The 144,179-nt window shown below is 38.8% G+C and overlaps 1 protein-coding gene across 1 annotated transcript; it reads right to left on the bottom strand.

Moving 5' to 3' along the window:
- Nucleotides 1–53,477: 53,477 nt before the first annotated feature.
- On the bottom strand, nucleotides 53,478–141,217 carry MYOZ3 (myozenin 3). Its single transcript, XM_053718667.1, has 6 exons — nucleotides 140,887–141,217; nucleotides 110,800–110,883; nucleotides 83,555–83,709; nucleotides 65,502–65,718; nucleotides 64,988–65,165; nucleotides 53,478–56,478 (listed from the first exon to the last, which is right to left on the bottom strand). Exons 2-6 carry the CDS (start codon nucleotides 110,876–110,878, stop codon nucleotides 56,292–56,294), a joined length of 816 nt encoding a protein of 271 aa, XP_053574642.1. The 5' UTR covers nucleotides 110,879–110,883; nucleotides 140,887–141,217; the 3' UTR covers nucleotides 53,478–56,291.
- Nucleotides 141,218–144,179: the final 2,962 nt, after the last annotated feature.

Below are 144,179 nucleotides of genomic sequence, written 5' to 3'. Positions count from 1 at the left end.
GTGCTAAACTTTAAATAACTCCTTGGGCGTGAACACAATGTTATCTATATGGCCCACATGAAAAGCAAATAAAAAGCATGTGATAACAGGATGTCTGTAGTGGGTTAGAAACAGGCAGAAATTCTGACTATCCTAATATTATGACTGAATAATCTAGATTTTATTAAAGAGAGAGAGACAAGTATATTGCTATTCTTTTCCTTTTACTACTCAAATAGCATTTTAACAGAAAAATTCAAAACATAACCAATGACAGGTAATAATACAGTGGTCAGATAGCACATGTCCAATCAGATAACACCAAACTGTGAGAAAACCGTTAATCTTCCTCTTTTCTATTTGCTGATAATAGAAACAGTAGCATGGGAAACAAAAGTCTGAAAAAAGACAAAATATGCTGAAGATGAGGAGGACAAAATAGCAAAGTTCGTCTGAGGAAAAAACTAGAAACTTGAAGAAACTGGAACATCTTGGAAACTTGAAATTCCTTGAAACTGAATAAATCTTTCCTCTCTTGAAATTCTGGAATAGACAAGAAGATGATACCTCTTTAAAGTCCTGGATTGGATGGAGGTTGAACTGAAATATATATAAAAAATATTAAAGCAACCAATGAAATAATCAAATACAATTCTTTAACTGAATAACAAATTATTAAGGGAGGGATATAGAGGTGGGAAAATACTAGTCTCTGTCTCTTTAATAAAATCTAGATTATTCCGTCATAGGATTACGATAATCGGAATTTCTTTCATGTAATTAGCAAGAGTCCATGAGCTAGTGACGTATGGGATATACATTCCTACCAGGAGGGGCAAAGTTTCCCAAACCTTAAAATGCCTATAAATACACCCCTCACCACACCCACAATTCAGTTTTACAAACTTTGCCTCCTATGGAGGTGGTGAAGTAAGTTTGTGCTAGATTCTACGTTGATATGCGCTCCGCAGCAGGTTGGAGCCCGGTTTTCCTCTCAGCGTGCAGTGAATGTCAGAGGGATGTGAGGAGAGTATTGCCTATTTGAATGCAATGATCTCCTTCTACGGGGTCTATTTCATAGGTTCTCTGTTATCGGTCGTAGAGATTTATCTCTTACCTCCCTTTTCAGATCGACGATATACTCTTATATATATACCATTACCTCTGCTGATTTTCGTTTCAGTACTGGTTTGGCTTTCTACAACATGTAGATGAGTGTCCTGGGGTAAGTAAGCTTATTTTCTGTGACACTCTAAGCTATGGTTAGGCACTTTTTTATAAAGTTCTAAATATATGTATTCAAACATTTATTTGCCTTGACTCAGGATGTTCAACATTCCTTATTTTCAGACAGTCAGTTTCATACTTGGGATAATGCATTTGTTTCAATCATTTTTTCTTACCTTAAAAAATTTGACTTTTTTCCCTGTGGGCTGTTAGGCTCGCGGGGGCTGAAAATGCTTAATTTTATTGCGTCATTCTTGGCGCAGACTTTTTTGGCGCAAAAAAAATTTCTGTTTCCGGCGTCATACGTGTCGCCGGAAGTTGCGTCATTTTTTGACGTTTTTTTGCGTCAAAAGTGTCGGCGTTCCGGATGTGGCGTCATTTTTGGCGCCAAAAGCATTTAGGCGCCAAATAATGTGGGCGTCTTTTTCGGCGCTAAAAATTATGGGCGTCATTTTTGTCTCCACATTATTTAAGTCTCATTATTTATTGCTTCTGGTTGCTAGAAGCTTGTTCACTGGCATTTTTTTCCCATTCCTGAAACTGTCATTTAAGGAATTTGTTAAATTTTGCTTTATATGTTGTTTTTTCTTTTACATATTGCAAGATGTTCCACGTTGCAACTGAGTCAGAAGATACTTCAGGAAAATCGCTGCCCAGTGCTGGAGCTACCAAGCTAAGTGTATCTGCTATAAACTTTTGGTATCTGTTTCTCCAGCTGTTGTTTGTATTGCATGTCATGACAAACTTATTAATGCAGATAAAATTTCCTTTAGTACTGTTACATTACCTGTTGCTGTTCCGTCAACATCTAATTTTCAGAGTGTTCCTGTTAACATAAGAGATTTTATTTTTTAAATCCATTAAGAAGGCTATGTCTGTTATTTCTCCTTCTAGTATACATAAAAGTCTTTTAAAACTTCTCTTTTTTCAGATGAATTTTTAAATGAACATCATCATTCTGATACTGATAATGGTTCTTCTGGTTCAGAGGTTTCTGTCTCAGAGGTTGATGCTGATAAATCTTTGTATTTGTTCAAGATGGAATTTATTCGTTCTTTATTTAAAGAAGTATTAATTGCATTAGAAATAGAGGATTCTGGTCCTCTTGATACTAAATCTAAACGTTTAAATAAGGTTTTTAAATCTCCTGTAGTTATTCCAGAAGTGTTTTCTCTCCCTGATGCTATTTCTGAAGTAATTTCCAGGGAATGGAATAATTTGGGTAATTCATTTACTCCTTCTAAACGTTTAAGCAATTATATCCTGTGCCATCTGACAGATTAGAGTTTTGGGACAAAATCTCTAAGGTTAATGGGGCTGTCTCTACTCCTGCTAAACGTACTACTATTCCTACGGCAGATAGTACTTCATTTAAGGATCCTTTAGATAGGAAAATTGAATCCTTTCTAAAAAAAGCTTACTTATGTTCAGGCAATCTTCTTAGACCTGCTATATTTTTAGCGGATGTTGCTGCAGCTTCAACTTTTTGGTTAGAAGCTTTAGCGCAACAAGTAACAGATCATAATTTTATAGCATTATTATTATTCTATAGATTTATAGATATAGATCTGGCAGATTAGAGTTTTGGGACAAAATCTCTAAGGTTAATAGGGCTGTCTCTACTCCTGCTAAACGTACTACTATTTCTACGGCAGATAGTACTTCATTTAAGGATCCTTTAGATAGGAAAATTGAATCCTTTCTAAAAAAAGCTTACTTATGTTCAGGTAATCTTCTTAGACCTGCTATATTTTTAGCGGATGTTGCTGCAGCTTCAACTTTTTGGTTAGAAGCTTTAGCGCAACAAGTAACAGATCATAATTTTATAGCATTATTATTATTCTATAACATGCTAATAATTTTATTTGTGATACCATCTTTTTGATATCATTAGAGTTGATGTCAGGTATATGTCTCTAGCTATTTTAGCTAGAAAAGCTTTATGGCTTAAAACTTGGAATGCTGATATGTCTTCTAAGTCAACTTGCTTTCCCTTTCTTTCCAGGGTAATAAATTATTCAATTCTCAGTTGGATTCTATTATCTCAACTGTTACTGGAGGGAAGGGAACTTTTTTACCAAAGGATAAAAAATCTAAGGTAAATTTAGGTCTAATAATCATTTTCGTTCCTTTCCTCACAACAAGGAACAAAAGCCTGATCCTTCATCCTCAGGAGCGGTATTAGTTTGGAAACCATTTCCAGTTTGGAATATATCCAAGCCTTATAGAAACCTATAGCCAGCTCCTAAATACCCATGAAGGTGCGGCCCTCATTCCAGCTCAGCTGGTATGGGGCAGTTTACGTTTTCTTCAAGGAAATTTGGATCAATTCCGTTCACAATCTCTGGTTTCAGAACATTGTTTCAGAAAGGTACAGAATTGGCTTCAAGTTAAGGCCTCCTGCAAAGAGATTTTTTTCTTTCCCGTGTCCCAGTAAACACAGCAAAGGCTCAGCATTTCTGAAATGAGTTTCAGATCTAGAGTTGTCTGGAGTAATTATGCCAGTTCCAGTTCTGGAACAGGGGCTGGGGTTTTATTCTATCTCTTCATTGTACCAAAGAAGGTCAATTCCTTCAGACCAGTTCCGGATCTATCAATATTGAATCGTTATGTAAGGATACCAACATTCAAGATGGTAACTGTAGGACTATCCTGCCTTTTGTTTAGCAAGGGCATTATATGTCTACAATAGATTACAGGATGCATATCTGCATATTCCGATTCATCCAGATCACTTTTAGTTTCTGAGATTCTCTTTTTAGACAAGCATTACCAGTTTTGTGGCTCTACCGTTTGGCCTAGCGTCAGCTCCAAGAATTTTTTCAAGGTTCTCGGTGCCCTTCTGTCTGTAATCAGAGAACAGGGTTTTGGTATTTCCTTATTTGGACGATATCTTGGTACTTGCTCAGTCTTCACATTTTCACAGAATCTCATACGAATCGACTTGTGTTGTTTCTTCAAGATCATGGTTGGAGGATCAATTTACCAATCAGTTCATTGTTTCCTCAGACAAGGGTAACCTTTTTAGGTTTCCAGATAGATTCAGTGTCTATGACTCTGTCCTTGTCAGATAAGAGAAGTTTAACATTGATATCAGCTTGTCAAAACCTTCAGTCACAATCATTCCCTTTGGTAGCCTTATGCATGGAAATTTTAGGTCTTAGGACTGCCGCATCGGATGCGATCTCCTTTGTTCGTTTTCACATGCGATCTCTTCAGCTCTGTATGCTGAACCAGTGGTGCAGGGATTACACAAAGATATCTCAATTAATATCTTTAAACCGATTATACGACACTCTCTGACATGGTGGACAGTTCACCATCGTTTAGTTCAGGGGGCTTCTTTGTTCTTCCGACCTGGACTATAATCTCAACAGATGCAAGTCTTACAGGTTGGGGAGCTGTGTGGGGGTCTCTGACGGCACAAGGGGTTTGGGAATCTCAGGAGGTGAGATTACCAATCAATATTTTTGAACTCCGTGTAATTTTCAGAGCTCTTCAGTCTTGGCCTCTTCTGAAGAGAGAGTTGTTCATTTGTTTTCAGATAGACAATGTCACAGCTGTGGCATACATCAATCATCAAGGAGGGACTCACAGTCCTCTGGCTATGAAAGAAGTATCTCGAATTTTGGTTTGGGCGGAATCCAGCTCCTGTCTAATCTATGCGGTTCATATCCCAGGTATAGACAATTGGGAAGCGGATTATCTCAGTCGCCAAACGTTGCATCCGGGCGAATGGTCTCTTCACCCAGAGGTATTTCTTCAGATTGTTCAAATGTGGGAACTCCCAGAAATATATCTGATGGCTTCTCATCTAAACAAGAAACTTCCCTGGTATCTGTCCAGATCCCGGGATCCTCGGGCGGAAGCAGTGGATACATTATCACTGCCTTGGAAGTATCATCCTGCCTATATCTTTCCGCCTCTAGTTCTTCTTCCAATAGTATTCTCCAAGATTCTAAAGGAATACTCGTTTGTCCTGCTGGTAGCTCCAGCATGGCCTCACAGGTTTTGGTATGCGGATCTTGTCCGGATGGCCTCTTGCCAGCTGTGGACTCTTCCGTTAAGACCAGACTTTCTGTCGCAAGGTCCTTTTTTTCCATCAGGATCTCAAATCCTTAAATTTTAAGGTATGGAGTTTGAACGCTTGATTCTTGGTCAAAGAAGGTTTCTCTGACTCTGTGATTAATACTATGTGACAGGCTCGTAAATCTGTATCTAGAGAGATATATTATAGAGTCTGGAAGACTTATATTCTTAGTGTCTTTCTCATCATTTTTTCTTGGCATTCTTTTTGAATACCGAGAATTTTACAGTTTCTTCAGGATGGTTTAGATAAAGGTTTGTCCGCAAGTTCCTTGTAAGGACAAATCTCTGCTCTTTCTGTTCTTTTTTCACAGAAGGATTGCTAATCTTCCTGATATTCATTGTTTTGTACAAGCTTTGGAGTTTGAATTTGGTTCTGGGGGCTTTTCAAGCTCCTCCTTTTGAACCCATGCATTCTTTGGTCGTTATATTACTTTCTTGGAAAGTTTTGTTTCTTTTGGCCATCTCTTCTGCCAGAAGAGTCTCTGAATTATCTGCTCTTTCTTGTGAGTCTCCTTTTCTGATTTTTCATCAGGATAAGGCGGTGCTGTGAACTTTTTTTGAATTTTTTACCTAAGGTTGTGAATTCTAACAACATTAGTAGAGAAATTGTGGTTCCTTCATTATGTCCTAATCCTATGAATTCTAAGGAGAAATCATTGCATTCTTTGGATGCTGTTAGAGCTTTGTATTATTATGTTTAAGCTACTAAGTCTTTCCGAAAGACTTCTAGTCTATTTGTCATCTTTTCCGGTTCTAGAAAAGGCCAGAAAGCTTCTGCCATTTCTTTGGCATCTTGGTTGAAATCTTTATTTCATCATGCCTATGTCGAGTCGGGTAAAATTCCGCCTCGAAGGATTACAGTTCATTCTACTAGGTCAGTTTCTACTTCCTGGGCGTTTAGGAATGAAGCTTCGGTTGATCAGATTTACAAAGCAGCATCTTGGTCCTCTTTGCATACTTTTTCTAAATTCTACCATTTTGATGTGTTTTCTTCTTCTGAAGCAGTTTTTGGTAGAAAAGTACTTCAGGCAGTGGTTTCAGTTTGAATCTTCTGCTTATGTTTTTCATTAAACTTTATTTTGGGTGTGGATTATTTTCAGCAGGAATTGGCTGTCTTTATTTTATCCCTCCCTCTCTAGTGACTCTTGTGTGGAAAGATCCACATCTTGGGTAGTCATTATCCCATACGTCACTAGCTCATGGACTCTTGCTAATTACATGAAAGAAAACATAATTTATGTAAGAACTTACCTGATAAATTCATTTCTTTCATATTAGCAAGAGTCCATGAGGCCCGCCCTTTTTTGTGGTGGTTATGATTTTTTTGTATAAAGCACAATTATTCCAATTCCTTATTTTATATGCTTTCACACTTTTTTCTTATCACCCCACTTCTTGGCTATTCGTTAAACTGAATTGTGGGTGTGGTGAGGGGTGTATTTATAGGCATTTTAAGGTTTGGGAAACTTTGCCCCTCCTGGTAGGAATGTATATCCCATACGTCACTAGCTCATGGACTCTTGCTAATATGAAAGAAATGAATTTATCAGGTAAGTTCTTACATAAATTATGTTTTTATTACAAGGACATAGACTTCTATTTTGCTAGTTTAAAGCAAATTAAATTCAAGATGCCAGATGGTGTGGAATAGAAGAAATAAGTTTAAAATAAAACTGACCAAAAATAGTCAGAAGACCAGTCTGCAGCATTTAAAATATCTTGTAACGAAGCAGAAGATCCTCGAATAGAGTGAGAAAAAACAGGATCCACACCAGCTTGCAAAATAATCCATTAGACCCACCTACTAATGGAAGAAGTAACAGGTAAATGAGGAGGAGAAAAAGAAATTAACAATTGTTTAGCGTTGGAAGATCTCAAAGAAAGAGTTTTATATTCTTACGGCTAGATTTAGAGTTTTGTCGGTAACGACCCGAAAAGCTAACGCTGGCTTTTTTCTGACCGCACCTTTTAAATAACTCTGGTATTGAGAGTTCACAGAATTGGCTGCGTTAGGCTCCAAAAAAGGAGCGTAGAGCATATTTAACGCAACTTCAACTCTCGATACCAGAGTTGCTTACGCAAGCGGCCAGCTTCAAAAACGTGCTCGTGCACGATTCCCCCATAGGAAACAATGGGGCTGTTTGAGCTAAAAAAAAACCTAACACCTGCAAAAAAAGCAGCGTTCAGCTCCTAACGCAGCCCCATTGTTTGCTATGGGGAAACACTTCCTACGTCTGCACCTAACACTCTAACATGTACCCCGAGTCTAAACACCCCTAACCTTACACTTATTAACCCCTAATCTGCCGCCCCCGCTATCGCTGACCCCTGCATATTATTATTAACCCCTAATCTGCCGCTCTGTAAACCGCCGCTACTTACATTATCCCTATGTACCCCTAATCTGCTGTCCCTAACACCGCCGACCCCTATATTATATTTATTAACCCCTAATCTGCCCCCCACAACGTCGCCTCCACCTGCCTACACTTATTAACCCCTAATCTGCCGACCGGACCGCACCGCTATTATAATAAAGTTATTAACCCCTAATCCGCCTCACTAACCCTATAATAAATAGTATTAACCCCTAATCTGCCCTCCCTAACATCGCCGACACCTAACTTCAAACATTAACCCCTAATCTGCCGACTGGAGCTCACCGCTATTCTAATAAATGTATTAACCCCTAAAGCTAAGTCTAACCCTAACACTAACACCCCCCTAACTTAAATATAATTTTAATCTAACGAAATTAATTAACTCTTATTAAACAAATTATTCCTATTTAAAGCTAAATACTTACCTGTAAAATAAATCCTAATATAGCTACAATATAAATTATAATTATATTATAGCTATTTTAGGATTTATATTTATTTTACAGGTAACTTTGTATTTATTTTAACCAGGTACAATAGCTAAAATAGTTAAAATAATTACAAATTTACCTGTAAAATAAATCTCAACCTAAATTACAATTAAACCTAACACTACACTATCAATAAATAAAATACCTATAATTATCTACAATTAAACCTAACACTACACTATCGATAAATAAATTAAATACAATTCCTACAAATAAATACAATTAAATAAACTAACTAAAGTACAAAAAATAAAAAAGAACTAAGTTACAAAAAATAAAAAAATGTTTACAAACATTAGAAAAATATTACAACAATTTTAAACTAATTACACCTACTCTAAGCCCCCAAAATAAAAAAAATGCCCTACCCTATTCTAAATTACAAAAGTTCAAAGCTCTTTTACCTTACCAGCCCTGAACAGGGCCCTTTGCGGGGCATGCCCCAAGAAATTCAGCTCTTTTGCCTGTAAAAAAAAACATACAATACCCCCCCCAACATTACAACCCACCACCCACATACCCCTAATCTAACCCAAACCCCCCTTAAATAAACCTAACACTAAGCCCCTGAAGATCTTCCTACCTTGTCTTCACCATACCAGGGGTATGTGGGTGGTGGGTTGTATGTTGGGGGGGGTATTGTATGGTTTTTTTTACAGGCAAAAGAGCTGAATTCTTTGGGGCATGCCCCGCAAAGGGCCCTGTTCAGGGCTGGTAAGGTAAAAGAGCTTTGAACTTTAGTAATTTAGAATAGGGTAGGGCATTTTTTTATTTTGGGGGTCTTTGTTATTTTATTAGGGGGCTTAGAGTAGGTGTAATTAGTTTAAAATTGTTGTAATATTTTTCTGATGTTTGTAAATATTTTTTTATTTTTTGTAACTTAGTTCTTTTTTTATTTTTTGTACTTTAGTTAGTTTATTTCATTGTATTTATTTGTAGATATTGTATTTAATTAATGTATTGATAGTGTAGTGTTAGGTTTAATTGTAGGTAATTGTAGGTATTGTATTTAATTAATTTATTGATAGTGTAGTGTTAGGTTTAATTGTAACTTAGGTTAGGATTTATTTTACAGGTAATTTTGTAATTATTTTAACTATTTTAGCTATTGTACCTGGTTAAAATAAATACAAAGTTACCTGTAAAATAAATATAAATCCTAAAATAGCTATAATATAAATATAATTTATATTGTAGCTATATTAGGATTTATTTTACAGGTAAGTATTTAGCTTTAAATAGGAATAATTTATTTAATAAGAGTAAATTTATTTCGTTAGATTTAAATTATATTTAACTTAGGGGGGTGTTAGTGTTAGGGTTAGACTTAGCTTTAGGGGTTAAAAAATTTATTAGAATAGCGGTGAGCTCCAGTCGGCAGATTAGGGGTTAATGTTTGAAGTTAGGTGTCGGGGATGTTAGGGAGGGCAGATTAGGGGTTAATACTATTTATTATAGGGTTAGTGAGGCGGATTAGGGGTTAATAACTTTATTATAATAGCGGTGCGGTCCGCTCATCAGATTAGGGGTTAATAAGTGTAGGCAGGTGGAGGCGACGTTGTGGGGGGCAGATTAGGGGTTAATAAATATAATATAGGGGTCGGCAGTGTTAGGGGCAGCAGATTAGGGGTACATAAGGATAACGTAAATAGCGGCGCTTTGTGGTCGGCAGATTAGGGGTTAATTATTGTAGGTAGCTGGCGGCGACGTTGTGGGGGGCAGGTTAGGGGTTAATAAATATAATACAGTTGTCGGCGGTGTTAGGGGCAGCAGATTAGGGGTACATAAGGATAACGTAGGTGGCGGTCGGCAGATTAGGGGTTAAAAAAATGTAATCGAGTGGCGGCGATGTGGGGGGACCTCGGTTTAGGGGTACATAGGTAGTTTATGGGTGTTAGTGTACTTTAGAGCACAGTAGTTAAGAGCTTTATGAACCGGCGTTAGCACAGAAAGCTCTTAACTACTGACTTTTTTCCTGCGGCTGGAGTTTTGTCGTTAGAATTCTAACGCTCACTTCAGCCATGACTCTAAATACCGGAGTTAGGAAGATCCCATTGAAAAGATAGGATACGCAATTGACGTAAGGGGATCTGCGGTATGGAAAAGTCGCGGCTGAAAAGTGAGCGTTAGACCCTTTCCTGACTGATTCCAAAAACCGGCGGTAGCCTAAAACCAGCGTTAGGAGCCTCTAACGCTGGTTTTCACGGCTAACGCCAAACTCTAAATCTAGGCCATAGACTTTCAAACAAGACACAATACAGAGTTTAGGATGTTCGAAAAAATATGGATAGAAAATAGAAGTCATAGTTTTAGTACGTCTAGAAGGAGAAAAAAATACACCTTGAGGGGAAAACATTTTTGCATCATAATCTATAGCTTTAACATCAAAAACTCTTTTACATGACAAAAGACATAACAAAGTTGCAAGTTTACAAGTAAGTTATTCAAGCAACAAATGTTTATTATCTGGCCAATTTCTGAAAAACTAAATTAATAAATCAGCATCCCAAAAATAATTGTACTTAGGAACAGGAGGTCTTTTAACACAAACGGCTTTAAGAAGTTTACAAATGGTGAAATGTTGACCAATAGGGGCATTAAATAATAATTCATGTCCCGTTGAAATAGCGGAACTCACTACATTGATTGATCTGTAAGCCAAACCAGCCTCAACAAAGAGAAGTAAGATAGTTGATCACTTCGCTCAAAGGGGCTGAAATGGGATCCATATTCCTGTCATGGCACCAGCTAGTCCATTTAGTACATGCGGATAAATAACATTTCCTGGTGCCTTCCAGGCAATGAGTTGAAGAGAACCTGTGTAACTAGTGAAAATCTCTGTTGTGATTTGTAAGGATATTTTGTTGAAAGGGAAGAAGAACTGGTGGAAGGACAGATATTTCTAGAAGAATTGTGAACCAAGATTGAGCTGTCCACCAAGGGGTGATTAGAAGAAGGGATATCAGATTCCTCTTCACATATGAAATTGTTTGAGGAATCACTGAGAATGGGGAAAGGCATAAGCTCCTATCAGAGGCCAATTCTGAAGAAAAGCATCCGTTGCTAAAGCTTTCGGATCTGGTCTCTAACTGTAAAATGGGAGGAATTGATCTTTCAGGCGATAGGCAAAGAGATCTATTACAAATGTACCTCTCAAATCTTGAAGCTTGAGGAATAGAAGTCTGTTTAATTTCCAGTCGCTGTTGTCTTTCAGATGATGAGATCCCCAATCCGCTGCGGAGTTGAGAAGTCCAGGGATGTACTCCGCCTGAATCGATATATTGTGAAAAAGACATTGATGTATAAATTCCTTGGTAATATCTGATAACATTTTTGAAGTAGTACCTCCTAGTCGATTCAAATAGCGCACTGCTGATATGTTGTCCATACAAAGAAGGATAGATAAATGAAAGCTGTTTCTGACAAAACTCTTGACTGCAAAGGAACCGGCAAGAAGTTCTAAACAATTGATATGAAGCTTCTTCTCTGAAAGAGACCATTTGCCCCCTGTAATAAGAGGACCAAATCTGGCACCCCAGCCAGAATTGCTCGCATCCGATTCTAATATAATGTCTGGAGATTTCCCAAAGATGGCTCTCCCATTCCAAGCTTCTATATTGGATAACCACAAAAGAAGTTCTGTTCTTGCTTCTTCTGATAATGAGATTTCTCGAAAGTAAGAATAACCTAAATGAAGGTAATGGATCTTCAATCTCTGTAATGCTCGATAATTTAGAGGAGCAGGGAAGATTGCTTGAATCGAAGAAGATAGAAGACCTATAATTCTTGCTAAAGAATGAATAGTAAATGATTGTTTCTTGAGAAGATAATTTATCTCCTTTATTTTTAGACATGTGCATGGCGAAAAAATTTGGTTTGGTTCGGATCGATTCAGATGTTTTCGAATTTCGGTTCGGATTGATTCGAATTCAGAAAAATTTTAATCAATTCGGTTCAGGATTTGTTTCGGATTCATTCGGATTCAAATAAATTCGGCTGGATTCGATTTGGAAATTCGGAATTTCGGTATGTGTTAGGTGGGATGTGCTGTGTATTAGACTAGTATTATGTACTGTATATTAGGTGTAACCCATAGTAGAGTGATATAACCTAATATACTGTACAATACTAGTGTAATCCATGGCCATCCAAATCTACCGAATAAATCCAAACTAATTCGGATTTATTCGGTAGATTCGGCACTATTTCAATTCGGAAATTCGAATCGATCCGAATCTCAGAATTTACAGAATTCGGCCGAATATCCGAATCAATCCGAAAGAATCGCACATTTCTATTTATTTTCTTTATCTTGTCCATAGGAAGACAAAGAGGCAGAAACAGTATCTATAACAAAACCTAGAAAGATTAGATTTTGAGAGGGAGAAAGGATTGATTTTTTGACATTTACAATAAAACCTAAATTCTGGAGAAGATTCATAGTCGTGTTTAATTTATCTGAAAGAATAGTTGGATCTTGATGAAATATAAGGATATCGTCCAAATAAATAATAAGACCTCTCATTCTCAACCAAGAAATAACAGGTTTTAATACTTTGGTTAAAGCTCAAGGAGCTGATGATAGACCAAAGGGAAGACAAGTAAATTGCCAAACTTGATCTTTCCAAAAGAAACGATGAAACTTCCTGAATTCTGAATGAATCTTTGTTCATAAGACAATCTCTCAAAAGATTAATTCCTTCCATCTTGAAGTTATTGTATTCTATATGAAGGTTTAACTGTCTTAAATTTATTACAGGGCGATAAGATCCTTCTTTTTTCTTTACTAGTAGAAACATATTGCTGATGAATGAATTTGTTGGAAATAGAATTTGTTCTATAGCCTCTTTGTTTAATAAATCTAACATTTCTAAATTTAGAAAATTGGAATCTGAAAGGGAAAACTTTATTGGGACAGGAAGAGAATTTTGAATTGGAAGGGAAGAAAAAATTAAATGGAAACCTGAGATAGTTTGAATTACCCAAGGATCTTGTGTAATTGAAGTCCTATTTTTTATAATAAAAAGTGTTAATCTGCCTCCAATTTTTTGTGGGGTAAAAAGGGTGTGTGTAAAGGTGAGAGAACTTACCGTTGAAAGGTCTTCGTGATGGACGATATCTGAAGGATCTGTTTGTCCATTGTCTCCCTCTTGTGGGAAAGAAATTTGTATGGGAGGGGGAGGCGAAATTTTGAAATTGAGACCTGGACATACCTTGGAAACGACCGGGAAAGTGGCCTTGTCCTTTCCCGGCCCTATGAAAAATTTTGTAAGGTTGATAAAATATTTTCTTAGTGTTTACTCTAATTTTATTTAAGGAATTAAATTCATTAACATAACTACTAAGTTTTTTTAGACCAGTTTCGCCAAAAAGAAAGCCGTTAGCTTTAGGGCCCATATCAGTGGGGGCAAAATCTGACATTTTTGGATCGATGCATTTAAGGATCAAACGCCTTCTTTGCGTAGCTATGGCTGTATTAGCATCTCCAAGGAGATAAACAAATCTTTGGATCAATTCTCTCATGATGTATGGATCCAAAAGAGATTCATGGGAAATGCCTTCTTCTGATATTTCAAATAGTTTGGTAATGGGACCCAATAAATCTAATACTAGTCTTGACAAGTTTTTAAGTACCTGTCAGGATCTCTCTTGAGATAAAATTTTTTTGTACCAATGAATTTTAAAAGATTACTATCAATTTCTGAAGTTATTTGGGAAGAATGAGGGGGATCGGGTCTGGGGCATTCTGCTTTAAGGGTGGTCTTGGCTTTTTTAGATAAAGGTCTTCTTATATAGAAATCTAAAAATGTTGCTACCCTTTTTGTAGGTTGTGAGGAGTGGGGATGAATTAATCATCAGGGTCTAAATATAAATCCCCCTTTTTTATCTAGTAATTTGGTTTTAAATAAGTGAGACATCTTTTCTTTTACTTTTTTTGGAATATCACTAGATGATAAAGAGTCAGAAAAATTAGGTGAATTAGATAAGCAAATCATATCATCATCAGAATCATTAAATTCAACATCTTTGTCCATATTATCATCAACATTTTAATCAATATATGAGTCAGAAGACTCTTCTGCAGAAACTGCATCTGCGTGTACTCTGCCCTTTAACATTTTCTTTTTAAATAAAGTTTGTTCAGAATCTGAGTCTGAATTATTTAGCTCATTCCTCTTAAAAGCTGCAAAGATTTTGTCTGACGCAAGCAGACGTGATTCAGTTTTATTTCTATTTAATGGTTTATGAATATTTAAATGTTTAGACTTGCAAGTAGCCTTTTTTGGTTTAGGATTAGTTTCCTAAGGTCTAGATTTATAGTTTGGCGGTAGCCGTGAAAACCAGCGTTAGAGGCTCCTAACGCTGGTTTTAGGCTACCTCCGGTATTTGGAGTCACTCAAAAAAGGGTCTAACGCTCACTTTTCAGCCGCGACTTTTCCATACCGCAGATCCCCTTATGTCAATTGCATATCCTATCTTTTCAATGGGATTTTTCTAACTCCGGTATTTAGAGTCGTGGCTGAAGTGAGCGTTAGAATTCTAACGACAAAACTCCAGCCGCAGAAAAAAGTCAGTAGTTAAGAGCTTTCTGGGCTAATGCCGTTTCATAAAGCTCTTAACTACTGTACTCTAAAGTACACTAACACCCATAAACTACCTATGTACCCCTAAACCGAGGCCCCCCCACATCGCCGCAACTCGATAAAAATTTTTTAACCCCTAATCTGCCGACCGCCACCTACGTTATCCTTATGTACCCCTAATCTGCTGCCCCTAACACCGCCGACCCCTATATTATATTTATTAACCCCTTATCTGCCCCCCACAATGTCGCCGCCAGCTACCTACACTTATTAACCCCTAATCTGCCGTCCGCACGCCGCCGCCGCCAGCTACATTATCCCTATGTACCCCTAATCTGCTGCCCTAACATCGCCGACCCCTATATTATATTTATTAACCCCTAACCTGCCCCCCACAACGTCGCCGCCACCTACCTACAATAATTAACCCCTAATCTTCCGACCGCAAAGAGCCGCCAGCTACATTATAGCTATGTACCCCTAATCTGCTGCCCCTAACACCGCCGACCCCTATATTATATTTATTAACCCCTAACCTGCCCTCCCTAACATCGCCGAACCTAACTTCAATTATTAACCCCTAATCTGCCGACCGAATCTCGCCGCTATTCTAATAAATGTATTAACCCCTAAAGCTAAGTCTAACCCTAACACTAACACCCCCCTAAATTAAATATAATTTTAATCTAACAAAATTAATTAACTCTTATTAAATAAATTATTCCTATTTAAAGCTAAATACTTACCTGTAAAATAAATCCTAATATAGCTACAACATAAATTATAATTATATTATAGCTATTTTAGGATTAATATTTATTTTACAGGTAACTTTGTATTTATTTTAACCAGGTACAATAGCTATTAAATAGTTAAGAACTATTTAATAGCTAAAATAGTTAAAATAATTACAAATTTACCTGTAAAATAAATCCTAACCTAAGTTACAATTAAACCTAACACTACACTATCAATAAATTAATTAAATAAAATACCTACAATTACCTACAATTAAACCTAACACTACACTATCAATAAATAAATTAAATACAATACCTACAAATTACTACAATGAAATAAACTAACTAAAGTACAAAAAATAAAAAAAAACTAAGTTACAAAAAATAAAAAAATATTTACAAACATAAGAAAAATATTACAACAATTTTAAACTAATTACACCTACTCTAAGCCCCCTAATAAAATAACAAAGCCCCCCAAAATAAAAAAATGCCCTACCCTATTCTAAATTACTAAAGTTCAAAGCTCTTTTACCTTACCAGCCCTGAACAGGGCCCTTTGCGGGGCATGCCCCAAGAAGTTCAGCTCTTTTGCCTGTAAAAAAAAACATACAATACCCCCCCCCCAACATTACAACCCACCACCCACATACCCCTAATCTAACCCAAACCCCCCTTAAATAAACCTAACACTAAGCCCCTGAAGATCATCCTACCTTGTCTTCACCATACCAGGTTCACCGATCCGTCCTGGCTCCAAAATCTTCATCCAACCCAAGCGGGGGCTGGCGATCCATCTTCCGGCGGCTGAAGAGGTCCAGAAGAGGCTCCAAAGTCTTCATCCTATCCGGGAAGAAGAGTAGATCCGGACCGGCAACCATCATCTTCCAAGCGGCATCTTCTATCTTCATCCGATGAGGACCGGCTCCATCCTGAAGACCTCCACCGCGGACCCATCTTCATCCGGCGACGTCCAACTGAAGAATGACTGTTCCGATCAGCCAATAGAATGCGAGCTCAATCTGATTGGCTGATTGGATCAGCCAATCGGATTGATCTTGATTCTGATTGGCTGATTCCATCAGCCAATCAGAATATTCCTACCTTAATTCCGATTGGCTGATAGAATCCTATCAGCCAATCGGAATTCGAGGGACGCCATCTTGGATGACGTCCCTTAAAGGAACCGTCATTCTTCAGTTGGACGTCGCCGGATGAAGATGGGTCCGCGGTGGAGGTCTTCAGGATGGAGCCGGTCCTCATCAGGTGAAGATAGAAGATGCCTCTTGGAAGATGATGGTTGCCGGTCCGGATCTACTCTTCTTCCCGGATAGGATGAAGACTTTGGAGCCTCTTCTGGACCTCTTCACCCGCCGGAAGATGGATCGCCAGCCCCCGCTTGGGTTGGATGAAGATTTTGGAGCCAGGACGGATCGGTGAACCTGGTATGGTGAAGACAAGGTAGGATGATCTTCAGGGGCTTAGTGTTAGGTTTATTTAAGGGGGGTTTGGGTTAGATTAGGGGTATGTGGGTGGTGGGTTGTAATGTTGGGGGGGGGTATTGTATGTTTTTTTTTACAGGCAAAAGAGCTGAACTTCTTGGGGCAAGCCCCGCAAAGGGCCCTGTTCAGGGCTGGTAAGGTAAAAGAGCTTTGAACTTTAGTAATTTAGAATAGGGTAGGGCATTTTTTATTTTGGGGGGCTTTATTTTATTAGGGGGCTTAGAGTAGGTGTAATTAGTTTAAAATTGTTGTAATATTTTTCTTATGTTTGTAAATATTTTTTTATTTTTTGTAACTTAGTTCATTTTTATTTTTTGTACTATAGTTAGTTTATTTCATTGTAGTTATTTGTAGATATTGTATTTAATTAATGTATTGATAGTGTAGTGTTAGGTTTAATTGTAGGTAATTGTAGATATTTTATTTAATTAATTTAATGATAGTGTAGTGTTAGGTTTAATTGTAACTTAGGTTAGGATTTATTTTACAGGTAATTTTGTTATTATTTTAACTAGGTAACTATTAAATAGTTCTTAACTATTTAATAGCTGTTGTACCTGGTTAAAATAATTACAAAGTTACCTGTAAAATAAATATTAATCCTAAAATAGCTATAATATAATTATAATTTATAGTGTAGCTATATTAGGATTTATTTTACAGGTAAGTATTTAGCTTTAAATAGGAATAATTTATTTAATAAGAGATAATTAATTTCGTTAGAGGTAAATTATATTTAACTTAGGGGGGTGTTAGGGTTAGACTTAGCTTTAGGGGTTAATACATTTATTAGAATAGCGGTGAGCTCCAGTCGGCAGATTAGGGGTTAATAATTGAAGTTAGGTGTCGGCGATGTTAGGGAGGGCAGATTAGGGGTTAATACTATTTATTATAGGGTTAGTGAGGCGGATTAGGGGTTAATAACTTTATTATAGTAGCGCTCAGGTCCGGTCGGCAGATTAGGGGTTAATAAGTGTTGGCAGGTGTAGGCGACGTTGTGGGGGGCAGATTAGGGGTTAATAAATATAATATAGGGGTCGGCGATGTTAGGGCAGCAGATTAGGGGTACATAGGGATAATGTAAGTAGCGTCGGTTTACGGAGCGGCAGATTAGGGGTTAATAATAATATGCAGGGGTCAGTGATAGCGGGGGCGGCAGATTAGGGGTTAATAAGTGTAAGGTTAGGGGTGTTTAGACTCGGGGTACATGTTAGAGTGTTAGGTGCAGACGTAGGAAGTGTTTCCGCATAGCAAACAATGGGGCTGCGTTAGGAGCTGAACGCAGCTTTTTTGCAGGTGTTAGGTTTTTTTTCAGCTCAAACAGCCCCATTGTTTCCTATGGGGGAATCGTGCACGAGCACGTTTTTGAGGCTGGCCGCTTGTGTAAGCAACTCTGGTATCGAGAGTTGAAGTTGCGTTAAATATGCTCTACGCTCCTTTTTTGGAGCCTAACGCAGCCTTTATGTGGAGTCTCAATACCAGAGTTATTTTTATGGTGCGGCCAGAAAAAAGCCAGCGTTAGCTTTTCGGGTCGTTACCGACAAAACTCTAAATCTAGCCGTAAGGAATTTGAGCTTCATGAACAGATGTTATGGCAGATTGTATTTTAGACATCTGTTCAGAAAATTGTTGCATGGATTCTATTAAAGTCTGAAAAGACTTCTCAGGAATTTGAGATAAATTATCCTGAGACATTTTTAGAATAATAATGAATAAAAATAAAAAAATTTAATAATATAACTAGAATTAGTAAAAACCTAAATAAAATATATCTACAAACCCTGAGGGGAATCAAACTTGGGACTTACAATCGAAAGAGCATAGACAAAACATTTATGCTGTCTTAGAATAGCTAGAAAATTGTAACAGAAAAGTTATATGAAATAAATATCAAATAGAAACTTTTAGAAAACATTAACTAAAAAAACAATTGTAGCAATAACAAATGTAGCTATTTTACTATTATAAAGTCAGAGGAGTTGCGATGAGGTAATGAGGGCTGTAAGGAGGGCGGGAAGAAGATGGAGAGGTGGGAAAATGAGTCCCGCAACATCACAGGTGTAGGAGGAGTTAGACTGGCAAAGAAAGACAATATGGTGGCCAGAAAAAAACGCTTGAGCCAGCACGGAACACACACAGACAGACAAGAGAAAATATCAGCAAAGAAAAACGAAGTAGGCAGTACAGCCAAAAACTGGAGTGAACAAAACAAAGAAGTAAGTTGAAAACAAATACAATGAAAAACAGAAACATGCAATAAAACAAACACATATAGAATTATAATAAATTAAAAAAACAATACGAATAATTAAAACAATAACAAGAATGAACAATAAAATATATCATAAAAAATAACAAAAGATAATACAAAAAGATAATACAATATTTATTGCACAACAATACAATATATACTTATCTCATAGAGAAGCAAAAAGAAAAAAAGGAAGATTAGCGGTTTTCTCACCGTTTAAAGACGTTGGTGTTATCTGATTGGACATGTGCTACCTGACCACTGTATTATTACCTGTCATTGGTTATGTTTTGAATATTTCTGTTTTTTCTGTTATACTTTAAAAATGCTATTTGAGTAGTAAAAGGAAAAGAATAACAAAAAAGGAGTCTCTGTCCTTGTAATAAAATTTAGAGGTTTAAATGTAGTAAAGTATATTAATATATCAATGTTGGTTGTGCAAAGCTGGGGAATTTTCTGTGAGCTAACGTATTGAATTGTTGTCCAATCAGCGCTATAGCTAGAACAAAAGTGCCATATGGGGAGAGCGCTGATTGGACAACAATCTTATATCTATATTCAAAAGTAAGGTGTAGTGCAACTACATTACAACGGATAAAATAAATTCCATCTTAAATATCACTAACATTCTGGATCTGATTTTTAAAAGGGGAGTATTTACTATCACTTTAAATATGATCATTCAGATGGACGTGATAAAGTGTCTTATGGTACCATATACTATATTAATAAGTAGGGGTATGCAAAACAAAGGCCAAAAATGGCAGCAGCCTGTGGCATTTGACTGTTTTCAGCACCATATATATTTGTACTAAAGTGTAGCGCACAAAGATCTGTGGAAATACAGATATTTTGCGTTTTTACTTTTATACAAATATATCCAACACAAAAGACACGAATGCTGCAGATAAAGGACATTTCTGGCATTTGTTTAATAAGTGAATGAAAAATTGCACATCCCTAATAGTAAGTTGACCGTTATTGATGCATATTGAGCTCTTATGAAGGAGTTAGTGATTTAAAAAAAACTGATGAGGGTAACTTAAATGGACAGTAATATACACCAATATTCATATAACTACATATAATATACACTACTACAAAGAAGAATATGCACAGATACGGATCAAAAAATCCAGTGTAACTTTCCATACCTTAAAGCTTGTTTTATTTTTATTTTTTACAAAAAGGGGATTATATTAATACTTTATTGCATATTTTCATTAAAAAAAATCCCATAATGTCGCAGCCCCATTCTGTCCATGAAGTTACCGTAGAAACTGAGCTGCTGAACTCCTTTCTACCAAAACTAAGTGTGCTTATTGTAAAACAATTGATGTAGCGTCTTCAGTTAATTTATGTGAAATTAATCTAATGATGTTTCTGGGTCTACACATGCACCAACTGTTTCTTTCATACAGATGGATGCTGATGGCGTACCCCCAGCGATGAAAACGTTTATTGCTACTGCCATTGAGAAGGCCCTGACTACACTACCGCCCTCAAATAAACATAAAAGGTCAGTTCTGGAATTACCTTCTGCTAGTAATATTAGTACTGATCAACAAAATACTGAAGTATATTCGAATGATAAAGATTTCTCTAACAGTGAAGCTCCCTCATCAGACGTAGAACCTGATAATCCCTCCTATTAACTTAAAATTGAACATACGTTCTATTTTGATGCAGTATTTGATATTATGAAAATCAACATCAAAAACATGTCTCTAGCTATTATTACCAGAAGAGCCTCATGGCTTAAATCCTGGAATGCAGACATGGTGTCTAAAACTATATTACTTTCTATTATTTCTAAACCCTCTGGTTTAGTCTGGAGATCATCTTTAGATTGGAAACTGGTAGGGGGCATATTTTTTTTAAAAAAATCTTGGTTAGAATCTATAAAAATTCCTGGATTTAAAACATTATTTCCCAGGGATATTGAATTGGATTCAGAATACAACCTCCTATAGGTAGTTTTTTCTCACCCTTATTCCAAAACATCCTATGAAAACTCAGGTTTTTCTAAAATCTGTCTCAGATCTGGAATATATGGGAGTAATTGTTCCAGTTCCATTACAGGAACATTGGATGGGATTTTGTTCAAATATCTTCATTGTACCAAAGAAGGAAAATTCTTTCAGACCAATTTTGGATCTGAAAACTCTAAACCAATTTGTAAGAATACCAACTTTCAAAATGAAAACTATAAGGACTATTCTGCCTTTTGTTCAACAATGTCACTTACCTTCACATCCCTATATACCCAGAACACTACCAGTTCATTAGGTTCTCTTTTCTAGAAAAGCATTACCAGTTACAACTATTGTTGTTTCTTCAAATACATGGTTGGAGGATCAATTTACCAAAGAGTTCCTTGATTCCTCAGACAATGGTCACCTTTTTTAGGTTTCCAGATAGATTAAGTGTCCATGACTCATTCCTTAACAGAGAAGAGATTAATAAAATTGGTTTCAGGTTGTTGTATAAACCTTCAGTCTCTCTTATTCCCTTCAGTGGCAATGTGTATGGAAGTACTAGGCCTCATGGCTTCAGCATCGGACGTTATCCCTTTTGCTTGTTTTCATATGAGACCTCTTCAGCTTGTATGCTGCACCAATGGTGCAAGGATTATACTCAAATATCACAACAGATATTATTAGATCCCTATACGCACCTATCTTTGACATGGTGGCTGTTGAGGGTCTGTGACAGCACAAGGAGTTTTGAATCCTTGGGAGGCGAGGTTACCAATCAATATTTTGGAACTCTGTGCTCTCCAGGCTTGGCCTCTATTGAAGAAGGAATCTAATCTCTGTTTTCAGACAATGTCATGACAGTGGACAATATCAATCATCGGGGGGGGGGGGGATTTGAAGTTCCCTAGGAATAATAGAGGTATCTCAAATCCTTTCTTGAGCAGAAGCCAATTCCTGCCTCATCTCTGCGATTCACATCCCAGGTGTAGACAACTGGAAAGCAGATTACCTCAGTCATCAGTCCCTACATCCAGGAGAGTGGTCTCTCCACCAAGATGTGTTCTATCTGATTGTACAACTATGGGGCTTACCATAAAAAGTTCTGATGGCCTCTCGTTTCAACATGAAACTTCCCAGGTAACTTGTGAGGTCAATGGATCCTCAGGCAGAGATGTTGTATGCTCTAGCAGTTCCCTGGTTTTACCAGCCTGCTTATATATCTGCCCCCTCTCGACCTTCCCAGAGTGATTTCCAAATAAAAATGGAACTGTCATTTGTAATCCTGATAGCCCCAGTGTGGCCTCACAGGATTTGGTATGCGGATCTGGTCCGAATGTCCAGTTGCCCGCCGTGGCTAAACCTTCTGTCTCAAAGTCCCTTTTTCCATTTAGATCTAAAGTCTCTAAACTTTATGGCATAGAAATTAAACGCTTAGTTCTCAGTCAGAGAGGGATTAACACTATGATTTAGGCCTGCAAGCCTGTTTCTAGAAAGATCTATCACAAAGTTTGGAAAACTTATATTTCATGGTGTTCTTCCCATGATTAAACTACTTTCTTGGAAAGTGTTGTTTCTTTTGGCCATCTCTTCTGCTAAAAGAGTTTCTGAATTGCCTGCTCTCCTGTGAGTCTCCTTATCTGATTTTGATCTAATCTAAAAAATGCTATAAAAAATATTCACATTCTTTGGCTGTTGTTAGAACATTGGACTATTGTGTTGATGCTACTAAGGTTTTCAGACAGAAATTTATGGTTGTCAATAATATTTGTTGATTTGTGTTTTTTATGAAAGCAGTGAAATACAATATAAGAACCCACCCGAAGATTTTAATTCCTATTTTTTTTTTTTCCTCTCTCTCTCCCTCCTCACGGCTACTGCCTATTGTTTTATTTTTTCTTCTCCTCTCTTCTCTTTAATTTTAAATTAGCGGTCCACATATAATGAAAACAGATTTAAACTTAACTTCCTGGAATGTAGGGGGAATAACCTCCCTGATTAAAGATTATTAAGCGCTCAGAATCCAGATGAAATCTTTCTCCAGGAGCTACATTTGAAATTCAGAAACTTAAAACCGGAAGAGATCACAGAGGTAATTGCTACCCCATGTAATAAGCGTAAATGTGAAGTTTCAATGCTCTTCCACAAAAAACTGTCATATGGCGTAAGAAAGCAAAAAGGTTATGGTCTTTCTGTAATGTCTACGGGCCAAATAGCTTTGTTGTAGCCTTTTGGAATAAACTAAAAAGAAAGTTAGTCCCTTATTTAGATCAAATTTTGATTTTGGTTGGTGATTTTAACATGACATTACACCCTGAGATTGATCGGTTTAGACTAAAACACACTTCTGTATACTTTAGAGAAGCTACATTTTTTAGGGAATGGTTTAAAACCTTGAGGTTAAAAGATTTCTGGTGTATACAACACCCAGATCAGTTCAATTTTTAATGTGAATCTAAAACCCATAAAAACTTCTATAGATTTATTCATAATAGAAGATAAACTTCTTTCTCTAGATTCTGATTAAAATATTTTGGATTTTATATTGTCGGATCATGTGATAATTAGTATGAAATTCAAATTTTCAACCCCAGCGGCTAGGAACATAAATTCCTTTTATTTCCATAGATACATGGTAAACAATACATGCTTTGTAAATTGGCTAACTACAAGATGGTATGAGTATTATAAGAATAATAGTAGCTACTTGAACAAAATAGAAACATTCTGGGAAGCCGGGAAGGCTGTTCTCAGAGGAGAAATCAAAGCGTACATGGTGTAAATTAAAAGGAAATCTAAAACAAGAGAAATCCAGTTAGCAAATCAAGGTAAAAATAAATATAGAACATATAGTTAAATAACTCCAACTCAAGTAATTGGAATGAGTATTATCAAGCTAAACTAGAAAGGGAAACCTTTATGAAAGAAAAGTGGTCCTTAGATGATCTGAAAACCAGAGCCTTTTTTCAGGGTTATCAAGGGATAGCGGCCAAACACTTAGCTCGACTTTTTAAGATAAGAAAAGGAAATAACAGAATAGCCGCATTAAAAAATGACAAGAAAAGATATACGTCATCTTCTGAGATCAGGAAAGCGTTTTTTAATTATTATCAAAAAATCTACTCAGGACCAAGTATTAAAGGGACAGTATACACTCATTTTCATATAACTGCATGTAATAAGACACTCCCCCTCCCCCTTCTTTTGCATATGAAAAGGCCCTTTACACAAACAGCAGCAAGCTGGAGAAGGTAGCTGACGGTATTCACATAAAACTTTGGGGCTTGGGTAGGAGTCTGAAAATCAGAGCACTGTTATTTAAAAATAAGCAAAACTATACATTTATTTTAAAATAAAACTTTATGGGCTATATAAATAGATCATCTACAAAACATTTATGCAAAGAAAAAATGAGTGTATAATGTCCCTTTAATAAAGGTGAAATGCACAGCTTTTGGCAGAAAGTTAATCTTCCTAAAATCTCTAATGAAGCTTTACAGCAAGTTAACTCTACAATTACTATAGAAGAGATAGAAGCAGTTATAAAAAAGATGACGCATAATAAAGCACCTGGCCCTGATTGGCTACCAGCCGAGTTTTATAAAATTTTGAAAAAAAAAGTCCCCGAAACATTAGTTAAATTATTCAATCATTATTTTTGCCAAAATAGTATGGAGTCCCCCTTTTTTGCTGATTCAATAACAACACTCATATATAAAAAAGGAAAGGATATAGAATAGTTTTGGTAATACAGACCAATATCGCTCCTAAATAGTGATTACAAGATATTGACATCTTTAGTTGCAGAAAGACTTGAAAAAGTGGTGGGCACGTTAATACATGCAGATCAAACCAGGTTTATGCCAGGAAGAAACGTGGTCCGTAATATGAGAAAAGTACTTATCACTCTAGATTATTACTACAGAAAATCATTGCAACAGGATAGAGATAGAAAAGATACAGCCCTACTGACACTGGATTCAGAAAAGGCGTTTGACTCGATTATTTGGGACCATCTATTTACAGCGCTTGGCAATTTTGGTTTTATGGGTAATCTGGTCAACTTGCTTAGACTGATATATAATAAACCTAGATCACAGTTGTTGATCAATGGTGAGTTGTCGGATTATATTATATTAAGTAAGGGAACGCGTCAGGGAAGCCCTTTATCCCCGTTATTATGTAATATATCATTGGAACCTCTGGCAGTATGGCTAAAACAGGAAATAAGGGGAGTTGAAGTAGGGAATCAGCATCTAGTTCTCTCTTTATATGCAGACTATCTTATTCTATTCTTAAGCAATACGTGTGCATCAATTCCTAAATCCCTCTGAATGATCGAATGTTACAATTCATTTTCGGGTTATAAAATGAATGCTACAAAATCTGAGATTTTGTGGATCGGTAAAACTTCAGATAGTTATACTCAACATAAGTTCAAGGAAGTTAACCATATCAGATATTTGGGAATCATGTTAAGCCGGAACCCCAACGACTGGTATGGCTTAAATTATGCAGAGTTTTTTCTTAATATTTCTAATGAATAGATGGACTTTACATTTTCTATCTCTTCTGCTAAAATTATGCTATTGAAGAGCATTTTTTTCCTTGGTTGCTTTTCTTGTTACAGAATCTTACATTATTTATACATCAAAGGGACATTAGTAAATTTTATGCTCCGTGCTCAATTTTTTAGTGGGGTAAAAAGAAGCCTGTATTGCCATAGATAAACTAATACTATTAAAGAAACATGGAGGCTTATCGTTGCCCAGCATTAAATATTATAACTGGGTTTCACTGATTAAATTTTGTATTGACTGGCTTACGGAAGCAAATTATGTCACATATCTAGACTTAGAGACAGAACTGGTGGCCCCATTTAATTTAAAAGCAATACTTCATATTCCGTCTGTCAGACTACCTAGTAAAATCTGCAATTTGAGGACTTTTTTAAATATCATATTAGCCTGGCATAAGTTCTGTTCTATAATGGGGCACAACTATAGGGCATCACAATTTCTACGGATCCTAGGAAACCAAGATTTTTCACCAGGTCTCTACAATGCTGTATTCCAAGAATGGCATTCACAGGGAATTTTATATATCTCCCAACTTAAACAGGAAAACAGTGCAACAATTAAATCATACGAAATGTTGTCAGTGAAGTATTCATTCCCTGCAAGGAATTTTTTTTCATACCTTCAGGTGAGGAACTATTTCATGCAGATATTACATTTGTATAGCTTTGAGTGGGGAGCTCAATAAATTCCCAATGGTATTAAGTTGTACAGTGTAGGGGCTAGATCAATTTCTTACTGGTATAAATCTGTCCTTACAAGACTTGGACAAATAAATCTAAGAAAACGCAAAGATAATTTAATGCAGTTGTTTCCGACAATTACGGAACAGTTAATAATGCAAAGTATTAAATTATCAGAGGGAGCAACAAAGTCAATCAGCTGGAGGGAATCTCAATTAAAATTAATAAATAATTATTAGATGACACCAGAAAATGATATATAAATGGATCAAAAACAAACAACACAGTTAATGCGTGAAATGTAGAGCAGAAAGGCAGATATTTTACATTATATGTGGTCTTGTCCCAAAATCAGGCAATATTGGAACAAAATTAACTTCTGGTTAAATACATTTCTTGATAATAAGATATTGATTACTTGTAATGAGTTTTTTTTTCCTCTACAGTAAACAGCTTAGATCAGGAGAAAAAAAAAATTGATAAATACAATCATAATGGCCGCACGGAACTTAATATTAAAAGGATGGAAAGCATCGGCAGCTCCTAGCATCGCTGAAGTCATTAATAAAATATATCTACAAATGGCAATAGAGATGCACGATATAAGACATTCTTCTAATACATATACAGAAATCTTCTTTCATAAATGGAAAAGGATTATTTTGGCATGGACAGTATCAGTTCAGTTACAATTTCTGGAGCCAATTATGAATGCAGAAGACTTTCAATTGTAAAATTTGGAAGGTACCCTTCCCTGGCACTGGCTGGCTATGATAAGGTCTGCCCCACTACCACGATAGTAAATAGAGTGGATTTTTGATGACCTGTACGAGAGGGAGAGTGAGATAAGTTGCTTTCTTTTTTTTGTGCATTTGGGACACATATGAAAAAAGTATGGAGTTAAATACTAGGTACCTTTAGGTGTCTCATTGAAGGTATAGAAGCTCAACATACTAACAAACTAGAAGCTCGCAAAAACGATAAGAGTGTATTAATTTACAACCACTTTATGTGGAGCTTCATTTTTAAGCTGTATATACTTTGGGACGTATAATTCATGTATGATCTCTTTTCTGTTTTTCATTTTTTTTTATATATTTGATTTCTTCTTTAAAAAAAATATATAAAACTAACCAACATGAATGTACATTATGGCTGGAGTTGCGACTCAGCATTGTAAAATATTTTTATTTTGTTTTTTATCTATGTATTAACAAAGTTGGTTCAAATAAGAAGGTTTTCAGACAGACTTTTAGTCTGTCTGTTCTTTGTTTCTGGTCCTAAGAAAGGCCAGAAGGCCTTGGCTATTTCCTTAGCCTCTTGGTTGAAACTTTTGAATCACAAAGCTTATTTGGATGCGGATCAGCCTCCACCTCAGAGAATTAGAGCTCACTCTGCTAGATTGGCTGCCATATCTTGGTTTTTCAAGAATGAGGCTTCAGTTGATCAAATTTGCAAAGCAGCCACTTGGTCTTCTCTGCATACCTTTTTCTAAATTTTACCATTTTTATGTTTTTGTCTCTTAAGAAGCAGTTTTTTGGTGGAAAAGTCCTTCAGACAGTTGTCTCAGTTTGATACCTGTGCCTATATTTGGATTTTTGTCAAAAGACATTTTGGGTTTTGGATTTAATTTCTCAGCAAAAAAAGCTGTTTTTAGTTTATCCCTCCCTTTCTTGTTACTTGTGGACTTCGACATCTTGGGTATTATGTCCCATACGTAACAGCTCATGGACTCTTGCCACCTATATGAAAAAAAAACTATTTATTTATGAACTTACCTGATAAATGAATTTCTTTCATGGTGGTGAGAGTCCACGAGGCCCCACCCATTTAGGGTTATATTTTTTGTTTAAAGTACATCTTTTTTCCCTGCTCCTCATTATTGGCTTTTACGCCTTAAACACCTAACCACTTGGCTATTTGTAAAACTGAGGTATGTGTGAGGTGGGAGCGGTATTTATAGGCTTTTGAGATTTAGGAAACTTTGCCTCCCCCTGGTAGCAATGTATATCCCATACGTTACAACTCGTGGTCTCTTGCCACAATGAAAGAAATTAGTTTATCAGATAACTTCTTACATAAATTATGTTTTTTTAATAACATTGTGCTGATTTTCATTTTTACAAAAACACTCCCAGATGAGCTATATACAACTACTAAACAAGTATGCAAAGAAACATCTAGTGTACAATGTCCCTTTAATAAACTAATATTCATTAGGATTCTCCTCCCAGTAAGTACAAGCTTTAAATTTTCATTCTATTGCTAAGGGAGGAAAACATCTGGATATTTTGTTTAGTCAGTAATGTACTGGATAGTTAATCTTTAAAAGCTATGTTGATATAAAATAAGATTGCTGTCAAAAAGGCAAGTGTATGTGATTCTTAATCATTGTACAAAAATCGTGACATACGAATACAAAACTGTCAAAAATAAATGCCAGTTCCCAATTTTCTAAGGTACTTGTGATGTCACATCAGTCTGATTTGCTTTCAATTAAATGTGGAGAAATGACTGACAAAATCAATATTCCTTAGTACATCATTGTAAAAAAACTAAGCAGAACAAGCACTTTATGCATGTAAAGCATGTTGTATGGTGTATCAGTGCCACACCGCTTACTTGTGTACTTTGTGTTGCTGCTATCCTCCTGAATGTACATTTTCTTTGTGGATGCTAAAAATTTTGGATTTCATTGCTTGGCAGATCCCTTCGTTTTTTTCTCTATGGATTCCATTACCAGCTGATCCGCCGTGCTCTGCTGACTTGGGTGGGTGTGAGCAGGTATCTGGTGGCGATTGGAGGAAAGCAAACCAACGTCATTACGAGAGGAGAAGCAGAGTGATGCAAGTAGACCCACGAGGACGCCAGCCGCGTCAGTGAAGCACTTGTAGAGGTAGTATGTATGGGCCCGTGTTCACAAGGAGAGAGCGTTAAGTCCGGTAAGACAGGCAATAGGGCTAGTGGTTCTGACATATATTCCTGTGATGGATATTTAATAACTTGCACTCAAGCATCTTTATTGACTCCCACGAAGCACTTTGCATTACATTATATTGCAGTGGCCTTAAGCACCAGACACCTTATTGTTCAGGAAGTACTTTGAATTTTATTACATGTGGACTATTAACAGTCTTTAGTTTCTTTTGATATTGATGTGTATGGTAAATGACAACATAAACAAAATGTACATTCTGAAAGAAGACCACATGCTACAGACAGTTTTCCTGCTACCAAGAAAACTATAATTAAAACATTAAAGGGACAGTAAACCTTAAAAATAATGTTATATAATTCTGCACGTAGTGCAGAATTATATAAGAAATGAGAAAAAGAAAGAAGGCGCCACAATAGTGCAGGGTCAAAAGGGTCTGGTGTCTCCCCACTCCAAAATTCCCCTACTTACTGGATCCAAAGCACACAGAGGAGATTACGGACCATTGGTCATTAGATGCTGGAGGTTCCAGAGACGTGCTAATACAGAGGAGCCGTGCTGTTATACCTTGAGCAGTTAGCTGGGCGACTGTTGAGAGCCCAGAAGGCATTTTGAGCACTGGTACAGTGCTTTGAATCCAGTAAGTAGGGGAATTTTGGAGTGGGGAGACACCAGACCCATTTGACCCTGCACTATTGTGGCGCCTTCTTTCTTTTTCTCATTTCTGGTATCATAGGAGCGTATTCCAACTACATCCAGAAGAAGCAGCCTGCCACTGACCGTATCAATTTGATCTGTGACAACTATTCAACCTACACAGAGGAGTCAACAGTTTTGTTCTGAGGACTTCTTCACTACATATGAACTGATAAGTTTTATATACATTATAGAGTGGATTTGTCTTATTCTTAATGTGACTATGAATGTTATGACCCTCTATGTTTATAATTCTCTTGGTCTTTGAAGCTATAGATGAAGCAAACAATATTTTGTGATTAACAATACCCCACACCGGTGTGTATGTATCACTGCACTTTTTGTTACACTATATATATGTAATGAGCAAGTACATCAATTACATATTGTAAGATTTACACTAATATCTTATTTTTCAAGATTTTTTTTTATATATATTTGACTAGATTGTTATAGATCTAGTTCATTTATATTTATACACTAATAACATATTTTTAGGCGCATCCAATTGACACTTGGTATTTATCAATTCTTACATAACAGAATTATATAACATTATATTAGCGCAAACATTATAAAACATAATTTCCCCTTTGAATTTTTGACACAGCAGGCGCGAGCTGCACTTAGTGCTATGGCGCGGTCGGGCCAGGCTGTGACTATACAGCTGGCCCGATGCGCTGTTTGAAAAAAACAGACCCGCTCAGAAGATCACAGAGAGCGGGTCTGTAAAACAGCAGTTTTTTAAAAAAATTCAAAGGGGAAATTATGTTTTATAATGTTTGCGCTAATATAATGTTATATAATTCTGCACTATGTGCAGAATTATATAACATTATTTTTAAGGTTTACTGATCAATAAGGTTTAAAATCAATATTCATCTGTATAGTGTTGTAAGATGCAAATGAGAATAATCACTTTTGACATGTTAAGCCATGTTGTATGTTACATGATAATTGTTACAAGTTTATCTGAGATGATGCTGATGTGCTGGGGCAAACCAGTAGCTAGTTTCCAGGCAAACTGCTGAACTAACTTGCAGTGACATCAGGGTCAGCTCTAGAACGAATGAAATGGGGGACATTTTTTCCACGAGGGGGCACGCATATACAAAGCATGTACAGTGGGGCAAAAAAGTATTTAGTCAGCCACCAATTGTGCAAGTTCTCCCACTTAAGATCAGTATAAAAGACACCTGTCCACAACCTCAAACAGTCACACTCCAAACTCCACTATGGTGAAGACCAAAGAGCTGTCGAAGGACACCAGAAACAAAATTGTAGACCTGCACCAGGCTGGGAAGACTGAATCTGCAAAAGGCAAGCAGCTTGGTGTGAAGAAATCAACTGTGGGAGCAATAATTAGAAAATGGAAGACATACAAGACCACTGATAATCTCCCTTGATCTGGGGCTCCATGCAAAATCTCACCCCGTGGGGTCAAAATGATCACAAGAACGGTGAGCAAACATCCCAAAACCACACGGGGGGGGGGGGCTAGTGAATGACCTTCAGAGAGCTGGGACCAACGTAACAAAGGCTACCATCAGTAACACACTACGCCGCCAGGGACTCAGATCCTGCAGTACCAGACGTGTCCCCCTGCTTCAGCCAGTAGATGTCTGGGCCCATCTGAAGTATGCTAGAGAGCATTTGGGTGATCCAGAAGCAGATTGGGAGAATGTCATATGGTCAGATAAAACCAAAGTAGAACTGTTTGGTAGAAACACAACTCGTCGTGTTTGGAGGAGAGAGAATGCTGAGTTGCAACCAAAGAATACCATACCTACTGTGAAGCATGGGGGTGGCAACATCATGCTTTGGGGCTGTTTCTCTGCAAAGGGAACAGGACAACTGATCTGTGTACATGAAAGAATGAATGGGGCCATGTATTGTGAGATTTTGAGTGCAAACCTCCTTCCATCAGCAAGGGCATTGAAGATGAAACGTGGCTTGGTCTTTCAGCATGACAATGATCCCAAACACGCCGCCCGGGCAATGGAGTGGCCTCATAAGAAGCATTTCAATGTCCTGGAGTGGCCTAGCCAGTCTCCAGATCTCAACCCCATAGAAAACCTTCGGAGGGAGTTGAAAGTCTGTGTTGTCCAGCGACAGCCCCAAAACATCACTGCTCTAGAGGAGATCTGCATGCAGGAATGGGCCAACATACCAGCAACAGTGTGTGACATCCTTGTGAAGACCTACAGAAAATGTTTGACCTCTGTCATTGCCAACAAAGGATATATAACAAAGTATTGAGATGAACTTTTGATATTGACCAAATACTTATTTTCCACCATAATATGCAAATAAATTCTTTCCAAATCAGACAATGTGATGTCTGGATTTGTTTCCACATTTTGTCTCTCATAGTTGAGGTATACCTATGATGAAAATTACAGGCCTCTCTCATCTTCTTAAGTGGGAGAACTTGCACAATTGGTGGCTGACTAAATACTTTTTTGCCCCACTGTATGAGAGTCAAAATAAGAACAGACCTACATATTCTTAAGGAAAGTGTAGCTTCTGACTGGTTTATCCCCCACTATTAACATTTGGAGAATATGTGCTAAATCACTAGGTAAAAGAATGAAGTCTAAATCATATGCAGTGCCCTAAAACAGAGCCATTAAACTTGAGACTCCTAGTGCAATAGCTCCATAGAAACAATTCACCCCTTAATCACCATGATCCAAAACCCTTAAACTTTATTCTCAAATCTCAATCGTGTCCCCTAAACAGCCATGCACCCCAAACCCCTCAATGCAATTAACTCCTTTGTTTGCAATAGCAGTGAGGATACTAGGTTTTCAGGTACTGGTAATTTTGTAGATTAGATTTAGCTATTCCTGTTTCGCAACAACTAGTGGATATCAGGCTACTTAATACAACCTATGTACTGTGAACCTATAAGAATATGATTGTATCATATAAATATGTCTATAAATGGCTACCGGCTTCTATCGACGCCTCAAACATGCACTGTGATCTTAGGCCCGGCCTAAGATCGCAGTGCACTTTTGAGGCATCGATAGAAGCCAGTAGCCATTTATAGACATATTTATATGATACAATCATATTCTTATCATGGTCTATTGTTTAAGAAAATGACTAACTGATGATAGTTAGGTAAAATGAATAGGGTTAAATATAAGTCCAAAAAGTCTCTAATTAACTTCCAATTCCAAATAAGAGTTTAAGACACGGAGCTCCTTGCAGATGCCTGATGCAACCTCACAGTTCGGCAGCTTACTCCGCCCCCAGCATGCAGCATTATATAACAATTCATTATTTTATTTATTACTTTTAAAGCGTATGAACATATCAATATTTTTTGAGGGGGGCACAGCATTCCATTTGGGTGGGCATTGCCCCTCCAATGCCCCCCCTTGGAACCGACCCTGTGTGACATCAAAAGCAAAATGGGAGCTAACATTTATTTACTGAATTTCTTGTGGGATACTCCTCTATAAGACCAAACTTGGCCAGTAGTCTTGTTATCCCGGCGTTGAGCCGGAATACTAGGGAATATCCCAGAGCAGAGAAGGTTTGCAAGATGAGATAAGTGGCACTTACCACAGGCAGGACAGTCCTTGGTGGCAACAGACAGGTAACCAGAGAAAGATAGTTCAGGGGTAAACCACTTGGATGGTCAGGCAGGCAGAGATCGGCAACAGTAAAGCAGTCCAGAGGTAAACCACTAGGATGGTCAGGCAGGCAGGGATCGGCAACAGTAAGGCAGTCCAGAGGTAAACCACTAGGATGGTCAGGCAGGCAGGGTAACAGTAAATCAATCCAGCAGTTTAAGGGTTAAACAGGCAGTGGTCAGACAGGCAAGGTTCAGCAACAATATAACAGTCCAGCAGTTAAGGGTTAAACAGGCAGAGTGGTCAGACAAGCAAGGTTCAGCAGCAGTATATCAATCCAGCAGTTTAAGGGTTAAACAGGCAGAGTGGTCAGAAAGGCAATGTTCAGCAACAATATAACAGTCCAGCATACAAATAAGCACAATCCAGGAGAACAGTAAGTAACACCTATACTTGGGCAGTGATAGGTATGACTGAGTTACTTACATAGGCGCTGGATTCGAGCCACAGGAGATCCTAACTGGCTTCTGAGGGAGAAAGCGTGTGGCAGAGAGGAGCCGACCCCCCCCTAGGCAACGAGCATACAGGTCACGCCTTGTACCTAGCAACGGCTAGAGCGGTGCGGCATGGTGTGACATAGCCCCCTTCTGAAGGGTTCCCTCCAGGAACCAGAGTCTGTCTCAAAGGTTGAGTAGCATGGAATCTAGAGACTAAAGATGGAGCATGCACATCACGGGCAGGAACCAAGGAACGATCTGCCATAGAGTAACTCTTCCAATGTATCAGATATTGCAGTTGTCTGCGCCTGTATCTGGAGTCCAGGATCTTAGCTACCTCATATTCGGGGTCACCACGGACCAGGAGCGGAGGAGGAGCTTGGAGCCGGGTATATCTATTCATTATGTAAGGCTTGAGTAGTGAGATGTGGAAGACAGGGTGTATGCGCAGGGTTTTGGGCAAGGCCACTTTGTAGGCAACAGGAGACAGTCTTTTCAGGACCTTATAAGGACCGATAAACCTAGGCCCCAATTTGTGACAGGGTTGACGTAGATGAATATGTCGAGTAGAGACCCAAACACGTTCACCCACTGGGATGGCACGTACAGAAGCTCTATGACAATCAGCAAACTTTTAATATCAAAATACAGCTGAACGTAGCTGAGAGCGAATACATTGCCATTGAGTGGTGAGTTCCGTAACGTAGAAGAAAAAATGAGGGGTTGGGATAGCGCTTAAACAGCTTGAGTCTTATGAGGTAAGATTAGTGTATGTGATCTCAGATTAATCTGTGGCTAAAAATGAGGGTGTCCCTGATTAGGGTTCTCTATTGTTTGGATATCTGCCTTTTGTATGTTAAAGGGGAGTATCTGGTTTTGTGTTTGTCATATGACCAGAGTATTGCAGATAATTCCTATATCTCAGATAGTGCCTATATCGCCGAGGTATGTAATGACCTTATATCTTCTGATTTGTATATCATACATATGTTAGTAAAAATATGTTTAAAAAATATGCTTATATAAATATGAAAATATGACGTCAAAGATAGGAGTAAGGTAATAAAAATAAGTTTTATTCTAATACAGATGAGAGTCCTAACGTAAATTGGGAAACAGTAAAATCTAACAATAGATGCCGGCATCTGAATCTATTTCTTGAAACATTGTTAAAATTATAATAAAGTTAAAAATTATATATATATATATATATATATATATATATATATATATATATATATATAAAATCTTCCTGCTAGTTCTATGCAACAACTGCAGTTTTTAGGAAACGACTCTTGCTTGGAACATTAGATACAAAACATATGGTTACTTTATCTAATACACATGTATCATAAGATCTTAATTGTATCTTTCTAGTGGTATCTTTTGTATATTGTTGCAGATACAAAATAGCGATATATTAACTGAATATGTGTTTGTACTCATACATAGATATTCCAGGTCTACGGTGGTTGTCACAGTTGCAAATAGTTTTTTGTGAACAAGAGTGTCTCTTATTATAAAAACCTTGATGTATTGTCCATATTCTGGGTTCCTCAATTGAAGTTGTGACTGGCCGGTCTTTTGTTTGTGAAGTGGTTCCGTGTATTCTCCCTTGTTGTTTTTCTCAGGGTTGAGATCCGGGTCTTTCAAGTTTTCCAGAGATGGTTGTTGTATTACTCTTCATGCCTATGTAACCCTTAGCTAGGTGATTGGGGCTGGAATGATTACTGGGTCCTGGGGCAGGAATTAAACATATAGAGTCTGTCCCTGAAGAGTGGGATATGGCTCAATGTACCTGCCCTAGCCAGCTTGAACACAGAGCAAGCCTCTCAACCTGCTGGGTTCTTGTTCTTGGATATCCGATAACTGTCAGCAATCTCTACGCGTTTCAGCCTGGGGCCTTTATCAAGATGCTTGTGTGCTGTTCAGTCTGGATTTAAATATAATGTCCCTCCTCCTGATTGGATCTTACTCTTTGCCAATCGCTGACGTCTGCTTTTAGTTCCTCCTCCTGGAGGGTTGTCTCTTAGCCCTCTTTTTACATCGTTGGTATAGGCTCATCTTACCAATAGACCTGATACTACTTCACATGTGATACTTTTATATTTTGGATTTGTTTGCGAACACATATCTATTGTGGTACAACATTTTTAAAATTAGAGCAATACTTAAGTTTTTACTCCGTTCTTTGCTTACATAATTATGTGTATTGGGCAGAGATTAATTTATTTTGTTTATTCCCTTATATTCCAAATTTCTTCATAATCTTTCTTTGAGTGAATTAAATTAAATTGTGATCTAAATCGTGTAAGGCTGTGTTCTAACTTTGACTTAAGTTAAAATGGGGGTATGTGATTGTGCTCTATTCTTGATAGATGCTATTCGATATTTTATATTATATGTTTTATAAGTGTCTAAGTGTTAGTTCTAGGTAGTGTTCTGTGCCTACAGGGTTATGTATACACCCTCTTTCACATAAAATTGTGAGTTTAATCATATAAAAAGAAATTAGGTTTTGTGGATATAGTTTTTTTGGGAGTCATTACTTTATCCATGTGTTTAATGTGTTCCTTTTTAAAAATAAAATTTTGTGAATGAAATATTAATTAACCTTATGTATCTTATAGTTTTGAGAAGAATGTGAAAACATTGTAAAGAAAAAGATTTTACTAAAAGGTTTGTTACTTTAGCTATGTGTTTAATGTGTGGGTTTATAGATCTTACTTCAAGAACTTTTTATATGTATACTATAGTTTCTTTGAAAAGAATATATTATCATAGATTATATATCTATGGGAAAATGTGAAAAAAATTGTGGAGAAAAGGATTTTTTAAAATTCGTTACTTTAACTATGTGTTTATTGTGTGGGTTTATAGATATTACTTCAAAAACTTTTTATATGTATACTATAGTTTCTTTGAAGAGAGTGTATTAATATAGATTATATATCTATGGGACCCCTCTTACCAGTTAATTTGATTTAGTCAATGAGTTGTTTTTCGGATTTTTTTATCTCTATTTTTGTAGTTGTTATTTTTTAAGGAGATTCTATCCTTGTTTTTTATTCTGATTATGATTTCATTTATATTTGTCAAATGATATCATTTCTTTCTCTTCTATTGTTCTTACATTTTCTCATATGGGCATTCACAGTGTTTTAACCTCTATATATGTTGTGTATCCTCGTTTTCACTGTGTGTTTATATATACTGTTCAGTCTATATCTTCTATCGTCTGAGTTATATTAATGTATTTAAATCCATTTCAAAATTTAGTCCAAATGGGTGTAATTTTTTGAAGCTGAATATACATTCGGCCTCTTTTTTAAGAAGGAGTGTGTTCATATTCCCACCCCTTATTCCCAAATGCAATTTTTTGATACCCCAGTACTTGAAGTCTTTTAAGTTGCTGGAATGCTTTTCTTTAAAATGTGAATATAGTATTGTCTCTGTTGATTCGTGCTCTATCTTTAGGATATGTTCTCGTATTCTATCTTTCTTTCATGTAATTAGCAAGAGTCCATGAGCTAGTGACGTATGGGATATACATTCCTACCAGGAGGGGCAAAGTTTCCCAAACCTCAAAATGCCTATAAATACACCCCTCACCACACCCACAATTCAGTTTTACAAACTTTGCCTCCGATGGAGGTGGTGAAGTAAGTTTGTGCTAGATTCTACGTTGATATGCGCTCCGCAGCAAGTTGGAGCCCGGTTTTCCTCTCAGCGTGCAGTGAATGTCAGAGGGATGTGAGGAGAGTATTGCCTATTTGAATGCAGTGATCTCCTTCTACGGGGTCTATTTCATAGGTTCTCTGTTATCGGTCGTAGAGATTCATCTCTTACCTCCCTTTTCAGATCGACGATATACTCTTATATATACCATTACCTCTACTGATTCTCGTTTCAGTACTGGTTTGGCTATCTGCTATATGTAGATGAGTGTCCTGGGGTAAGTAAGTCTTATTTTCTGTGACACTCCAAGCTATGGTTGGGCACTTTGTTTATAAAGTTCTAAATATATGTATTCAAACATTTATTTGCCTTGACTCAGAATGTTCAACTTTCCTTATTTTCAGACAGTCAGTTTCATATTTGGGATAATGCATTTGATTTAATAAATTTTTTCTTACCTTCAAAAAATTTGACTCTTCCCTGTGGGCTGTTAGGCTCGCGGGGGCTGAAAATGCTTCATTTTATTGCGTCATTCTTGGCGCGGATTTTTTTGGCGCAAAAATTCTATTTCCGTTTCCGGCGTCATACGTGTCGCCGGAAGTTGCGTCATTTTTTTGACGTTATTTTGCGCCAAAAATGTCGGCGTTCCGGATGTGGCGTCATTTTTGGCGCCAAAAGCATTTAGGCGCCAAATAATGTGGGCGTCTTATTTGGCGCGAAAAAATATGGGCGTCACTTTTGTCTCCACATTATTTTAGTCTCATTTTTTATTGCTTCTGGTTGCTAGAAGCTTGTTCTTTGGCATTTTTTCCCATTCCTGAAACTGTCTTTTAAGGAATTTGATCAATTTTGCTTTATATATGTTGTTTTTTCTCTTACATATTGCAAGATGTCCCACGTTGCATCTGAGTCAGAAGATACTACAGGAAAATCGCTGTCAAGTGCTGAATCTACCAAAGCTAAGTGCATCTGCTGTAAACTTTTGGTAGCTATTCCTCCAGCTGTTGTTTGTATTGATTGTCATGACAAACTTGTTAAAGCAGATAATATTTCCTTTAGTAAAGTACCATTGCCTGTTGCAGTTCCTTCAACATCTAAGGTGCAGAATGTTCCTGATAATATAAGAGATTTTGTTTCAGAATCCATTAAGAAGGCTATGTCTGTTATTTCTCCTTCTAGTAAACGTAAAAAATCTTTTAAAACTTCTCTCCCTACAGATGAATTTTTAAATGAAGATCATCATTCTGATTCTGATGATTCCTCTGGTTCAGAGGATTCTGTCTCAGAGGTTGATGCTGATAAATCTTCATATTTATTTAAAATGGAATGTATTCGTTCTTTACTTAAAGAAGTACTAATTGCTTTAGAAATAGAGGATTCTGGTCCTCTTGATGTTAATTCTAAACGTTTGGATAAGGTTTTTAAAGCTCCTGTGGTTTTTCCAGAAGTTTTTCCTGTTCCTAATGCTATTTCTGCAGTAATTTCCAAGGAATGGGATAAATTGGGTAATTCATTTACTCCTTCTAAACGTTTTAAGCATTTATATCCTGTGCCGTCTGACAGATTAGAATTTTGGGACAAGATCCCTAAAGTTGATGGGGCTATTTCTACCCTTGCTAAACGTACTACTATTCCTACGTCAGATGGTACTTCGTTTAAAGATCCTCTAGATAGGAAAATTGAATCCTTTCTAAGAAAAGCTTATCTGTGTTCAGGTAATCTTCTTAGACCTGCTATATCTTTGGCTGATGTTGCTGCAGCTTCAACTTTTTGGTTGGAAACTTTAGCGCAACAAGTAACACATCGTGATTCTCATGATATTATTATTCTTCTTCAGCATGCTAATAATTTTATATGTGATGCTATTTTTGATATTATCAGAGTTGATGTCAGGTTTATGTCTCTAGCTATCTTAGCTAGAAGAGCTTTATGGCTTAAAACTTGGAATGCTGATATGGCTTCTAAATCAACTTTGCTTTCCATTTCTTTCCAGGGTAACAAATTATTTGGTTCTCAGTTGGATTCCATTATTTCAACTGTTACTGGTGGGAAAGGAACTTTTTTACCACAGGATAAAAAATCTAAAGGTAAAAACAGGGCTAATAATCGTTTTCGTTCCTTTCGTTTCAACAAAGAACAAAAACCTGATCCTTCATCCTCAGGAGCAGTTTCGGTTTGGAAACCATCTCCAGTCTGGAATAAATCCAAGCCAGCTAGAAAGGCAAAGCCTGCTTCTAAGTCCACATGAAGGTGCGGCCCTCGTTCCAGCTCAGCTGGTAGGGGGCAGGTTACGTTTTTTCAAGGAAATTTGGATCAATTCTGTTCACAATCTTTGGATTCAGAGCATTGTTTTAGAAGGGTACAGAATTGGTTTCAAGATGAGACCTCCTGCAAAGAGATTTTTTCTTTCCCGTGTCCCAGTAAATCCAGTAAAAGCTCAAGCATTTCTGAAATGTGTTTCAGATCTAGAGTTGTCTGGAGTAATTATGCCAGTTCCAGTTCCGGAACAGGGGATGGGGTTTTATTCAAATCTCTTCATTGTACCAAAGAAGGAGAATTCCTTCAGACCAGTTCTGGATCTAAAAATATTGAATCGTTATGTAAGGATACCAACGTTCAAGATGGTAACTGTAAGGACTATATTGCCTTTTGTTCAGCAAGGGAATTATATGTCCACAATAGATTTACAGGATGCATATCTGCATATTCCGATTCATCCAGATCATTATCAGTTCTTGAGATTCTCTTTTCTGGACAAGCATTACCAGTTTGTGGCTCTGCCGTTTGGCCTAGCTACAGCTCCAAGAATTTTTACAAAGGTTCTCGGTGCCCTTCTGTCTGTAATCAGAGAACAGGGTATTGTGGTATTTCCTTATTTGGACGATATCTTGGTACTTGCTCAGTCTTTACATTTAGCAGAATCTCATACGAATCGACTTGTGTTGTTTCTTCAAGATCATGGTTGGAGGATCAATTTACCAAAAAGTTCTTTGATTCCTCAGACAAGAGTAACCTTTCTGGGTTTCCAGATGGATTCAGTGTCCATGACTCTGTCTTTAACAGACAAGAGACGTCTAAAATTGATTGCAGCTTGTCGAAACCTTCAGTCACAATCATTCCCTTCGGTAGCCTTATGCATGGAAATTCTAGGTCTTATGACTGCTGCATCGGACGCGATCCCCTTTGCTCGTTTTCACATGTGACCTCTTCAGCTCTGTATGCTGAAGCAATGGTGCAAGGATTACACGAAGATTTCTCAAATAATATCTTTAAAACCGATTGTTCGACACTCTCTAACATGGTGGACAGACCACCATCGTTTAATTCAGGGGGCTTCTTTTGTGCTTCCGACCTGGACTGTAATTTCAACAGATGCAAGTCTTTCAGGTTGGGGAGCTGTGTGGGGATCTCTGACAGCACAAGGAGTTTGGGAATCTCAGGAGGTGAGATTACCGATCAATATTTTGGAACTCCGTGCAATTTTCAGAGCTCTTCAGTTTTGGCCTCTTCTGAAGAGAGAATCGTTCATTTGTTTTCAGACGGACAATGTCACAACTGTGGCATACATCAATCATCAAGGAGGGACTCACAGTCCTCTGGCTATGAGAGAAGTATCTCGAATTTTGGTTTGGGCGGAATCCAGCTCCTGTCTGATCTCTGCGGTTCATATCCCAGGTATAGACAATTGGGAAGCGGATTATCTCAGTCGCCAAACGTTACATCCGGGCAAATGGTCTCTTCACCCAGAGGTATTTCTTCAGATTGTTCAAATGTGGGAACTTCCAGAAATAGATCTGATGGCGTCCCATCTAAACAAGAAACTTCCCAGGTATCTGTCCAGATCCCGGGATCCTCAGGCGGAGGCAGTGGATGCATTATCACTTCCTTGGAAGTATCATCCTGCCTATATCTTTCCGCCTCTAGTTCTTCTTCCAAGAGTAATATCCAAGATTCTGAAGGAATGCTCGTTTGTTCTGCTGGTAGCTCCGGCATGGCCTCACAGATTTTGGTATGCGGATCTTGTCCGGATGGCCTCTTGCCAACCGTGGACTCTTCCGTTAAGACCAGACCTTCTGTCACAAGGTCCTTTTTTCCATCAGGATCTGAAATCCTTAAATTTAAAGGTATGGAGATTGAACGCTTGATTCTTGGTCAAAGAGGTTTCTCTGACTCTGTCATTAATACTATGTTACAGGCTCGTAAGTCTGTATCTCGAGAGATATATTATAGAGTCTGGAAGACTTATATTTCTTGGTGTCTTTCTCATCATTTTTCTTGGCATTCTTTTAGAATACCGAGAATTTTACAGTTTCTTCAGGATGGTTTAGATAAGGGTTTGTCCGCAAGTTCTTTGAAAGGACAAATCTCTGCTCTTTCTGTTCTTTTTCACAGAAAGATTGCTATTCTTCCTGATATTCATTGTTTTGTACAAGCTTTGGTTCGTATAAAACCTGTCATTAAGTCAATCTCTCCTCCTTGGAGTTTGAATCTGGTTCTGGGAGCTCTTCAAGCTCCTCCGTTTGAACCTATGCATTCATTGGACATTAAATTGCTTTCTTGGAAAGTTTTGTTCCTTTTGGCCATCTCTTCTGCTAGAAGAGTTTCTGAATTATCTGCTCTTTCTTGTGAGTCTCCTTTTCTGATTTTTCACCAGGATAAGGCGGTGTTGCGAACTTCTTTTGAATTTTTACCTAAAGTTGTGAATTCCAACAACATTAGTAGAGAAATTGTGGTTCCTTCATTATGTCCTAATCCTAAGAATTCTAAGGAGAAATCGTTGCATTCTTTGGATGTTGTTAGAGCTTTGAAATATTATGTTGAAGCTACGAAATCTTTCCGTAAGACTTCTAGTCTATTTGTTATCTTTTCCGGTTCTAGAAAAGGCCAGAAAGCTTCTGCCATTTCTTTGGCATCTTGGTTGAAATCTTTAATTCATCTTGCTCTTGTTGAGTCGGGTAAAACTCCGCCTCAGAGAATTACAGCTCATTCTACTAGGTCAGTTTCTACTTCCTGGGCGTTTAGGAATGAAGCTTCGGTTGACCAGATTTGCAAAGCAGCAACTTGGTCCTCTTTGCATACTTTTACTAAATTCTACCATTTTGATGTATTTTCTTCTTCTGAAGCAGTTTTTGGTAGAAAAGTACTTCAGGCAGCGGTTTCAGTTTGAATCTTCTGCTTATGTTTTTCGTTAAACTTTTATTTTGGGTGTGGATTATTTTCAGCAGGAATTGGCTGTCTTTATTTTATCCCTCCCTCTCTAGTGACTCTTGCGTGGAAAGATCCACATCTTGGGTAGTCATTATCCCATACGTCACTAGCTCATGGACTCTTGCTAATTACATGAAAGAAAACATAATTTATGTAAGAACTTACCTGATAAATTCATTTCTTTCATATTAGCAAGAGTCCATGAGGCCCACCCTTTTTTGTGGTGGTTATGATTTTGTATAAAGCACAATTTATTCCAATTCCTTATTTTATATGCTTTCGCACTTTTTTATCACCCCACTTCTTGGCTATTCGTTAAACTGAATTGTGGGTGTGGTGAGGGGTGTATTTATAGGCATTTTGAGGTTTGGGAAACTTTGCCCCTCCTGGTAGGAATGTATATCCCATACGTCACTAGCTCATGGACTCTTGCTAATATGAAAGAAATGAATTTATCAGGTAAGTTCTTACATAAATTATGTTTTTATAGTTCTACTTGTTTGTCCAAAATATAATAAATTACATGTACATCGTATACAGTAGATGGCATTTCTGTCAGTACATCTTATTAATTGATTAATTTTTAGGCAGAAGTCTGAGTTTGATGATCTTATCTCCTTTCTTTTTTCACTGTATTTACAGGATTTACAGGATATACAGGGGAAGAAACCTTTTAGTTTATTTCCGTTCAGATCTCCATCAACAATGTTTGTTCTTACTCTATATTCACTAGGTGATAGTATCATTTTAAGGTTTTCGGCTCGTTTAAAAATTATGTCTGGTTGGTTTCTTACCCTTTTCCCTAAGATTTGGTCTTGTTTTATCAAGTGCCAATTTCTTTTCAGAATTTTCTTTATTTCAAAGTGTTGGTTACTGTATTCGGTTATAAAAGGTATAAAGAAATCATCACATTCTCTTTCTTTTTTGGTTTTCTTTGTTAGTAGGGACTCTCTGTCAACTGTTGACACTTCCTGTCTTATCTTTTCTACAGTGTCTTTATTGTATCCCTTTTCTATAAATCTAGATGTTAATATGTCAGATTGGGATTGATAGCTTTCAAGCGTGGAGCAGTTCTTCCTTACTCGTAGATATTGTCCTTTTGGGATATTAGATTTTCACTGTTTGAGATGACAGCTTTCTGCATGTATGTAATTGTTTGCGTCTATCGTTTTAAAGTAGTTTTTAGTATTTATTTGGAGGTTATTAATTTCAATTTCAATATCCAAAAAATGTATTTTCCGTCTACTGTATTCATGCGTGAATGTAATGCCAAGACTATTGGTGTTAAGGTCTATGATAAAAGTGTCCAGTAATTCTGTGTCTCCTTGCCAGATGATGAATATATCATCTATATATCTGCAATATAGCACAAGGTTCGCCCCCCATGGGCCATTATGTATGTGTTCATCTTCAAAGTGGCCCATGAATAAATACGCGTAACTGGGGGCGAACCTTGTGCCCATTGCAGTTCCTTTGATCTGTAGGTATATCTCATTGTTAAAGTAAAAGCTGTTATTTTGTAAAATGAAGTCTATACATTCCATAATAAATCTATTCTGATGTTCAGGTAGTTCCTCGTCTTTGTCTAGTGTTTTCTTCACAGCTTTCTGTCCTAGTTCATGTGATATATTAGTGTACAAGGAGTTAACGTCGCATGTCACTAGTGTGTAATTTTCCTTCCATGTTATTTCTTTAATTTTATTAATGAAATGTGTTGAGTCTCTGAGGTACGCCGGTAATTCAGTAACATACTTCTGTAGATAGAAGTCCACGTATTGTGATAAGTTTGATGTTAGACTATTTATCCCAGAGATAATGGGACGACCTGGTGGTTTCTCTGAGTTTTTATGCACTTTTGGCAAAAAATAAAATGTGGGGGTTTTAGGATATGTTACAGAAATGAATTCTGATTCTGAATAGTTTATTATCCCTTTATCTTTCGCTTTTTTGAGTATATTACTCAGTTTATCTTTTTGTGTTTTAATTGGGTTACATTTCAGTTTCTCATATGTGGATTTGTCCTGTAATATTCTATTTGATTCCTCTACATAATATGTCCTGTCCATAATGACCAGACCCCCACCCTTGTCGGCCGGTTTAATGATGATTTCTTTGTTGTTCTGAAGTTCTTTTAGTGTTTGGATCTCTTTCCTGTTCAGATTTTTCTTAATAGGTTTAGTTTGGTCTAAGGCCTCTAGTTCTTTTTTAAGGTTCTGTTCGAACAGTTTTATATGCTCGCTTTTTTCCTGAGTTGGATAAAATGAAGATTTTGCTTGTAGATTTGTATGTATGTATTGGTTATTCTCATTTTTGTTCCTATCCTGTATTGGGTTTTTTAGGAAATATCTTTTTAGTGTAAGTTTGCGGATGTATTGGTTGATGTTAATGAGGGTCTCAAACTTATTAAGTTTGCATGAGGGGGTAAAGGATAGACCCTTATTTAGAACTCTTTCTTGATCTCTATTTAGGGGGATTTTACTTATATTAAATATACCGATTTTCTCTTTCTCTATATTTTGGATTATCTCCTCACTGTTTTGTTTTGGGGTTCCTCTCCCTCTTCTACCTCTAACCTTCTTTTCCCTTGTTGTATTCGTTGGGGTTTTGCTTCCTCTAATAGGTTTCTTGATGGCCCCGCTCTGGCGGGGGTTTCTTCTAAAAAATGTACATTGAAGGAGGCTGTGTTTGAATTTGTGTTATCAGATTTGTTTTTATAATCTCTCCTTGGACTATGTTCTTGTCTTAGTGGCGTGAATCTATTTTGTATTGGTAATCTCCAATTTTCCTGTCTATTATATGAATCATCCCTATTGGTTGGTCTAAAGTCTCTATCTCTATTCCTATTACTCTGAAAATGTTCGTTATAATATCTATCATGATAATTGTCTCTGGGATCTTGGTGGTAATGTTCCCTCCTTTTATATTCATAGTTTTGGTATGGTTATCTATATTGGTAATCTTGGTATTGGTCTCTACTCCTGATATTTAAATCCAGACTGAACAGCACACAAGCATCTTGATAAAGGCCCCAGGCTGAAACGCGTAGAGATTGCTGACAGTTATCAGATATCCAAGAACAAGAACCCAGCAGGTTGAGAGGCTTACTCCGTGTTCGAGCTGGCTAGGGCAGGTACATTGAGCCATATCCCACTCTTCAGGGACAGACTCTATATGTTTAATTCCTGCCCCAGGACCCAGTAATCGTTCCAGCCCCAATCACCTAGCTAAGGGTTACATAGGCACGAAGAGTAATCCAACAACCATCTCTGGAAAACTTGAAAGACCCGGATCTCAACCCTGAGAAAAACAACAAGGGAGAATACACGGAACCACTTCACAAACAAAAGACCGGCCGCTCACAACTTCAATTGAGGAACCCAGAATATGGACAATACATCAAGGTTTTTATAATAAGAGACACTCTTGTTCACAAAAACAATCTGTAAACAACTATTTGCAACTGTGACAACCACCGTAGACCTGCAATATCTATGTATGAGTACAAACACATATTCAGTTAATATATCGCTATTTTGTATCTGCAACGATATACAAAAGATACCACTAGAAAGATACAATTAAGATCTTATGATACATGTGTATTAGATAAAGTAACCATATGTTTTGTATCTAATGTTCCAAGCAAGAGTCGTTTCCTAAAAACTGCAGTTGTTGCATAGAACTAGCAGCAAGATTTTATATATATATATATATAAATATATAATTTATAACGTTATTATAATTTTAACGATGTTTCAAGAAATAGATTCAGATGCCGGCATCTATTGTTAGATTTTACTGTTTCCCAATTTACGTTAGGACTCTCATCTGTATTAGAATAAAACTTATTTTTATTACCTTACTCCTATCTTTGACTTCATATTTTCATATTTATATAAGCATATTTTTTAAACATATTTTTACTAACATATGTATAATATACAAATCAGAAGATATAAGGTCATTACATACCTCGGCGATATAGGCACTATCTGATATATAGGAATTATCTGCAATACTCTGGTCATATGACAAACACAAAACCAGATACTCCCCTTTAACATACAAAAGGCAGATATCCAAACAATAGAGAACCCTAATCAGGGACACCCTCATTTTTAGCCACAGATTAATCTGAGATCACATACACTAATCTTACCTCATAAGACTCAAGCTGTTTAAGCGCTATCCCAACCCCTCATTTTTTCTTCTATATTTCATTTAGGTGTCAGTGTTTAGAGGTTACACCACCTTTGGGATCAGCAAAGAGTCTGAGTGTAGAATCTTTGTATCACTCCCCCCTTTTTTTAGAGTTCCGTAACGTGTCGGTCTGCAGCAGGAACTCCAGTGGATTGAGCAGAAAGAGGGAAGACACGAGGCTGATACCCTGCTGATACTTGAAATGGAGAACATCGAAGAGAAGAGTGCTATTGAGTGTTTCTTGCCAGCTCAGCTAGGGGTAACAACTCAGACCAGTTGGTATGGCAAGCGTTGACAAAGGCTCTAAGGTAGGCTTCAAGATCCTGTTTACTCTCTCAGTTAGTCCATTGGTCTGAGGATGGTAGCCAGAAGACAAGGAAACAGTGGTTCCAATCAGCTTACAAAAGACTCTCCAAAAGGTGGAGACGAGCTGTGGACCTCTGTTGGAAACCATATTCACAGGAATGCCATGAAGTCGTACCACATGCAAGAGAAAAAGAAACGATAATTCTTGGGCAGAAGGCAGTTTGGTTAGGGGTACAAAATGAGCCAGTCTGGACAAGCGATCCACCACAACTCAGATAACTGTATGGTGGTCAGAAGGAGGAAGGTCCACAGCGAAATTCATTGTTATGTGTGTCTATGGTTGTTTGGGAATTGACAATGGTTGGAGCAAGCCAGGAGGTAAGGATCGGGGAGTTTTGTTGGAAGCACAAGTTGTGCAGGCTTTCACAAAATCCTGAGCATCAGACTTCATAGTAGGCCAACATACATGTTGGAAAAGACACTTAAAAGTCCTATTCAAACCAGGATGTCCTGAGAGTAGACTATCATGAGCCCAGGATAGCACAGGGGTGCTTAGGTTCAGTGGTTTAAAGAGGATATCAGAGGCCACGGGGGCTACAGGAGGTTTACTGGACTGTGCACGTTGCAATCTTTGCAGAAAGGTGGTATTTAGTTGAACAACCACACAGGAGGGTGGTATGATGTGTTCAATAGGAGCTTCAGAGGAGTCACTTGAGTGAGGAAACTGACGGGAAAGGACCTTTTAGTTCTTGGTCCCAGGAAGATAAAAGACCACAAAGTTAAAACAGGAAAAGAACAAGGCCCACCTGGCCTGTCGAGGATTTAGTCGATGAGCAGTCTCTAGGTAAGTCAGATTCTTGTGGTCAACGAGAATCTGAATGGGATTGGCGGTGCCCTCTAACCAATGACACCATTCAGTCAAAAGTCATCTTAATGGCTAAGAGTTCACAATTACCCACATCATAATTCCTCTGAGCAGGAGTAAAGCGTTTAAAAAAAAAAAAAGCTACAGGGTGTGACTTGGAAGTCAAAGGATCCCTTTGGGTTAGAACTGCTCCAGCCCCTATCTCAGAGGCATAAACCTCTAAAGTGAACTGTAGGTCAGGATCAGGATGGCGGAGCACAGGAGCAGAACAGAAAGCCTTTTTCAGACAGGCGAATGCATTTATGGCTTCAGGAGGCCAATATTTACAGTCGTTGTTCCGTTTTGTTAATTCAGTGAGAGGAGCGACTGTTTGAGAAAAGTTATTTATAAACCTGCGGTAATAATTGGAGAAACCCAGGAACCTCTGTAATTCCTTTAAAGAAGTAGGTTGAGGCCATTCTAGAACTGCGGTGAGTTTAGCAGGATCCATGGCAAAACCCTCCTTCGAGATGACATTACCAAGGAATTGGATCTGAACTTGATCAAACTCACATTTTTCTAGCTTGGCTACTAAAGAATTATCTCTGAGACGTAGAAGAACCTGTCTTATGTGTTTATGATGCTCCTCTAAAGTGGAAGAGAAAACGAGGATGTCATCCAGATAGACAATGACAGTGCGGTTGAGGAGGTCACAGGAGACATCGTTGACAAATGCCTGGAAGACTGCAGGGGCGTTACACAGCCCAAAGGGCATTACAAGGTATTCATAATGCCCAGATCTTGTGTTGAAGGTGGTCTTCCATTCGTGGCCTGGTAAGATACGAATCAGATTGTATGCCCTGCGTAAATCCAGCTTGGTTAAGAAGTGAGCATCCTGGAGTGAGTCATATAGTTTGGTGATCAAAGGAATGGGATAGCGATTCTTGATAGTTATGTTGTTCAAGGCCCTGTAGTCGATGCAGGGTCTGAGCCCACCATCCTTCTTACTGATGAAAAAGAACCCTGTCCCAGCAGGAGAGGAGGAAGGGCGAATTAAACCTTTAGCTAGGTTCTCTTGGATGTACTACTCCATGGATTTGGTTTCAGCTTTGGAGAGTCCTCCCGTTAGGAAGTGAGGCACTGGGAAAGAGGTTGATCTTGCAGTCATAAGGACAGTGGGGTGGCAGCACGTCGGCTGCTTTTTTCTCAAACACATCTCCAAAGTCTGCATATACTGCAGGAAAGTTTGGAGGAGTCTGTATACTGGCTATGGGGATGTGGGGCAGAGGAGTGACTTTAGCAAGGCAAGAGTGGAAACAGGAGGTACCCCAGGATGCCAGTTGTCCTTCAGCCCAGTCGAACTGTGGATTGTGTACCCGAAGCCAAGGAAGACCAAGGATGACAGGCTGTGCTGGGGAATGAATGACCTTGAACTGCAGCTGTTCGGTATGAAGGACGCCCACAGTCAGGGTCAGGGGTGCTCAAAATGGATCAACCCTGAACCAAGGGGGGGTGCCATCCAGAGTAGTTATTTTGAGTCAATGTCTTTTATGCAGAAGAGGCAAGCCAGCTTGGATCATAAAACGGTGATCCAGAAAGTTTCCAGCTGCCCCTGAATCAATGAAGGCTTGAGTGTGGACTGTATTCTGAAGGAAGGTAAGGGTTACAGGTACCAGAATCTGAGTGGAATGAGGGGATTTAGTAGTGATCATGCTTAGAAGTACCACAGTGTTATCTCCTAAGCATTGACTTTTCCCAGCCGAATGTCATTGGCTTTTACACCCACAATAAAAGCATAGTCTCAATCTCCTTCTCTGTCTTTTAGATTCTGAAGGTTTGAAGGAGGAGTGATACATGGGTTCCTCCACTGGGGTAACTGAAGCTGTAGAAAGGGGTAGAGGATACTGCCAAAGCTGGATGCATAGGAGGATGGGAAGGAAGGAGCCTCCTGGTTCTGTCTCTTTTGGCTTGTCTCTCCTGGAAGCGAGAGTCCAGACTGATACAAAGTGATATAAAGTCATCCAAAGAAGAAGGAACGTCACGATAAGTGAGTTTATCTTTGATGCGTTCATGCAGACCCCTCCTAAAGGCTGCCTTGAGAGCACTGCCATCCCAAGTGGTTTCAAGTGCCAAGGTGCGAAACGCGATGGCAAATTGTGCCACAGTTCTATTGCCCTGATGGAGGTCCAGGAGAGAAAATTCTGCATCAGAGGTAGGGCCAGAAGTCCCAAAGACAGAAGATAATGCAGAAATGAAATCATCAGCTTCATGCAGGAGTGGAGCGTTCTGCTCCAAAAGGGGAGAGACCCAGGCTGGGGCCTTGTCTTTCAGTAAGGAAATGATAAAGGTGACCCTTGACTGGTGAGACTGAAATGTGTGAGGATCATTGCGGGAGTGCAGCCTGCAATGGTTAAGAAAACCCCTACAATCCATAGTACCTTCATACTTGTCAGGCAATGTTATCCGGGGTAAACTTCCAGAAGCAGAGGAAGAAGCCGTAGTACTAGGAGTAGAGACTGGCGGTACAACAGGAGCGGTATTCCTCGCTGTAACTAGTAAGGAGAGTTGAGCGGTAATAGCCTCTAGCTTGGAATCCATATTCTGCAACTGTGTGGTATGGGTTCCCAACATCTGTCCCTGTAGATAAACTGCTTGTGCCACCTAATCATGGCCGAAGTATAATGTAATGCTTGTGGGATACTCCCCTATCAGACCGAACTTGGCCAGTAGTCTTGTTATCCCAGCGTCTAGATGGAATGATAGGGAAAATCCCAGAGCAGAGAAGGTTTGCAAGATGAGATAAGTGGCACTTACCACAAGAAGGACAGTCCTTGGCGGCAACAGACAGGAAACCAGAGAAAGGTAGTTCAGGGTTAAACCACTAGGATGGTCAGGCAGGCAGGGATCGGCAACAGTAAGGCAGTCCAGAGGTAAACCACTAGGATGGTCAGGCAGGCAGGGTTTGGCAACAGTAATTCAATCCAGCAGTTTAAGGGTTAAACAGGCAGAGTGGTCAGACAGGCAAGGTTAAGCAACAATATAACAGTCCAGCATACAAATTAGCACAACCCAGGAGAACAGTAAGTAACACCTATACTTGGGCAGTGATAGGTATGACTGAGTTACTTACATAGGTGCAGGATTCGCGCCACAGGAGATCCTAACCGGTTTCTGAGGGAGAAAGCGTGCAGCGATGACGTCACCGCTGCATGCAGAGAGGAGCCGACTCCCCCCTACGCAATAAGCATACAGGTCGTGCCGCGTCCCTAGCAACGGCTAGTGTGGCGCGGCACGACATTTACAATGTTCTGACACATGCTGTAAGTGGGATTAAAAAAAATTGTATTTCCAAAAAAGATTGTACTTCCAAAAACTAAATTGTATTTGTTATTAAAGATTTGTATTCTAAACAAAAATTGTATTTCCTAAAAAAATAAAAAATAAATTATATTTGTAAATTTAGATTTTTAGTCACATGCCTCAATTAATGTACAATGATAAAGAATCACACACACTTACCTTTTTGATAGCTTTCTTATTCCATAGCCAAGTTCCTTAAAAGCTCTGTGTAAGTGTAGCTAAAAGAACTGATGCTGTATTGAAGGCAATGGATGGTCACACCAAAAGTTGATTTGATTTAGATTTTCTTCTGTTCACTCACTTTGCATTTTGTTAATTAATATAATTGATAAAAAAATAAATAAACATTTCTATTTTTGAAAGAATTCTTAGTTTACAGCATTTTTTTTACATTTGCTTAAAACACAGTAGTGTATATTTCAATTTAAACAAAGTGATCTTTTCTTTGTCCACCAGAAGTATAAATGATTTATATGTAACATGATGCTTTTGTAGAATTGTTAATTGCTTATCAATGTATGATCTCTACTTTTTAATTACCTCATTCTGTATGTTTGACCAAGCCTGTAGCTATTGAACCCCAAATTAATGAAATAGCCAGGATACAATGCTGATTAGACTGCACACATTTTATTTGGCTAGTTAAGGGCGCACATGTTTGTAATATGAAGAGGGAAATATTTTATAATTGCTGATTTTAGATATTTTCCTTTGTTTTCCAGCATTGTGTTTGCAGTACTAATACTCAAGAGTTTTAAATACTCAATGTTCTTTGTGTGTTACTGACATCTAACGGAAATCTAAAAAAAAAAAAAGCCCTACTGAATGATACTAGTAGCCAAGGGATAATAATCATCACTCATTTATGAGAAATACGTATGCTGAGTCGGTGAGGGCCTAGAATAGGGACAGGGAAGACCCAAAAAGATTCTCCTGTTATGAATAAACAATTTTTGTTTGTCCTACATGTGGAAAATTGTCCTTTGCCAACAATAAAACTGAGATTTCTTCCATTATCCAGTGACCATTAATACAATCTAATATAATAAAATATACACAACACATTTAAAATATATATATATATATATATATATATATATATATATATATATATATATATATATATATATATATATATGTATGTATAATTGGAAAAATCTCACTTTGAGGGTCAATTTCTTGTATGTTTTGTTTCTTGCAAAATCTATAAAAAGTTTGAATTTATTGAATTTATAAAAAAAAAGCCAATAAACCATCAAGAGGATGACTGCAAACAGGAGTGAAAGCTTTATAATGAACTCAGAGACAAATATATATATATATATATATATATATATATATATATATTTATATATATATATATATATATTTTTTTTTTTGTCAACAATGTTTGTGCCGTGTTTTATCTTATAAAACCATACGAAAAACAGGAAATCTCAAGCATATACTATAATGTTACCTCATGCCAATTAATATGTACATGAATAACATTTATTCCTGACAAATATGTTTATTATGCTTTAATAATAATATTGTATATTGATAACACATATACTACTGTGGGTTTTTTGTGAGAACATATTAAAAAAACTTGCATATTTGTGCTCAGTAGGGCATACCTGCGAGCAGCACTGTGTTGAGTGAATCATATCAAGTTCCAAATAAAAAAATATATATTTTCAATAGTTTTCCAATAGTTGTCAAGACCATAAGTGTTTATTAATCACAATTCATTTACATGTTGTCTTTCAATTTCACGGGTCATGTATCAGTTTAAATTGACAAGCCCATACAAGTCTTTTTTACAAGTCACGAATGATCGTGCATAACCTAGCAATGCTTAAATTCTAAAATAGCTTGTACGTTTGCACTCCTTTTATGTCCCAATGAGTGCATGAAGCAATATATAACAACACTAACTATAAAAAGCTGCTCTGCAGAAATATTTCTTCCATGCAAGAACTACTCAGCTATTCTTGCAAAGGGTTTTGTACACAGCAAGGGGAAAGTTCAGCAGCAGTTTTATAGCTCCTGCCATATACACTCATCAATTTTAAATTGCATTTTTGTCCAGATAAAACAAAAGGCTGCATTTCTTTAGGGAGATGAAAATGTAACCTACAATTTATGTCATATGCTGCAGTTACTTTAAGTGGAGACTCAGAAGAACATTGCACACAATTTTAAGCAATTCACCCATATTTATTATTATATGCAGGCTGAAGCCATATTGTTCTGAAAGCTGAACTAAGGGATTATATCACAAAAAGCAATGTAATGAGCTGTTAAAACAATTTTTACAGACTAAAATTCAGAAAGCATTGCACAACTATGATACCATTTACATGTCAGGCAGGATTGTTCATATATGTAGATTTTGTTTGAAAAATATGAATTTAAGTATAAAAAATAATTTGCTTTCCCTGTGCACACAAATATGAAAATAATAGCTTTCCTTTATATGATCAGCAAACTTATTTTTCTCTCTGTCATTACTAATAACTCTTTTCAGTCAAAATCCAGGTTTCCCTAGTATGAGCATACCTGTCTCAACTTATACACCACTGCATTTAAATCTTAAAGGGGCATTGTTAAAGTATTTTTTTCTTGCTTTGCATCTACAATAAGCAATTTTCAAAATGTATTTTTTTTTATCTCTCTCGTCTATCTAATCTAAAATTTTTAATAAGCATAATATATTTTAGGCATTTATTGTCATTTGAAATCAGCCTTTCTCTGGTTACAGTAAAATAATGTTATTAATTAACTATTTTTGCAGCAAGTTTTTTTCACCTAAAAAAAAGCATTTTACAATTTACTATTTTTTTTTTTTTTTTTTTAAATGTTGCTGTATTGAGAATCGTAATATATTTAGTTGTTATATTATTATGAGGCTTTTCACTCTTCACCAACGTATCAGCCAATGAGCAATCTGTCCTTAGGGCATAGCCATGTACTTCCTGTTAGCTTCAAAATTAAAATCAATAATTTTATCCTACACTGCAGACATATTTCTTTGCTTGTTTGAATAATGCTCTTTTATACGTATGACCAGGGGAGGACTGGCAACTTTTGGTACAGGGGCAAGTAATAGTGATTTAGCTAGAAACAATATACATAGTTATTTTTACTTTCCACAGCTGGTAATATGATGGCACTCATGTGCAATGTTTAATTATGAAGATCATATACCAAGAGGTGCAGCCTAGTTGTACTTGCAATGTCTGAGCCCTCCTCCTTATTATTGCTACCCGTGGTGCCATCATTGGAGGAATCAGAACTAAAGCAGCTCACCAGTCCCTAAATACTTTTGTCCTGTGTGCAGCATGCCATTTCTCTCACTAACAACACTGCCTGGGACAAATGCAGAGCCAAATTTAGGGACTTAAGCAGACTGGTGAGCTTTGTCTGCCTTGATTCCTCCACTGATGACGGCCGTGGGGCAATTGCCTCCCTGTCCCCAGCCTAGTCCAACCTTGTGTATGGTATAAACGTCTAAATCTTCCTTGTTCTTTAGTAACTACTTATCTTATTAATTTGGCATAGGGGAACATAAGTATGGTTTGCTGTAATTAATAATGCCAAACAATTGAAGGTCTAAGTGGATGATTTATTAAGTAGAGATCATATGTACATGAAGAAATTGGTACTAACAGCAGATAAGAACCATAGAGCTTTCCCTTTCTTTCTTAAAGGGTCATATTACCCAATTGCTGAACCATTTGAAATGTGTATATGAGTAATATGTCACTTTAAAAGATCAGAGAATATAATGGACACTAGATACACATTGTCCTTAGACATTTCTCATTTAGCATTTGATCATTCTGCTTGGGAACTTGTACATTAATTTAAAATGTCAGCCCAATATAACTTTCTAACATCTTTCTGTCACTATGTAAATCCCTGGTAAGACCTCACCTTGAGTATGGAGTGCATTTCTGGGGATCGCAAAAATAGATATTGCAGAACTAGAAAAAGTTCAGAGAACGGCCACAAAGCTAATAAGGGGAATGGATAATTTAAGCTATGAGGAGAGGCTAGCCAAACTGGGTCTGTTTTCTTTAGAAAAAGGCGCATGAGAAGTGACATGATTACTTTATATAAATATATTCAAGGCCCATAAACGGTCTTTTTCCAACCACATTTACTATGTTACTATGTTACTTTGTTAGTACATGAATTTATTTATATATGTTTATAAATGAAACATGCTCGAGAGGCTTCTAAAAGGGTATGTCCCTAAACTGTAAAACATTTTTTTTTAAAACAAGTTGTGTCTGCAAATCTTTTACCAATCAGTGCTTAATTGCTGATAATAATACAAATTTACTTTTATGTCCCTTTAAGACTTTTGACAATGGTATTGGTTATTGACACAAAAATATTAAAATCCTTTAAAAGATGTAGACATTCTGAAAGCAATATTATCAATTTCAAATGCATTTCTCCATTTTACAATGTTTTTAACAAAGTGCAGATTTGATACAAAAATTTTTGTTACAGATCATCTGATTCTGGTATAAATTTCATGGACCACCCACGAGGTGCACGGTTAAAGCTGGGCCTTTGACACATTAGTTCCAGTCCACTTGTTGATTCTTCTATTTGAGCTTGTAGTTCTTCAAATATAGTTGGAGCTGATAAACTATCAAAAACAGAGAAACTTCCAAAGGGGATAGGTGTTCTGTAAAGAAAAAAGAATGACTGAATGATAAGATAAAGGAGGGTACTTTGATAAAACAGCAGAAAATGATCAAAAATGTTATGCATAGGTGATACCTTTAAAAAGGGACATAATTATTTATATCTGAAATGAACTTTTAAGAAATCTAATAAAGACTAGGACTAGGAAATTTGTATATTTAAGGTTTATTTTTTGTTTAAGAATGTTCTGCTAAACACTTTTATTGGAGGTGGGCATTCACTTGTGTAGATGTTTATTTTAAAGAGGTTTATGGCCACCATTGACTAGGGAAGACATTAATACTTATATGAATTGATATGTTTATCTCCATGCATTTTGGAACACAGCATTTTTGCAGGGAATGCTAGGAATGAAGGATGGAATGTTTGCAATATTAGTTTGTTTAAATGTTGAGCCATTATTCTGACATTTTCTTATCACAGCAGGGTTACTTTGCATGCTATTAATGGCTAAAGCCCTATTTCATGTGCAGCAAAGCCCAACTGTGCTGTCAGGCATTCCTCCCTAGTATCCCAGAGTGGTATGCCATTGCAGGAATATGGAGACAAACTACTCTATGAGTGTTGTAGACAGCCAAAGGGATTATTTATTACTTTGCTTTGTTACAGGCTGTCAAAGGGATAAAAATCAGTACTAAGCTGTGAAAAAACAAAATTTATGCTTACCTGATAAATGTATTTATTTCTTGACACAATGAGTCCATGGATCATCTAATTACTATTGGGAATATCACTCCTGCCCAACAGGAGGCGGCAAAGAGCACCACAGCAAAGCTGTTAAATATCACCTCCCTTCCCTCCAACCCAGTCATTCGACTGACGCAAAGGAGAGAAAGGAAGCAACAAGATGCAGAGGTGTCTGAAGTTTATAACATACCAACAACCTGTCGAAAAGAACACGGCGGGCGGACTCATCGTGTCAAGAAATAAATAAATTTATCAGGTAAGCATAAATTGTGTTTTCTTTCTAATGACACAATGAGTCCACGGATCATCTAATTACTATTGGGAATCAATACCCAAGCTAGAGTACACAGATGATTAGGGAGGGACAAGACAGGGAACCTAAATGGAAGGCACCACTGCTTGAAGAACCTTTCTCCCAAAAGAGGCTTCAGCCAAGGCAAAAGTGTCAAATTTATCGAATTTTTAAAAAGTATGAAGAGAGGAGCCTTGCAAATCTGTTCCACAGAAGCTTCATTTTTGAATGCACAGGAAGAGGAAACAGCCCTTGTAGAATGAGCCGTAACTCTCACAGGAGGCTGCTGTCCAGCAGTTTCATAGGCAAAATGAATGATAATCTTCAGCCACAAAGAAAGAGATGTAGCCGTAGCTTTCTGCCCCTTACGTTTCCCAGAGAATACCACAAATAGAGCAGAAGACTGCTGAAAATCCTTAGTCGCCTGTAAATAGAATTTTAATGCACGCACCACGTCCAGATTGTGCAGAAGCCGTTCCTTTTGAGAAGAAGGATTAGGACACAAGGAAGGAACAACAATCTCCTGATTAATGTTACGGTCTGAAACTACTTTAGGGAGAAACCCTAACTTAGTACACAAAACCACCTTATCTTAATGAAAAATAAGGTAAGGAGACTCATACTGTAATGCCAAGAGCTCTGACACTCTATGAGCAGATGAAATGGGCACAAGAAACAAAACTTTCCAAGATAACAACTTAATATCTAAGGAATGCATAGGCTCAAATGGAGCCCCTTGAAGAACCTTAAGAACTAAATTAAGACTCCAGGGAGGAGTAACTGGCTTGAACACAGGCCTGATCCTGACCAAGGACTGACAAAACAATTGCACGTCTGGGGCATCCGCCAGACTTTTATGTAACAAAATAGACAAGGCATATATTAGACCCTTTAGGGAACTTGCTGATAAACCCTTCTCCAAACCTTCTTGGAGAAAGGACAGAATTCTAGGAATCCTAACTCTACTCCAAGAGTAGCCCTTAGATTCATACCAATATAGATATTTATGCCATATCTTATGGTAAATCTTTCTAGTCACAGACCGATTCTGAAAATCCATGCTTGGATAAAATTAAGCCTTCGATCTCCAAGCAGTCAGCTTCAGAGAAACTAGATTTGGATGAAGGAAGAGCCCTTGAAGTAGAAGGTCCTTTCTCAATGGAAGTCTCCAAGGTGGAAGAGATGACATGTCCACCAGGTCTGCATACCAAATCCTGCGAGGCCATGCCAGTGCAATGAGGATTACCGTGGCCCTCTCCTACTTGATTCGAGCAATGACCCGAGGAGGAAGAGCAAACGGAGGAAATAGGTATGCAAGACTGAAATTCCAAGGTACCGTCATGGCATCTATCAGTACAGCCTAAGGGTCCCTCGACATCAACCCGTACCTCGGAAGCTTGGTATTATGCAATTCCAGCTGACCCCATTTGAGAATCAGGCTGGAAAACACTTCCGAATGGAGTTCCCACTCCCCTGGGTAAAAGGTTTGCCTGCTCAGGAAGTCCGCCTCCCAGTTGTCCACTCCTGGGATGTGGATTGCCGACAGACAGCAATTATAGGTCTCCGCCCACTGAATTATCTTGGCTACCTCTGTCATGGCCAAGGAACTCAGAGTTCCTCCCTGATGGTTGATGTAAGCCACTGAAGTTATGTTGTCTGACTGGAATCTGATGAACCGGGCCGAGGCTAACTGAGGCCAGGCCAGAAGAGCATTGAAGATTGCTCTCAGCTCCAGAATGTTTATGGGTAGAACAGACTCTGACCGAGTCCATGTTCCCTGAGCCCCAGACTGCTCCCCATCCCAGAAGGCTGGCATCTGTTGTCACAATCACCCAAGAGGGCCTGCAAAAGCAGGTTCCCTGGGAGAGATTATCCTGAGACAACCACCAAAGAAGAGAATCCCTTGTCTCCTGCTCCAGCTGTAATCATGGAGACAGATCTGCATAATCTCCGTTCCACTGACTGAGCATGCTTAACTGCAGAGGTCTGAGGTGGAAACGGGCGAATGGGATGATGTCTATTGCCGCTACCATCAGAACGATTACCTCCATACACTGAGCCACTGATGGCTGAGGAGAGGACTGAAGCGCTAGGCAAGAATCGAAAATCTTTGATTTCCTGACTTCTGTCAGTAAAATCTTCATTGATAAGGAATCTATTATGGTTCCCAAGAAAATGACCCTTGTAGTTGGGACTAAGGAACTCTTTTCCAAATTTATCTTCCATCCGGGAGATCGCAGGAAAGATAACAACATTTCCGCATGGGATCTTGCTTGTTGAAAGGATGGTGCCTGAACCAGAATGTCGTCCAGATAAGGCGCAACTGCAATGCCCCACAATCGGAGCAATACCAACAGGGATCCCAGAACCTTTGAGAAAATTCTGGGAGCTGAGGCAAGTCCGAATGGAAGAGCCACAAACTGGAAGTGTTTGTCTAGAAATGCAAACCTCAGAAACTTGTGATGGTCCCTGTGGATGGGGACATGCAGGTACACGTCCTTTAAATCTACCGTTGTCATAAATTGACTCTCTTGGACCAAAGGAAGAATGGAACGAATTGTTTCCATCTTGAAGGACAGCACTCTGAGGAATTTGTTTAGACTCTTGAGATCTAAAATTGGTCTGAAGGTTCCCTCCTTTTTGGGAACCTCAAACAGATTGGAGTAGAACCCCAGTCCCTGTTCCTGCATTGGAACAGGAACTATCGCTCCCAGGTCGGAGAGGTCCCGAACACAGTGTAAGAACGCCTCTCTTTTGGTCTACAGATAATCTTGAAAGCGGAAACCTGCCCCTGGGAAGAAAGATCTTGAACTCTAGTTTGTATCCCTGGGACACGATATCCACTGCCCAGGGATCCTGAACATCTCGAACCCAAGCCTGAGCGAAGAAGGAAAGTCTGCCCCCCACAAGATCCGGCCCCGGATCGGGGACAGGCCCTTGATGCTGTTTTTTATTCAATAGCAGGCTTTTTTGATTGCTTCCCCTTGTTCCAAGACTGGTTGGGCCTCCAGGAAGTCTTGGACTGCTCCTGCTTGGAAGAGGGAGAGGAAGGCTTTCCCTTAAAATTTTGAAAGGAACAAAAATTACTCTGGCGTCCCTTTTGTTTATTTCTCTTATCCTGAGGGAGGAAATGGCCCTTTCTTCCCGTAATGTCAGAAATTATTTCCGTCAAACCCGGCCCAAACAAGGTCTTTCCCTTGTAAGGAATCGTCAAAAGTTTAGATTTAGATGACACATCCGCAGACCAAGATTTTAACCATAAAGCTCTGCAGGCCAGTACGGCAAAACCAGAAATCTTAGCTCCCGGCTTAATAACCTGAAGGGAAGCATCATTGATAAAGGAGTTGGCCAACTTGAGGGCCTTTATCCTATCCTGGATTTCTTCGCGGGGAGTGTCTGTCTGAATAGAATCAGACAACACATCAAACCAGTATGCTGCCGCACTAGTGACAGTAGCAATACAAACCGCAGGTTGCCATTGTAAACCCTGGTGTACATACATTTTCTTGAGTAACCCCTCTAACTTCTTATCCATAGGATCCTTAAAGGAACAACTATCCTCTATAGGAATAGTTGTTTTCTTGGCTAGCATGGAAATTGCCCCTTCCACTTTGGGTACCGTCTGCCAAGACTCCTTGATAGAGTCTGCTATAGGAAACATCTTTTTAAATATAGTGGATGGAGAAAAAGGGATACCTGGTCTCTCCCATTCCTTAGCAATAATCTCTGTAGCCCTATCTGGTACAGGAAATACCTCCACCATGGAAGGCACGTCAAAATACTTGTTAAGTTTACTAGACTTCTTAGGATTGACTACGACAGTAGTGTCGGAGTCATCCAGGGTAGCTAAAACCTCCTTAAGTAACAAATGGAGGTGTTCAAGCTTAAACCTGAAAGAAACAACTTCAGTATAAGTTAAAGGTATTACACTGTCTGAGTCTGAGATTTTACCCTCAGATGCTACCGAAGTATCTTCCTCTTCAGGTTTCTGGGAAGAAACATTCGGAATAGTCATTACGGTGTCAGCAACCTTATTCACTGATTGATTACATTTCCTCTTGTGCTTTCCCTGCAGCATGGGAAAAACAGACAATGCATCAAATACCGCTGATGACATTAGGGAAGCAATGTCTTGCAAGGTAACTGGCTGTATGGACGCTAAATTTTGGGATGCTTGAGGAGAAAGCTGTGGCATATCTTGAACATTGTCAGAAGACTCCTGAACAGTATACACCTTAGACAATGTTGGCTCAGGAAAAAGTCTATCCCTGTAATGTAAAGTTCTCTTAATTACATGAGGAACAGAAAGGGATTGGTGGTTATACATTAGCATCAAAACATAAAGAACATGTAACATCTTGCAGGGTTTCTTGGTCCATCTTTATTAACCAATAAACAGACAAAACTGATATTTTTATTTAGAAAATAGCCCCCCCAAAAAAATCGTTACTGTTTCTTTAAATTTTAAACGAAAAAAATAACTGCTTTATTTTTCTGTCATTTGAAATAATCAATTGCCCCAAAGGCAACTCTACACCTCAGCTTAGCCTTGCTGAGGTGCTTACCTGCCTGCCTACTAACGAATTATATGACTTGTAGTTGATCCGGACTCAATCTTTTAACAATTACGGTCTGTAACCGCAAAGCTGCTTAATCTGTGATGCAGCTGATTTCCAATGCGGAACACAGGAAGTGACACAGGGCCAGAGAAAAAGGTGCACAATAGGAAACTGCCGCCGTATCTAACTCCGCCCATCATGGGCATAACAACATGAAACTCCTGATCAGCTAAATGTATTATCACAGTCGTCTGGAGTAAAGTAAAAAATCCACCACCATCACTGAGCCAGATTCTCCTTGTCCCCAGTGCCTGCTCTGCTGCCCTTAATAAACATTCCCCTATCATAGGTGAATGTGAATTGTCCCCCAAATTATCGAATGTGAAAGTGCTATCTTTTTCTCTGTATGTGTGTTCCAGAAAAAAATTAAAGTTAGCACTTACCTTAAGACTTCTGCCAGGCAGCATGGCAGCTCACTAGGTTTGAGAGGTCAGTTCCCTTACATGGACCTATGGATAGAAACAAAGACTGAGTAATTTTACTCAGGCTTCAACTGTTAGGGCAGCATAAATATATGGGAGGCGCAGTGAGGATTGTACCCCACAAGTTCCCATTGCTTGAAAGCTACCACTGCTCTACTTAAGAGACTGATATGGACTACGGCTACACCCTAGAACAAAACAGCACAATCTTACACTGCGGAAAAAATAATAAAATCTTGCTTGAAGAATCTTTTCTAATACCTAACTTTACCACTTCCTTGCTCTAACATAGGCAAAGAGAATGACTGGGGTTGGAGGGAAGGGAGGTGATATTTAACAGTTATAAATAAGGATGTGTGTGGCGCCTCTGGGTCTACTGTGTACAAAGTGATTAATCTTGAGATCAAATTATTGAAAAGAGATCAAAATAAGATAATACATCTCAACCCCTTGGGAATAACACGCAAATTTAAATGCAAATATATACCATAAAAATGTATTAGTAAAAATCAATCAGAATATGATTATTTATATACACAACTTGGTTAAATAAAATTATGACACCGGTGTCTATATCTATTCTAAACATATAAAAACATAATTTGTCATAAATATCTATAAGCGTTGATAAATAAAAACACCAACTTTCTGGCAGTGGCTATAATTCACCTATCATAGGTATCAATTTGTTATTCATTCTTGAGAGATAATTTGAAAGACTGAATATATCTAAGGTAGATTAAGGAGCGGTTAATAAGCTGTGTAAAAAAGTCTCTTTCGTGTACAAAGTGAATTCATTAGTTGGAGTCACAATGGGTAATATGTATGGGTAATGCGTATGTCCAAGAGTAAACAAATATCCTTAATTTCAAGGGACAGCCTAAACTAAAGGTCTATGAAAATATTGCACTTTAATATATAAAAAAGAGAAAAATACATATTACCCATTGTGACTCCAACTAATGAATTCACTTTGTACACGAAAGAGACTTTTTTACACAGCTTATTAACCGCTCCATAATCTAGCTTAGATATATTCAGTCTTTCAAGTTATCTCTCAAGAATGAATAACAAATTGATACCTATGATAGGTGAATTATAGCCACTGCCAGAAAGTTGGTGTTTTTATTTATCAACGCTTATAGATATTTATTTATGACAAATTATGTTTTTATATGTTTAAAATAGATATAGACACCGGTGTCATAATTTTATTTAACCAAGTTGTGTATATAAATAATCATATTCTGATTGATTTTTACTAATACATTTTTATGGTATATATTTGCATTTAAATTTGCGTATTATTCCAAAGGGGTTGATATTTATTATATTATTTTGATCTCTTTTTAATAATTTGATCTCAAGATTAATCATTTTGTACACAGTAGGCCCAGAGACACCACCCACATCCTTATTTATATCTTTTTTCTAGTTTTGATTGCAACCAGTGAGAAGTACGATCAGTGGGTAGGCACATTACTGTGTTCTTTTAGTTCAGTAGACACAACTATTTTTCTCTTAGGTGATATTTAACAGCTTTTGCTGTGGTGCTCTTTGCCGCCTCCTGCTGGGCAGGAGTGATATTCCCAATAGTAATTAGATGATCCATGGACTCATTGTGTCATTAGAAAGAAATATATGTGGCAGTTTTTATTAGGAAGGTTGAAACTGAGGTATATTCTACCTACTAGCCTTCCCTGGCAACCCTCTGGATGTCTTATATGTTTAAAGGACCAGTCAACAAATTAGATTTGCATAATCAACAAATGCATGATAACAAGACAATGCAGTAGCACTTAGTCTGAACTTCAAATAAGTAGTAGATTTTTTTATAACAAATTTCAAAGTTATGTATATTTCCACTCCCCTTGTACCATGTGATAGCAATCAGCCAATCACAAATGCATATACGTATAGTCTGTGAATTCTTGCACATGCTCAGTAGGATCTGGTGATTTAAAAAGTGTAAATATAAAAGACTGTGCACATTTTTTTTAATGGAAGTAAATTGGAAAGTTGTTTAAAATTACATGCTGTATCTGAATCATGAACATTTAATTTAACCTGAGTGTCCCTTTAAGGAGGGAAACTGGCAACACCTAAGGACTGGGTACAATGTTAGCAACAAGGGGTTTAAGTTAGGGACACTAATATGATTAACATTTTGTTCTATTCAACCTAACATTAATTTCCAGTAATCATATCCCATGCCTAATAAATATCTTAAAGGGATAGTCTAGTCAAAATTAAAATTTCATTATTCAGATAGAAGTTTTAAGAAACTTTTTAATTTATTCCTATTATCAATTTTTCTTCATTATCTTGGTATCTTTATTTGAAAAATCAAGAATGTAAGCATAGGCGCCAGCCCATTTTTGGTTCAGAACTCTGGGTAGCGCTTGCTGATTGGTGGCTACTACTGTAAATAACAATCGCATAAGCCATAAGCTTATGGGCTGCACCAACCTGTTGTAGCTGCGGTATGAAACATTAAGGGGTATCTCTGGAGGATTCTTCACTTCCTCAAGTCTGTGTATTATCTGCTCTTCGTTTTGGTACTCAATCCATGGTGATCGGTATGATTTAGGGATGGCTGTGCTATTAAACTTCTCATAGGGGACACCTGTCAATGGACCTGGGTAACCTTTAAATAAGAGGGCAGAGAGGATCAGAGAAGGTTACCTACATGTGAAATACTGACATCATTGATATGGAATACATTCAACAAAACTAAACTGGTAGACAAAATGCATAATCAGATTGGCAAAGAAGAAAAAAAACCCCATAATTATTACAATCATTACATTGCAATTTACAAGATTTAGATCATTAGCACAACATTTTTTTTTTTTATAGCAAACTTAAATATTAAGGTACAAACAGCTTTAAAAACAGAGATTTAAAATGTCTTCATGTGCCCAGAGCTATATTTTATTTTGATGCTGTTTTTAGTTTTAGATTTTCAGTAACTATACAGTACCTGGGGCGATTGCACCTGGGTTCAAGGACATCTTCATCTGTAAGACTTTGGCAGACTTCTTAGGTACATTTGGTGGGTTTCTGTTGCCACCTTGACTTATTTGGATCTCAGAGTGAAATGTCTGTTTACCACCAACTCCCTCAGAGCCTCCTGTGCAGTTGCTCATTGTTTGGCCAGACTGGGATGCGTTTATATTGACACCTTGCTGAAAGTTAGACTGACAAAGTAAAAGTAAGCATCAGGTGCAAAGAAACCTTGTTCTTTTTTTTTTTTTTTTTTTTTTTTATGTTTAAAATAATATTTTATTTATGAATCCAGAAAGAAACGCTTTTTTTTTTTTTTTGAATCATTTTTATTGAGGTTTTATGAAACAAACATAAGAAAAGAAAACAAACATCACCTCATATTGCCAATAGTAAACATGTCAACATATATAGAACGAAAACAATTGCAAAACAGTGTACAAATATAGGAGAGCGATGCTAATCAAACCTCTATTTTATAATTTTTCGATCTTAATTTGACAGACTAATTAGAAGGCCACTCATGGACCCTTTTAGGTATAGTAAATGAATCGGTATACTAGTCTGGAGAATAGCCGCTTTTGGGCTTTATGATAGTTGGGGGGAAGTAGGGAACAAGTCAGCGGGTAAGCACCGCTCGGAGCATGGAAGAAAGGGGGAAAAAAAGGGAGGGGAGGGAGGGGGGGGGGGCGGAGGTAACAGAAATAAAGTTCCTATGACTCTAGTTCAGTAATAAAGTGCCAATGACATCATAAGAAGTCATGACAGAATATGTTATAGTAGATGATATGAAAACATGTAAATATATATAAATATATTTTGCATTAAGGAACCTCTCTGGGTATTTTATAGTACCTGTTGAACTGTTGTTTATAAAACATACTTTGTGTTAAAACAAGCGAATCAAAACATAAAAATGCAAGACCAAATGTTAGCTATCTAAACTAGTTTCTGTAGGTAGCTTACCTGAATATGCTGTACATAATAGATAGTATGACTCTGCTACCATGTGGGAGCTAGTTGGGATCTGGGCCTGAGGCCTAAACCCGAAACGAGTGTGACTTCATAGATTCATATCTAGTGCTTAAATATTGCCGTCTGACCTATTTTAACTATCCGAAAGCTCAGTACAAATCTGATAACTTGTAAGAGGCAAAGTGCTAAAAGGCTATATGTGAAATGGGACAACTCAGGGAAATACAAACAGATCAGAGCCATCTTCTCTGAGAATGATATAAGCAATACTTCCCTAAAGAAGAATATTAGGCAGCATAAATAACATTACTATACATACGAACATATAATATAGTTGTCAAAATGATATTAAGCAATATGTCAGCTCATCTAGTAACATAATAACAGATGCTGCGCCCCTAGCTACGCTAGCACACATAATGTTAATTCTTTATATACCTAAGACATTTAGCAAAGAACTTCTTTATGTCACTAAACTGGACGCTTAATGGCGCCTGAGCAGGCATATATGTATAGAAGAAAGTATTAAACGATACAGTTATAACTTTAAAGCACAAATTTCATCTAGCTTATATATAAGATGGTGAAAGTTCCTCCACATTCCACAGGTGCATGGCCTCAATGTTCTTAGCATGGCACCATATGAATGATGCCGTCGGGGAGATGAAGCAAATATTATCAGCTTAACAAATAAGGATAGAAGGCATGATCCATTTTTCTTCAAGCTATCTATTTCTTTTCAAATCTCCTATCTGGAGTCTAATACAATTCTGTTCCCATAGTTTGAAGCTGCCTAGATTAGGTTATAACATAACTATTCCTATAACTCAGTAAAAAAAAAAACTTAACATTTTAGGCAATGCATATCTATATAAACAGGGATATGTTTTTAAAACTAACTACCTACTAAATGTATAGTACGAATAAGCTATGACAGTTTTCCCTAACCATATTTTGTTAGGCTAGGCTAACAATCAAGCTGAACCCTTCAAGAAAAAAGTACTTCACTATAACATTGGAATATCTGAACATTAAATCTTCATATAAATTATATTTATGACCTGCAAAAAAAAAAGAAGCAAGCTGTATATGAACTATTTGCCTAGTCTTTATGTAAAGCCATAATAGGAACATTACAGGTCCTATATAATAAGCTGGTGAGAACAAGAATAGACAGTTTACTCTGTGCTGCACAGATTATACCATCAAACTGGAAAGTGTAAAAAGCATATAATGGAGTTCTCTGGCAGCACCTATGTGTCAGGTGGTTTAGGATACACGGTAGAAGCTAGGCACCCTTTAATATAAACACCATCTGTAAAGAAAATCTGAATCTTGTGAGAAGGCACACACACTATACAACCCTCAACTGACAATGGGGGTCGCACTCCTTTAAGGATCAGACATCAGATCCAGCAGTCGTCATCTGAGTGGTGAATTTAAGATCAGTGTCCCAAGGTAGAACTTCGTTAATGAGCAGAAAGTCTTAGGAGATATTACCTAATGTCTGTCTTAATGCAGACCTCATGACTGGTTGGTAGAGCGACTCTCCTCCTTGTTTTATTTAATGTAAGGGTAATGGCTATGGTAAAATCTGCTGCAGCTTGTTACAGGTCAATGGCTAGAAGTCTAAATACAGTTGCGGATTAATCATATTCCAGTATCTTATAGCAGCTGGAAAAAAATGAATAAATAAATCTTTCTTTACCCCACTCCGGTTTTAAGATCCGATGTCTGACACACATGTACCTGCAGCTCGTGTTGCAGCACCAGATGGCTCTTGTCCATGGCGAGTGAAAAGGAAGGCGAGGTGGGACTCAGAATGAGTGAGCTATCTCTCGACCGCCCAGACACAGGGCCTCCGCGGGAGGCCAGGAGAGTAGGAAGTTCCAAGCCCCAGCCGCGGAAGCCAGTCGCCCCTCTACGATCTAGGAGACAGCGCAAGCGAGACAGTATCTGCGCTGGTATAGAGGTAGGTTCTGGCTCCATAATGCCGCAGTTGTAGTTCCACGTGGCCGCTGTGCTATGTGAGGACTCTTCGGCGGTATCGAATGCGGCTCGGCCAACTGGCGGGATAGTCTCCTCCAAATTTCTTGAGCTAGGGAAGGCGGTCAGATGGCGGAATTCTATGAGGGACTCCCTCTGCATGAGTAGCAGTTCAGCTTTCCATATCACAGCGCCGGCCAATTCCTCTAGCTTAGAGTCATTGTGAAGCAATGTAGGACACTTAGTAACACGGGGTATTTTAGTCATAGTATCTGCTATAGTCTCCGTTGCCTGTGCCTCATAAAGAATAGGTTGTTCTGAACAGGTCGGAAGGTTTGTGTTATCCAGACTATCCTGTATTGGACACAGCGGTTGCGCCATAGCGATCCTTAAACAGGCAGTAATGTCTTCATATCCAGCTGTCATTTGTATAGCGAGCTCCTGCAGAGCCTCATATATGGTCGACGAGGCCACCTCCATATTAGAAGTCAAATCAGTAGAAGGCCTCATAAGCCTGGGCCTTTCCTAGTCTGCTATCAGAGTCAGGGGTATAAACTGGCATAAAACCAAAGTGTGGAGGTCAATTAACATTGTAGGGGTGATCCTACTTTCAGAGGATTGTTCTTAGGAAGAGCTGCTGAAGTTTAGCTCCGATTAGCCGTTATATTAGATACATTTCTCCTTAGCTCTTTGAAACACGTCCTCCATGCTTGGTTGATGGCTCCGCCCCAACCTTGTTCTTTTTTTACTCAAAGTTACGTGTTAAAGGTACAAGACTGTTCAACTATCTTGCAATAAGGTAATACTGTGCACACCAAGTGCAAAAACTTTTGGAATTCATTGACAACTTATTCACTAAAACCATTTTTCAGCTCCTCCCAATGCTTAACCTATTGGGTGGTACCAAATTGGACTTTATATAGGAGCTGATGGCCACAGCTTGCAAGTTTCATGCATAATAAAACATTTTGCAATCATAGAAAGTTTTGTGCCCCTTAAAATCCTAAGTTTATAATACTGTATATATTTTCACTCAGTTGGAGTTTGAAATATCAATATTTTAAATATCAATATTTTAAAAAGTTTAGGTTAAACCTCTTCAGCGTAGGACAAGTATTTAATAAACCATTCACTATCCAGTTGAAACACAATCTCTATGGTCTAGATTTAGAGTTTTGTCGGTAAAAACCCGCGGTGCTAACGCTGCTTTTTTTTCCAGCGCACCCTTAAGACAACGCTGGTATTTAGAGTTGTCTGAATGGCTGCGTTAGCCTCAGAAACTGGAGCGTTGAGCATAATTTAGCTCCACTTCAACCCTCAATACCAGCGTTGCCTACGGTAGAGGTAAGCTGGAAAAACGTGCTCGTGCACAATATCCCCATAGGAAACAATGGGGCTGAGCTGGCTGAAAAAAAACCTAACACCTGCAAAAAAGCAGCGTTCAGCTCCTAACGCAGCCCCATTGTTTCCTGTGGGGAAACACTTTCTAAGTCTGCACCTAACACCCTAACATGAACCCCGAGTCTAAACACCCCTATTCTTACACTTATTAACCCCTAATCTGCTGCCCCCAACATCATCGCCACCTGCATTATACTATTAACCCCTAATCTGCTGCTCCGGACACCGCCGCCACCTACATTATCCCTATGAACCCCTAATCTGCTGCCCCCAACATCGCCGACACCTATATTATATTTATTAACCCCTAATCTGCTGCCCCCAACATCGCTGACACCTATATTATATTTATTACCCCCTAATCTGCCCCCCCCCCAACGTCGCCGCCACCTACCTACACTTATTAACCCCTAATCTGCCGACCGGACCTCGCCGCCGCTATAATAAATGTATTAACCCCTAAACCGCCGCACTCCTGCCTCGCAAACACTATAATACATTTTATTAACCCCTAATCTGCCCTCCCTAACATCGCTGCCACCTACCTACAAATATTAATCCCTAATCTGCTGCCCCCAACGTCGCTGCTACTATAATAAAGTTATTAACCCCTAAACCTAAGTCTAACCCTAACCCTAACACCCCCCTAAGTTAAATATAATTTAAATACATTCAAATAAATGTACTATAACTAAATAAATTATTCCTATTTAAAACTAAATACTTACCTATAAAATAAACCCTAATATAGCTACAATATAACTAATATTTACATTGTAGCTATTTTAGGATTTATATTTATTTTACAGGCAACTTTGTATTTATTTTAACTAGGTACAATAGCTATTAAATAGTTAATAACTATTTAATAGCTACCTAGTTAAAATAATTACAAAATTACCTGTAAAATAAATCCTAACCTAAGTTACAAATACACCTAACACTACACTATCAATAAATTAATTAAATAAATTACCTACAATTAGCTAAACTAAAATACAATTAAATAAACTAATCTATAATACAAAAAAACAAACACTAAATTACAGAAAATAAAAAAAATATACAAGAAGTTTAAACTAATTACACCTAATCTAAGCCCCCAAATAAAATAAAAAAGCCCCCCAAAATAATAAAATGCCCTACTCTATTCTAAATTACAAAGTAATCATCTCTTTTACCAGCCCTTAAAAGGGCTTTTTGCGGGGCATTGCCCCAAAGTAATCAGCTCTTTTACCTGTAAATAAAAATACAACCCCCCAACATTAAAACCCCCCACCCACATGCCCCTACTCTAACCCACCCAAACCCCCCTTAAATAAACCTAACACTAACCCCCTGAAGATCTCCCTACCTTGAGTCGTCTTCACCCAGCCGAGCCGAATTCTTCATCCAAGCAGAGCAAGAAGAGGTCCTTCATCTGGTAGAAGTCTTCATCCAAGCGGGGCAAGAAGAGGTCCTTCATCCGGTAGAAGTCTTCATCCAAGCGGGGCAAGAAGAGGTCCTCCATCCGGTAGAAGTCTTCATCCAAGCGGGATCTTCTATCTTCATCCATCCGGAGCGGAGCGGAGCCATCTTCCATAGAGCCGACGCGGAGCCATCCTCTTCAACCGATGGACTAACGACGAATGACGGTTCCTTTAAGGGACGCGATCCAAGATGGTGTTCCTCGAATTCCGATTGGCTGATTCTATCAGCCAATCGGAATTAAGGTAAGAAAAATCTGATTGGGTGAATCAGCCAATCAGATTGAAGTTCACGATTTCTGCCAGTGTGTGCAAACTTTTGATCACAACTATATATATATATATATATATATATATATATATACACTGCTCAAAAAAATAAAGGGAACACTTAAACAACACAATGTATCTCCAAGTCAATCACACTTCTGTGAAATCAAACTGTCCACTTAGGAAGCAACACTGAGTGACAATCAATTTCACATGCTGTTGTGCAAATGGGATAGACAACAGGTGGAAATTATAGGCAATTAGCAAGACACCCCCAATAAAGGAGTGGTTCTGCAGGTGGTGACCACAGACCACTTCTCAGTTCCTATGCTTTCTGGCTGATGTTATGGTCACTTTTGAATGCTGGTGGTGCTTGCACTCTAGTGGTAGCATGAGACGGAGTCTACAACCCACACAAGTGGCTCAGGTAGTGCAGCTCATCCAGGATGGCACATCAGTGCGAGCTGTGGCAAGAAGGATTGCTGTGTCTGTCAGCGTAGTGTCCAGAGCATGGAGGTGCTACCAGGAGACAGGCCAGTACATCAGGAGACGTGGAGGAGGCCGTAGGAGGGCAACAACCCAGCAGCAGGACCGCTACCTCCGCCTTTGTGCAAGGAGGAACAGGAGGAGCACTGCCAGAGCCCTGCAAAATGACCTCCAGCAGGCCACAAATGTGCATGTGTCTGCTCAAACGGTCAGAAACAGACTCCATGAGGGTGGTATGAGGACCCAACGTCAACAGGTGGGGGTTGTGCTTACAGTCCAACACCGTGCAGGACGTTTGACATTTGCCAGAGAACACCAAGATTGGCAAATTCGCCACTGGCGCCCTGTGCTCTTCACAGATGAAAGCAGGAGCACACTGAGCACATTTGACAGACGTGACAGTCCGGAGACGCCGTGGAGAACGTTCTGCTGCCTGCAACATCCTCCAGCATGGCCAGTTTGGCAGTGGGTCAGTAATGGTGTGGGGTGGCATTTCTTTGAGGGGCCGAACAGCCCTCCATGTGCTCGCCAGAGGTAGCCTGACTGCCATTAGGTATCAAGATGAGATCCTCAGACCCCTTGTGAGACCATATGCTGGTGCGGTTGGCCCTGGGTTCCTCCTAATGCAAGACAATGCTAGACCTCATGTGGCTGGAGTGTGTCAGCAGTTCCTGCAAGATGAAGGCATTGATGCTATGGACTGGCCCTCCCGTTCCCCAGACCTGAATCCAATTGAGCACATCTGGGACATCATGTCTCGCTCCATCCACCAACTTCACTTTGCACCACAGACTGTCCAGGAGTTGGTGGATGCTTTAGTCCAGGTCTGGGAGGAGATCCCTCAGGAGACCATCCGCAACCTCATCAGGAGCATGCACAGGCGTTGTAGGGAGGTCATACAGGCACGTGGAGGCCACACACACTACTGAGCCTCATTTTGACTTGTTTTAAGGACATTACATCAAAGTTGGATCTGCCTGTAGTGTGTTTTTCCACTTTAATTTTGAGTGTGACTCCAAATCCAGACCTCCATGGGTTGAAAATTTTGATTTCCATTTTTTAATTTTTGTGTGATTTTGTTGTCAGCACATTCAACTATGTAAAGAACAAAGTATTTAATTAGAATATTTTATTCATTCAGATCTAGGATGTGTTATTTTAGTGTTCCCTTCATTTTTTTGAGCAGTGTGTATATATATATATATATATATATATATATATATATATATTGCATTAGTAGTAAGTCTAAATTACAATAAAATCTAAATTGATGTAAATGTTTACATATGTATACATGTTAAATTTCCAAGGGATCATTCATTCTTACAGAAGCTAATGATTTAATAATTTTCTAAAATTTTCGGAATAAATTTTAATGAATTTTGAAAGACAAAATAACTATAAAGTGAAATAGCCACGTGTCTTACAATTTACTGAAAGATTAGTAGATTAGTAAATACCACACCAGCAGAGATGCTTAATGTGAATGTAAATTTTCATAAATTAGTGCCGGTTTTTAAAAATACTATTAAAAGCAGGGGCACTTGTATTTATGAAAGTTTACATTGCAGTGTAGTTTTACAAAAACTTACCTTTCTCTTGTGCAAAGCCGGATCGCTGATCCCCCACCTGCTTCTTCTGCTGTAGTTACATAGGAATGATGAAATAGGCTTCCTCCAATCACAGCGTGGCCTCACGAGATGGATGCTCTGGGGGGAAGCAATGATTGTAGGAAGCCGGTTTCGTCAATGATGACGTATGTACAGAGGAACTGAGGGCGGGGGATCGGCAATCCGGCATTGCTGAATAAAAAGGTAAGTATTTGTAAAATTACTGTGCAATGTAAATTTTCATGAAAGTACCCCTGCTTTTAATAGTATTTTTAAAAAAACATAATTTATGTAAGAACTTACCTGATAAATTCATTTCTTTCATATTAACAAGAGTCCATGAGCTAGTGACGTATGGGATATACATTCCTACCAGGAGGGGCAAAGTTTCCCAAACCTTAAAATGCCTATAAATACACCCCTCACCACACCCACAAATCAGTTTAACGAATAGCCAAGAAGTGGGGTGATAAGAAAAAAAGTGCGAAGCATATAAAATAAGGAATTGGAATAATTGTGCTTTATAAAAAAATCATAACCACCACAAAAAAGGGTGGGCCTCATGGACTCTTGTTAATATGAAAGAAATGAATTTATCAGGTAAGTTCTTACATAAATTATGTTTTCTTTCATGTAATTAACAAGAGTCCATGAGCTAGTGACGTATGGGATAATGACTACCCAAGATGTGGATCTTTCCACACAAGAGTCACTAGAGAGGGAGGGATAAAATAAAGACAGCCAATTCCTGCTGAAAATAATCCACACCCAAAATAAAGTTTAACAAAAAACATAAGCAGAAGATTCAAACTGAAACCGCTGCCTGAAGAACTTTTCTACCAAAAACTGCTTCAGAAGAAGAAAATACATCAAAATGGTAGAATTTAGTAAAAGTATGCAAAGAGGACCAAGTTGCTGCTTTGCAAATCTGGTCAACCGAAGCTTCATTCCTAAACGCCCAGGAAGTAGATACTGACCTAGTAGAATGAGCTGTAATTCTCTGAGGCGGAATTTTACCCGACTCAACATAGGCAAGATGAATAAAGGATTTCAACCAAGATGCCAAAGAAATGGCAGAAGCTTTCTGGCCTTTCCTAGAACCGGAAAAGATAACAAATAGACTAGAAGTCTTACAGAAAGATTTCGTAGCTTCAACATAATATTTCAAAGCTCTAACAACATCCAAAGAATGCAACGATTTCTCCTTAGAATTCTTAGGATTAGGACATAATGAAGGAACCACAATTTCTCCACTAATGTTGTTGGAATTCACAACTTTAGGTAAAATTCAAAAGAAGTTCGCAACACCGCCTTATCCTGATGAAGAATCAGAAAAGGAGACTCACAAGAAAGAGCAGATAATTCAGAAACTCTTCTGGTAGAAGAGATGGCCAAAAGGAACAAAACTTTCCAAGAAAGTAATTTAATATCCAATGAATGCATAGGTTCAAATGGAGGAGCTTGAAGAGCCCCCAGAACCAAATTCAAACTCCAGGAGGAGAAATTGACTTAATGACAGGCTTTATACGAACCAAAGCTTGTACAAAACAATGAATATCAGGAAGAACAGCAATCTTTCTGTGAAAAAGAACAGAAAGAGCAGAGATTTGACCTTTCAAGGAACTTGCGGACAAACCCTTATCTAAACCATCCTGAAGAAATTGTAATAGTCTCGGTATTCTAAAAGAATGCCAAGAAAAATGATGAGAAAGACACCAAGAAATATAAGTCTTCCAGACTCTATAATATATCTCTCTGGATACAAATTTACGAGCCTGTAACATAGTATTAATCACAGAGTCAGAGAAACCTCTTTGACCAAGAATCAAGCGTTCAATCTCCATACCTTTAAATTTAAGGATTTCAGATCCTGATGGAAAAAAGGACCTTGAGACAAAAGGTCTGGTCTTAACGGAAGAGTCCACGGTTGGCAAGAGGCCATCCGGACAAGATCCGCATACCAAAACCTGTGAGGCCATGCCGGAGCTACCAGCAGAACAAACGAGCATTCCTTCAGAATCTTGGAGATTACTCTTGGAAGAAGAACTAGAGGCGGAAAGATATAGGCAGGATGATACTTCCAAGGAAGTGAAAATGCATCCACTGCCTCCGCCTGAAGATCCCGGGATCTAGACAGATACCTGGGAAGTTTCTTGTTTAGATGAGAAGCCATCAGATCTATTTCTGGAAGTTCCCACATTTGAACAATCTGAAGAAATACCTCTGGGTGAAGAGACCATTCGCCCGGATGCAACGTTTGGCGACTGAGATAATCCGCTTTCCAATTGTCCATACCTGGGATATAAACCGCAGAGATTAGACAGGAGCTGGATTCCGCCCAAACAAAAATTCGAGATACTTCTTTCATAACCAGAGGACTGTGAGTCCCTCCTTGATGATTGATGTATGCCACAGTTGTGACATTGTCTTATCTGAAAACAATGAACAACTCTCTCTTCAGAAGAGGCCAAGACTGAAGAGCTCTGAAAATTGCACGGAGTTCCAAAATATTGATCGGAAATCTCACCTCCTGAGATTCCCAAACCCCTTGTGCCGTCAGAGACCCCCACACAGCTCCCCAACCTGTAAGACTTGAATCTGTTGAGATTATAGTCCAGGTCGGAAGAACAAAGAAGCCCCCTGAACTAAACGATGGTGATCTGTCCACCATGTCAGAGAGTGTCGTAAAATCGGTTTAAAGATATTAATTGATATATCTTTGAGTAATCCCTGCACCATTGGTTCAGCATACAGAGCTGAAGAGGTCGCATGTGAAAACGAGCAAAGGAGATCGCATCTGATGCGGCAGTCCTAAGACCCAACATTTCCATGCATAAGGCTACCAAAGGGAATGATTGTGACTGAAGGTTTTGACAAGCTGATATCAATGTTAAACTTCTCTTGTCTGACAAGGACAGAGTCATAGACACTGAATTTATCTAGAAACCTAAAAAGGTTACCCTTGTCTGAGGAATCAATGAACTGAATGGTAAATTGATCCTCCAACCATGAACTTGAAGAAACAACACAAGTCGATTCGTATGAGATTCTTCGAAAATGAGAAGACTGAGCAAGTACCAAGATATCGTCCAAATAAGGAAATACCAAAACCCTATTCTCTGATTACAGAAGAAGGGCACCGAGAACCTTTGAAAAAAATTCTTGGAACTGAGGCTAGACCAAACAGTAGAGCCACAAAACTGGTAATGCTTGTCTAAAAAGAGAATCTCAGACACTAAAAGTGATCTGGATGAATCGGAATATGCAGATACACATCCTGTAAATCTATTGTAGACATATAATGCCCTTGCTAAACAAAAGGCAGGATAGTCCTACAGTAACCATCTTGAATGTTGGTATCCTAACATAACGATTCAATAATGATAGATCCAGAACTGGTCTGAAGGAATTGACCTTCTTTGGTACAATGAAGAGACAAAATAAAACCCCAGCCCCTGTTCCAGAACTGGAACTGGCATAAATACTCCAGCCAACTCTAGATCTGAAACACATTTCAGAAATGCTGAGCCTTGCTGTGTCAACTGGGAAAGAAAAGAATCTCTTAGCAGGAGGCCTTAACTTGAAGCCAATTCTGTACCTTTCTGAAACAATGTTTCTGAAACCAGAGATTAAGAACGGAATTGATCCAAATTTCTTTGAAGAAAACGTAATCTGCCCCATACCAGCTGAGCTGGAATAAGGGCCGCACCTTCATAGGTACTTAGGAGCTGACAATAGGTTTCTATAAGGCTTGGATATATTCCAAACTGGAAATAGTTTCCAAACTGATACCGCTCCTGAGGATGAAGGATCAGGCTTTTGTTCCTTGTTGTGAGGAAAGGAACGAAATGATTATTTACCCTGGAAAGAAAGGGAAAGCAAAGTTGACTTAGAAGACATGTCAGCATTCCAAGTTTAATCCATAAAGCTTTTCTAGCTAAAATAGCTAGAGACATATACCTGACATCAACTCTAATGATATCAAAAGATGGTATCACCAATAAAATAATTAGCATGTTATAGAATAATAATAATGCTATAAAATTATGATCTGTTACCTGTTGCGCTAAAGCTTCTAACCAAAAAGTTGAAGCTGCAGCAACATCCGCTAAAAATATAGCAGGTCTAAGAAGATTACCTGAACATAAGTAAGCTTTTCTTAGAAAAGATTCAATTTTCCTATCTAAAGGATCCTTAAATGAAGTACTATCTGCCATAGGAATAGTAGTACATTAGCAGGAGTAGAGACAGCCCCATAACCTTAGGGATTTTTGTCCCAAAAAACTCTAATCTGTCAGATGGCACAGGATATAATTTGCTTAAACGTCTAGAAGGAGTAAATAAATTACCCAAATTATTCCATTCCCTGGAAATTACTTCAGAAATAGCATCAGGGAGATAAAACACTTCTGGAATAACTACAGGAGATTTAAAAACCTTATTTAAACGTTTACATTTAGTATCAAGAGGACCAGAATCCTCTATTTCTAATGCAAATAACACTTCTTTAAGTAAAGAACGAATAAATTCCATCTTGAACAGATACAAAGATTTATCAGCATCAACCTCTGAGACAGAAACCTCTGAACCAGAAGAACTATTATCAGTATCAGAATGATGATGTTCATTTAAAAATTCATCTGAAAAAAAGAGAAGTTTTAAAAGACTTTTATGTATACTAGAAGGAGAAATAACAGACATAGCCTTCTTAATGGATTTAAAATAAAATCTCTTATGTTATCAGGAACACTCTGAAAATTAGATGTTGACGGACAGCAACAGGTAATGTAATAGTACTAAAGGAAATTTTATCTGCATTAATAAGTTTGACATGACATGCAATACAAATAACAGCTGGAGAAACAGATACCAAAAGTTTATAGCAGACTTAGCTTGGTAGCTCCAGCACTGTGCAGTGATTTTCCTGTAGTATCTTCTGACTCAGTTGCAACGTGGAACATCTTGCAATATGTAAAAGAAAAAACAACATATAAAGCAAAATTGATCAAATTCCTTAAATGACAGTTTCAGGAATGGGAAAAAAATGCCAGTGAACAAGCTTCTAGCAACCAGAAGCAATAAATAAAGAGACTTAAATAATGTGGAGACAAAAATGACGCCCATATTTTTTTAGCGCCAAAAAAGACGCCCACATTATTTGGCGCCTAAAATGTTTTTGGCGCCAAAAATGACGCCACATCCGGAACGCCGACATCTTTGACGCAAAATAACGTCAAAAAATGACGCAACTTCCGGCGACACGTATGACGCCGGAAACGGAAAAGAATTTTTGCGCCAAAAAAGTCCGCGCCAAGAATGACGCAATAAAATGAAGCATTTTCAGCCCCCGCGAGCCTAACAGCCCACAGGGAAAAAAGTCACATTTTTTTGAGGTAAGAAAAAATATGATAATTCAATGCATAATCCCAAATATGAAACTGACTGTCTGGAAATAAGGAAAGTTGAACATTCTGAGTCAAGGCAAATAAATGTTTGAATACATATATTTAGAACTTTATAAATAAAGTGCCCAACCATAGCTTAGAGTGTCACAGAAAATAAGACTTACTTACCCCAGGACACTCATCTACATGTTTGTAGAAAGCCAAACCAGTACTGAAACGAGAATCAGTAGAGGAAATGGTAAATATAAGAGTATATCGTCGATCTGAAAAGGGAGGTAAAAGATGAATCTCTACGACCGATAACAGAGAACCTTATGAAATAGACCCCGTAGAAGGAGATCACTGCATTCAATAGGCAATACTCTCTTCACATCCCTCTGACATTCACTGCACGCTGAGAGGAAAACCGGGCTCCAACTTGCTGCGGAGCGCATATCAACGTAGAATCTAGCACAAACTTACTTCACCACCTCCCTTGGAGGCAAAGTTTGTAAAACTGATTTGTGGGTGTGGTGAGGGGTGTATTTATAGGCATTTTAAGGTTTGGGAAACTTTGCCCCTCCTGGTAGGAATGTATATCCCATACGTCACTAGCTCATGGACTCTTGTTAATTACATGAAAGAAATGGGCACTAATTCATGAAAGTTTACATTCACTTTAAAGTAAAGCCTTATGTAAACATACTTTCATACTAACATTGATTGTTTGGGGTATTTAAATTAAGATCAGCATAAAAAGGCCTGGGTGAATGTAATATGAAGTGAGCAATTACCTTTACCCCAACGTCGCCGCCACTATAATAAACATATTAACCCCTAAACCACCACACTCCCACATTGCAAACATTAGTTAAAGATTATTAACCCCTAATCTGTCATCCCTAACATCGCCGCCACCTACCTACATTTATTAACCCCTAATCTGCCGCCCCCAACGTCGCTGCCACTATTCTAAATGTATTAACCCCTAAACCTAACCCTAACCCTAACACCCCCTAACTTAAATATAATTTAAATATATCTAAATGAAATTACTATAATTAACTAAATTATTCATATTTAAAACTAAATACTTACCTATAAAATAAACCCTAAGCTAGCTACAATATAACTAATAATTACATTGTATCTAGTTTAGGGTTTATTTTTATTTGACAGGCATGTTTGTATTTATTTTAACCAGGTAGAATAGTTACTAAATAGTTATTAACTATTTAATAAACTACCTAGCTAAAATAAAGACAAAAGTACCTGTAAAATAAAACTTAACCTAAGTTACAATAACACCTAACACTACACTATAATTAAATTAATTCCCTAAATGAAATACAATTAAATACAATTAAATAAAATTAGCTAAAGTACAAAAACCCCCACTAAATTACAGAAAATAATAAACAAATTCCAAGATTTTTAAACTAATTACACAAAATCTAATACCCCTAACAAAATAAAAAAGCCCCGCCAAAATAAAAAAAGCCCTACCCTACACTAAATTACAAATAGCGCTTAAAAGGGACTTTTGCGGGACATTGCCCCAAAGTATTCAGCTCTTTTACCTGTAAAAAAAATTACAAATCCCCCCCAACATTAAAACCCACCCAACCAACCCTACACTAAAACCCACCCAATAACATCTTAAAAAAACCTAACACTAACTCCTTGAAGATCACCTTACCGGGAGAAGTCTTCATCCAACCGGGCCAAAGAGGTGATTACTTTGGGGTAAGGCCCTTTTAAGGGCTATTTGTAATTTAGTGTAGGGTAGGGCTTTTTTTTATTTTGGGGGGGCTTTTTTATTTTGTTAGGGGGATTAGATTAGGTGTAATTAGTATTAGTATTATTTTCAGTAATTTAGTGGGGGGGTTTTGTACTTTGGCTAATTTTATTTAATTGTATTTAATTGTATTTAGCTTAGGGAATTAATTTAATTATAGTGTAGTGTTAGGTGTTAGTGTAACTTAGGTTAGGTTTTATTTTACAGGTAAATTTGTCTTTATTTTAGATAGGTAGTTTATTAAATAGTTAAAGGGACAGTTCACCCAAAAATGTTCTCCCCTTTAAATTATTCCCAATTATCCTTTTAACCTGCTAGAGTGTATTAAATTGGTTACAAGTAGCTCCTTTACTCCTATTTCAGCATTTGAAATAGCTGATTTAGCCTGTGGTATCGCCACCTATACTGAACAAATTAATACTGGAGTATAGGCTATTGAATAGCCTAAGTATACACAGCCAGCAGAAGTGATTACACTCTCAGTGGGATGCAGGATAGTTAAGTAATAAAATTATAATTTTCCATTGTTCTCTCTATGTATTGAGCTTTGGTGTTCCAGCCAAATAAAAGATAAGGAAGCAAGTCTGTTTACACAAACTTAGAACATAATGAGATCTGATATCACCTTTAAGTTCAACCCATTGTAATAGGCTGTGGTTTCAAAGCATAAAATCAGCTACTTCATATACACAAATAGGCATGAAAATTGAATTTCTCAAATATTTTATACTCTGCAGTTGGTATAACAAGTCATTTAAAATACATTAATGGAAAAACAATTTTACAGTGTACTGTCGCTTTAATAACTATTTACTAACTATTCTACCTAGTTAAAATAAATACAAACTTGCCTGTAAAATAAAAATAAAACCTAAGCTGGCTACAATGTAACTATTAGTTATATTGTAGCTAGTTTAGGGTTTATTTTACAGGTAAGTATTTAGTTTTAAATAGGAATAATTTAGTTAATTATAGTAATTTTATTTAGATTTATTTAAATTATATTTAAGTTTGGGGGGGTTAGGGTTAGACTTAGGGGTTAATAACTTTAGTATAGTGGCGGCAACATTGGGGGCGGCAGATTAGGGGTTAATAAATGTAGGTAGGTGTCGGCGATATTAGGGATGGCATATTAGGGGTTAATAATATTTAACTAATGTTTGCGAGGCGGGAGTGCGGCGGTTTAGGGGTTAATACATTTATTATAGTGGCGGCGATGTCCGGTTCAGCAGATTAGGGGTTAAAAATGTTATTTTAGTGTTTGCGATGTGGGAGGGCCTCGGTTTAGGGGTTAATAGGTAGTTTATGGGTGTTAGTGTACTTTTTAGCATTTAGTTAAGAGTTTTATGCTACGGCGTTGTAGTGTAAAACTCTTAACTACTGACTTTAAAATGCGCTACCAGTCTTGACAGGAGAGGGTCTACCGCTCATTTTTTGGCAGACTCTTAATACCGGCGCTATGCAAGTCCCATTGAAAAAAGAGGATACGCAAGTTACGTAAGTGAATTTGCGGTTTTTCCAAGTCTGGCCACAAAAGTGAGCGTTACACCTGTACCTGCAAGACTCGTAATACCAGCGGGCGTTAAAAAGCAGCATTGGGACCGGCCAACGCTGCTTTTTAAGCCTAACGCACAACTCATAATTTAGCCGGTACTTTGTAGTACAAATAACTTGTTGGATTGAGTACAACAAGTATTAAAGGGACAGTCTACTCCAGAATTTTTACTATTTAAAAAAAAAAAAATAATCCCTTTATTACCCATTCCCCAGTTTTGCATAACCAACACGGTTATATTAATATACTTTTTACCACTATGATTACTTTGTATCTAAGTCTCTGCTTTTGACAGACATGGAAAGTTGTTTAAAATTGCATACCCTATCTGAATCATGAAAGTTTAATTTTGACTAGACTGTCCCTTTAACATAGGGTTAGGAGATTAAGCTTGAAATATTTGGCATCCATGTGCAATGGCGCCAGGGCCCAAGTCCTGGGAGTGGGGGGGGGGGGGGGCGTGGGAGCCAGTCTATACATAGGTGTGTGCAGAATGTTACAATCCTAATGCAAATGAGCCTTTTATTAGTGCTGTTCAAGGCCATCTTCAAAGATCTATACTCAATATCATTATACAAAGCAGCATGTATATTACTACTGTTGCTTACTACTAAGTTACTTTTGGTGGGCCCAAAAAAACATTGTACCATGGCCCTGGGTTGAGTAGGTTCCCTACTGTCTCTATAGATCTTAGAGAAACGTAAAACAAGCAGGAAATTAAACTGATGGATGGTGTCTGTATTGTGCTTGTGCAATTTTTTTAATACAAAAGAACTGAAACCAAAGAGACCATAGCATTGGGCATGTACATACATATTTTATATGGTCTCCTAGTGACTTCTTGCTTGGGAACTGCAATGCTTGTGGCTCCTCGGCATGGCATTACATATGTGTTTAACCTCTTTACCTATGTGTTTAACACCATTAAATGTATACTGTTTTGCTGCCCTGAAAAGATTAAAACAATAATTAAACAATAAAAAAGTAAAACAAGCAGAAAACAGTCTTCCATAGTTTTGCGACAATTTTTGTTTTAAGAATTCATTGTCCCTTTACAGTCTTTACTATACCCATTTATTAATGCACTTAGGATACTTACATTGACTTGGTTTGCTGGGTATTCAAAGGTAAACTTCTGTACTCTCTTCTGTCTCTCCAGGTACATGCATGAACCACGGTTGCGCTTTAGATGCAGTTCCTCCATCATTAAATCCTGAGGAATGCTGACCTTTTTACCAAGATCAAAGTGAGAAGCTGATAAAAATAAAAAAAATTGAGATGGCCTATTAGATCATTTATTCAAAAATTCTAAGCAACAAAAAAAATACTGAGTATAGGCAAACGCTAGTCAAACTCTGGATGCTCACAGGTAGGCACTGACTTTGAGAACAGAGATGTGCATGATTTTTTGTAAATTGATATAACTTTTGATAAACTTCTTAAATAAAAGGGTAGTCTACTCCAGAATTTTTATTGTTTAAAAAGATAGATAATCCCTTTATTACCCATTCCCCAGTTTTGCATACCCAACATGGTTTTATTAATATACTTTTTACCTTTGTGATTACCTTGTATCTTAGCCTCTGCAGTCTGCCCCCTTATTTAGTTTATTTGACAGACTTGCACTTTAGCCAATCAGTGCTGACTCCTAGGTAACTCCACAGAAGTACGCACAATGTTATCTATATGGGACACACAAACTAGTGCTGCCTATCTGTTAACCCTTTGAGTGCTAATGACGGCTCTGAGCCGTCACAGAGTTTCTCACTCTGGTGCTAATGATGGCTCAGAGCCGTCATGAGCACTCTCCCACCTTGAGGGAGATCTGGGGGCTCCTAACTGCCCCTACCCCGGCGATCATGCCTGTAGAGTGACAGGCATCGCTGGGGCTTCACGTGATGCGTGGTGACGTCACGCGTAATGACGTGATGACGTCACAGGGCAACTTTATTTATACTTAACAATGTTAAGTTTAGGAGGAGGGGGCATGCTGCTTAGAAGCCTGTATCTCAGGCATCTAAGCAGCTACAGACCCCCAAGACTCACTGTTGGAAAGGTAATTGCCTAACCTTTCCAACAGTGTAAGTCTTGGGGGTCTGTAAAAAACAAAAGTTAAAGTTTTTTTCCCCAAAATTAAGAAAATTAAAAAAGTCTTAGAAAATATTAGCACCCAGGTAGGAAAGTGCTTAGCACTCAAAGGGTTAAACTTGTCAAAATCCACTGAGATATGAGGCGGCATTCAAGGGCTCAAAAATTAGCACATGAGCCTACCTAGGTTTAGCTTTCATCAAAGAATACCAAGAAAACAAGGCACATTTGATAATAAAAGTAAATTGGAAAGTTGTTCTATTCTATGTCCTATCTGAATTATGAAAGTTTAATTTTGACTGTACTGTTCCCTTTATCTCCCCTGTGGATTCATTATATCCTCTTTAGCAATAACTATTTTATTTATAAAATAACAACATATTTTTTTTTTAAATAATTTTTATTGAGGTATTCAAAATATACAAAAACAAAATCAAACATTAATCATGGCAACACGCCTATAGACATACAGCCAGACTCATACATATAATACATAGGCATGTCTTAGAAACCTTGAACAACAGTAGATTCTCATCAGGAGAATATGTACAGAGCCATGTGTGATACCTCATTTTATGTATAAACATGTTAGCTTGGACAAGTCAAAAATAACTGAATAAATGTGAATTCTGAGACCTGGTTTTTATAGGAAGGTTTTGAACAAGAACATGTAGGTCCTTATGAGTCCACATCAATTAACTTCAGACATTATAGAAAACATCCCAGTAAAATATAAAAAGGGCACATACCCCATTACAGGGATAAGTGGTGAGGACTACATTGAGAGGGTGTTAAGTTTAGTTTCTCCATATACCCTTAAGGTTACTATAGGCTTGTGTAAAGCCTCAAATTGCGAGAGAAAAACAAAAAAAAATTAAGTATACATACAATAATGCTTGCACATATGATACATAGGCATGTCTTAGAACTAGATACAACATAAATTCCTAAACAATAGGGAATACTATAGGCCATGGGCAGTACCTCTTTTTATAAATAGGCAAGCGCTGAGGTTTGAACTATACATAGATTTATGAGCACCAAGTATGCTCATCACAGTACATATAATTACTAACAGGGTAGGCATTGAACATCTGTAAAGAAAACTATACACAGTTTGCCCTCTAAACTAGTATAGGTATCTATAGGCCTCAGATGGCAAATACACGTTGTATGAGGGGTTACTTATGCTAACCTCCAACTTATACTAAAACTGCCTTACAGCCTCAAGAGGTTTCTTACAAATCTCCAGAGGTTCATATAACTATACTAACACAATCCCCTCTAAATATACATAGTGCAGTACGTATCATCCAATACATTAGGGATAGCAAGGAAAGCTTTGAAGGTGCAAACTGCTAATCTCTTATTTAACCCTCTAGGATATCATAGTCCCCTCTTGGACCTCACACTACCCAGGAATACAGATGAGGGATAAAATAGTACAATATTTGCGTAATAACACCAAATGATCAGGTAATACTGTTTTAACCAACCTATCATCAGAAACATATACAACATATACTGTGAGGGTTTAATTAGCCAGATCTACCCTCCCCCTCATCTAAACCCGTACTGAATCATAAACTATATAGGCATCTAAGCGTCTCACATACTAGCATCCAAAGCATAAGTTCAAGAGAGGGAGCAGTTCATGAAGTAAATAGTCAGTCAGACCTGGCCCCTTAGAGTCCATCCTTATATCCAACTCTTCAGCCGACCCCAACTCTGACACCACTGTCCCAGACCTGGGTACCTCCCGGTACGTTATAGGGTTCCAGGATGTTAAAACACCAGGGGGCTACCAGCCCCAGATTCTCACCCGCATAACTGGTCACTGGGGAGCTGGCCGCTCTCCCCCATGTGACCCGGCAGGCAACAGTGGTCTGGGAATCTGCAGCGAGGTGTCCGCTCTGTGCCTCCATAGGTTTTTGTCTGCTGGTGACAGCCCCTCCGGTCACAATTATCCCCTCAGGCAGACTCCAATCTGAGGGAGCTCCGACTGCCTTGCCGTCATCTCCCAAGGTTTCCTCTTCAGGGTTGGCTTCTCTCCTCTCCCTCTCTAATAGAGCGGCTCTAACAAATGAGCTCTCATCTTGCCGTTGTTCTGCGCCACACTGCACACTTGTAGTTGACAGCCCCTCTTTAGTAGGCCCAGGAAGCGTCTCTATAAGGGCACCTGTTATTGCCATGAGGCGATCGAATCTGCGATTTATCAGCAGATCGGATTCAGCAAACCAGGCTTGAATCTTGAGGTAGAGGTCCTCCTCCATGATATGTTAGGCAGAGGATATCTTTATTCTCTGCAACCCCGGTTTTCCCGGGGGGGGGGAGCTGGAGTCTCACTCCTTAGAGGCCGCCAGAGACACTCAGTGGTCCAGTTTGGGCAGTTCTGACTTAGTATAGAAGGCTGTTTTTGCTTGAATCCAGTTAGATGAATGTCCTCTGTCTCCTACAATATAATTTTGTACTGGATGGCTATGAAATCTTTAGGCTACAGGTGGATTGTAACGCTATGTTGCAGAGCTCCCCATTTAGCGGCCATAGCCTGGACACGCCCCCAACAACATATTTTTAAAACAATTTTAAACAATCTTTGTTTTAAAAAATTCTGCCTTGACTTGATTGGTTGATTGAATGTCACAAAATATTGGCTTCCGTAGCTTTTATATCAATGCAACAAAAGTCAATCCACCTGTGATCACTGACACACAAATTAGAAAACCTGTCATTACTGAAACAAATTTGAGTACACCTGGGATTTCTAATAAGCCTAATTGCATGAACATTTTTAGGAAATGACGTGTGAACACCAGAACTTTTGTGTAATGGACATATCTTAAAGTTGACCTCCAAGAAAAAAAAACCTTGCTTGCTCTTTGGCACAAAACTGCAAGATTAAACTTTGCTTAAGAACATGAAAATAAGCCTGATGAATACTGGGAGCGCATTCTTTGGTCAGATGAGACCAAGATATATTTGTTCGGCTCTGATGGGGTCCTGCATGTTTGGCCTGAACCTGGCCAGAATTGTTACAGTGAATGCATAGCACCAACAGTGAAGTATGGAGGTGGGAGTGTGATGATATGAGAGGTGTTAGGGGGATGACATTTATAGATGGTACCATGAATGCCTGTGGATGTACTAAAATACTGACTGACAAGATGACTCAGTCTCCAGAAGCTTTTCAGAACAGGAATAATGATCCAGATACTGCCAAAATCACAAAAGAGTTTCTAGTGAAGAAAAAAGTGAAAACTATGACCGCCTGACTTGAATCCAATAGAGCAACACAACCCTTCCAGCAAAAAGCAGCTGAAAAAAATGTCTCTTAAGAATGACAGAAAATCTCTCCAGAAATTTGTGCAACATTGTTATCCTCCATGCCGAGGAAGATTGAGTCTGTCATCAAAAATTAAGGTGGGCATACAAAATATTGAAAAAATAAAATATTTGTGTACTGACTTTTGTTGCATTGAGAGTATACAACAGAAGTGAGTACACCCCTGCACAATATCACTTAAATGTCAAGTGATTGAAAATTGTATCACTTTACAGTAATTGCACTACTTCTAAGTTTTACAGTAGGGTATTTGCTCTTATGTAAAATAAAAAAGTAACAGTTTAGATTTACTATTTTAAAAATACAGACCTACAGTAGGAACTGTATATATATATATATATATATATATATATAAAAAAAAAAAAAGAGCGTAGTGGAAACGGCACTCCTCAGAACAGCAACAACCTGGTGCACTGCTAAATAAACAAACAATAGCAAGTGGTGAAGGATCCAAACGGATGGGTTCCGTATCCATCAAAAACTTCAAACAGCAGGCACAGCAGGAATATATAATCCGTTTAATGTGTAAATAACCAAATGTTTCAGCCCTCACATGGGCTTTTGTCAATGGTAAACATAAGCCAGGACAGACATAACACATACCGCTACCCTCCACCTTTAAATACCAACCTCCATTAAGTCATAGCCAATCAGGACGCTCGAGCGGTACACACCCACAAGTAACGAGCAACTGCAAACAGCTGTAGAGACAAGACACAACAGCTGGGAACGTATCAGCCGGTGTTTTAAAGGAATCCATCTACTCCGTAGGAATGTGTATACCTCGTCACTTCCGGTGACGTTTGTCAGCTGGTGGAGGTTTGTGGCGCTCATTGCGCCTGCGCTAGAGGCACAAACTCCTTACAAAAGCTGATTAGAATACGATCAATTATGTGGCACGCGCACATTACTAATCATTGAACCAGCTAGGGTGATAGCTGAACATTGAGTAGCTATTCCATGTTTGGTTAAGGGAGTCTGGGTACATTGGTGGAGTTATGTGTCTGCCTGTCAGGGGAGTGGATGCAGGATATGATGTTGAGCATAATGTCACTAGGAGTGTATAGTAAAACAACAGCATTGTAAACTATGCATTTGTATTGTAGACGTTTTCATTTAAGACACCGGACTTCTCCTTCTCCCTAAAGGGCTGGACCCTTAAGAGACAGCTGGAAATCGACAAGCGCTGGAAAACATCAATATCACTGATTCGGCCTCTCACACCCATCCCAATCCATACCCAGGTTCTGTACTGACGCACATTACAGAGATCAAAGCATAAAATAGAGCTCCGGTGTCTTAAATGAAAACGTCTACCATACCAATGCATAGTTTACAATGATGTTGTTTTACTATACACTCATAGTGTCATTATGCACAACATCATATCCTGCATCCACTCCCCTGATAGGCAGACACATAACTCCACCAATGTTCAATGATTAGTAACGTGCGCGTGTCACATAATTGATCGTATTCTCATCAGCTGTTGTAAGGAGTTTGTGCCTCTAGCGCATGTGCAGTGAGCGCTACAAACCTCCACCAGCTTACTATACGTCACCGGAAGTGACGTAGTATACAAATTCCTATGGTAGACGTTTTATTTTAAGACACCGGCTCAACCCCTAGCTTGTCATGCATAGACAAATGAGTCAAGCTCATTACTGTGTAAAGCAAGCACACAAGTGAAATGTGGGTGGTACCACAAGCGGCGAATACTGACAGGGGCCAATATGACAACAGCCATAAACACCCAAAACAATTAAAGTGTAAATAAAGAGAACATAGTTACAGGGGCTTAATTCAACATACTAATATAAATCTAGAAGTGCAGGTAGCACCCTCTATACTCATAGGTATCAAGGTGACAGACCCACAAAGATTGATCTAACCCCAGCATATCAACAAACGATAGATGCAAGAACATAGTGTGTATAACATAATACATATCAACTATGCTAAGGGACCAATACCGGCCACATTATTAGCAGGGGAGTTAGAAAAGATACATCATATAACAAACAGACACGGATGAAAATCTTCATCTGGTCTTATAGCAGCAGCCAAAGTCAATGTTTGTGTTTAGTCCACGGGGGTAACCGTGTCAAGGTTGAATATCCAACGTGCTTCCAGTTGTAGTAGTCTCTGTCCTCTGTCACACCCCCTGTTAGAGCGGGGTACATGATCAATCAGGATGGTGCGAAGTGATGCAATTGAGTGTCCAGCATTGAGAAAATGACGTGCCACCGGCTGGTCTGAACGTCCTTTGTCAAGACCCTGCCGTATAGCAGACTTATGGTTAGCAAATCTTTCCCTGAAGGATGTCCCTGTCTTTCCAATATAATACATGGAGCGCTTGCAGATAATGGCGTAAATGACAAAGTCAGACGTACATGTGAGCCTGTGGTTAATCTTAAACCGCTTGTTGGTGTGCGGGTGTTGGAATGAATTCGGTTTAAGGTTAACCACAGGCTCACATGTATGTCTGACTTTGTCATTTACGCCATTATCTGCCCGCGCTCCATGTATTATATTGGAAAGACGGTGACATCCTTCAGGGAAAGATTTGCTAACCATAAGTCTGCTATACGGCAGGCTCTTGACAAAGGACGTTCGGACCAGCCGGTAGCACGTCATTTTCTCAATGCTGGACACTCAATTGCATCACTTCGCACCATCCTGATTGATCATGCACCCCGCTCTAACAAGGTGGGGGGGGGTGACAGAGGACAGAGACTACTAAAACTGGAAGCACGTTGGATATTCAACCTTGACACGGTTACCCCCCATGGACTAAACACAAACATTGACTTTGGCTGCTGCTATAAGAGCAGATGAAGATTTTCATCCGTGTCTGTTTGTTATATGATGTATCGTTTCTAACTCCCCTGCTAATAATGTGGCCGGTATTGGTCCCTTAGAATAGTTGATATGTATTATGTTATACACACTATGTTTTTGCATCTATCGTTTGTTGATATGCTGGGGTTGGATCAATCTTTGTGGGTCTGTCACCTTGATACCTATGAGTATAGAGGGTGCTACCTGCACTTCTAGATTTATATTATCATGTTGAATTAAGCCTCTGTAACTATGTTCTCTTTATTTACACTTTAATTGTTTTGGGTGTTTATGGCTGTTGTCATATTGGCCCCTGTCAGTATTCGCCGCTTGTGGTACAGCCCACATTTCACATGTGTGCTTGCTTTACACAGTAATGAGCTTGACTCATTTGTCTATGCATGACAAGCTAGGGGTTGAGCCGGCTGATACGTTCCCAGGTGTTGTGTCTTGTCTCTACAGCTGTTTGCAGTTGCTCGTTACTTGTGGGTGTGTACCGCTCGGGCGTCCTGATTGGCTATGACTTAAGGGAGGTTGGTATTTAAAGGTGGAGGGTAGCAGTATGTGTTATGTCTGTCCTGTCTTATGTTTACCATTGTCAAAAGCCCATGTGAGGGCTGAAACGTTTGGTTATTTACACATTAAACGGATTATATATTCCTGCTGTGCCTGCTGTGTGAAGTTTTTGCTGGATACGGAACCCATCCGTTTGGATCCTTCACCACTTGCTATTATATATATAAATTTGTTGTTGTAAAGTTTGTTGTTTTGAATCATACTGAGATGGGTTATTGAAATCCTAATCTGGTATAATCGTCCTCACTCAATGGGCTACATTTAACAAGGGCCTGAAGCCCAATATTTTTAACCAGTAGTGGCATTTTAATATCTTTTCATATTTATATACTGACACTAAACAGAAAATCCCGTCATGCCAGTCCATGACGGTGCAAGAAGTGCTTTGTAAGACATCTGTCTTTTCCCCATTTCAGCAATATGGGTTAAACTGCACACAACTCAGATACAAAAGCGATAAGATGACAGTGACGTAGTGACAACGTGCAGGCCTCACACACATCCTGGCTTTACTTAACTACACTATATAAACAAATAAATATTGACATGAATAATCCTCAAATATTCATTACTATACAGGCTCTGTGACATTTTACACGTGCTATTTTTAATGTTGACATTTATACAGTAATCTTCTAATAGTAATATTCAAAGAACAAACATCCCCATAACACAGCAGGATACAATTATTTTCAAAAACTGTTTCGCTTTTCACAAAATATAATTAATCATGATAAACAAAATATTTTATTTTTTATTTTATTTAGACTCATTATTTGCTTGGTTTAGTTTTTTCCCCCTAGTTAGTGTAATCTTTTTTTAATGATATTATCGAAATGCTATTTATTTATACTGCAAATTAAGTGCAACAGTATATTATGAAAGTTTATGCATAACACAAATTATTTTTTAAATTAATTTTAAAACCTATTTAGCTAAAAAGGATTAATTTTAATGCCCAGTATGCATTGTATTTTATTGTATGTAATTTCTTTTTTTTTTTTTAATTGTTTTAGAAAAATAAAATATTTTTTTTTATTTTGCAGTAGTATGTTTTGTCCACTAATCTTGCAGTCTGAAGTTTGTTTTTTGTAAAAGAAAGTTGTGTCAATACAGATGCTCAGAGGTTGTATTGCTTGAGTCATAGGGGCATATCTATCAAGCTCTGTATGGAGCTTGACGCCCCGTGTTTCTGGTGAGCCTTCAGACTGATGATTTTCCCTCTTGGCAACGAGTACGACTGGCAGGTGTCCAGTATTCAAATGGACAGTCCAGTATTGTAGCAGGCTGTCTGTCCAGTAAAATGTTCACAAAAATACTGAATACTTAATTATATTAGCAGAATGTGAAAGGCCTCCTATGACTCAACATATTACAATTATGCAGTAGATATAAAGTGAGGGGCAGTGACATCACTTCTGTTTACGTGTTAATGTCAACCACAGAGGTACAATTATGTATTTGTATGTTAAAGGCAGCAATGGGGTAAAATGACTGTTCAGTTGTAAAAAAACATACACTACGGGAACAAGAGCGAGGGCTAAGGTGAACATACCTACCATTGTACCCCTTTTGGGGGCATTGTGTGGCCCTGCCTACCACTGCGCCCAGTGACCCACAGATTGTTCAGTATTTTGGTGGAAACTCTAATAACAAGCAGCCTTCGGAGGAAAGAGGAATCAGCAGAGAATAAAGGAACAGTGCTACTTTATACTTGGGATGTATTCATTAATTCAAGTTAATGTCAATTGTTTGTAGAACACTTGACATTTGTTTTTGCAACAAAAATAGAGAAACAAATGAAATAAATGTTATCAGTGCCAATGAGGGTTGAACCACTGCTTACTGACAAAAGGAATAAATCACTGTTATACAATATGTATCCCTGGAACAGAAGGTGTTAAACCCTTGCTCTATTCTGCTGTATATCAATGGAACAAAAGGTACTCTATAGGTTACTAAAACAAGGGGTTAAAATATTGGTCTATGTGTTTTTAGTAAAGATGGTGAAATTATTTGTGTCCTGTGTACCAGTGACACTAAGAGGGTTAATTCACTACTTGGTGGTACTGGCACAAGCGATGAAACCACTGTGGTAAAATGGTTTAACCATTGTCCTGCATATTGCTTAAACAATGGGGTTAAGCTAGTTCCAAGTATTACTGGCATACATAAGTTAAATTAAGTCTATATGCTACTAACATAAAGGTGTAAAAATGTGCTCTGAAGCCAAGGATATGAATAAATCCTTGTGGGTTAGTTGAAGCCAAGTGGTATCAAACTACTGTTTTTAAGTATGGGCTAGATAATAAGGCAGGGTTCACATGGAGAATAGAATGGAGCTTTTTGGGAGGAGATCTTTTTTTATACTGTGCCTTGGGCCGAAGACCCTGGTCTACTTGCAACCTAGCAATGCCTCTATTGTCTATACACTTCCTAAAGCTGTTTTTGCTGCTACTGCTGTTACGTAGAGGTTGCATTACAAATGTTAGTGATTTTGATTTGTTTTCCAGTGGAAATAAAACACAAAAATAATATTGTAAAAAAGTTGTTGTGAACATTGGCTAATAAAATAATAATCAAGGCAAATAATAATCACAAATTATAGTGCATATAAAATAGCGTCCTTACTAATCTATCATCAGGTATCTGAACAAAGTCTGCCTGATGAAACAGTGTTTTTTAAAATAGGAAAAAGTGTTGCAGACTATTGTATTGCACAATGATTTTAACATTTGTTTTTAATAAATTTACTCATTGGATGTTTTTTTTTCCATAAGATACCCATATTTGCATTACAATTTGGAGTATTGATTCATGTGGGCTAATTTGCCAGATCATTCAATGTCATTGGTATAATTTTGGAGGAGTCTGGATCCAAATTTAGTGGATCCATCTGATTATTCAGTTGGAAGCTGTGGGAAGATTATTCAGCTGGGAAGCTGCAAATACTACAAGACTGCTCTATATACACTATGGGGGGTAGTTATCAAGCCGTCTACTTTTCTGGCTTCGCCGGCCCAATACGCCCGCCTAAGCTCGCCTACCTTTGCCGCCGCGGACCTTAAAAAATACGCCTAAGTTATCAAATAAAGCTGTCAAAAAGCCGCGGGGCGATGAGCAGCGGACTGTGACAGTTATCACTCATCCGATCTCGCTGCTCTTCGGCTTTTTCCCAGCTTTATTGCTAGCCTGTCACTAAGCACTCACACTAAACTGCACTGTTCTATCCCAATACCGGCGCCCCCGGAGCCTCCCGCAACTAAATAAAGTTACTAACCCCTAAACCGCCGCTCCTAGACCCTGCCGCAACTCTGATAAATGTATTAACCCCTAAACCGCCGCTCCCGAACACCGCTGCCACCTACAGTATACCTAGTAACCCCTATCCTGCCCCCCCTACACCGTCGCCCTCTATTATAAAGTTATTAACCCCTATCCTGCTGATCCCGCACCTCTCCGCAACTAAATAAATAGTTTAACCCCTAAACCGCCGCTCCCTGAACCCGCCGCAACCTATATTAAACCTATTAACCCCTATCCTGCCCCCCCTACACCGTCGTCACCTATAATACATTTATTAACCCCTAATCTGCCTCCCCTACACCGTCGCCCCCTATAATAAATTTATTAACCCCTATCCTGCCCCCCACGACGCCGCCGCCACTGTAATAAAATTATTAACCCCTAAACCTAAGTCTAACCCTAACCCTAACGCCCCCCTAACTTAAATATTAATTAAATAAATCTAAATAAATTAACTCTTATTAACTAAATGAATCCTATTTAAAACTAAATACCCCTAATACCCCTAATCTAACCCAAACCCCCCTTACAAAAACCTAACACTAATCCCCTGAAGATCATCCTACCTTGTCTTCACTCAGCCGAGCAGCGATGGAACCGAAGTGGACATCCGGAGCGGAAGAAGTTAATCCTCCAAGCGGCGCTGAAGAAATCTTCCATCCGATGAAGTCATCATCCAGGCGGCGCTGAAGAAAAGTCTTCGATCCGGCCGATGTCATCTTCAAAGAGGAGCTGAAGAGGTCTTCTATCCGGGCGATGTCATCTTCCAAGCCAGGTCTTGAATCTTCCTCCCGCCGATGCGGAACCTCCTTCTTCACCGACGGACTACGACGAATGAAGGCTCCTTTAAGGGACGTCATCCAAGATGGCGTCCCCTCAATTCCGATTGGCTGATAGGATTCTATCAGCCAATCGGAATTAAGGTAGGAAAAATCTGATTGGCTGATGGACTTTCCTTCAGTGCCGCCTGGATGATGACTTCATCGGATGGAAGATTTCTTCAGCGCCGCTTGGAGGATTAACTTCTTCCGCTCCGGATGTCCACTTCGGTTCCATCGCTGCTCGGCTGAGTGAAGACAAGGTAGAATGATCTTCAGGGGATTAGTGTTAGGTTTTTGTAAGGGGGGTTTGGGTTAGATTAGGGATATGTGGGTGGTGGATTTTAATGTTTGGGGGGGGGTTGTATTTTTCTTTTACAGGCAAAAGAGCTGTTTTCTTTGGGGCATGCCCCCACAAATGGCCCTTTTAAGGGCTGGTAAGGTAAAAGAGCTTTGAACTTTATTTAATTTAGAATAGGGTAGGGCATTTTTTTATTTTGGGGGGGTTTGTTATTTTATTAGGGGGCTTAGATTAGGTGTAAGTAGCTTAAAATTGTTGTAATATTTTTAACATGTTTGTAACTTATTTTTTTATTTTTTGTAACTTAGCTTTTTTTATTTTTTGTACTTTAGTTAGTTTATGTAATTGTATTTAATTGTAGTTATTTGTAGGTAGTTTATTTAATTAATTTAATGATAGTGTAGTATTAGGTTTAATTGTAACTTAGGTTAGGATTTATTTTACAGGTAATTTTGTATTTCTTTTAGCTAGGTAGTTATTAAATAGTTAATAACTATTTAATAACTATTCTAACTAGCTAAAATAAATACAAAGTTACCTGTAAAATAAATATAAATCCTAAGATAGCTACAATATAATTATTAATTATATTGTAGCTATCTTAGGGTTTATTTTACAGGTAAGTATTTATTTTTAAATAGGAATAATTTATTAAAGTATAGTGTAGTGTTAGGTGTAATTGTAACTTAGGTTAGGATTTATTTTACAGGTAAATTTCAGTTTCTTTTAGCTAGGTAAGCTATTAAATAGTTAATAACTATTTAATAGCTATTGTACCTAGTTAAAATAAATTGAAAGGTACCTGTAAAATAAAAATAAATCCTAAGATAGCTAGAATATAATTATTATTTATATTGTAGCTATATTAGGGTTTATTTTAAAGGTAAGTATTTAGTTTTAAATAGGATTCATTTAGTTAATAAGAGTTAATTTATTTAGATTTATTTAATTAATATTTAAGTTAGGGGGGCGTTAGGGTTAGGGTTAGACTTAGGTTTAGGGGTTAATAATTTTATTACAGTGGCGGCGGCGTAGTGGGGGGCAGGATAGGGGTTAATAAATTTATTATAGGTGGCGACGGTGTAGGGGGGGCAGATTAGGGGTTATTAAATTTATTATAGGTGGCGACGGTGTAGGGGGGGGGCAGGATAGGGGTTAATACATTTAATATAGGTTGCGGCGGGTTCAGGGAGCGGCGGTTTAGGGGTTAATACATTTATTATAGTTGCGGTGGGCTCCGGGAGCGGCGGTTTAGGGGTTAATATGTATAGAGTAGCTTGCGGTGGGCTCCGGGAGCGGCGGTTTAGGGGGTAATACATTTATTTAGTTGCGGCGGTGTAGGGGGGACAGATTAGTGGTGTTTAGACTCGGGGTACATGTTAGGGTGTTAGGTGTAGACAGCTCCCATAGAAATCAATGGGATGTCTGTCAGCAGCGAACTTGTACTTTCGCTATGGTCAGACTCCCATTGATTCCTATGGGATCCGCCGCCTCCAGGGGTGGCGGTTTGAAAACCAGGTACGCTGGGCCGTAAAAGTGCCGAGCGTACCTGCTAGTTTTTTGATAACTAGCAAAAGTAGTGAGAATGTGCCGCACTTGTGTGCGGAACATCTGGAGTGACGTAAGAATCGATCTGTGTCGGACTGAGTCCGGTGGATCGAAGCTTACGTCACTAAATTCTATTTTTGCCGGTCTCGAGCCTTTGGTAACTAAGGCGTATCAGCCTCGCCACAAATACGCTGTGGAATTCCAGCGTATTTGAGGTTGACGGCTTGATAACTAGGCCCCATTATCTATACTTGGTAGACCATGGATAGTTCCATTGATTAATTTTATCTGAGATATAGTGAACTTTTATTCTTGGACTGGCACCTCTGATCTTTGGTGACATTCATATTTGTATATGAACAATCATTCAACTTGAATTAAGCATGGCCTTCATTATATAAAGTACCACTTAAAAATTATTGTAGTCATGGTTCATGAAAGATAAATCATAGAATACTGTATAAATGATCCTGCATTACAATATTTTTATTTGGGACATAATTTGAATTATAGATTGACAAATGACTTGTCTGTATTAAAACATATAAATAATGTTAGTTGGCTGAGTACTGAGCATTACAATCAAGGACTCATTTTTATGAATCCAATGTATACCAATAAATTAGAAAGAGTCTAACAAATTGAAAGGTTATAGACTCACACTAAAGATAAAAATGTTGGTAAGTTGGCACTTTCAGAAGTGGACCTACTCGACAGAAGGGCCTGGTAGTAAGCAATAACATAGTAACATAGTAGATAAGGTTGAAAAAAGACCAAAGTCCATCGAGTTCAACCTATAGAAATATAAAATACTTACAAAAAGCTCCAGTTAAACTTAAATAACCCCACTAAAAGGTGACCAATTTAATACTATCAATCATATCCATGAATTTTGTTTATATACAGAAATGTATCCAGACTATTTCTAAATGTATCTAGGGTATTGGCATTCACTAGCTCCTTTGATAATGAGTTCCAAAATTTTATTGCTCTTACAGTGCGTTTCCATTTCAGGAGATTAAATCTCCTTTCTTCCAACCTTAAATTATGACCTTTTGTCAGAAACAATTTTCTTAGAATAAACAGAGCTTCTTCCATCTCTGTATATGGGCCTTGAATATATTTATATAAAGTAATCATGTCACCTCTCAAGTGCCTTTTTTTCTAAGGAAAACAGACCCAGTTTGGCTAGCCTCTCCTCTGCCTTGTATAACGATCTTGAATATAGATAGATTAACAGATAATATAGAGCTGCAATTTGCACTAATAAAAGGTTCCCCTGCATTAGGATTGTACAGATTTTGCACAGGCCTACTGTTTTGGGTCCCCCAACCCTTGGGCGCTGGTGCCACTGCATTGGCTTCACCAATGGTAGATCTGCCCCTGGGCACTGTAGTTTTTTTAATGGTAACATTAATTTCCGGTGCACAGCACCCAAAATATGATATTTTCGCATTAAGAAGGACCTATTTAAAGGCCAAAATGCATTCAATGTTCATTTTGTTGTGTTTTGCATTTTACTTGCCTATGCAATACTTCTACCTGACACCAAATTCCCAGTCAATAACATAATGATTTCAGCCTCCAAATTGGCAAAAAAACACAGCAACCCCAGACGATCATTTCGGCCTTTATTGGGCCTCGTCAGTGAGGTGTAGCAGTATTCCTCTAAGCACACTGAGCAAGGAGTGTGTATTTAGTCTCCCTATGGGAAAAAGGGGAAACCAGACGTGGACTCCTTGCTCAGTGTGCTTAGAGGAATACTGCTACACCTCACTGACGAGGCCCAATGAAGGCCGAAACGATCGTCTGGGGTTGCTGTGTTCCTTGTTCAGAGAGGAATTGCCTGGTATTTCGGTGCTGGACTGACCGTAATAGGCGGGATCAGACTGATATACTACAGGAAAGTTCTACTCTGTGAAAAGCATTGCTGGGCTAAAAGAAGTTGCACCTAGGTGGTAAATCGCGATAGAACAGGCTAACAATGGTATTGAGCTGGTTGTTCGTTCCTGTGAGTGCATTTCTCTCTGTGTGTATTTAGTCTCTCTATGGGAAAAAGGGGAAACCAGACGTGGACTCCTTGCTCAGTGTGCTTAGAGGAATACTGCTACACCTCACTGACGAGGCCCAATGAAGGCCGAAACGATCGTCTGGGGTTGCTGTGTTCCTTGTTCAGAGAGGAATTGCCTGGTATTTCGGCGCTGGACTGACCGTAATAGGCGGGATCAGACTGATATACTACAGGAAAGTTCTAATCTGTGAAAAGCATTGCTGGGCTAAAAGAAGTTGCACCTAGGTGGTAAATCGCCATAGAACAGGCTAACAATGGTATTGAGCTGGTTGGTCGTTCCTGTGAGTGCATTTCTCTCTGTGTGTATATATATATATATATATATAATTATTTTCTTGAAGAAATTGGCTGCTATAGGACTAGTTTAAGAGGAACACATAATTAATCACATGACACTGGCCTAATCTCCATGATATATAACTAGGGTGGCCATATTGCTGATACATATACACTTGTGCGCAATCGAAAAATGTGGTTCACTTTGTTTCGTTTCGATTCGGGTCGTGAAAAAATTTGGTTCGAGACATTTATATTAATTCTGTATGTATCGGTAATTCCGTTTCGGAATTAATTTGTGTAGTTCCAAATTTTGAAATTCAGATGCATTCAAAACCGTTACCCTTCATTCAGTGTTAGCCGTCGGATGAAGAGGATGCTCCGCGTCGGATGTCTTGAAGATGGACCCGCTCCGCGCCGAATGAATGAAGATAGAAGATGCCATCTGGATGAAGACTTCTGCCCGTCTGGAGGACCACTTCGCCCGGCTTGGATGAAGACTTCTCCCGGCTTTGTTGAGGACTTCAACCCGGTTGGATGAAGACTTCTCCCGGTAAGGTAATCTTCAAGGGGTTAGTGATAGGTTTTTTTAAGGGGGTATTGGGTGGGGGTTGGGTTGGTTGTGTGGGTGGTGGGTTTTAATGTTGGGGGGGATTTGTAATTTTTTTACAGGTAAAAGAGCCGATTACTTTGGGGCAATGCCCCGCAAAAGGCCCTTTTAAGGGTTATTTTTAATATAGTATAGGGTAGGGATTTTTATTATTTTGGTGGGATTTTTATTTTATTAGGGGGATTAGATTAGGTGTAATTATCTTAAAAAATTGTAATTATTTTATTATCTTCTGTAATTTAGAGTTTGTTTGTATTTGTACTTTAGTTTAGTTTATTTATTTTTATTTAATTGTAATTAATTTATTTTGTTAGGGGGATTAGATTAGGTGTAATTAGTTTAAAAATCTTGTAATTTGTTTATTATTTTCTGTAATTTAGTGTTTGTTTTTTTGTACTTTAGCTAATTTTATTTAATTGTATTTAATTGTATTTAATTTAGGGAATTAATTTAATTATAGTGTAGTGTTAGGCATTAGTGTAACTTAGGTTAGGTTTTATTTTACAGGTCAATTTGTATTTATTTTAGCTAGGTAGTTATTTAATAGTTAATAACTATTTACTAACTAAACTACCTAGTTAAAATAAAAAAAAAACTTGCCTGTAAAATAAAAATAAACCCTAAGCTAGCTACAATGTAACTATTAGTTATATTGTAGCTAGCTTAGAGGTTTATTTTATAGGTAAGTATTTAGTTTTAAATAGGAATAATTTAGTTAATGAGAGTCACTTTTATTTAGATTTCTTTTAATTATATTTGAGTTAGGGGGTGTTAGGGTTAGACTTAGATTTAGGGGTTAATAGCTTTAGTATAGTGGCGGCGACGTTGGAGGCGGCAAATTAGGGGTTAATAAATGTAGGTAGGTGTCGGCGATGTTAGGGACGGCAGATTAGGGGTTAATAATATTTAACTAATGTTTGCGAGGCGGGAGTGCGGCAGTTTAGGAATTTATATATTTATTTTAGTGGCGGTGATGTCTGGTTCGGCAGATTAGGGGTTAACATTTTTTTAAAGTGTTTGCAATGCGGGAGGGCCTCGGTTTAGGGGTTAATAGGTAGTTTATGGGTGTTAGTGTACTTTTTAGCACTTTAGTTAAGAGTTTTATGCTACAGCGTTGTTGTGTAAAACTCAACTACTGACTTTAAAATGCGGTACCAGTCTTGACAGGAGAGGGTCTACCGCTCACTTTTTGGCAGACTCGTAATACCAACGCTATTCAAGTCCCATTGAAAACATAGGATACGCAATTTACGTAAGTGGATTTGCGGTATTTTCAAGTCTGGCCAAAAAAGTGAGCGGTGAACCTGTACCTTCAAGACTCGTAATACCAGCAGGCGTTAAAAAGCAGGGTTAGGACCTCTTAACGCTGCTTTTTAAGCCTAACGCACAACTCGTAATCTAGCCGAAAGTAACTTACCTTTGAAATAAAACCTAAGATAGCTATAATATAACTAATAGTTATATTGTAGCTAGCTTAAGTTTTATTTTTATTTTACAGGTAAGTTATTTATTTTAACTAGGTAGACTAGTTAGTAAAAATAGTTATTAACTATTTACTAACTACCTAGTTAAAATAAATACAAACTTACCTGTGAAATAAAAATAAAATCTAAGCTGCCTTAGACTAAAAACTACCATTACAAAATAAATAAACCTACCATTACAAAAAATAAAAAACACTAAAATAAAAAAACTACCATTACAAAAAATAACAAACGAAATGATCTAAAACAATAAAAATTATTCCTATTCTAAAATCCTTTTATTTTAAAAAAACAAACAAACCCCCCCCCCCCCAAAAAAAAACCCCTAATCTATAATAAACTACCAAGGGCCCTTAAAAGGGCATTTGTATGGGCATTGCCCTTAAAAAGGGCATTCAGCTCTTTTTTAGAGTGCCCACCCTAATCTAAAAAAAAACCTACACAAAATAACAAACGAATTATCAAAAATAATAAAAATTATTCCTATTCTAATACCCATTTTAAAAAAAAAAACACCCCAAAATAAAAAACCTAATCTGTAATAAACTACCAATAGCCCTTAAAAGGGCCTTTTGTAAGTCATTGCCCTAAAGAAATCAGCTCTTTTGCTCACAAATAAATACAAAGGCCCTACTAAAATTACAAACCCCCACCCCCAAACCAACAAAATAAAAAAAAAAACTATCTAAAAAATCCAATCTACCCATTGCCCTGAAAAGGGCATTTGTATGGGCATTGCCCTGAAAAGGGCATTTAGCTTTTTACTTTTAAGAGTGCCCACCCTGATCTAAAAAAAAAAAAAACACCCCAAAAAACCTTTAAAAAACCTAACACTAACCCCTTTTTAGGTACTCACAATTGTTGAAGTCCCACTTGAACGATCTTCATCCCGGTGGCCCCATCTTCATCCAGGCAGTATCTTCATCCAGACGGCTCCATCTTTATCCATCGCGGGACCGGCATCTTCTTCATCCCTGCGGAGGCGGAGCGGCGATGCGCAGAGGCGGAGGTCCAGGCCGAGGTCCGGGAGGACTTGAACAGCCAATAGGAATGAGGGCTGCTTAAATCCTATTGAGTGATTTGAGCAGCTCTTATTCCTATTGCCTTTTTCAAAATTTACAGTCAATAGGAATGCAATGGTATCCCCAGTATAAAAGGGTGTACAGCAGACAATCGCATGAAGATGACCTCCACGTCGGATCGATGGCTCTCCGCCTGGACCTCCTCCCGGACTTCGGACTGGACCTCTGCCTCCGTGCATTGCTGCTCCGCCTTAGCAGGGATGAAGAAGATGCCAGTCCTGCAATGGATGAAGATGCAGCCTGGATGAAGATGGAGCCGCCCGTATGAAGATCATTCAAGCGGGACTTCAACAACTGTACATAAACAGGGGTTAGTTGTTAGGATTTTTAAAGGTTTTTTGGGGGTGTTTTTTTTTAGATTAGGATGGGCACTCTTAAAAGAGCTGAATGCCCTTTTAAGGGCAGTAAAAGAGCTGAATGTCCTTTTCATGGCAATGCCCATACAAATGCCCTTTGATTAGGTTTTTTAGTGGGTTTGGGGGGGGGGTGTTTGTAATGTTAGTGGGTCTTTGTATTTATTTGTGAGCAAAAGAGCTGATTTCTTTAGGGCAATGCCCTACAAAAGGCCCTTTTAAGGGCTATTGGTAGTATATTATATATTAGGTTTTTTATTTTCGGGTGTTTTTTTTTTTAAATGGTTTTAGAATAGGAATAATTTTTTGTATTTTTGATAATTCCTTTGTTATTTTGTGTATTTTTTTTCGTTTGGGGTGTTTTTTTTAGATTAGGGTGGGCACTATTACAAGGGCAATGCCCATACAAATGCCCTTTTCAGGGAAACGGGTAGATTAGGTTTAACTTTATTTTGTGGGTTTGGGGGAGTTGGGGTTTTTAATGTTAGTGGGTCTTTGTGTTTTTCTTTTGTAGGAAAAGAGCTGATTTCTTTAGGGCAATGCCCTACAAAAGGCCATTTTAAGGGCCCTTGGTAGTTTATTATAATTTAGGGATTTTTTTTTATTTTGTGGTGTTTTTTTTTAAAAAAAAAAAAAAGGGGTATTAGAATAGAAATCATTTTTATTGTTTTGGATAATTTCGTTTGTTATTTTTTGTAATGGTAGTTTTTTTTATTTTTTGTAATTTTAGTGTTTTTTATTTTTTGTAATGTTAGGTTTTAGTGTAAGGCAGCTTAGGTTTTATTTTTATTTCACAGGTAAGTTTGTATTAATTTTAACTTGGTAGTTAGTAAATTGTTAATAACTATTTACTAACTAGTCTACCTAGTTACAATAAATAACTTACCTGTGAAATAAAAATAAAAACAGAATTTATGCTTACCTGATAAATTACTTTCTCTTGCGGTGTATCCAGTCCACGGATTCATCCTTTACTTGTGGGATATTCTCATTCCCTACAGGAAGTGGCAAAGAGAGCACACAGCAGAGCTGTCCATATAGCTCCCCCTCTAGCTCCACCCCCCAGTCATTCGACCAAAGGTTAGGAAGAAAAAGGAGAAACCATAGGGTGCAGTGGTGACTGTAGTTTAAACACATTTTTTTTACCTGACTTAATTGCCAGGGCGGGCCGTGGACTGGATACACCGCAAGAGAAAGTAATTTATCAGGTAAGCATAAATTCTGTTTTCTCTTGCAAGGTGTATGCAGTCCACGGATTCATCCTTTACTTGTGGGATACCAATACCAAAGCTTTAGGACACGGATGAAGGGAGGGAACAAGACAGGTACCCTAAACGGAAGGCACCACTGCTTGCAAAACCTTTCTCCCAAAAATAGCCTCCGAAGAAGCAAAAGTATCGAATTTGTAAAATTTGGCAAAAGTATGCAGTGAAGACCAAGTCGCTGCCTTACAAATCTGTTCAACAGAAGCCTCATTCTTGAAAGCCCATGTGGAAGCCACTGCTCTGGTAGAATGAGCAGTAATTCTTTCAGGAGGCTGCTGGCCAGCAGTCTCATAGGCCAAACGGATGATGCTTTTCAGCCAAAAGGAAAGAGAGGTAGCAGTCGCTTTCTGACCTCTCCTCTTACCAGAATAGATAACAAACAAGAAAGATGTTTGTCTGAAATCCTTAGTTGCTTGCAAATAGAACTTTAGAGCACGAACTACATCAAGATTGTGCAACAGACGTTCCTTCTTCGAAGAAGGATTGGGGCACAGAGAAGGAACAACAATTTCCTGGTTAATATTCTTGTTAGAAACCACTTTAGGAAGAAAACCAGGTTTAGTACGCAAAACTACCTTATCTGCATGGAACACCAGGTAAGGTGAATCACACTGTAAGGCAGATAATTCTGAGACTCTTCGAGCAGAAGAGATAGCTACCAAAAACAAAATTTTCCAAGATAACAACTTATCTATGGAATGTAAAGGTTCAAACAGAACCCCTTGAAGAACTGAAAGAACTAGATTTAGACTCCATGGCGAAGCCACAGGTTTATAGACAGGCTTGGTTCTGACTAAAGCCTGTACAAACGCTTGAACGTCTGGTACCTCTGCCAGACGCTTGTGTAAAAGGATAGACAGAGCAGATATCTGTCCCTTTAAAGAACTAGCCGACAATCCTTTCTCCAATCCGTCTTGGAGAAAGGACAATATCCTGGGAATCCTAATCTTACTCCATGAGTAACCCTTGGATTCACACCAACAAAGATATTTCCGCCATATCTTATGGTAGTTTTTCCTGGTGACAGGCTTTCTAGCCTGAATCAGAGTATCTATAACTGACTCAGAGAAACCACGCTTTGATAGAATTAAGCGTTCAATCTCCAAGCAGTCAGTCGTAGAGAAACTAGATTTGGATGCTTGAACGGACCCTGTATTAGAAGGTCCTGCCTCATTGGCAGTGTCCATGGTGGGGCAGATGACATGTTCACTAGGTCTGCATTCCAAGTCCTGCGTGGCCACGCAGGTGCTATCAAAATCACAGACGCCTTCTCCTGCTTGATTCTGGCGATCAGACGAGAGAGAAGAGGAAACGGTGGGAAAACATAAGCCAGATTGAAGGACCAAGGCGCTGCTAGAGCATCTATCAATGCCGCCTTGGGGTCCCGGGACCTGGATCCGTAGAGAGGAAGCTTGGTGTTCTGACGGGACGCCATCAGATCCAACTCTGGAATTCCCCATAGCTGAGTCAGCTGGGCAAATACCTCCGGGTGGAGTTCCCACTCCCCCGGGTGAAAAGTCTGACGAATAAGAAAATCCACCTCCCAGTTGTCTACTCCTGGGATGTGAATTGCTGAGAGATGGCAGGAGTGGTCCTCCGCCCACCTGATTATTTTGGTTACTTCCTTCATCGCTAGGGAACTCTTTGTTCCCCCCTGATGATTGATGTAAGCTACAGTCGTGATGTTGTCCGACTGAAATCTGATGAATTTGGCCGCAGCTAGTTGAGGCCATGCCTGAAGCGAGTTGAATATCGCCCTCAGTTCCAGAATGTTTATCGGGAGAAGAGATTCTTCCCGAGACCATAAGCCTTGAGCTTTCAGGGAGTCCCAGACTGCACCCCAGCCTAACAGACTGGCATCGGTCGTTACAATGATCCACTCTGGTCTGCGGAAACATATTCCCTGAGACAGGTGATCCTGAGACAACCACCAGAGAAGAGAAACTCTGGTTTCCTGGTCCAACTGTATTTGAGGAGACAAATCTGCATAATCCCCATTCCACTGATTGAGCATGCATAGTTGCAGTGTCCATTGCCGCTACCATTAATACGATTGCCTCCATGCACTGAGCTACAGATGGCCGAGGAATGGAATGAAGAACTCGGCAAGTAGTTAAAAGTTTCAACTTTCTGACCTCCGTCAGAAATATTTTCATTTCTACCGAATCTATTAGTGTTCCTAGGAAGGGAACCCTTGTGAGTGGGGACAGAGAACTCTTTTTGATGTTCACCTTCCACCCGTGAGACCTTAGAAAGGCCAATACAATCTCCGTGTGAGCCTTGGCTCTGTGAAAAGACTGCGCCTGAATTAAGATGTCGTCCAAATAAGGCACTACTGCTATGCCCCGCGGTCTTAGAACCGCCAGAAGGGACCCTAGCACCTTTGTGAAAATTCTGGGAGCAGTGGCTAAACCGAATGGAAGAGCCACAAACTGGTACTGCTTGTCTAGAAAAGCGAACCCGGAGGAACTGATGATGATCTTTGTGGATAGGGATATGCAGGTACGCATCCTTTAGATCCACGGTAGTCATATATTGACCTTCCTGGATCATAGGTAAGATTGTCCGAATGGTCTCCATCTTGAATGATGGGACTCTGAGGAATCTGTTTAGAATTTTTAGATCCAGGATTGGTCTGAAAGTTCCTTCTTTTTTGGGAACCACAAACAGGTTTGAGTAAAAACCCAGTCCTTGTTCTGCAATTGGAACTGGGTATATCACTCCCATCGTATGTAGTTCTTCTACACAGCGTAAGAACGCCTCTTTCTTTGTCTGGTCTGAAGACAGATGAGAAATGTGGAACCTTCCCATTGGTGGGGAGTCCTTGAATTCTAGAAGATATCCCTGGGTAACAATCTCTAAAGCCCAGGGATCGTGAACATCTCTTGCCCAGGCCTGAGCGAAGAGAGAAAGTCTGCCCCCTACTAGATCCGGTCCCAGATCGGGGGCTACCCCTTCATGCTGTCTTGATAGCAGCTGCAGGCTTTTTGGCCTGTTTACCCTTGTTCCAGACCTGGTAAGGCTTCCAAGTTGCCTTGGGCTGTGAAGCGTTACCCTCTTGCTTTGCAGCTGTAGAGGCTGAAGCGGGACCGCTCCTGAAATTACGAAAGGAGCGAAAATTAGCTTTGTTTTTAGCCTTAAGAGGCTTGTCCTGAGGGAGAGCATGGCCCTTTCCCCCGGTGATTTCTGAAATAATCTCTTTCAATTCTGGCCCGAAAAGGGTCTTTCCTTTGAAAGGGATATTTAATAATTTGGATTTTGATGACACATCGGCCGACCATGACTTGAGCCAAAGCGCTCTGCGCGCCATAATGGTGAAACCTTAGTTAATTGCAAAGCGGCATCTGTGATAAAAGAATTATCCAGTTTTAGAGCCTTAATTCTATCCATAATTTCGTCATATGAGGTCTCCGTCTGGAGCGACTCCTCCAGCGCCTCAAACCAGAAAGCCGCTGCAGTAGTTACAGGAATAATGCAGGCAATAGGTTGGAGAAGAAAACCTTGTTGAACAAAAATTTTCTTAAGTAAACCTTCTAACTTGTTATCCATAGGATCTTTAAAAGCACAACTGTCTTCAATTGGTATGGTTGTGCGTTTAGCAAGTGAAGAAATAGCCCCCTCTGCCTTAGGGACCGTCTGCCACGAGTCCCGCCTGGGGTCAGTTATGGGGAACATTTTCTTAAAAATAGGGGGGGGGGAACAAAAGGGACACCTGGTCTATCCCACTCCCTAGTAACAATATCCGCAACCCTCTTAGGGATCGGAAACGCATCAGTGTATACAGGGACCTCTAGGTACTTATCCATTTTACACAACTTCTCTGGGACCACCATAGGGTCACAATCATCCAGAGTAGCTAATACCTCCCTGAGCAATACGCGGAGGTGTTCCAATTTAAATTTAAATGCTAATGAATCTGACTTTGCCTGATGAGAAACCTTTCCTGAATCGGAAATTTCTCCCTCAGACATCAAATCCCTCAACCCCACTTCAGAGTGTTGTGAGGGCACATCAGATAAGGCTACCAAAGTTTCAGACTGCTCATAATCTGTTCTTAAAACAGAGCTATCGCGCTTTGCAGGAAAAACTGGCAGTTTGGATAGAAAGTCCGCAAGGGAATTATCCATGACTGTCGCTAGTTGTTGCAATGTAATAGGGGCAGACGCACTAGAGGTACTAGGCATCGCTTGCGCGGGCATAACTGGTTGTGACACATGGGGAGAGGTAGACAGACTATCCTCATTACCTTCAGTCTGAGAATCATCTAGGGCCACACTTTTAAGTGCAATAATATGATCTTTAAAGTGTATAGACATATTAGTGCAATTGGGACACATTCTGAGAGGGGGTTCCACCATGGCTTCTAAACACATTGAACAAGGATTTTCCTTAGTGTCAGACATGTTTAACAGACTAGTAGCATACACAAGCAGGCTTGGAAAACACTTTAATGGGCCCTACCTGCCCTTAGGGATCAGTTTTGGGGGAAAAAAGCTTCTTTGAGGCCCTCAATTAGCAGCTGGACCCTCCATGTGAAGCAGCCTGAACTGTCTTTCAATTCTAACTGCGCATCTGAGGCACGAAATTAGGCCCCTCCAACTCCACTCCGGAGTTGTGAGGCCTACAAAAATCACTTCTAAGTGACTAAATTTTTGCCATGTGGATAATAACCCCAGAAAACACTCCAAAGTGCTTAAAAAAGTGTCTCCAAAGAGTATTTCTTAAACAAATAATCGATTGCCCTGAATTAGTGTCAACCAGCCTAATTAGCCCTGTTATGTAAGCATTCAATTCTTTAAAAAAGTCTCAGAACATAGCTTACCCTCCCCACATGGGGATCTTGTCAGTCTTCTAGCATTATCTCAGTCTTGTCTAGAAATAAATGACTGAACATACCTCATTGCAGTCAAGCCTGCAAACTGTTCCCCCCAACTGAAGTTTTCTGGTACTCCCCAGTCCTGTGTGGGAACAGCAGTGGATTTTAGTTACAACATGCTAAAATCATTTTCCTCTCAGCAGAAATCTTCATCACTTTTCTGCTAGAGAGTAAATAGTACAAACCGGTACCATTTAAAAATAACAAACTTTTGATTGAAGATATAAAACTACAATTCTAACACCACATTCACTTTACCCTCCCGTAGAGAGACCCTAGTGCTTAGAGCCGGCAAAGAGAATGACTGGGGGGTGGAGCTAGAGGGGGAGCTATATGGACAGCTCTGCTGTGTGCTCTCTTTGCCACTTCCTGTAGGGAATGAGAATATCCCACAAGTAATTAGTTGAAAGCTAAACCTAGGATGTTCATATGCTAATTTCTTAGACCTTAAAGACTGCCTCTAATCTGAATGCATTTTGACCACTAGAGGGCATTAGTTTATGTGTTTCATATAGATAAACATTGAGCTCATGCATGTGAAGTGACCTAGGAGTGAGCACTGATTGGCTAAAATGCAAGTCTGTCAAAAAAACTGAAATAAGGGAGCAGTCAGCAAAAGCTTAGATACAAGGTAATTACAGAGGTAAAATGTTTATTATTATAACTGTGTTGGTTATGCAAAACTGAGGAAAGGGTAAAAAAAGGGATTATCTTTCTTTTTAAACAACACTAATTCTGGTGTTGACTGTCCCTTTAATTTAGTTATATTTTCATTATGTTAAAGTTAGGGAGTGTTAGGTTTAGGGTTAGGTTTAAGGTTAGGGTTAGGTTTAAAGTTAGGGGGTATTAGCTTTAAGGGTTAATATAATATATATAAGGGTTTAATTTAGGTTGTTGCAATATGGGGGCCAGCGGTTTAGGGGTTAATAGGTTTAGTTAGTATTGGCGATGTTTGGGAACGGTGGTTTAGGAGTTAATAGCTTTAGTTAGTGTCGGCGAAGTTTTGGAACGGCGGTTTAGGGGTTAATAGGTTTAGTTAGTGTTGGCGAGTGGGGGGTGCTGTTTAGTGGTTAATAGCCTTCTTAAGTGGTGGCGATGTGGGGGGGGGTTGCGGTTTAGGGGTAAATAGGTTTAGTTTGTGTCTGCAATGTTTCGGAACAGCAGTTTAGGGGTTAATAGGTTTAGTTAGTGTCGGCGATGTCGGAGAACGGTGGTTTAGGGGTTAATATCTTTATTATACTTAGAGTTAGTGTCGGGGAGCTGCGGTTTAGGAACAATTAAAAATTCTGAATATGAATAATGGATCCGAAAATTCGGAAACTAATTTATTCATTTTCAGAATTTTTCAGAATTTTTCGGGATATGCCGATTCAGAAATTTGGATGCATCCAAATTGCCAAATCGGCCTAAATTTGTCCGAGTTCTGAATTTGTCCGAAACGAAACGCACATCTTTAATAACTGTATATAATGCTTCTTTAAACTGAGGTAGCCACACCATTCTTACCTTCCCCTTGCATTTCTCTGGCTATCGCTGCTGCTTGAGCCTTATGCTCTTTTGTTACATCTCCAGGGTAGGGAAACATTCTTACTGAAAAATAAAATGAGAACATACATTATAGCACATCGTTTCTATAGAATAACTAAAATTCCTATATATCTCTAGACGTAAACTGATGTTTAAAGGAACACATGACAGCTCTTGTATTATATCTTGGGCTAGAGTACAAGTGGAGTGCTAATTTATTGCGCACCTGTAAACAGGAAAATTCGCAAATATATTGGCACGCGATAAATAAGACCTGTGGCTAATTTTTGAAATGTCCCACAATTGTCCCCAAAGTAACATGTAAGATCCCTTTAACCCCTTAACGACCTGTATGGGTCGAACATCGCTGCAGTCCTGGGCTTCTCTCTTCCGCAATTTCTGTATTTTTATCGAGATCGCACTATTTCTGCATGCCTCATGAGTGGGGCACTGCAGAAATAGTTTTGCAGAGTTACCGATGCAGAGATATCCACTCTGTGACCCTCTCTGCATCGGACAGCGGTGGTGCCGATCGTTGGGGGGTGGAAGCCATAGCAGGGAGGCCAGTGGGTGGCAGGAGCATCGGGATCTTGTGCATTAGTGTGCAAGGGGGTACCCCGGGAGGAGGGCGGGAGTGAGCTTGCACGTGCATGTGCACGCTATTAAATAAAATATTACAGTCTCTGGGAAAGAGGGAGAGGGAGGAAGATGGAGAGGGGGGGAATAATTAAATAAATTGTTGTTTGGAAAGGGATCTGGGGGGGGAGGGTATTGAGGGCGGGCACCTACAGTACAGAAAAATTGGGTATTTATGAAAAAAAGCCCAAATTTTGAACAAACTGGGTACTGGCAGACAGCTGCCAGTACCCAAGATGGCGGCATATAGGTAGAGGGTTAGAGAGCTGTTTGGGGGGGGGGGGGTCAGGGAGGTTAGGGGCAAAGGTGGGATCCAACACTGCAGAAAAATATAAATTAAAAAAAAAAAAATTAGGCCTTTTATTTTAGTACTGGCAGTTTTTCTGCCAGTACTTAAGATGGTGGTGACAATTATGAGGTGGGGAGGGAAAAGAGCTATTTAAAAGGTGTCAGGGAGGGATCAGGGGTTTGGATGTGTCAGGTGGGAGGCTGATCTCTACACTAAAGCTGAAATTAACCCTACAAGCTACCTAAATTAACCCCATTCACTGCTGGGCATAATACAAATGTGGTGCGCATCGGCAATTAACGGCTTTCTGATTACCAAAAAGCAACGCCAAAGCCATATATGTCTGCTATTTCTGAACAAAGGGGATCCCAGAGAAGCATTTACAACCATGTGTGCCATAATTGCACAAGCTGTTTGTAAATAATTTCAGTGAGAAACCTAAAGTTAGGGAAAAGTTAACAAATTTATTTGATCGCATTTGGCGGTAATATGGTGGCATGAAATATACAAAAATGGACCTAGATCAATAATTTGGGTTGTCTACTAGTACTACACTACACTAAAGCTAAAATTAACCATGCAAGCTACCTAATTAACCCCTTCACTGCTGTGCATAATACAAATGTGGTGCGCAGCGGCATTTAGCGGCCTTCTAATTACCAAAAAGTAATGCCAAAGCAATAAATGTCTGCTATTTCTGAACAAAGGGGATCCCAGAGAAGCATTTACAACCATTTTTGCCATAATAGCACAAGCTGTTTGTAAATAATTTCAGTGAGAAACCTAAAGTTTGTGAAATAGTTAGTGAAAAAGTTAACAATTTTTTTTATTTGCGTGTCCGCCACAACCTTAGTATATCTTTTCTTTCTGATTAAATAATAGGAATAAAAAAAAATATGTAGTGTGAATAAAGTTAGTGGCTTGGAGACTTCTAGCGATATTGGGTGATAAGTTATGGAATAATTAAAGCCTGAGTGAAATACTTGATGTGTGTATAATAACACCCAGTACTTTATAATGACACAGTAGTGACACTGGCTCATAAATATAGCCAGAGGAGGGTTGGTTATATAATCAGCTGTATCTACATCAGTATAATAACACTCAGCACTATATAATGACATGGTAGTGACACTGTCACATGGGTATAGCCAGAGGAGGGCTGGTTATATGATCAGTGCTATCTGCATCAGTATAATAACAAGAAGCACTATACAAAGACACAGTAGTGGCACTGGCTCATGGGTATAGCCAGAGGAGGGCTGGTTATACGATCAGTGGTATCTACATCAGTATAATAACACTCAGCACTATATAATGACATGGTAGTGACACTGGCACATGGGTATAGCCAGAGGAGGGCTGGTTATATGATCAGTGCTATCTGCATCAGTATAATAACAAGAAGCACTATACAAAGACACAGTAGTGGCACTGGCTCATGGGTATAGCCAGAGGAGGGATGGTTATAGGATAAGTGGTATCTGCATTAGTATAATAATACCAAGCACTATAAAATAATGTTTTTAAGCACTATAAAATAATGTTTTTAATTTCAAATGTACCTTGGTGTCCTTCACTAAGGTCTGTACTTTGGAAAATGTTCGCCACAGCTTTTGTCTGTGCCTATCCCTGGGCATGAAATATACCAAAATGGGCCTAGATCAATACTTTGGGTTGTCTACTAAAACAAATATATACATGTCAAGGGATATTCAGGGATTCCTGACAGATATCAGTGTTCCAATGTAACTATTGCTAAATGGTTTGGAAATAGCAAAGTGCTACTTGTACTTATTGCCCTATAACTTGCAAAAAAAGCAAAGAACATGTAAACATTGAGTATTTATAAACTCAGGACAAAATTTAGAAACTATTTAGCATGGGTGTTTTTTGGTGGTTGTAGATGTGTAACAGATTTTGGGGGTCAAAGTTAGAAGTGTGTTTTTTCCATTGTTTCATCATATTTTATAAAAAAAATTATAGTAAATTATAAGATATGATGAAAATAATTGTATCTTTAGAAATTCCATTTAATGGCGAGAAAAACGGTATATAATTTTTGTGGGTAGAGTAAATGAGTAACAGGAAAATTACAGCTAAACACAAACACCGCAGAAATGTAAAAATAGCCCTGGTTCTTAAGGGTAAGAAATTGAAAAATGTTTGGGTCCTTAAGGGGTTTAAAAAAAAGTGTTTTTTTTCTTTTTTTAACTTACCAAGCAGTTTTTAGCGGTGCAGGGTGTTAGAAAAAAAACGCTTTTAGATTGCGGTGTATGGAAACTGTGTGTTCCCTGTAAATATATATGTATATGCTTATATACATATATATTTATGTGTTAATATGTACAGTATATAAACATATATTAACGCATAAATATATATTTATATATTCATATACATACATTTTGCTGCCAATCGCTGCACGACTTAACCCCTTCGCTGTGCTAGTTCTCTCATACCGTGTGTTACAGCATCAGATTGAGTTTCCTTTGGAGCCTATGGAAAAGCGATGCTTCTGTGCAATGCAAAAACGAGGTCTTGTTCGCATTGCACTTAACTTAAGTGGAGCGCAAATATCTCATTAGCTAAATCGTTTTTTTGCACTCCACTTGTAATCTGGCTCATTATGGGTTAGATTACGAGTGGCACAATAATTGTTGTGTGCGAGCGATAAGGGGTTTATCGTGGGTCTCTTTGCACTTCCGAAGTAGCATGCGTTTTACAAGTTGAAAGTAACGTGTTCCCTTGAGCGTAATTGAATTTAACGTGCGTCGGGTTAGCATGACTTCAGAGCTCTGGTTAACTGTTACACAAGAAAAACAAGTTGCACAAAACACATCCAAAATACTTGTAAAAGTACAGTTACACTCAGTTTTACATTGTCTCATAAAAACATTTTTTTTTTTAAATTGCATAAAAAAGTTATGTGTTTAAGGATATGAGATCTCAAGTGTTAGAAAAAAAGGCCTGTAAATGGATTTAGCATAGAGATACATACATATACGTCTAAATATGTATATGTATGTTTATATGTGTGTTCATATGTATTTATATGTGTCTATATGGACTTACATATATACACATGTAAACACATAAATACATATGTATACATATATAGACTTATATATATGCATTGGAGCCCTTTATAGTGAAGTAGCTGAAAACATGAAAAAACATATTTATGCAATATTCATATTTAATAAAGTGTTTAACTGTGTATTTACTGTAAATGTTTTACATTTCAATGTTCTTTACATAGGAGAATATGTTTTAAGTATTTTTAAATAAATAGCCATATATATAATCATATTCATATATATAGATCTTTTTTACCAAAGGAACCTCATATATATATATATATATATATATATATATGTGTGTATTTCAGAGTAAATAGAACATATTCTGCTATTTGAAGAACATTGGAATGTGAAATAATAAAAATTCATGTCAGGTTAGCGCCCTTGAGTAATTACGATCGCGTTTGCGAGCAAGTAAGGGTGTTAGTTCTATTCCCCACTTTTTGTGCTACATTGTGGTCTATGGGAGAATAGGTTAACACTTTCACATTATTCAAAGTTTGGGTTTTTGCGTGTGTAATATTAGCGCTTGTTTGAAAACTTTTTACTTTCAACTTGTTATACGCGCCCTACGTGACGCACGCAAAAAGCTTACTTCTAGCAAAGATAATGTACTCCACTTGTAATCTATTTTATGTATTATAAGGAAGAAGCAATGAAAAAAAACTATCAGATATTTGTGAAAATATAAGAAAAAGGACATGGAAAGCAAAATTACGTCATGAGCTTTATAGAGTTGATTTAAAAAAAAAAAAAAGTTTCCTGAGTGCATACTGAGGTATGCTGTATTATTTGCAACAATGTTATATGTTAGACATTTGTGCAAAGCTTTAACAAAGGATACCATGAGAAAGGGGTAAATTTGATAAAAGGAGTAAATTGGTAACTTTATAAACAATGTACCCTTATCTGAAAAATGAAAGTTTAACTTTGATTTTCTCTGACACAGAGGATAATTAACTTCAGGAGCATGCACGTGTCTGCAGAACTATATGGCAGCAGTTTTGCAACCATGTATCTTTTTTCCTTGTTTTTATTTCCTGTGATGTAGTGCTCCAGACATGTGCGCACTACCTATCTAGATATCGCTTAACTCCTTAAGGACCGGCATTACAGACAAAAACTTCCCCAAAAGACCAGAGCATTTTTAGTATTTTTGTCATCACTACATTTAAACTTAAATAGAGCCTTTTTTATATTTACCTATCAAAACTATATATTTGTTTTTAGTAGACAACACAAAGTATTGATCTAGGCCCATTTTGGTATATTTCATGCCACCATTTCACCGCCAAATGCGATCAAATAAAAAAAAAACGTTAACTTTTTCACAATTTTAGGTTTCTCACTGAAATCATTTACAAACAGCTTGTGCAATTATGGCACAAATGGTTGTAAATTCTTCTCTGGGATCCCCTTTGTTCAGAAATAGCAGACATTTCTTGCTTTGGCGCTACTTTTTGGTAATTAGAAGGCCGCTAAATGCTGCTGTGCACCACATTTGTATTATGCACAGCAGTGAAGGGGTTAATTAGGTAGCTTGTAGGGTTAATTTTAGCTTTAGTGTAGAGATCAGCCTCCCACCTGACACATCTCATCCCTGATCCCTCCCTGACCCCCTCAAACAGCTCTCTTCCCTCCCCCACCTCACAATTGTCACCGCCATCTTAAATACTGGCAGAAAGTCTGCCCGTATAAAAATAAAAGCCTTTTTTTGTTGTTTTTTTGTTTTAAATATATTTGCTGCAATGTAGGTTCCCCCTAACCCCCCCAACCACCCTGATCCCCCCAAAAAAAAACTCTATAACCCTCCCCCTCTGCCTATTTACCACCATCTTAGGTACTGGCAGCTGTCTGCCAGTACCCAGTTTGCTGCAAATTTGGCTATTTTTAAAATAAAAAAAACATTTTTTCTGTAGTGTAGCTGCCTCCTTCAATACCCCCCCCTCCCAGATCCCTTTCCGTTAATGGATCCCACATGGGATCCCCCTCATTGCCCCTCCTCCCTCCTTCCCCCTCAATGACGCAGATATATATATATATATCCCACCCACTCCCAACCCCTCCAGCGATGGGCTGCCCACCCACCTCCCTCCTTAAACAATTGGCACCGCTGTCCGATGCAGAGAGGGCCACAGAGTGGGGCATGCAGAAATAGCGCAATGTCGCTATTTTGAGTAAGATCACGGCAGAGAGAAGCCCAGGACTGCAGCGATGTACAGGATACGTTGCTGGTGCATAAAGACCAGGTTCGTACAGGGTACGGCACTGGTCATTAAGGGGTTAAACAAACAATAATAAGAAAACAAAGCAAATTTGTTAATAGAAGTTGGAAACTTTTTAAAACTTGTATTCTCTATTTGAACCATGATAAGAAACATTTTGAGATTCATGTCCCTTTAATAGTGAATATTCAAAAATCTTTTCACAAGGAGGCATGTTTTAACACCCACCTTTTTCTTAAACTGTCCAAGGCTTTGATAAATTGACCCCTTAATCATGTCTAAGTAATATTACAAACACACAGATTTTTATAACAAATTTTGGCTCCAAAGTTCACTTCCTGTTACAAATTACTCCATCTAGTGGCTAAAATCAGACATCTCATCTCATAAATGTTATATTGTCATATAGCAATATGGGAAATTTCCTCCAAAACCCCCAAATTATCATACTCTGAGTGTATGTATCAATTTAAAATGTCATCAGACAAAAGCACAGTGATTTTCACAGACAAATAAGTATGTGGATTTTTTTTACAGACAAATAAGCATGTAGAAATATAGAGCTTGAAACATTATCCTTTTTCCCATGATGTGGAAGCAATAAATAAGTTGTATTATTATTTTTGACAAGAGGCTGGATTCTATTGTTTTTCAACTGACATTAACATTGCGAGACTGGCAAGACAGAAAAGAATAATGGTTGTAGGACGCAGTGATCCTTTGATTATCAGGCCCTTACTCTCAGTTGTGATTTATTCATGAAGTTGATCTTTTATCATTTCCGCATATGTAGGTCTTAAATGCAAACAACTATTTTAAAAGCTGTACTGAGAACTTATTCTGTGTGTATGACTTCATCATCATCATTTCTGAACTGCTGACAAAGATGAAATGTGTTGTAGTCCTGTATAACACCTATACTCATTATGCTCATCATATGATATACATTTAGGTCTTTGTTTTTCAGTGTCCTAACGATAATCATGCTCTCAGTATCTTTTCTTTTCTTTTCTTCCTGTGTTAGTTCTACAGATGACTTATAGGGGGCCCATTTAACAAACTCCATTTAACTGCTTAATAACAGCAGTTATTAAGCAGCAGTCTAAAGACCGCTGCTCCATAACCTGTCTGCTTGCTCTGAGCAGGCGGACAGACATTGCCGCAATTCAACCCGATCGAGTACGATCGGGTTGATTGACACCCCCGTGCTGGCGGCCCATTGGCCGCGTGTCTGCAGGGGGCGGCGTTGCACCAGCAGCTCTTGTGAGCTGCTGGTGCAATGCTGAATATGGAGAGCGTAATGCTCTCCGTATTCAGCGAGGTCTGGCGGACCTGATCCGCACTGTCGGATCAGGTCCGCCAGACTTTGTTAAATAGGAGCCATGGTCTGATAGGTAATCAAAACTTCCCATCCATTACATGTGTACTTGTATCTTGAGATTTAAAAGTATACACAGTGCAGGTCTTTGTTTTGTTCCTCTAGATATTTGAAATCCACATTCCTCCTGGTTTGATATTTTTGTGGTTACATCATGTGTTGATACAGGTGTTGAACTCTTGTTTTGCTCTCTTCCTATAGTTTTGGAGCTTGTAATTCTTTATGTTTGTAATAAAAGAGTTCTGTTTTAGGAAGCAGAAGAAGATATTCCATGGCTTTAATCACGACTTCAAGCACATTTCTGGAATATTAATTACTAGTCCTGAAGCCCGTTCACACGGGCCGTGTGGTTTATTTTTATTTTTATATTCTCTCTCTCCCCTATCTCTCTCTCTCCCCTCTTTCTCCCCCCTGTCTCTCTCTCTCTCTCTCTCTCTCCCCTGTCTCTCTCACTCTCTCCCCCTGTCTCTCTCACTCTATCCCCCCTGTCTCTCTCACTCTATCCCCCCTGTCTCTCTCACTCTCACTCCCCTGTCTCTCTCACTCTCACTCCCCTGTCTCACTCTCACTCCCCTGTCTCACTCTCACTCCCCTGTCTCTCTCTCACTCCCCTGTCTCTCTCTCACTCCCCTGTCTCTCTCACTCTCTCCCCCCTGTCTCTCTCACTCTCTCCCCCCTGTCTCTCTCACTCTCTCCCCCCTGTCTCTCTCACTCTCTCCCCGTCTCTCTCACTCCCCTGTCTCTCTCTCACTCCCCTGTCTCTCTCTCACTCCCCTGTCTCTCTCACTCTCTCCCCTGTCTCTCTCACTCTCTCCCCTGTCTCTCTCACTCTCTCCCCTGTCTCTCTCTCTCTCCCCTGTCTCTCTCTCTCCCCCTGTCTCTCTCACTCTCCCCCCCGTCTCTCTCCCCCCGTCTCTCTCACTCCCCTGTCTCTCTCTCACTCCCCTGTCTCTCTCTCCCCCCTGTCTCTCTCTCTCCCCCCTGTCTCTCTCACTCTCTCCCCCCTGTCTCTCTCACTCTCTCCCCCCTGTCTCTCTCACTCTCTCCCCCTGTCTCTCTCTCACTCCCCTGTCTCTCTCTCACACCCCTGTCTCTCTCTCACTCCCCTGTCTCTCTCTCACTCCCCTGTCTCTCTCTCTCTCCCCTGCCTCTCTCTCTCCTCCCCCCTGTCTCTCTCTCTCCCCTGTCTCTCTCTCCCCTGTCTCTCTCTCTCCCCCCGTCTCTCTCTCTCCCCCCGTCTCTCTCCCCCCCCCCTGTCTCTCTCTCTCCCCCCCTGTCTCTCTCTCTCTCCCCTGTCTCTCTCTCCCCTGTCTCCCTCTCCCCTGTCTCTCTCTCCCCTGTCTCTCTCACTCTCTCCCCTGTCTCTCTCACTCTCTCCCCTGTCTCTCTCACTCTCTCCCCTGTCTCTCTCTCTCTCCCCTGTCTCTCTCTCTCTCTCCCCTGTCTCTCTCTCTCTCTCCCCTGTCTCTCTCTCACTCCCCTGTCTCTCTCACTCTCTCCCCCCTGTCTCTCTCACTCTCTCCCCCCTGTCTCTCTCACTCTCTCCCCCGTCTCTCTCTCACTCCCCTGTCTCTCTCTCACTCCCCTGTCTCTCTCTCACTCCCCTGTCTCTCTCACTCTCTCCCCTGTCTCTCTCACTCTCTCCCCTGTCTCTCTCACTCTCCCCTGTCTCTCACTCTCTCTCCCCCTGTCTCTCTCACTCTCCCCCCCGTCTCTCTCCCCCCGTCTCTCTCACTCCCCTGTCTCTCTCTCACTCCCCTGTCTCTCTCTCTCCCCCCTGTCTCTCTCTCTCCCCCCTGTCTCTCTCACTCTCTCCCCCCTGTCTCTCTCACTCTCTCCCCCCTGTCTCTCTCACTCTCTCCCCCTGTCTCTCTCTCACTCCCCTGTCTCTCTCTCACACCCCTGTCTCTCTCTCACTCCCCTGTCTCTCTCTCACTCCCCTGTCTCTCTCTCTCTCCCCTGCCTCTCTCTCTCCTCCCCCCTGTCTCTCTCTCTCTCTCTCTCCCCTGTCTCTCTCTCCCCTGTCTCTCTCTCTCCCCCGTCTCTCTCTCCCCCCCCCCCATCTCTCTCTCTCCCCCCCCTGTCTCTCTCTCTCCCCCCCTGTTTCTCTCTCTCTCTCCCCTGTCTCTCTCTCCCCTGTCTCCCTCTCCCCTGTCTCTCTCTCCCCTGTCTCTCTCACTCTCTCCCCTGTCTCTCTCACTCTCTCCCCTGTCTCTCTCACTATCTCCCCTGTCTCTCTCTCTCTCTCTCTCTCTCCCCTGTCTCTCTCTCTCCCCTGTCTCTCTCTCTCTCTCCCCTGTCTCTCTCTCTCTCTCCCCTGTCTCTCTCTCTCCCCTGTCTCTCTCACTCTCTCCCCTGTCTCTCTGTCTCACTCTCTCCCCTGTCTCTCTCTCACTCTCTCCCCTGTCTCTCTCTCACTCTCTCCCCTGTCTCTCTCTCACTCTCTCCCCTGTCTCTCTCACTCTCTCCCCTGTCTCTCTCACTCTCTCCCTGTTATGCCTCGCGACGCTTTCAACTGCTAGTCACGTGACTTTGGTAGCTCGCGCTGAGGCTATGTTTGCGTGCGCGTGGGTGCGAGGGTGCGCGTGCGCGTTCTGCCAAGTAAGTGTGTGTTGGGATAGGCTAAGTGGTTGCGAGGGTGCGCGTGGTGAGGGTGCGCGTGCGAGGTACAATCTGTCAGCTCAATTTGTCAGCTGTCAGCTATGCCGATGTGTGCGGTGAGGGTGCGCGTGCGAGGTACAATCTATGAGCTCAATCTGTCAGCTATGCCGAGGTGTGCGGTGAGGGTGCGCGTGCGAGGTACAATCTGTCAGCTCAATCTGTCAGCTGTCAGCTATGCCGAGGTGCGCGTGCGAGGATCTAAGGCCAAGTGTTTGTCTGTACTGTGCATGACGGCTTCAGACAAACACTTGCCTTTTATAATATAGGATAGTAGGAACCTAATTTGTGCTCTTGCACTTGGGGGTAGTCCCAGTAAGGGATCACTCGTATAGATGTTAGTATTAGTTAATGTGGTAACTTGAGTAAGGGGTCCCTTGGGTGGCAAAAAGTGTTATGTTAAAGGTTTCCTTAGGTGGGTTGAGATGTTTATGTCTAAGGTGGATTTTAGATCCTATGAGAGTCTTGTGCTAGGTTAAATTCAGTGGTCAGATTGTGATCAGGCATAAATGTAGCATGAATTGACATTTGGTGTATAGCGTTAGTGGTGTATAGCTTTTATGTAGGTATTTGCAAAGGAGAGGGGCTCAGGTAGTCAGGAGTTAGTGTGGTGGGTGCATGCTGTTAATATGCTTAAGGGGATTAGTGGCAGGGATGGTCTTTAAGGGACAGCACACTCAAATATATTCTATTTATTAATTAAAATTTCCATAAAAACATCCATTAATTAAAAGGCATCCATTTTGTTTTACCTCCTAATGTGTTTCAATGTTTGCAGGAATATCAGCTTAAAGGGACAGTCTACTCCAGAAATGTTATTGTTTAAAAAGATTGATATTCCCTTTATTATCCATTCCCCAGTTTTGCATAACCAACATGGTTATATTAATATACTTTTTACCTCTGTGATTACCTTGTATCTAAGCCTCTTCAGACTGCCCCCTTATCTCAGTTCTTTCAAATTAGGGAGTAAGTACAATGTTATCTATATGGCACACATGAACTAGTGCTGTCTAGCTGTGAAAAAATGTAAAAATGCACTGAGATAAGAGGTGGCCTTCAAGGGTTAGAAATAAGTATATGAACCTACATAGGTTTAACTTTCAACAATGAATGCCAAGAGAACAAAGCAAATTTGATGACACAAGTAAATTGGAAAGTTTTTTTTAAAATAGCATGCCCTGTTTGCAGCTCCAGGCCCACAGATTTTGGCGGAGGATCCCCCGCGCCTTGCTCCCAGCTAGTGAGCTATTATTCTTAGACCAGCTAAGAAGATTTGCTCCGGAACCCCTTCCAGTGGCTTGTAATTCCACTGGCATTTGTCTCCATCTATCTGGACATTCTACATAGGCAATACCTGCCTGACGCTTTCAGTTCAATTTGGACTTTCATTTACCCCTCCAGCTTCGTACTGGGACCTGGGCCCCCATTTGCCTGCTCTGCGGAACTTTTTTTTTGGGATAAGTAAAGCTCCCTTCCCCCCTCTATCTTTTAACGGACTCTGGCTGACGAACTTGGACCCCCTGTGCCACTCTGACCAGACCTACTGCTGACCGGCGGCCTTACCTGCTGGGTTGCTGACCGGCCTCCTTGTTTCTCATCTCCCTCCCCCACCGGTGCTGCGTGGGAGGGAGGTGGCTCTGGCCTTGGAGCGGATTGCTGGTGGAGAGGCTGCTCCTTCCTGACTGGCGGTGGCGCCCGGTGAGGCGTCGGTCTCTCTCCTCCCACCGACGCTGCGTGAGGAGAGCTGACTGCGGAAGCCGCGCTTCACAGAGGGGCAGGAAAACGGAGGTAGCGATCTCCTCTGTGCCGAAGGGTACAACACAGAGGCGAGCAGCGGAGCCGGTGGTCAGCCTGCGAAGGGGTGAGTCTCATCTATAGCACATTACTTCTGACACTCATAACGGCACCTTCACATGAGAACTTGTAGAGGGGGAAGTGAAGGAACACGGAGGGGGCCATCAGGGTCTAAAAATTTGAAACATCCTATCTAAGGAAGGCTCTTGAGTATGAGACTTTAAGAAGATCGTGGGACACACTGTAAATTACTGAAGGGGCTATTGGTGAAGCTAATCTGGCATAAAAACCCCAGACAGCTTACAGTGACTTAAGACCAGCTGTAAAAGGGAGGCCACAACACCAATCGAGAGATTTCCCTTCCCTACACTTGATAAAAACAGCGGTAGAAGGCTAAGGGATTATAAGTACACCCTGACACAGCAAACTACCTTGTGTACTAATGGTCTAAAGTATTGAAGCTACATTGAAAACAACATTGACTATATCATATGAAATTTGCATTACTCTGGACTATTGAAAAGAAAAAAGAAAAAAAAGAAGACATTTTTCCTTTTCTTTTTTTTTCCCTTCCTTTTTTTCTTTTTTTTTCCTGAAATTTATAACCAATAATTGTTACTTTCACTCATGTTTTACCCCTCTGAATAAGGACCGGTCATACAACAGGTTTCTAGGTTATTTTAAACTGCATATACTAAAAAATTAAAAGTAAACTTTCCTGTATTGACCTAAAATATAGTTGATTATGCTACTAAATTATATGCTTTAAACAGCTTATCGAACCATATAATACTCTTTGAAAGAACATTGCTTGCTTAGACATAGCTGAAATAAGTTCTGAAGTACCTAAACTGAACCACAGGAAACTATGTCTAGTTGTGTATCTTTTCTATTCCTTCATAGAGACTAAGTGATGATAAGATTAGGCTTATAAAAAGTGTTATCTGAGTAAAATAACTGACATATATTTTTTCTAAGATCGCCCTAAATTCTAAACACCCTCCTGTAAGGCATTTCATTTGCAGGACCAACTGATTTAAGGGGGTGAGTTGCCCTATTTCACTGCTCTCTAAATATTGCCTGAGATAGGAGCCTACACTAAAGCTCCTCTGGGCCAGGTTTGAAACCCTTCTGTTATTTCAGGTATCTGGGTCCCTCCTTTCCCTCAGCGAGCCCAGTGATTGTTTTAGGAAAGCTCTCATATACTGGCAAACAAAACTGATATTTTACCTAGCCGCATAACGTCCTGAAAAACTTTTTGCCAAAGCCTTGGTTCACCCTTTTTGAGTTTTGAATCTAAATTAGATTAATGTTCACTTGTTAAGTAACACTACTCTGGTAATTCTTATTCATCTGAGTTTAACTGTACACCAAAACACACACCTCCTCTCACAAAGTCCAAGTGTAAAGTAAACACTTAGAGGCTCTAATTTACAATTAATTTTTCTCCTGCTCTTTTCACACGGCTACGTGTTAGATCTCTAAAAAAATATCTTTTTTATTCCTGAATCACCCTTTTCTTACCACTTAACCACACCTGGTACATGGATAAGTTTCTTGGCATCTCGGCCAAAACACCTTCCCCAACTATGGCAGTAAGACATAGGGACAGAAAGCCCAAGGGCACGCAAGATCCAGTTGTCGATGCCCAATCTACCATGATAAATATAGCTACACCTGAAGCACTAAATATTCAAACTCTGGTTGCCAGCATTTCAGAGGCTCTCTTCCCCAAGTTTGACGCCTTAAAAGCGGAAATCAAACAAGATATAACGGTTTTAAAACAAGAAATCAGACAATTTTCAGCAAGGCTACAGGAGGCTGAGCAAAGAGTGTCTGATTTAGAGGACCTCACTACCTCGTATGGCTCTAAATTTGAAAACATGAGTATAAGTATTCAAAAAACTTTATCTAGGCTAGAAGACCTAGAAAACCGCAGTAGAAGGAACAACATTAGAATAATAGGTCTCCCAGAAGAGAGCCAGTATGAGGATTTGGTCCTCTTTATTTCAGACACTCTCACTACTGCTCTTAAATTCCAATCGACACACCGCCAAGTCTTGGTAGAGAGGGCACATAGGCTTGGTCCACCTCGTACATCTAACAATAACTCTACCAGACCTAGACCTATAATTGCCAAACTACTTAACTATCAAGACAAACTTAAATTTTTACAACAATTCCGTAAAATTCAGCCACTCATTATTGATGGTGCTAAAATTTTAATTTTCCAGGATTTCTCGGCTGAGACAGCCTTAAAAAGGAGAGATCTGGCACCAATATGCACCAAACTTATAAAACATGGCCTGAATGCCACCATAATTTTTCCAGCTAAGCTTAAAGTAACAGTGAAGGATGTTACATATTTCTTTGTGGAGGCTGTTGCAGCTGAGAAATTCCTTACAACATTGGACCCACCAGTACTGGAAGGGACAGTCTGACAGAGTAGGTCTAATTGTGGGTTTAATCCCGCTACCTAGAGATAGATGGGGCACTTAGGGAAATTGCCTGAGTTCCCCCTCCCCCTTGCGGGGGTCTCACTGTTTTTCCTTCCTTTTTTTTTTTTTTTCTCTTCTCTCTCACCCTGTCTTTTTTTCTATTTACCCCCCCCCCCTCCTTGCTACCTCGCCCCAGAGTAGTTTTAAAAATACAAGAAAATAGAAAAACTTAGGATTGTATCATGGAATGTGGGAGGGATTTCTACTCCTATTAAGCGAAAAGTTATATTGACACAATTAATGAAGTCCCAGACGGATATAGGGTTAATCCAAGAAACACATCTTAATTCAGAGGAATCCTCTAAACTCAAAACCTCATGGGTTAAAGAAGTGTTCTACTCACCAAGTATCGGTAAAAAAAGGGGAGTAGCTATCTTAATAGGGAAAAAACCCAAATTGAGGTTGTGCATTGCGAGCCCGATCCGGAGGGAAGATATGTTCTGTTAAAAATAAAACTCGCCCAGGATATCTTTACATTATGCAATATATATGGCCCTAATACTTTTGATTCAGAATTTTGGAATAGAATACAATCTAAATTATTACTGTATAGTCAGGGACACCTTATTATTGGTGGGGATTTTAATATGGCGCCGCAATGCCCATTAGACAAGCTCCGAGAAACCACAAAACAGAAAAAACAGAAAAAGGATAATCTAGAATTTAAAATGATTAAGAAAATAAAACAAAATTTAGCACTACGGGATATATGGCGTATTCAAAACCCGGACACACAGGAATTTACCTGTCTCTCAAAAGCACATAAAACCCTTTCACGAATAGATCTATTCCTCATAGACGAGCGTATAGGGCCCATAACGGTGCAAGCGAGAATTTTTCCTATATCAATATCAGATCATGCCCCCATTTCTTTGGATATTCAGTTGAAACGGCCGCGAACTAAATCTCTGTGGTTTTTGTTTCCATATTATTTAGTAACGGATATGAAATTTGAGGAATTTATACAGTTTAACTATGAATATATTGAACGTCCAGAACTGCTCTGGGATACCGCTAAGGCGGTTCTCAGATGAGAAATATTAACTTACAATATCGCTCTAACTAAAAAATTAAAGACAAGAGAAAAAGAAATAAATAAGGCATTATCTAATTCATATAATAAATTCTTACTGCACAAAAATGCCCTAAATTGGGCTAAGTATGTGCGAGCTAAAGAAACCAGAGACACATTTATTCTAACCCAACAAGTGCAGAAAGAACTTAAAACTCAGGCTAAATTCTACAGATTTGGGAATAAATCTGGAAAGATGCTGTCTAGACTGGTTAACCCCTTAATGACCGAGGACGTGCAGGGTACGTCCTCAAAAAAAAGGCAGTTAATGCCTGAGGACGTACCCTGCACGTCCTCGGTGTGGAAAGCAGCTGGAAGCGATCCTGCTCGCTTCCAGCTGCTTTCCGGTTATTGCAGTGATGCCTCGATATGGAGGCATCCTGCAATAACCTTTTACGGCCATCCGATGCAGAGAGAGCCACTCTGTGGCCCTCTCTGCACCGGACATCGATGGCCGGTTTCGTTGGTGGGTGGGAGCCGACTTGGGAGGCGGGTGGGCGGCCATCGGTGTGCCGCATGACGTCAAGGGGGGCGGGATCGGGGGCGCGATCGTCGGGGGCGCGCACGGGCGCGCGCGCGTGCACGGAGGGTGGCGGGCGGGCGCGTGCACGGGGCGGGAGCGGGTGGGAACCGCTACACTACGGAAAATGTTTTAATAATTAAGACCTAATCTTGTTTGTGCAAAAGCACAAAAAGTGATCATGGAGGGGTGGGGGGTTGGTTTTGTGTGGGGGGAAGCTACACTACAGAAACTTTTAATAAATGTTAAAAAAAAACATTTTTTTCTTCTAAACTGGGTACTGGCAGACAGCTGCCAGTACCCAAGATGGCGCCCATTAAGTTAGAGTGGGAGGGTTATAGAGCTTTTTAGGGGGGATCAGTGAGGTTGGGGTCTAAGGGGGGATCGTACACATCAGCATATGTAAATATGCTTCTTTTTTTTTTTTTAAAAAAGGGCCAAATACCTTTTATTTTAGTACTGGCAGAGTTTCTGCCAGTACTTAAGATGGCGGGGACAATTGTGGGGTGGGGGAGGGAAGAGAGCTGTTTGGGAGGGATCAGGGGGTCTGATGTTTCAGGTGGGAGGCTGAGCTCTACACTAAATCTAATATTAACCCTGCAAGCTCCCTACAAGCTACCTAATTAACCCCTTCACTGCTAGCCATAATACACGTGTGATGCGCAGCGGCATTTAGCGGCCTTCTAAATACCAAAAAGCAATGCCAAAGCCATATATGTCTGCTATTTCTGAACAAAGGGGATCCCAGAGAAGCATTTACAACCATTTGTGCCATAACTGCACAAGCTGTTTGTAAATTATTTCAGTGAGAAACCTAAAATTGTGAAAAATGTAACTTTTTTTTTTATTTGATCACATTTGGCGGTGAAATGGTGGCATGAAATATACCAAAATGGGCCTAGATCAATACTTGGGGTTGTCTACTACACTACACTAAAGCTAAAATTACCCCAAAAAGCTCCCTACATGCTCCCTAATTAACCCCTACACTGCTGGGCATAATACACGTGTGGTGCGCAGTGGCATTTAGTGGCATTCTAATTACCAAAAAGCAACACCAAAGCCATATAAGTCTGCTATTTATGAACAAAGGGGATCCCAGAGAAGAATTTACAACCATTTGTGCCATATTTGCACAAGCTGTTTGTAAATAATTTCAGTGAGAAACCTAAAGTTTGTGAAAAAATTTGTGAAAAAGTGAACGATTTTTTTTATTTGATCGCATTTGGCGGTGAAATGGTGGCATGAAATATACCAAAATGGGCCTAAATCAATACTTTGGGTTGTCTTCTAAAAAAAAATATACACATGTCAATGGATATTCAGGTATTCCTGAAAGATATCAGTGTTCCAATGTAACTAGCGCTAATTTTGAAAAAAAGTGGTTTGGAAATAGCAAAGTGCTACTTGTATTTATGGCCCTATAACTTGCAAAAAAAGCAAAGAACATGTAAACATTGGGTATTTCTAAACTCAGGACAAAATTTAGAAACTATTTAGCATGGGTGTTTTTTGGTGGTCATAGATGTGTAACAGATTTTTGGGGTCAAAGTTAGAAAAAGTGTGTTTTTTTCCATTTTTTCCTCATATTTTATATTTTTTTTTATAGTAAATTATAAGATATGATGAAAATAATGGTATCTTTAGAAAGTCCATTTAATGGCGAGAAAAACGGTATATAATATGTGTGGGTACAGTAAATGAGTAAGAGGAAAATTACAGCTAAACACAAACACCGCAGAAATGTAAAAATAGCCTTGGTCCCAAACGGACAGAAAATGGAAAAGTGCTGTGGTCATTAAGGGGTTAATAACGAAAAAAAAAAAACTTTATATTGAAGAACTCTTAGATAAGGGAAAGCGAATTTTAGATCCTGATAAGATTGCAACTGTATTGGTGAAATATTATCAAAATGTATATTCCGATAAGGGTTATGATCAAGATAAATCTGCAGAGTTTTGGAATAAGATCGTCAGCCCCTCACTAACTGATGACTGTATTGTCAGTCTCAACGCCCCCATATCGGTTCAAGAAGTAAAGGTGGCAATTTCTAAACTACCGATTAATAAGGCAGCTGGTCCGGATGGACTACCTGGCGAATTCTATAAAATACTAGTGGAAGAAATTGCCCCATACCTAACAAATTTATATAATGACTATTACATCAAAGGCAAACCAGTTTCAGCTTCATTTTCTTTCTCCCACACAACCTTAATCCCTAAAGCAGGAAAAGACCCTAGGCTTAAATAATCATATAGACTAATAGCCCTACTTAATTCAGACTATAAGATTTTAATGTCCATTTTAGCATCTAGACTACAGTTAATTTTGCCAAAAGTGGTTCATCCGGATCAAGCTGGCTTTATGAACGGACGAAATTCCTCGGCCAAAATTAGGGAGGTATTGGTCACACTGGAATATTATGAAAAGATCCTGGCAGGGAGAGAGGAAGACCCTGGGGCATCAGACATGGCCATTTTATCCATTGACGCAGAAAAAGCGTTTGACTCTGTTACATTCAAACATCTTAACACATCTTTGCTGAAATTTGGAATCAAGGGCAAATTCCCTCAATTTGTAGAGAGTCTTTATAAAAGCTCAGCTACAAGCCTGATAATTAACGGAATGGCAATAACTCTTGAAAGAGGAACGCGCCAGGGTTGCCCTCTCTCCCCGCTTCTGTTTAACATTGCCATTGAGCCTTTGGCTATCACGATAAGGCAAAGTTTAGAGGGAATAAAGATCTTAAATCATGAGATGAAAAACATAATTTATGTAAGAACTTACCTGATAAATTCATTTCTTTCATATTAGCAAGAGTCCATGAGCTAGTGACGTATGGGATATACATTCCTACCAGGAGGGGCAAAGTTTCCCAAACCTTAAAATGCCTATAAATACACCCCTCACCACACCCACAATTCAGTTTAACGAATAGCCAAGAAGTGGGGTGATAAGAAAAAAGTGCGAAAGCATATAAAATAAGGAATTGGAATAATTGTGCTTTATACAAAAAAATCATAACCACCACAAAAAAGGGCGGGCCTCATGGACTCTTGCTAATATGAAAGAAATGAATTTATCAGGTAAGTTCTTACATAAATTATGTTTTCTTTCATGTAATTAGCAAGAGTCCATGAGCTAGTGACGTATGGGATAATGACTACCCAAGATGTGGATCTTTCCACACAAGAGTCACTAGAGAGGGAGGGATAAAATAAAGACAGCCAATTCCTGCTGAAAATAATCCACACCCAAAATAAAGTTTAATGAAAAACATAAGCAGAAGATTCAAACTGAAACCACTGCCTGAAGAACTTTTCTACCAAAAACTGCTTCAGAAGAAGAAAACACATCAAAATAGTAGAATTTTAGAAAAAATATGCAAAGAGGACCAAGTTGCTGCTTTGCAAATCTGATCAATCGAAGCTTCATTCCTAAACGCCCAGGAAGTAGAAACTGACCTAGTAGAATGAACTGTAATCCTTAGAGGCGAAGTTTTACCCGACTTGACATAAGCATGATGAAATAAAGATTTCAACCAAGATGCCAAAGAAATGGCAGAAGCTTTCTGGCCTTTTCTAGAACCGGAAAAGATGACAAATAATACAAAGCTCTAACAGCATCCAAAGAATGCAATGATTTCTCCTTAGAATTCATAGGATTAGGACATAATGAAGGAACCACAATTTCTCTACTAAGGTTGTTAGAATTCACAACCTTAGGTAAAAAATTCAAAAGAAGTTCGCAGCACCGCCTCATCCTGATGAAAAATCAGAAAAGGAGACTCACAAGAAAGAGCAGATAATTCAGAGACTCTTCTGGTAGAAGAGATGGCCAAAAGAAACAAAACTTTCCAAGAAAGTAATATAACGACTAAAGAATGCATGGGTTCAAAAGGAGGAGCTTGAAAAGCCCCCAGAACCAAATTCAAACTCCAAGGAGGAGAAATTGACTTAATGACAGGTTTTATACGAACCAAAGCTTGTACAAAACAATGAAATATCAGGAAGATTAGCAATCCTTCTGTGAAAAAAGAACAGAAAGAGCAGAGATTTGTCCTTTCAAGGAACTTGCGGACAAACCTTTATCTAAACCATCCTGAAGAAACTGAAAAATTCTCGGTATTCAAAAAGAATGCCAAGAAAAAATGATGAGAAAGACACTAAGAAATATAAGTCTTCCAGACTCTATAATATATCTCACTAGATACAGATTTACGAGCCTGTCACATAGTATTAATCACAGAGTCAGAGAAACCTTCTTTGACCAAGAATCAAGCGTTCAAACTCCATACCTTAAAATTTAAGGATTTGAGATCCTGATGGAAAAAAGGACCTTGCGACAGAAAGTCTGGTCTTAACGGAAGAGTCCACAGCTGGCAAGAGGCCATCCGGACAAGATCCGCATACCAAAACCTGTGAGGCCATGCTGGAGCTACCAGCAGGACAAACGAGCATTCCTTTAGAATCTTGGAGAATACTCTTGGAAGAAGAACTAGAGGCGGAAAGATATAGGCAGGATGATACTTCCAAGGAAGTGATAATGTATCCACTGCTTCCACCCGAGGATCCCGGGATCTGGACAGATACCAGGGAAGTTTCTTGTTTAGATGAGAAGCCATCAGATCTATTTCTGGGAGTTCCCACATTTGAACAATCTGAAGAAATACCTCTGGGTGAAGAGACCATTCGCCCGGATGCAACGTTTGGCGACTGAGATAATCCGCTTCCCAATTGTCTATACCTGGGATATGAACCACAGAGATTAGACAGGAGCTGGATTCCGCCCAAACCAAAATTCGAGATACTTCTTTCATAGCCAGAGGACTGTGAGTCCCTCCTTGATGATTGATGTATGCCACAGCTGTGACATTGTCTATCTGAAAACAAATGAACAACTCTCTCTTCAGAAGAGGCCAAGACTGAAGAGCTCTGAAAATTGCACGGAGTTCAAAAATATTGATCGGTAATCTCACCTCCTGAGATTCCCAAACCCCTTGTGCCATCAGAGACCCCCACACAGCTCCCCAACCTGTAAGACTTGCATCTGTTGAGATTATAGTCCAGGTCGGAAGAACAAAAAAGCCCCCTGAACTAAACGATGGTGAACTGTCCACCATGTCAGAGAGTGTCGTATAATCGGTTTAAAGATATTAATTGAGATATCTTTGTGTAATCCCTGCACCACTGGTTCAGCATACAGAGCTGAAGAGGTCGCATGTGAAAATGAGCAAAGGAGATCGCATCCGATGCGGCAGTCCTAAGACCTAAAATTTCCATGCATAAGGCTACCAAAGGGAATGATTGTGACTGAAGGTTTTGACAAGCTGATATCAATGTTAAACTTCTCTTATCTGACAAGGACAGAGTCATAGACACTGAATCTATCTGGAAACCTAAAAAGGTTACCCTTGTCTGAGGAAACAATGAACTGATTGGTAAATTGATCCTCCAACCATGATCTTGAAGAAACAACACAAGTCGATTCGTATGAGATTCTGCGAAAATGTGAAGACTGAGCAAGTACCAAGATATCGTCCAAAAAAGGAAATACCAAAACCCTGTTCTCTGATTACAGACAGAAGGGCACCGAGAACCTTTGAAAAAAATTCTTGGAGCTGACGCTAGGCCAAACGGTAGAGCCACAAAACTGGTAATGCTTGTCTAAAAGAGAATCTCAGAAACTAAAAGTGATCTGGATGAATCGGAATATGCAGATATGCATCCTGTAAATCTATTGTAGACATATAATGCCCTTGCTAAACAAAAGGCAGGATAGTCCTACAGTTACCATCTTGAATGTTGGTATCCTTACATAACGATTCAATATAGATAGATCCGGAACTGGTCTGAAGGAATTGACCTTCTTTGGTACAATGAAGAGATAGAATAAAACCCCAGCCCCTGTTCCAGAACTGGAACTGGCATAATTACTCCAGCCAACTCTAGATCTGAAACACATTTCAGAAATGCTGAGCCTTTGCTGTGTTTACTGGGACACGGGAAAGAAAAAAATCTCTTTGCAGGAGGCCTTAACTTGAAGTCAATTCTGTACCTTTAAAGAAAACGTAAACTGCCCCATACCAGCTGAGCTGGAATGAGGGCCGCACCTTCATGGGTATTTAGGAGCTGGCTATAGGTTTCTATAAGGCTTGGATATATTCCAAACTGGAAATGGTTTCCAAACTGATACCGCTCCTGAGGATGAAGGATCAGGCTTTTGTTCCTTGTTGTGAGGAAAGGAACGAAAATGATTATTAGACCTAAATTTACCTTAGATTTTTTTATCCTTTGGTAAAAAAAAGTTCCCTTCCCTCCAGTAACAGTTGAGATAATAGAATCCAACTGAAAATCGAATAATTTATTACCCTGGAAAGAAAGGGAAAGCAAAGTTGACTTAGAAGACATATCAGCATTCCAAGTTTTAAGCCATAAAGCTTTTCTAGCTAAAATAGCTAGAGACATATACCTGACATCAACTCTAATGATATCAAAAGATGGTATCACAAATAAAATTATTAGCATGTAATAGAATAATAATAATGCTATAAAATTATGATCTGTTACTTGTTGCGCTAAAGCTTCTAACCAAAAAGTTGAAGCTGCAGCAACATCCGCTAAAAATATAGCAGGTCTAAGAAGATTACCTGAACATAAGTAAGCTTTTCTTAGAAAGGATTCAATCTTCCTATCTAAAGGATCCTTAAATGAAGTACTATCTGCCATAGGAATAGTAGTACGTTTAGCAGGAGTAGAGACAGCCCCATTAACCTTAGAGATTTTGTCCCAAAACTCTAATCTGTCAGATGGCACAGGATATAATTGCTTAAACGTTTAGAAGGAGTAAATGAATTACCCAAATTATTCCATTCCCTGGAAATTACTTCAGAAATAGCATCAGGGAGAGAAAACACTTCTGGAATAACTACAGGAGATTTAAAAACCTTATTTAAACATTTAGATTTAGTATCAAGAGGACCAGAATCCTCTATTTCTAATGCAATTAATACTTCTTTAAGTAAAGAACGAATAAATTCCATCTTGAACAAATACAAAGATTTATCAACATCAACCTCTGAGACAGAAACCTCTGAACCAGAAGAACCATTATCAGTATCAGAATGATGATGTTCATTTAAAAATTCATCTGAAAAAAGAGAAGTTTTAAAAGACTTTTATGTATACTAGAAGGAGAAATAACAGACATAGCCTTCTTAATGGATTTAAAAAAATAAAATCTCTTATGTTATCAGGAACACTCTGAAAATTAGATGTTGACGGAACAGCAACAGGTAATGTAACAGTACTAAAGGAAATTTTATCTGCATTAATAAGTTTGTCATGACATGCAATACAAACAACAGCTGGAGAAACAGATACCAAAAGTTTATAGCAGATACACTTAGCTTGGTAGCTCCAGCACTGGGCAGCGATTTTCCTGAAGTATCTTCTGACTCAGTTGCAACGTGGAACATCTTGCAATATGTAAAAGAAAAAACAACATATAAAGCAAAATTGATCAAATTCCTTAAATGACAGTTTCAGGAATGGGAAAAAAATGCCAGTGAACAAGCTTCTAGCAACCAGAAGCAATAAATAATGAGACTTAAATAATGTGGAGACAAAAATGACGCCCATATTTTTTAGCGCCAAAAAAGACGCCCACATTATTTGGCGCCTAAATGCTTTTGGCGCCAAAAATGACGCCACATCCGGAACGCCGACACTTTTGACGCAAAAAAAACATCAAAAAATGACGCAACTTCCAGTGACACGTATGACGCCGGAAACAGAAAAAAAATTTTGCGCCAAAAAAGTCAGCGCCAAGAATGACGCAATAAAATGAAGCATTTTCTGCCCCCGCGAGCCTAACAGCCCACAGGAAAAAAGTCAAATTTTTTAAGGTAAGAAAAAATGATTGAAACAAATGCATTTATCCCAAGTATGAAACTGACTGTCTGAAAATAAGGAATGTTGAACATCCTGAGTCAAGGCAAATAAATGTTTGAATACATATATTTAGAACTTTATAAAAAAGTGCCTAACCATAGCTTAGAGTGTCACAGAAAATAAGCTTACTTACTTACCCCAGGACACTCATCTACATGTTGTAGAAAGCCAAACCAGTACTGAAACGAAAATCAGCAGAGGTAATGGTATATATATAAGAGTATATCGTCGATCTGAAAAGGGAGGTAAGAGATGAATCTCTACGACCGATAACAGAGAACCTATGAAATAGACCCCGTAGAAGGAGATCATTGCATTCAAATAGGCAATACTCTCCTCACATCCCTCTGACATTCACTGCACGCTGAGAGGAAAACCGGGCTCCAACCTGCTGCGGAGCGCATATCAACGTAGAATCTAGCACAAACTTACTTCACCACCTCCATAGGAGGCAAAGTTTGTAAAACTGAATTGTGGGTGTGGTGAGGGGTGTATTTATAGGCATTTTAAGGTTTGGGAAACTTTGCCCCTCCTGGTAGGAATGTATATCCCATACGTCACTAGCTCATGGACTCTTGCTAATTACATGAAAGAAATAGGCTTATATGCAGATGATGTCCTGCTATATCTATCAAACACTAAAATTAATATTCCAAAATTGATGCAGATAATTGACCAATTCGGCACCTTTTCAGGGTATAAAATAAATGCATCTAAATCAGAAATTCTCTGGATTCGCAGGAATAAGGACTCATGTCTGGAGAATCCATTTAAAAGCGTAACAGACTCATTCAAATACTTAGGAATAATTATCCCTGCGAATTCGGATTTGGTATATGAGCTTAATATTCCCCCAATTATCAGGCAATTTAAGGAAAAACTTAGAACCTGGCAAAGTCTGCCACTTTCAATTTCAGGAAGGATAGCATTGGTCAAAATGATCCTCCTCCCGAAACTGCTATATATACTGCAGAATGTTCCAGTAATTCTTTTTGAAAAAGATATACGTACGATTAATGGCCTAATCAGACAATTTCTTTGGCAAGGGAAAAGAGCACGAATATCTCTTAATAAACTCTCCCTTCCACGTGAATATGGGGGCTTAGCACTCCCAGACATTAGAGCATATAATCTTAGCTTTTTAGCATGAATAGTGGCTAGCTGGATCCTGTCTAAAGATTATATCCTAAATAACCAGTTAGAAACTAATATCTGTGACCCATACCATCCTTTATCACTTATACACTCCTCCCCCAAAGAGTTGCCCCCAGAAATTAAAAAACTAAAAGTCATTTACAACCCTATCAGGGCATGGTGGAAAATTGCAAAAATCCTTTCAACTAACCCTAAGGTTTCGCACTACCTTCCCCTGATAGGGAACCCAAAATTCCAACCTGGATTACACTCTGAGGTTTTTAATAGATGGCATAGGAAAGGGCTAAATAGAATGACTCTGCTGATAGATGGTGACAGGAAAATTATTAAAACATTTGAAGCACTGAAAAGGAAATTTAGTCTACCTAATAAATACTTCTTTGCCTATTTACAGATAAGGCATTTCTTGGCTGAAAAATTGTCAGAGAAGAGGGTTGGGGTTGGAAACGAGGTAAGGTAGAAAACTGGCTTATACTCATGAAGGTTGATCATATGTCTATCTCTGTGGTCTACCAGCTACTGGCTGGCAGTAGGGGTAACTGCAACCTGTCAAGGATCGCCGAAACATGGACTTCACTCCTACCACAGAATAGGGTTGATTCAAAAATTCTGCAACACTCCATAGGAAAAGTGGCTAAAATAACTTTATCTGCTACATGGCGCGAAGCACATATTAAATTGCTCCATAGAGCATACTTCACTCCGGAAAGGGGCTTCAAGGTGCATAACCTGGGTTTTAACAAATGCCCGAAATGCTCTCTCCCAGCAGCCGATATAGAGCACATGTTCTGGTCTTGTCCAAAAGTGAGAAATACTTGGAGCAAACTCGAATACTGGCTGAATAGGGTATTGAAAATTCCATCTATATCTCTCACCTTATCTCAGATCATATTATGCATTGACAATTTAAATAAGTATCACCCTAACGACAAATTGATCCGATCAGCCAATAGAATGCGAGCTCAATCTGATTGGCTGATCGGATCAGCCAATCGGATTGAACTTGATTCTGATTGGCTGATTCCATCAGCCAATCAGAATTTTCCTACCTTAATTCCGATTGGCTGATAGAATCCTATCAGCCAATCGGAATTCAAGGGACGCCATCTTGGATGACGTCCCTTAAAGGAACCGTCATTCGTCGGGAAGTCGTCGGAAGAAGAAGATGGGTCCGCGGTGGAGGTCTTCAAGATGGAGCCGGTCCTCATCGGATGAAGATAGAAGATGCCGCTTGGAAGAAGATGGTTGCCGGTCCGGATCTACTCTTCTTCCCGGATAGGATGAAGACTTTGGAGCCTCTTCTGGACTTCTTCAGCCGTCGCTTAATAGAAGACTTCAGCCGGATGATGGATGTCTAGCCCCCGCTTGGGCTTGGATGAAGATTTCGGAGCCTGGAACGATCGGTGATACCTGGCATGGTGAAGACAAGGTAGGAAGATCTTCAGGGGCTTAGTGTTAGGTTTATTTAAGGGGGGTTTGGGTTAGATTAGGGCTATGTGGGTGGTGGGTTGTAATGTTGGGGGGGGGTATTGTATGGTTTTTTTTACAGGCAAAAGAGCTGAATTCTTTGGGGCATGCCCCGCAAAGGGCCCTTTTAAGGGCTGCTAAGGTAAAAGAGCTTTGAACTTTTGTAATTTAGAATAGGGTAGGGCATTTTTTTTATTTTGGGGGTCTTTGTTATTTTATTAGGGGGCTTAGAATAGGTATAATTAGTTTAAAATTGTTGTCATTTTTTTCTAATGTTTGTAAATATTTTTTGTAACTTAGTTCTTTTTTTTGTTTTTTGTACTTTAGTTAGTTTATTTAATTGTATTTATTTGTAGGAATTGTATTTAATTTATTTATTGATAGTGTAGTGTTAGGTTTAATTGTAGATAATTGTAGGTAGTTTATTTAATTTATTTATTGATAGTGTAGTGTTAGGTTTAATTGTAACTTAGGTTAGGATTTATTTTACAGGTAATTTTGTAATTATTTTAACTAGGTAACTATTAAATAGTTATTAACTATTTATTAACTATTTAATAACTATTGTACCTGGTTAAAATAATTACAAAGTTGCCTGTAAAATCAATATTAATCCTAAAATAGCTACAATATAATTATAATTTATATTGTAGCTATATTAGGATTTATTTTACAGGTAAGTATTTAGATTTAAATAGGAATAATTTATTTAATAAGACTTAATTTATTTCGTTAGATACAAATTATATTTAACTTAGGGGGGTGTTAGTGTTACGGTTAGACTTAGCTTTAGGGGTTAATCCATTTATTAGAGTAGCGGTGAGCTCTGGTCAGCAGATTAGGGGTTAATACTTGAAGTTAGCTGTCGGCGATGTTAGGGAGGGCAGATTAAGGGTTAATACTATTTATTATAGGGTTATTGAGGCGGGAGTGAGGCGGATTAGGGGTTAATACATTTATTATACTAGCGGTGAGTTCCGGTCGGCAGATTAGGGGTTAATTATTGTAGGTAGCTGGCGGCGACGTTGTGGGGGGCAGATTAGGGGTTAATAAATATAATATAGGGGTCGGCGGTGTTAGGGGCAGCAGATTAGGGGTACATAGGGATAACGTAGTTGGCGGCGGTGTACGGAGCGGCAGATTAGGGGTTAAAAAATTTAAATATAGTGGCGGCGATGTGGGGGGACCTCGGTTTAGGGGTACATAGGTAGTTTATGGGTGTTAGTGTACTTTAGAGCACAGTAGTTAAGAGCTTTATGAACCGGCGTTAGCCCAGAAAGCTCTTAACTACTGACTTTTTCTGCGGCTGGAGTTTTGTCGTTAGATTTCTAACGCTCACTTCAGCCACGACTCTAAATACCAGCGTTAGAAAGATCCCATTGAAAAGATAGGATACGCAATTGACGTAAGGGGATCTGCGGTATGGAAAAGTTGCGGCTGGAAAGTGAGCGTTAGACCCTTTAATGACTGGCTCCAAATACCAGAGGGCGGTAAAAACCAGCGTTAGGAGCCTCTAACGCTGGTTTTGACGGCTACCGCCCAACTCTAAATCTAGGCCATAGTTATTTGACCTGCTCTCTTCCAAGGTAATCCAGAAAAATCTGGCCTGTTGGGTCAAACCTGAGAACAGGTTTGAAAAACAGTGCCCTATCTGAATCATGAAAGTTTCATTTTGACTTGACTTTCCCTTTAATATTTTTTTTCTTTAATTGAAAATATTTTTTTTTATAAACATAACCAACATCCCTTGGGAAAATCTCAATATGGCCATAATATTGTATTGTTTTGTGCAACAGTTACCTGGGAAGTGTTGTGTTAGTAATAACGTACTTATGGATTTAATTAGCTGGTGCACATATTTCACACATCTAAGAGTGACATTATATGTTCATGTACCTCTCACCACCTGGCTGCCATACCATCACTCTTACTCAATTCTATGTTAGGGGTGGCTGCAAATTGATCTATGAGTAAGAAAAGGGAGTTGTATTGCTTAATAAACCCCTTCTATTTGCTCAATGAAACAAAAAAGACAAAATACTAGTTTTGAATGTACCACTAGTTTTAAAGGGTTATATTCACTTTATGTACATGATCATACTGCAGGCACTCATAGACATCTACATGCACACAAACACACAGTCACGCATAGACTTCTACATGCACTGACCCAGGCACCCATAAACATTCTTCCACATGCACACATGCACATATGCACACACAGCCAGGCATCCATAGAATTCCTTATGTACAAACACAGGCACCCATATAAATCCACATGCACCAACACAGGCACCCATAGCCATAATGTCCATAACTAGGTAGACTCAGCAGTGTGCATATGTCATGGGGACTATATGGCAGCAGTGTTTGAGGCAATGTATAAAAAAGTTACAAATGTTACAAATGTTGCATACAATGTGGTCATATATTGCTGTAAACATGTTCACCTACCTAGGTACAAAGTAAATTTGATAATATAATTTAATTGGAAAGTTTATTAAAATTGCATGCTCTATCGCAGTCATTGAAGTTTAATGTTGACTTTAAGCAGCGCTGTACTGAAGTTCTCTCAATGAAAAACATAGATATAACTGTCCATATTCTCTAAAACACACATTATTCTTTAATATAGTTACACTATACTAATTAAAAGGCAATACAAATTCAATAACACAGGAATTATGATCCTGTCAGCTGTTGCCACAGATATTTTTACAAAGAGGCATGATCTATCCGTGTACATGCTCCTCTTTCAGACAGCTGTGCCCGAGCAGGAGGGCTCTTCAGCTTCAGTAAGTTTGTCTTAGAAAGATACATTTCAACTTTTAGCACCTCCACTTGGTTACACTGAAATTCTACCCGCCAGCTCTGAGTACAGTTTGTGCTAAAATGTAGTATTTCAGCATTCCAATTTACTTCTATTATCTAATTTTCTTCATTCTTTAGATATCCTTTGTTCAAGAAATAGCATTGCACATGGATGAGCCAACTACACAAGGCATCAACGCGCAGCCACTAATCAGTAGCTACTGAGCCTATTTAGATATGCTTTTGAACAAAAGGATATCAAGAGAATGAAGAAAATTAGATACAAATGTAAATGGAAAAGTTGTTTAAAATTGCATGCTATTTCTTAATAATGTAAGAGAAAATGTTGGTTTCATGTCCCTTTAACACATAAAGGGTAATTTGTGTATGTTGTTTTACTGTAGATGGGAACAGCATTGTGGCTTCTATAAATTCTATACACAATTGAATTTCTGTTGACTACAAACTGTGTTCTATAAATAACTTGTTTTACTTTTCTCAAAATGATCCCCAAAATGTACTTACATGACTCTATTCTCTGTCAATTGCAATAATATATTTCCTTTTTTCCTGTCCTTTTATTGGACTTATTTATTGGGCTGTTAATCTCCTTTTCAGCCTCCTTGTAGTACTGAGTGGCCGTATTCCTTTTCCTGTGTATCTGTCACATTCCTTATTTCTGCAGACTTCTGTTCTTCTTTCTTATTCACACACTCTGTGTCTTTCTATTGTTTGACATCTTCTTTATTCTGTGTTTTTTCCACACTTTTCTGGTGCTCTCTCTAGCAGTCTTTCTTCTTTCCCTTCCTTTCCCAGTCTCCTTCCTCTCTGTCTTTCCTTCTCCCTTTACAACCCTGGCTAGGTCTAGGAATAAATGTTATGGGTCGTCTACTGGTGACATAATGTCACTATAATTAGGTTATATGGGTAAAGTTAGCAAACACGGTACAGTTTAATGTTAATGTCATCCCTGCCTCCTACCTAACCTGACCCAAGGGACACATATGTGAGGTGACATTTTTAAGATGACCTTTATTTTCTCAGTGCATTCTGTTAAATGTAGATGCTTTAGGTTAATGGGACAGTAAACAAATTGAGCTTTCTATAAAAAAATGTTTAGTTATGTGCAATAAAAAAGTTTGCAATATACGTTCATTTTTATTTTGCCCCCCTTTCATGTAGTTTCACTCTGAAAAGTCTATTTCTCAGAATTTTAATGCACTCTACTTACTTTTTAAGGCTAACCCTGCTACATATATGTACGTAATTGGCTTTATTGATAACAGATACAAAAGTGTCAATTTTACACTAAATTTATGACAGTGACTAACCTTGCTGTCTGTGGACTAAAGCCCCAATTTGCTCCTCCAAATAGGTGTGTGGAGTTTTGGTTATCAAAAAGTAATTGTAGTAAAAATGCAAAACAGTCTTTTCACATTCTGATTGTTACTAAGGGCCAATGATCTCAACGTGTTTTTTTCTCGCTGATACTCGCAGGGGCTACACTGGTGGAATTATCATAAAAAAGGAGTGAGATGTCTTCTATTGAAACTATTAGAGCTTGTTGGAAAGGGGATCTTCACTTTCTAGAGTGAAGTTAGCAGTGAGAGAACTTTAAAAATTAAATCCTGCAGCCAATATAAATCATTTTGAGAAAAACCTCACCATTGTTTAGTTTGCCAGAAAAAACTGTGAGATCTGTAGTGCAAAAGTCTTTACAGAATTACAATGGTATTAGAGAGACTAATTCATACACGGCCATGGACAACAATTACGCTTTGTATTTTGTACTTACAAGTACAAATTTCTAATTCCCTGCGCATCCAGTGTACTTAAATTACAATTTACGCTGTGTACTTTTAATGTGATTTATGCTTGTGTAATTCCCATTCAAATTTGATAAAATACGATTTTTGGTGAAGAATATTGTTATGATTTTTGATGCACCCGAACAATACAATTCCCTGCATATTTGTGTGAATGGTTTAATTATTCGTTTTGTATGATTCTTAAAAAATGAATTCCATTGTGCACTTATATAATTTATACATCTCCTCCCCATACTAAAATGCATTATATGCCCCTTAGCGAAACACCCTGTTTTCAGGGTAAAAAAAGTGGCTTTAGATCATTCCACCAGGGCAATAGAAGTACTGGTGAGCATTCTTTAATAATCTCGCTAGCCCAGAGACCTTTAGATTACTGGTCACATGACAAATAAAAAATATATTAGTTTTGTAAACGAACAATAAACACAATTCAGCAATAGTATCAAAGGGACGCTCTAATGCAAATATGAAATAGTCTAATTCATTAGTGCCTTTTGGGGAGGCCTGAGGATAGGTTTGAAAACCAGTGGCTTAGCGCAAACTATAATGCCTGATTGGGTATTAGACATTGTTGCTTAAAATGTACTTGATACATACAGTATATAGTGCACCTTGTACTTTCAATAGGAAGCTGTATTAGTTGCTTATTGCACTCATTATAAATCATTGGTTAAGCTTTTGAATTGAATGCTGATATTAACACTTGGTATTGTGCATTCAAAAACTCATTAAAGTGCAATATAAACAAATAAATGGAGGTGAATTAAGTCACAATAAATATGAAACAAATGATTAAAATTCAAAAAAGTTTTGGGAATGGTTTAAAGAGATGTGGTATAGAACAAAAGGCAGGAGTGGGAAAGGATCAAGAGGGTAAAAAAAAGAACTACTTGAGCTGAATCTCTATTATCTTTAAATTTGAGTGTTATTCAACATGAATTTTAGCGCAGGCCCTCTTAGGGTTCAATTACCGGAGGGAAATTATGCACCTGCACTTTGCAGCTCCAACTATTTTAGTTCTCCATGCCACTTTCATTTTTGTGCTCAACTTGCAATCCTGGCATGTGCATTTAAATCCCAGGAAGGGCTTAAACACATAGGTAGAACCCTCTTTGTGAGCTACAAGCATGAAAGTATAGGTCATTCGTCTGACTCTCCAGTGACTTCCTCCTTGGAATCTATAATGCTTACTGCTGCTCTTGAGCAGGACTTGCCACTTGTCATTTTACTGGCTCTAACAAATTAGAGATAGCTCAGTCAGTAGAGCATTAGACTTTTGCTGAATGATTGAGCTATAATAAAGTTTTCACTTTTCGTCAAAAATTTCGGGTGCACCTTCGCTGCATTTATTGATCAAATTAGAGAATGTTTTTTTGTGTCAGAAAGTCACTTAAACTGCAAACACACAGGTGTTGATAAAAAAAGAAACTCTGTTACACTCTAATGAGGAAATTATATTTTAAAATGTGTCCTGGCATACTACACAAATCCCCCCCCCCCCCCAAAAAAAAGTAATTAAAATAAATAGGAACATATATAAAGATGTTGATGGAATCAGATTAATATAATTTTATATTGGGGACTCATTTACTAAATAGTGATGGTATAATATATCTAGAAGGACTGAAGATATCTAATCTCTGGTAGTCTTAGTGGGTCTTTTCTTTTGCCTGGAACAAAAGTAGCTCAGGCGATTAATTTAATTGAAGTGATGTTACACAACATTATGACATTTGTTTTATCTCTGATCATCCAATGACAAGATTTTCAGATGTGTTTGTTGGGGGTAATAGTCTGAAAGGTACTTATAAATTAGAGTACAGACCAATCTAGATTACCCAAAAAGAGAACCTCTATAGCAAAAACCTATAAAAGCAGATACACTCAAACTTACGGGGAAAAAAAAGGTATAATACCAGTACGTCAGGATAAACTCCCTAGTCTTTTTTATTTTTTTAATCCAGAGAATCCTCCTAAAATGCTATGAAA

The sequence above is a fragment of the Bombina bombina genome, chromosome 6, assembly GCF_027579735.1.
Source record: "Bombina bombina isolate aBomBom1 chromosome 6, aBomBom1.pri, whole genome shotgun sequence".
NCBI lineage: Eukaryota > Metazoa > Chordata > Amphibia > Anura > Bombinatoridae > Bombina > Bombina bombina.
The sequence above is the reverse complement of the archived record's forward strand: the minus strand, read 5'-3'. Positions and strand labels throughout refer to the sequence as shown.

Bases quoted from the DNA above. Each gene is read 5' to 3' on its own strand.
- MYOZ3 (XM_053718667.1), bottom strand. From the start codon at position 110,878: ATGTTTCCCTACCCTGGAGATGTAACAAAAGAGCATAAGGCTCAAGCA. The intron at 65,719-83,554 runs GTAAGTATCCTA...TTACTTTGTCAG, and splicing joins ACCCAGCAAACCAAGTCAAT to TCTAACTTTCAGCAAGGTGT. The intron at 56,479-64,987 runs GTTGGTGCAGCC...TTTTCTTTACAG, and splicing joins TCATACCGCAGCTACAACAG to AACACCTATCCCCTTTGGAA.